At 41.2% G+C, this 133183-nt stretch overlaps 2 protein-coding genes across 4 annotated transcripts; one reads left to right on the forward strand and one right to left on the reverse strand.

The window, feature by feature from the left end:
• The first annotated feature begins 8914 nt into the window (after positions 1 to 8914).
• On the forward strand, positions 8915 to 23661 carry PDHA1 (pyruvate dehydrogenase E1 subunit alpha 1). Of its 2 annotated transcripts, XM_075096569.1 has the most exons (12): positions 8947 to 9162; positions 10382 to 10396; positions 11830 to 11898; positions 12704 to 12877; positions 13628 to 13754; positions 16094 to 16185; positions 16540 to 16632; positions 18060 to 18215; positions 18447 to 18518; positions 20496 to 20563; positions 22416 to 22524; positions 23201 to 23661. In XM_075096569.1, the coding sequence occupies exons 1-12, from the start codon at positions 9085 to 9087 to the stop codon at positions 23363 to 23365; spliced, it is 1218 nt and encodes a 405-aa protein (XP_074952670.1). In that variant the 5' UTR covers positions 8947 to 9084; the 3' UTR covers positions 23366 to 23661. The 2 variants fall into 2 exon arrangements, with proteins under 2 accessions (XP_074952681.1, XP_074952670.1); XM_075096580.1 differs by lacking the exon at positions 10382 to 10396 and having other exon boundaries at positions 8915 to 9162.
• Positions 23662 to 23805: 144 nt separating this feature from the next.
• Positions 23806 to 120974, reverse strand: MAP3K15 (mitogen-activated protein kinase kinase kinase 15). 2 transcript variants are annotated; one of them, XM_075096555.1, is made up of 30 exons: positions 120554 to 120974; positions 92822 to 92961; positions 88855 to 88878; positions 77647 to 77718; positions 74086 to 74279; positions 71413 to 71581; positions 70043 to 70149; positions 57630 to 57800; positions 56403 to 56515; positions 55200 to 55359; positions 54415 to 54565; positions 53896 to 54003; positions 51869 to 51918; positions 48660 to 48755; positions 46964 to 47051; positions 43386 to 43519; positions 42631 to 42758; positions 40783 to 40913; positions 40387 to 40492; positions 37442 to 37599; positions 33526 to 33709; positions 31483 to 31660; positions 30613 to 30784; positions 28605 to 28790; positions 27770 to 27875; positions 26272 to 26476; positions 25286 to 25398; positions 25011 to 25108; positions 24814 to 24890; positions 23806 to 24336 (listed from the first exon to the last, which is right to left on the reverse strand). In XM_075096555.1, exons 1-30 carry the CDS (start codon positions 120885 to 120887, stop codon positions 24216 to 24218), a joined length of 4074 nt encoding a protein of 1357 aa, XP_074952656.1. In that variant the 5' UTR covers positions 120888 to 120974; the 3' UTR covers positions 23806 to 24215. The 2 variants fall into 2 exon arrangements, with proteins under 2 accessions (XP_074952656.1, XP_074952646.1); XM_075096545.1 differs by lacking the exon at positions 77647 to 77718 and having other exon boundaries at positions 23808 to 24336.
• Positions 120975 to 133183: the final 12209 nt, after the last annotated feature.

The following is a 133183-nucleotide window of genomic DNA, read 5'->3' on the forward strand; positions in this document are numbered from 1 at the left end:
TCTTCCTCCCTCTCCAGTGGCTTTACAGTGACTTACTCTTCAGCAAATATTTTTGCAAGCAAGTCTATGTTTGCAGCATACCTTGGCCCTTCAGGCAAAGACTGCTAGAGTTTGTAGGCACAAGAAACACAGGAGATACACAGCTGTAATAGAAAGCCATCTTTTTGCAGGGTCAACTAGAACCATGGGAAAAGCCAGGATTTGCCTAGGACAGCTGAATGCCAGAGGCAACGCAATTATCATGGTCCCACTGCTTATTTTGCTTGTGCCAGAGCCCTGGAAAGTCATGCTAGTTGCTGCTACTTGCGGAGAAGTCCATGGGGCATCAGTGCTGCTCAGGCAGAACAGAGTGTCCATGCTCCCCATCTCTACCCATGCCTCAGGAGCCACAAAAACAGCTCCATGGGGTCTCACTGCAGTTTTATAGCTCCCTCCACTCCTTTCTGCCCCTGGCCCAGGACAGAGCTCCAGATTTTGCCTAGCCAACTCAGCCTCCCCAAAACTGCTGAGAAGCCTTGGGCTAGTACTGCCTTTGGCCACTTGTTCAGGACTTACCTGACTGATAGTAATGCAGGTAGAAATCTAATACCCAAATGTAAATCAATAATACAGTCAAAATATTCTGAGTTTTTAGGCCAAAATTGTATGGAAGATTCCATTTAATGTTACCGAGAGAATAACATTTAGAAAAAACTGTGTAGCCATTGCGTTGTAATGCTCAGGTGACACTGAATTCAGCTCTAACAAAGCTGTACTTAATTATAAAATCTAGGAACAAAGTACTAACATGAGGTTCATTCTACTCATGCAAGAAGTCACATGCAGATTACCAGAAGAGATTCAGTAGTATGGTGAAAGGTAGCCAAGTTCCTTAAAAAAATTATTACATTTAAATGCTTTTCAACCACCCTCAGGAAAAGTAAAAGCCTGAACGGAAAACTGTCAGACTGGAGGGACTCCTCTTCACCCCTCTGAAAAACAGAAGTCTGTTTTCTTACTCAATTCACTCCTCATTCCCCATTTTTATGCATTTAGAGCAGTCTTAGTTGCATAATCAAAGATAATTTTGAATGCCCTTAATCATGGCGGAAGAAAAGAATTTCTGAAAGTGTGAGATTAGAGAGAGGAGTTTTATTCCCAAGTCCTCCACAAAGGGGCAAGACTGTATGTTAGTATCAAAGCTCAGGAAGCTGAATTAAAGAACATCCTTAATTCCTTTATTTGTTTGATCTGCTTTCATAAGCGTAGCATTTTCTCCTATAATTATTTGCAGGTTTTCTGCACATGGATCCAGATGCATGCATGCTAAAGTAAGTGGCATCATATCACAACAGAACTAGAATAAGCAAGGGATGAATCAGAATCTGCTAAGGGTTGTCAGAGGCGACGTGACTTAGAGCAAAATGGCTTCAGATCATACGAGTCTGGTATCGAATGGTCATGACACATACCTCAGGGTGAGGTTTTTTGGTGATATATGACCCTTACTGTACACCGTAGGACTGGCTTGGATTTTGCAGAGGTTCAAAAAGCTTTGCAACCAGTACGGTTGTGTTTCTTTGGTGTGGGGAGGAAGGTTGAATACATTTGACTCTGCTCAAATTTATGAACTTAATTTAAAAAAAAAAAAGAAGCATCAAAATTATTGAAGGACAAATCTAAACTAGGCACTCCTTCCCCTGAGGGACCCAGGTGACCTGGGGGCAATGGCAACAGACTGGGTACTAAAACGTCCCCTTCTTGTGCTCAGGGAAAGGAAATAAATACCATAGATACAACTGGGGAAGTAATACCAAGCAGTCACACCCTTTCCAGTGTAACCAGTCTATTTCCAGTTTGTTCCCTTAATATTATCCTAACGTTAGTTTCTCAAGTAACTAAGCAACCTCCAGTGCCTACTGCTAAAATGGTTTGAGTCACTGCTGGGACTCTACGTAGATTTGGGTTCGCTACAGGAGCAAGTGAGGGGGCGCTTCCAGCCCTGGGCTACACTGCCGCCTGATGGCACTTTTTCTAAATCGCGCTCTCTGGTTTTTTTTTTTTCCCCTAAGATTCTAAAAAGCCCATAACCAAAGAACAGTTATCTATGATTCTGCTGTTAACATGATTCCGGCAAAACATGATTTCCTTGTGCCTGTACTATTCAATTTTCTTATTAGCAGGGATAAGGAGACACAGAATCTCCCATTTAGTGCTGGGGAGACATAAAACGGAGGGGGGCAGAGGATTAGAACTCAGACCTATTTGTAAAATTGGAAGAGTGGTCTGAAAGACGGGATGTAAAATCAGTGGCTTCTACCTGGAAGCAGAGAGCAGAACCCAGCAAAGAAAAGGCAGGCAGGGAGCAATGGGGCTGGCAACAGCCCTGTAGACAAGAATTTGGAATCGTACTGGCTCACAGTGAGTGTTGTTCCCCAATATTCTGCCACTGTGAAAAAGGCAGGCGTTACACAGAGCTATATGAACAGGAATATTATCTGTAAGGTGCGGTGAAACAGAACACAGCAGAATAAGGATGCCTGTGTAAAAGCATAAAGTACAAACAGTTGGTTTCTTTAAAAAGCTTTCTATGTATAACGGAGGTTTCACAAAATGTTTGTTTACAAGGCGTTTGCTTGAGCCTTGCAGACACAAAGTCTAAGACCTTGATTTTGGATAGAACTGTACCTTTGTATCTACCTGAAACACACATATGATCTCAAAATACAGAAGCACTGAACTGAGTCCCAGTCATAATGTTCTGCTTTTCATACCAACAAAATCCAGCAGCAACAGAAAATCTGTCTGTTCTCTTCCCAGTTTTCAAACTGATCAATGTTACATTCAAATCCTTTTCCTCTAGGAGTTTACTATATAAATGAATACAGCCTTTTCTACAGCAGTGCTTCTCTGTATGTTGTAATAGTAATCACTCCTGGGACTAAAAAAAATTAACGTAATGGAAAGCACAGAAAGGAATGGCATAAAAGGATAAGTAATATTAAAAATGACATTATAACTTCATTGGCATCTTGCTTCTTCAGTGTTTTCCAAATAATAATGCAGGAAAGCAATCAGAATGACAAACAGATATCATACTTTCTTAATTTTTTTCTGCTGCTGCTAGAAGCAAAACATCTGGAAGATCCTAGAAAACTACTTATCTTCCAAACTTCAAGGACTCCAAAGGAAACAAATAATCTGAAGGATTTTGACAGTGTAATTAATTGTTCTAATTCCCCCATCAACGCCGATTGCACATGCCTCAGTATTAAACGTGAGTTGGGAGCAGTGTTGCTGTCTAAAGCAGGAACTACTAGAAAATGCAGAACAGAATGGGAATTAGTCAGAAGGGGTGGGAGGCCAAAGAGTGAAATAGAGAGAGATTTTTTGTGAGAGATGTAGAGGAGCAATGTGGACCTGAGAATAGGAAGAGAAGAGTAGTGACAGAAAAAATGTTTGGGAGAGAAAAGCAAACGAGAAAGGGGAGGACAGGAAGAAAAATAGGAGGAGGTAAAACAAATGAAAACTGAAAAGAAGGAATAATGAGAGAAAAAGGATTGTTCCTGCTGAGCAGTTTCAGAGTAGAGGATGCATCTGGAGTGATGCTGGTGGTTCAGGTTTTAAAGATTGAGAAGGAACCAGGGCTACATGTGTTCTGTTTGATAACTTAATTCTTCGGGTCAGTCCCAGGACCTGGTCCCCAGGCATTCACATCTGAGTATGTTCATCCACTTGTGCGCTCTCCTTTGGAGCTCACTGACTGCCTCCCCCTAGGAAGAAGCCAGGGCACGGCCCTGGAGGCTGCTGTCTGTGACCAGCATGGATGAGGCTGCGCCACCATCCTTCCCAGCCAGTTGTCCAAAATGGAGCCGGCCCACCATGCCACCACAGAGATTCCCAGCCACCAAGCATGCAGCGCACTCCGGCTGCACAGTGCCATTCAAATGCCACTCTGAAGGGCTGCTACAGGGCCTCAGTTTACTTCAAGCATTTTGAACTAAATAAACACAAAGAATAGTCATTACAATTTAAGGGCCCACCATATGGTGTCACACAGGAGACGGGCAAGGGCTCTGTGGTATGGATGCCCCCAGAGGAAACGAGGCTGAAGTGGTGTGACTGCAGGCTGCTCTGTGACATCCATCCTGGCAGCCTCAGGTCAGTCCATTGCTGCCTTCTGTAAGCTAGATCTATGGTGGCACAGGAAGAAGGAAAACAAGCAGCAAGCTTCACGCTCCTGAAATGAGGCAAGGATTGCTTTCACATCGATGCAGATAGATAGTGAGCTGGGATAAGTCCCAAACACTGGATGCTTTCTCTGCCTTTAATCCAGAGGCAGACATTTGTATGAGCAGCTGCAATCTGAAAAATCGTAACATTTCAGGATCACACCCAGAACAACAGAAAACAATGAATTTTGGCCGACTGCCATGCAACACACCCTTGATGTGGTAATACTGGAGTCACACATGGCAAGGTGCTCCATTATGAAATATTACATCTTTCATTACATTATTTTCTAGTGTCATTCTCTGCTTACTATTTTATTATGTTTTCCTTTTCATTGTTTAAATCATTAATGAATTAGCTTTCTGCATTAGTTTTCTGTGGGATGATTTAATCATTTCAGGATATTTTAAGAGTTTTTAGTGGAGAAAATGTATGAATATTAATGAAATGCTGTGAAAAGTAAGGAAGTCATAGAATGATAGAATCATTTAGATTGGAAAAGACCTTTAAGAACATTGAGTCCAACCCTTAACCTAGCACTGCCAACTCCACCAATAAACCATGGCCCTAAGCATCCCATCTACATGTCTTTTAAATGCCTCCAGGGATGGTGGCTCCACCACTTCTCTGGGCAGCCTGTTCCAATGCTTGACAACCCTTTTGGTAAGAAACTTTTCCTAATATCCAACCTAAACTGCCCCTGGCGCAACTTCAGGCCATTTCCTCTCATCGTATCACTTGCTACTTGGAAGAAGAGACCGACACCCACCTCGCTACAACCTCCTTTCAGGTAGTTGTAGAGGGTGATAAGGTCTCCCCTCAGCCTCCTCTTCTCCAGGATAAACAACCCCAGTTCCCTCAGCCGCTCCTCATAAGACTTGCTCTCCAGACCCTTCACCAGCTTCGTTGCCCTTCTCTGGACACGCTCCAGCACCTCAATGTCCTTCTTGTAGTGAGGGGCAGTACTGGCAGTGAGTACTGAACACAGTATTTGAGGTGCGGCCTCACCAGTGCTGAGCACAGGGGCATGATCACTTCCCTGCTCCTGCTGGCCACACTATTCCTGATACAAGCCAGGAGGCTGTTGGCCTTCTTGGCCACCTGAGCACACTGCTGGCTCGTGTTCAGGCAGCTGTCGACCAACACTCCCAGGTCCTTCTCTGTTGGGCAGCTCTCCAGCCACTCCTCCCCAAGCCTGTAGCGTTGCCTGGGGTTGTTGTGACCGGAGTGCAGGACCTGGCACTTGGCCTTATTAAACCTTGTACAGTTGGCCCCGGCCCGTTGGTCCAACCCGTCCATGTCCCTCTATAGAGCTCTCTTATCAACACTCCTGCCCAACTTGGTGTCGTCTGCAAACTTGCTGAGGCTGCACTCATTGATAGAGATATTAAACAAGACTGTCCCCAGGACTGAGCCCTGGGGAACACCGCTCATGACTGCACACCAACTGGATTTAACTCCATTCACCACAACCCTTGGGCCCGGCCACCCAGCCTGTTTTTTTGTCACAGAGGTAATGTAGATGAATGCTTTACTATATTTCCAGGGAGGACAAAAATGGATTGTTTCCCATCAAAAATAACTATTTCCTGTAACTACTAGAAGTGTTAATAATGTATTGGTCTATAAATGCATAATTATAAAAATTGCTTTGCTTCTTTCTTTCATTTGGAGAAGGAATGGGTAGATGACACTGAACTTCTTTGAGCAGGACCACGTCCACAGTTAACAATTGTTCATAGTTCTCTTGAAACCTTTATTTCATAGTGCTGCTTAGTGATGCTTAGTGAGGCAGTGGCATGAGTTTACCACAAGCTTTCTGTCTCACATTCAGATACCAGAATGCTTCATTCTCTTGAGCTAAAGCAGGTGAAGCTCATCTACAGAATGCCAAAACTACAGAATGAAGTGGTGAATCCCTGTCCTGCCATGTATTGCAGGAAATTCTGACAGCCTCACCATCTACCCCAGTGCACACTACCTATGCTGAGCATGCCCCCAGCTCTGAGCAGAGGCTAGTTTTCCAAATAAGAGGTGCTAAAAAAATATGGATTAATAAGAATAAAAGCTGGGTACAAAGGAGATGGTAGGATGAATGAAAATGTTACATGGAGTTCCTGCAATGGAGAAGACAGGACAAGGAGTAGCTTGTTCAAAATGACAGAGAGGGAAGAAACAGCACTGGGAGCTACAGGGAGAGCAAGCAGAGAATTTTGCTCTTGGTAGGGAGAAGGTAATGTATGAGGAAGCTGAACAAGTCCCAGGGACAAGAGAGGGAGTGAGTGGCAGGAAGGGTCAGCCATATGCACAAAGCACCATGTTCAGAGGTTCTTCTGCTAGTCAGCCATTGTTCTCTCTGCACCCGAAAGCACCAGGGAAAGAAGAGAGGTTCTGCTGTTGCTGCTGGGTATTTCGGCCCCTTTGCAGTCTTCACATAGACAGGTTTTTCTGCACATCTCTCCCAAAATGTAGCATCTCCTGTGAGGGGTGTCAGGATGCTATTGTCACCAGCCAGCTGCAGCAGGGTCACCGTGAGGAACACCTCAAAGCCTCAGCTTCCCCCTATCCATCTCCTGTCCCTTTCCCTGGTGGGTTGCTGACCCAGGCTGCTAAGCAAATCCTGCCGCTTGCAGACAGCGGGAGTCATTCCATCCCAGGTGCCATCTGGCCTTGCTTTAAACCTAAGTAGGCCAGGAGGACACTGTAAGTATTTGTGTTTCACGAGTTGCACCAATATAACTGGTGTGTGCATGAACACCATTGGTGCACGCGAATCCATCGGTAATCTCTCCAGGGCTGTGCAATATTGATTGATAAAAGTGCAGGCTGCAAACTTGCAGACAGAGATGGCTACACAATTCAGAAGTGGCCTGGGACCTCTTGGGCTGGAGCAGTACCTTGGCAGCCCTGGGGAAAGCCCCACACAGTCCTTCGGCATAATGCTTTCTCTAGCTGCAGAGCCACTCCCTGCCTGCAGTACAAGATCTCCAGCAAGTCTATGCTTGCTTTCCAAGAGAGGAGGTGCTACAGACTAAAGATACTTTAGGAAAAATGCCTTCTGAAGCAACTCATCAACCTTTTCACCTTGCTTTTTGTTCTCTTGGAGACCAGCTGCTGTTGTTGCTCTTGTTGCTTCATGAACGACATCTAAAAATGCTTAGCAGTGCAGAGCTGACTTGCAAAATTCAAACTTCCTACAAGTTGTATGCCAAAAATGGCTCCACAAGAAGCCCCTGTGTAGGCTTGCCTTTACCAGTGTTAGCAAGAACTCCTTTGACCCTAGCAACAGCTGAAAGCAGCACTATCTGTCTACTCACAGGTAGATTTCATCATAGCAAAAGTGACAATATTTTCAGATTTTTTAAGGCTTTCATCCCTTAAATGTGAAACATGGTAGCTTTATATTGCTGCTTTTACACATCTCAGCCTGTACCAAGGCATGGCGTACCCCAGAGCACCTCCAGGGTGGCTGCACAAAGGTGGGATGCTGAGCGCTGCCAGGGCTCTGTACTATCACCCAAACTTAAAGCTGAAGAAAGTCTGGTAATTTTGTCTTCCAGCAAGCTGATACCAAGCCTGGTTTGCTTTTCTAATCAACAGCTAACCAAATACATAGAGAGTTAGGCTTCTTCAAAGCACCTGTCTGCAGAGATGGCTACCTGTCTTCCTACTCTGTGTTATGGAGATGAGGCACATTGACCGCAGAAGAGGTGGGCAGCAAAGGAAGGAGGTGAACAGTGCAGTGGGGACCCAGATGAAGCTGTGCCTCACAGCTTCACAGATGCCCACTTTCTGTCCTCTCTAATGGAAGCTGAGAGCATAGTCTGAGGAACGTATTTTCAGTGCCATTATGCCTTAAGCATGTACCAGATGTGCTGAGCTCTGTGCAACCCTCCAGACCCAGCAGACACAAGCACTTGTGATGCCAACAGGTGAACACCATTTATTTTCTGACTTTTTCTGTTGGGTTTTTTTTTTTTGGGGGGGGGGAGGGGCAGTTTGCCATCTTTCAGCTGGATCAGTTCAACGTTCAGCTACAGGATTACACAGGTGCTGATGTCAGTGCTGATGAAGGAGAGCAGGAGCAGGAGCCAAGGGCCAGGTGTGGAGCCAGGGCGGCAAGGTGAGCAGTTAACCTGGTTTAGGCACTACACTGCAACCCAGTGTGCAACCTCAGCGTGAGCCTCTGAGCGGGTGGCAAGAAAAGGGGAGGCTGGCCAGAGAGATCAGCAGATGCGATATGTTCAGAAGGCTCTTTAACGCTTAGTTAAATCTTAACTTCTTGAACATTTCCCAGGAGAAGGATGCTTGTGAAATTCAAAGGTTCTGTTTTAACACTGTAGTTACTTTATGCACGTAAAAATCTGTCACGGAATGCTCTTTACAAAGACCAACTCGCGTATGGCAGAGCACGAAACACTCAGCCCCGTGTCACGGCGCCATCCAGCGCTGGGCGGGCCGCGCCAAGCGACGCCAGAGCGGGATGAGGCGGCACGGCTAGGGGGGAGATGGCACGCCACAGCAGCCCTTTTCCCATCCAGCTGGCCAAGGTCAGCATGTGCACTTGCCAGGCCCCAAGCTTTTTGAGCAAATTAATCTTTTTCACATGTAACGACCAGCTGCTACGCCCCTCTCGCCGCAACCTTCCGTTACCCTAGCCCCGCCCCGCCAACCGCCTTCCCCTGCCCAGCCCCGCGCATGCGCGCCGCGGGGGAGGGACGCAGGGAAAGTCGACGGTTGGCCCGCCGCTCGCGAGCCAGGCTCGGGGAGCGTGTCGGTTGGCCGGAGGGGCGGGCTGGGCCGGGCCGGGGCGGCTGAAGGAGACTCGAGGACGGGGACCCGAGGCCAGGTACCGCCGCCCCTCCCCGCTCCATGCGCAAGATGCTGCTGGCCGCGCTCTCCCGTGTGCTGCAGGGTCCGGCAGCCGCCGCCGCCGCCGCCGGGAGGACGGTGAGTGCGGCCGTTATCTCACGCCGGCAGGCGGGGGACGTCCTGAGGGCGCTGGCGCGCGCCCCTTCTGGGGAGGCCGAGATGGGGGACGCTGCCGGTACCGTCTCAGCCGTGAGCGCGGCGTGCCCGGGCCCTCAGAGGCCGGGCCATTGGTTTGTCCTTCGGAAGCGGCCCGGGTGCGGAGCCGTGTTGTGCTCCGCAAGGCGCCTCCGAAGCGGGAGGTCGGTGTCCGGTGCCGCTCCTCCGAGGCGAGGTGCCTGCAGGGCCGCTGTCCCCGCGGGGCGTGACGGTGTGGGGCGCGGGCGGCCCGCGGGGCTCGCACGGGAGGGCGGGGCGCGGCGGCGGCACGGGCCGCTGGGAAACCGACGCTGGAGCTGCCCCGCCCAGAGACCCCCTGTCCTGAGCTCTTTGCTGTATTTTTAATACATGAAGAAAAATGTTCTGATTCGCTTCTGAAGTCCTTTCTCGGCACTTCGCCTCGAGTTACTTTATTTATTTGTATCTTGGCCGTCAGCATAGGTCAGATCCCAAACAGGGCGTAAACATGCTCTTCTCCGCCTGTTTCAACTTCAGCCATCTGACCTTTTTTGAGCTGCTTCACCTTTCTTTGCTCAAACAACACTCTCTTTTCACCTTCCTGAGTTTTCTTCAAACGCTGTTATTTTTGGCACTAGTGTTTCATTCGTTGTGTTTTATCTTTTTTGTGCGGAAAAGATGATCTTCCTTTGTGCATTGGGGCTATATGGAATATGTATCTAAAAGTACTTCCTAACTTACAAGTAAAATATCTGTATTAAAATTTTCAAACGTGGATGCCTAAAATTAGCTCCTCTTTCTGGTACTTGGCTAGCTCCTGACACCTGCATTTTCCTGGAAGTCCAAACTAGATCTGGTTTGGCTATTTTAATACAGATTTCTGGATCGTAGTGACTACTAAATATGTAAATATTTGTCTTGAATTGTTCCTTTGCAGTTACAGCAAAGGTATACATTACCAAATAAATAGAAGCAGCTGTAATCCATAAAGCAGTATTTTATACCTACTTTGAGTGTGAAGATGGATTTCCATGATGCAGAGCTTACCTGTAAGGAAATTACTTCCTAGAGTTTTCTAATTAGCTAATAATTTGCCGCCTTCTCCTCTCCTAATTGTTACAGTTACTTACTTGTCTCTTTTTTTTTTTCTCCTCCCCACTCCCACCCCATGTTGCTAACCCAGGGGGCTGTTAGTGAGGTAAGGCCTGAATCAGTTTTGTCAAAGTTTGTTTTTTGACATGTGTACTGGCCATGTATTAGAACTTTTGCTTTTATGTCATATTCAGGGCAGGGGGGTTGGACCAGATGGCTGACAATGGTCCCTTCCAGCCTTAGCCGTTCTGTGATTCTGCAAATCCCAAACTCTTGATTTACTTCTAGCTCTACAAGTAAAATAGCTTTTCTTCACCAATAATAGTGATGCATTGTGGTAAACAGTGTAGAAATTTTGCTTAAATCAAAATCTCTAAATATTTAGTCTGATAACGGGGCGGGGGGAGGAGGGGATCATGATTGCTAAATCAGGTATGCAACAGAGTAGGTAACTAAGATGGAATAAGACTTTTTTCCAAGCTTTATACTTATCAATTGGACCTTTTTTGGAGACAGTGACCTGGACATTCTCAAAATTTTGAAATAATGAACCTTCAGCTAAACATATATGAATTCCATGGTTGAATGAGCTACTGAAATGTATGTGTAACTTAATTAGCAATATGAATTTGCCACTAAAGATGTAGTGCATTCCTTAGGCTATGGCCACAATGCATGCAGGGACAGATAAGCATCAAATCTGATGCTGCAGTGAAACTTTAGTACTAAAGTTCTGTAGAAATACAAGATGTTCATTAGCCAGTAGACTGTGCTTATCCTTTAAGTCAGAACAGTAATGTATGGTCAAACATCTTTCTTATTTCTCCCCTACCATGCCACCCTTTCTGTCGTTCTGTATTTCGTCGTTCCTCAGGTATGTCACCTTTTATGTTTCCATATAATTTTTAAATAGTGGCCACGCTGTTACCCACTTAAATGATACTGTCTTTCTTCATTGTTATTGCCTTGCATCCCCCCCAACTTCTCTTCCTATTGAAAAGAAAGAGTGAGAGTAGTTCATATTCCAGAAATCTGCTGGGTTTTTTTAGTTGGCTTGTTTCTGTTCCTGTCCCTCCGCCCTCCCCCCCGTACCCCGAGCATGCCTCCCCCCCAGTAAAGGTTTTATTCTATCAAGGAAAAATTCCAGTCAGCGCAGAGAGCCATAAAAATCTCCATTGGCTGTCTCTGCTTATACAAGCAATCTGGCACTTGAAGGGAAAGATAATTATTTTTGTGGTTTTGATGCTCTTCAGAGTCTTTTGAAATTTACTGGTTTTAGTTTAGATAATCAAGGGTATTACAAATTTAAAATTCTGTTCTCTTTTTCTAATCTTAATTTAAATGCTGGGTTATAAAGGACTTCTAGCGCATATGTACAAAATAAGTTCTCTAGTATTATTAGGATATGCCACTACTGAGTTTAATTCACAAATTATTTTGATTTGGTGGGTACTGTTAGAAAGTATTTGAGAATTCACCTACTTTTTCTTGATAATTATATTGAAATATTGCGCATGTTTTGGTTTTGTCTTTTTTAAGGCCTCTCGAGTGATGGTAGCATCACGTAACTATGCAGACTTTGCAAGTGAAGCTACGTTTGAAATTAAGGTAAAGAAGCTGAATGCTTAATACTGGTGTTCTGTGTAAGTGCTTGTTGTAGATCTTGACATGATGGGCTTGCCCCCTTACCTTTTCAGTTGGAAAAATACTCTTTAAGTTTCCAGAACCAAACCTTTCACTGTCTGGCCTGATTTCTAAATGTTGCTGGAAGTACCATGCTTGGCAGTATGTGGTCCTGTTACTTGTTTCTAAAGAATGTGAAATTGCGATTCTTTGCAGCTGTGAGAATGGACTCGCAAAGGAGCTGAATAACCTTTTCTGTTCCGAGGGGATCAGTATGAATATTTCCTTAATGCTTTTAAAACAAATAGCTGGTGTTTGCTGCCTACCTTTCTTTCCATCTCCCTTCTGTTTATGGAGTCATGGATGCCGTGTCCCAGTTGTGCAGCTGACTGAAGTCCATGTGGATTTTGGAGGAAAAATACAGCATCCTCTTTAGTGCTTGACTTGGTGCCACTCAAAAAGTGTGTGTTACATTCTGTCAGCTTTCCACAGTGGCTAGGTCTTAGGAAAAAGTGATGCTTCCATTGCCAGTAGCACTTGTGCTGGCTTTTCATTCAAGAATTGATAAAAAAAAACTCTGAAGTAAATTATTTAGTTTTCCTTTTGCCCACTCCTTGCTTGTCTGTGCCTGTGAAGTATTGAAGTTGTTATCAGGCAGAAGGGAGGGAAAATATGTCTGTATGAAAAGTCTTTTCTGAGCAGATACAAGGTTTAATGTTTGGTCCTGTGTTGATGACAAGAAAATAGGATGAATTACTTTCAAGAAATGACTACTTGTTCAACCTTGCAGAAGTGTGACCTCCATCGCCTGGAAGAAGGCCCTAGTACCACAGCAGTGATGACTCGGGAGGAGGGGCTCCATTACTACAAGACAATGCAGACCATACGACGCATGGAGCTGAAGTCTGACCAGCTGTACAAGCAGAAGATTATTCGTGGCTTCTGCCACTTATATGATGGTCAGGTGAGAAATTTTTTTTCCAAGAGGTCTTATATTGTCTTACCCTACTTAATGTAGGGGTTTGAATAGAGTGGAGAGTAAATCTAGAACTGAGTGTCTGTGTACGATGGCTGAAGTTGTAGCTGGATCCTGCTGAATCTGAGTTCATTATTTCTGTAAGAACAATGTCTTAGCATGCAAGGAAATCCCTGAGATCTTGGGAGAGCTATAGGAAGAGAGAGGAGGCAAGGTGAGCTGAAGATCAGCTGAATCTAAGGAATGAGCAACTGCAGCTTATTAAGTTCAACACATTTGGAGGCTCTCCTCTTCCTCCTCAAGCTTCATTGATGTTTTTTGTTCCAGTGTCTCATAGATCATGTGCCCACTAAAAAGCAAGAGCCAGGAGAAGGAACTTCACAAGCATAGTGAAACGTTGCTGTTTGTCTGTTCCCCCCTGCCACTTTTGAATTGCAGTTGTTTATATACTTGGTTTGGGAGATGGGTGTAGAAGTCTTCTGTGGGTGTTCACAGATTCTAGTTCCCCTCCTGTCTGCTTTTGTTAGTCACAGTCAGGTTGGAATTTAGAGCCTAAGGCTGTTGGAGCTCTAGGCCTGCCACCCCTTGGGATGCAAGGCAGTCTCCTGTATCCATGCTCTTCATGTTTTCTGCTGATATCTGACGTATGGCGGGGGTCATAGGTAGCCCTGCCGCACTGTTGACTGTGGAAGTTGTGTGCTTTTCTTCATTGCTAAGCTTACTTTTCCTTCATAACAGGAGGCTTGCTGTGTAGGGCTTGAAGTTGCCATAAAGCCTACAGACCATGTGATAACAGCTTACAGAGCTCACGGCTTTACCTATGCACGAGGAGTGCCTGTTCGAGAAATTCTTGCTGAGCTTACAGGTTTGTGCTAAGTAAAATGAGGATTCACCTGCTCTGTACTTATGTCAGAATTTTTTATTCAAATTCAAAATGATGTTGATGCACAAAGTATACTGGGGGCTTCAGAAGCAGTTTAGTGACATAGCAGAATAAATCAATTTTATAATTTTAGGATGCAACCACTTTTTACTATAAAATATAAGTCATAAGGAATATTTAAGTGCTGGTGCTTCCAAAGCACAAATTCAGAACACTTTTCTTGATACCATATGCTGTATTTGTTGTGCTGCAGCAGCCTATTTAAATGGAACTTGCTGATGGTAGATGTTTAGTCTCAATAGGACAGGGCATTATCCTCCCTGGGATACAGACGTGCATTCTCAGAATTATACTGCTGAATTCATAGGAAGACTGGTAAACACTGCCTGTAATGATAAACTGAATGGTTTGGGGAAATTTGACTGTTGCAAGAATATTAAGTGGTCTTGATCTAAGATTTTGCAGAGGGGAGAGATGGCTATTCACAATAGGGTCACAGGAGGAGCAGGGAAGAGAAGAGAGGATCAGCCTGCTGAGCTCCTAGAGATCTGGGACCAGGTGCCAGGAGTGAAAAACGAACACGGACTTTTAAGGCCTTTATGAATCATAGGTATAATAAAGACTTGATCTGGGAATTTGCACACTTGAAATGTTAATACAGGAAAGCACACTTTGGAGGTAGAGGAGAGGTCTAGTTTTGTATGCTAAGAATGTATGTGTGTGTTAAGAGTGCATATTAATAATGTCCATGAAAGTCCAGAATCTAGTGGATGATTGACTTGTCAAGTGTCACTGGGTACTGATAAGAGAGAAAGTAAATGAGGAGGTTGTCGTGACTGAAGTCTGCTATTGCCCCTGATACTACAAATGCCAGTGGTGATGTGGGTTCTTTTTTACCTTTATTTCTTTTCATGACACACATCATCTTCTATAGCATTATGTTTGGGTTCAGTGGGGTTCTTTTAGTTGGGAAAGAGCAGCGCAGTTGGACTGTTGTTCCAAGAAATGATGCTTGGGGCAAGTTTCTATAGCAGAGAGCTGCTAGAGCTGATTCCTGCAAAGATCTTGACTGAAGGTGCCAAACTGGAAGACAGCCTGAGTTAAAATGACCAGGAAATGACAATTAAGAAGTCTTTGAAGGAGCAGGAAGCACAGTCACCCTAAATAAGACTAGTAGATAAGATCCTACAGGAAACAAACTATAGAAAAACACTTTTCAGGAGAATTGATGACTCCCTGAGAAATGGTTTTGTCAGTGCAGATTTTTCTAAGAAAAGTAGAAAGTACAGCAAAAAGTGACATTGGTCAATCAGGAGTTCGTTGCTAAAATACAAGAAAGGATTGTACAAAAAGGGGAGGATGATTACTGAAGTTTAATTACACTTACGAAAAATAGTTTTCTGATTAAAATTAGACAATTTTTTTTCCTTTGGCCCTGGCTGGCAGGATTTGTAAAAGCTCACATGAATCCAATTCATACACATATGAAAGGTACAAGAAAGACCAATAATAAAAATGATCCACTCTTAAGTAAGAAAGAGAAGTATGAATTCCCGAAAGAGATCCAGCATTCAGCTTCCAAAATAAACACCATGGCTAAGGCAAGAAACCCCATCAAACAAGCTGTGCTTATTAGAAATAAAATGGAAGCCTCTGTGGTCATTAACAAGATGGAATAAGAAGTGGAGCAGGCTGATGAGAAATTCTGTTGTCTCAGATCAGCTCATTCAAATAGGGCTTGTAATGCTTCACAGACCACCAGTTATCTTCAAACTACAGCTTGAATAAAGCTGGGCTGGGTGAATTTTTGATTTTTATCCTGGGGCGGGGTGGTGAGTTGGTGGTGATTATGTTTGGCTTTTGTTTTTTTAAGTGTCCTATCTAATTTTTACATCTGGCTATCATCACAGGAAAGAAAAGTGTAGATTATTGCAGCTGATTTGGAACAATGTTCATATCTTTCTTGCTGAAGACAAAAGTAGTAAGGACTGTATATACTTCTTACAGATTACCTATGTGAGAAATAGAGACCGTGTTGGCTATTAAAAAAACCCAACACACATTTATCAGAAAGTGCTTTTGTACAGTAGGACACTAACTTCTTGGTTGATTTTAAAATTTCTTCTTAATCTCATTCTGCATTTCCTGAATTATGTTTTCATTCATGGTGAGAGGCTGTTGTATCTCAACTCCACATAGATCTAATGACAAGATGGTCTTGGTGTTACTGCCTTTAGAAATTGAATTAGAAGTTCCCATTTGCATAGTACTTTTCTTCCAAAAAAAAAAAAAACCAAACTTGCTTGTTATTCACGTTTCAGGTCGAAAAGGAGGATGTGTGAAGGGAAAAGGAGGATCAATGCATATGTATACCAAAAACTTCTATGGTGGCAATGGCATTGTTGGTGCTCAGGTATATACATGACTTCTGCTTTAAAGCACAAGTTGAATTTGGCTCATGTCCAGTGCCAGTGTTTTCTCTTGTTTCTGTGGTGTGAGCTTGTGTGCAGATACCATTGCTCTGTGTGCTCTGTGGCTGTTACACCTTTATTCTGGTTTGCTCATCATTTTGTAGACTGTAGCAAAAATTAATCAAATGGAGAATGTAGTTAATGTTTATATTTTGGCTGTAATACAGATTGGAACAAATGGAAGTGGGTTGTTAACCGCTTTTTTGGGCAGGTCTCGTTACGGTTGACGAGCTGCTTATCTCCAACTCCTCTAAACATTATTCTAAAATTTTGGTTTGGCCTGTACTCTGTGATAGGTTCCCCTCGGAGCTGGGATTGCACTAGCCTGTAAATACTTCGGTAAAAATGAAATCTGCTTGACGTTGTATGGGGATGGTGCCGCCAACCAGGTAAATGAGATTTGTCTGATGTGGCTCTGTGAGGAGGACTGTGGCTGTGGGTGATCGGTTTCCCTTCTGTGAGCTCTGCCCTCCCACCCAGTAGTGGGAGAGCACTTTTCACCCTGTCAGTGTGGTACCTGCAAGACTTGGAACGTGTGCTGAGATTTCTGTGTTGGGCTTTCTGCTGCAAGGATGCTTTATTAAAGGAGTGCACCGATACTGAAAAGTAATCCTAGAGAGAGAAGGCAATACACCCCCTCTGTCCTACAGCCCACTGCGGTTTTTCTTAGGGCTTTTGTTGTGAAGCACTGTGCACTGAGACCAGCTGCACACAGGTGGCCAGGCATCTTGCAAATTTTGAACACTGGCAGGTCTTATTTGTGTTGTCTTTAGGCATTTGAGTAGGGGTGCGTTTCAAGTGCTGTATAGTCTTCAGAGGAGTGGTTCTGATACGCAGTAAAGAAGTTAAATGCCAGATGTTCTTTGTATGTCAGGAATCTAGCATGTGCTTGGATTTCTTTTTTACCATGTTTTGCCATCTGTCCCTCTCCTTCCCCCCACATCATTTTGAGCTCTACCCTTGTCACTGGGGTGGAGGGGAAGCTTCGCAGCTCCTTCCCTCCTGGAGGGCTCTAGATATTGAGGGAGTGTGCGGGTCTAATGGTTAATTATTTGAATGCTGCATGAGTCACGGGAGGAGGGAGTTCCGGTTACTCTTGTTATCCTCTTTCCAGATGCACATGGCTCACCGAAGTGTGATGCCCTGACATCTCTGTGCTGTAAGGAGAGCTCTGAACAACAGCAGTGAAGGTGACAGTGCTGCTGAATAGGGAGAAACATGTAACTTCATTTCTGAAGACAAAGGAGAGGACAGAGCATCTTGCAGAGCCACTTACTGTTGACATTCCTGCCGGTCTTTTCATGTTACCAGCAGAGATGTTAAGCCAGATAAGAAATTGGTGGTTTAGAGTGTCCTGTTGATATAATTTCCCACTTTCAGAACAGACATGGAGAGCTCAGTTCTTGATTTTTTCCCTGTCTGACTTAGAGTAGCAAGGCTGATGCAGTCACTGGGGTCGAACTTTTCTTTTACTTTGCTGTAGCAGCATCCTGCCAGATTTGTCAATTGGGAAGGTTTTTAACTGTTGCTGAAATACTGCAGATCAGTTAAAGTTGAAGGTTTGTGCTACCCTAACACAAATACAGAAATAGCTTATAGAACTTAATTTTTAAACTTCTTGGTTGAGATGAAAGTTACCTTATATAGCGTAGCTTCTCTTTTGTTCCTGCTGAGCTGCAGCAAGTGGCTGGCTTCGGATTACTTTCAGTACTAAAATTTCTCTGGTTAGGCCTCTGCAACTGAATGGTTTTCAGCAGAGCCTAATGCTCGAAAGTGGGGCTACTTGGCTAGGTATAACATGCTCTTTTTCTCTCAGGGCCAGATATTTGAAACGTACAATATGGCCGCCTTATGGAAGTTGCCTTGTGTTTTCATCTGTGAGAACAACCGGTATGGAATGGGGACTTCGGTTGAAAGGGCTGCAGCCAGTACTGACTACTACAAAAGAGGAGACTTCATTCCAGGGCTCAGGGTGAGTATGACCCCAGCTTTTTTTGAGGCAGGGGTGGAAGTGGGAGGATGCGTGTGCACACCCCTGCACAATACAAACATATTAATTTCTTTCATCTACAAATATATTTATAAATACCTTCTTAAATATAGGAAAAATTGAAACCGAATTCCTATTGCACTTGTGGAATTACTGAAATAGAAAGTTTGGCGTTTGGCTTTTTTTTTCTGTCAACTTGTTTCTGTTTATCAGGTGGATGGCATGGATGTTCTCTGTGTTCGAGAAGCTGCAAAGTTTGCAGCTGAGTACTGCAGAGCTGGGAAAGTAAGTCTGCAATCATCGCTCCTTTTCCATAGGTGAAATTCTTAGCCAGATTATTGCTGCAAAAAAAGTTCATCTAGCTTGTTTTCTGCAGTCACTGTTGAAGCATTATTTGATCTTTATTTCCTCTTTTTTTTCTCCACAGTATTGAACCTGTGAGTGGTTCTTTAATTTTCTTGACTTCATTAACCTGCAATTGGCTTTAACCAAGCACTTAAAAACCCCCCATATATTCTGATACTCTGTCATCTTTTCCTCTGTTCCTACACCAGTTAAATTCTGTTGTGAAAGGTGTTCTGCCTGTCAGGCAGTTCTGTTCTCTGTGAAGAGATTAATTAGGCAAAGTATCAAGGAAAGCAGTCATCGTTCTATATTTACAGTAAATGGAAAGTGAAGTAAAAGTTTGGTGAGTCAGCATTAGTGTCTGTCACCCAAGTATGATGCGCTGTTCCTGAAGATCTTTACTATTTGGTGAAACAATGTTTGAGCTGGGAATGTTCAAAAGAAAAAGGTTCACAGAATCCCAGGTTGGAAGGGACCTCGGGGATCATCTAGTCCAACCTTTCTAGGAAGGGCACGGTCTAGACACGATGGCCCAGCACCCTGTCCAGCTGAATCTTGAAAGTGGTCAACGTGGCCGAGGCAACCACTTCCCTGGGGAGATTATTCCAATGGTGACTGTCCTCACTGTGAAAAATTTCCCTCTCAAGTCCAATCGGAATCTCCCCAAGAGCAACTTGTGTCCATTCCCCCTTGTCCTCTCCATGTGATTCCTTATAATAAAGGAGTCTCCATCTTCTTTGTAGCTACCCCTGAAGTACTGGTACATGGTGATGAGATCCCCTCTGAGCCTCCTTTTCTCAAGGCTGAACAAACCCAGCTCTCCCAGCCTATCCTCGTATGGCAGCTTCCCAGTCCTCTGATCATCTTGGTGGCCCTTCTCTGGACCCCTTCCAGCCTGTCCACATCTTTTCTGTATAGTGGGTACCAGAACTGTACACAGTATTCCAGGTGTGGCCTGACAAGCACTGAGGAAAGGCAGCTCCAGTTCAGAAGGAAATCATCCTGTGTTAACACCCACATATCAGTATCTTTTACCAAAGTTCTTTCTCCAAAGGAAGAAAAATATATTGTCTTAACTGTGGTTGAAAGGAAGGAGGTCTACAGTTCTGGTAGGTATCACAAAGATCCAAAGAGGAAAAACACAACCCTAGCCTATCCGGGTGTAACTTTGTCACTGAGCTGTCTATACCACTGAAAGTTGTAATGAAAAAACATAAACAAGACAAAACCAGCTGACCCACCTCAACAAGATTTGTTCTTGCTTTTCTCAAAATGCATAGCAGTGAGCGTGACAAAGCACAGGAGATTTTGCACCGAACTCCTACCGGAGCTGTTAAATCCTTTGTGCCTGGATTGCCACACTAGTGCTGTGACTTATCACGACCAGCTGCAACGTGCAGCGGCTTCAGGAACTATTCCGCAGCGTGCTCTGCCATAGATGCTACGCATTTTTTTTTTTGCTCCCCAAAAAGTATCCAGCTAGCTCTAGAGAGAAAATGTGTTGGAACAAGTCAATTGTGCAGCACTTCCAAGGAGAAGGCACAGTTTCACAGAAGAATAGAGGTTCTTACAGGAGAATAAGGTTCTGTGAGTTGCAATCTTATGGTGCAACAACAGGCAATGAGGAATAGTCTGAGTAATGGTGGAACGACATTGTAAGGGAAGAAATTGTTTACTGCTGCTTGATTAAAAACATAAGAAATGCTTACTCTATCAACATATGCTTTCAGTTTGAAAGGAGTTAAGTTTCATTTTGCTGGTTGTGATAATGTTATGTAATAAAACTGAGAAAAAAACCAAACATTGAATTAAAATAATTTGTCATGGGTGCAATTCACCTATAGCAAATACTTGCTGCTGTAACAACAAAGTCACTCCAGGTAGTAACACTCTGTATTGTTTTTTTTTCTTTTTGAGGGTCCTATTGTGATGGAGTTACAGACATACCGTTACCACGGCCACAGTATGAGTGACCCTGGAATAAGGTACTGTGACTTTCTTTCCTGGCATTTGCTGAAAATGAGTAAGTACTGATGATCAAAATCCTGAAGCTGTCATGGATGCAATGTTTAAATCCATTGTGAAGTGCATGTAAAGGTTATGATGACATTGCTATGAGCAGTCTGATCACTCTTACCGTTGCTCTGTTGATAACCTGCAGCCATGTAACATACTTGGAACAAGCAGTAAGGCAGTTAAACTTCTGTGCCTTCTACTAATAAAGTCTGTTTTCAGTGTGACTTTATGGTGTGTTCTAATTAAGCTTTGACTGAAAAGCAGCATGCTTTTGCAGGTTTTCTAGAGTATTTAAAATCCTGTAACCTAAATTATAGGAACAGTTTCGACTCCCTGGCCAAGTAGAACACTTCTTAACAATACAACTATACATGTGCCAGAAAGAGATGGACTTTGTGAATTTATCTACGTGACGTATCGCTGGTGACTTGTAGTGAATTCGCATGCAGTGAGTTACTTAGCACCCCACCCCTTCCCTTGGGGGGATGGGAAGGAGGAAGTATGGCCCCTCAGAGTAGCTGTCTTGGGCTGGGATTGCTCCCCTTTCCTCAAGTTTGGAGCGACTTCAGCTCTGTTGCAGCCTACAGATCTAAGAAGTGTTCTCGATGTAGCTCTGCCACCCTTTGTGTGAGGAGCGTCGCTGTAGTCACTGCATTCCTGACAATTCTTTGGTCACACCTTTTTGTGAAAGTGAGCTGTGTCAAGAACCTCACCTGGCTGCTCACGGCTTGGACAAGTGCACTCTGCCCTGGGTTAAAAACTGGCTGGACGGCTGAGCCCAGAGAGGTGGTGAACGGAGTCAAATCCACTTGGTGGCCAGTCATGAGTGGTGTTCCCCAGGGCTCAGTGTTGGGGCCGGTCCTGTTCAATATCTTCATTGATGATCTAGATGAGAGGATTGAGTGCACCCTCAGTAAGTTTGCAGATGACACCAAGCTGGGTGGAAGTGTTGATCTGCTGGAGGGCAGGAAGGCTCTATAGAGGGACCTGGACAGGCTGGATCATTGGGCCAGAGCCAATGGTTTGACATTCAACAAGGCCAAGTGCTGGGTCCTGCACTTGGGTCACAACAACCCCATGCAACACCACAGGCTTGGGGAGGAGTGGCTGGAGAGCTGCCTGGAGGAAAAGGACCTGGGGGTGTTGGTCGACAGCCGGCTGAACAGGAGCCAGCAGTGTGCCCAGGTGGCCAAGAAGGCCAACAGCATCCTGGCTTGTATCAGGAATAGTGTGGCCAGCAGGAGCAGGGAGGTGATCATGCCCCTGTGCTCGGCACTGGTGAGGCCGCACCTCAAGTACTGTGTGCAGTTTTGGGCCCCTCACTGCAAGAAGGACATTGAGTTGCTGGAGGGTGTCCAGAGAAGGGCAACGAAGCTGGTGAAGGGTCTGGAGAGCAAGTCTTATGAGGAGTGGCTGAGGGAACTGGGGTTGTTTAGCCTGGAGGAGGCCGAGGGGAGACCTTATCGCACTCGACAACTACCTGAAAGGAGGCTGTAGCGAGGTTGGGGTCAGACTCTTCTCCCTAGTAACAAGCGATAGGACGAGAGGAAATGGCCTCAAGCTGCACCAGGGGAAGTTTAGGTTGGATATTAGGAAAAACTTCTTCACCGACAGGGTTGTTAGGCATTAGAACAGGCTGCCCAGGGAGGTGGTGGAGACTCCATCCCCGGAGGTATTTAAAAGAAGGGTAGATGGGGTGCTTGAGGATATGAGGATATGGCAGTGATAGGTTAGCGGTTGGACTCAATGATCTTAAGGGTCTTTTCCAGCCATAACAATTCTATGATTCTAAGTTCATCTCTTTGCTTGTCTTGCTCCTAGCTATCGTACTAGAGAAGAAATTCAAGAAGTGAGAAGCAAAAGTGATCCCATTACCTTGCTGAAGGACAGAATGGTCAACAATAACCTTGCTAGCATTGAAGAATTAAAGGTATGGCTTTTAGTTGCTGTGTAAGGAAGCTCTTCATCATTCAGCACAGTAAGGCTCTCTGAAAAGCACATTGTAAGGCAGCATGCATCGCTTGTTCTTTTGAAGCTTGTTTTTGGGTGAGAGTGAAGTTTTGTTGCAGACCAACTAATGAAGCTGCACTCTGCTTTTGGGTGCTGAGGGTAACACAGCAGCACAAAGCTGTGCGTGTGGGCGTCAGCATTTCAAATACAGCTCTTGTTACGTATTAATGTGTAGAAATCAAAATTACTCAGGCTTTCTCCACTACCTAGGAAGGGGGTAAGTGTCTGAAAGGGAAATTATCAGTAGGGACAAGTCCTGGTGAAGGAGCCAGGAACCCTCTCGGCAAATGTTGTAAATAATTTCATCAACTCCATTTAAAAATGATTGACACTGACACTCTGTGTTTCGCAGTCAGAACTGAAACTGTAGAGGCTCAGTGGGGTCATGTTCTTCTGGCAGTGTTACCTGGGCTGTCCTAAAGGGACAAGTTTGCAGTTTAGTATAAGACCTAAGTTTTCACAGCTTTTTAACTTGATGTTTAGAGGCAGTGTTAACACTAATTCTGACCAATACTTAATCATTGTGTTTAAATTAAAAATTATGCTGCTTTTTCTGAGCTTCTAATGCTTCTAATAAGCATCCCTTTTTGGTTTAGGAAATTGATGTGGCAGTAAGGAAGGAGATTGAGGAAGCTGCTCAGTTTGCTACCACTGACCCAGAGCCACCACTGGAAGAACTAGGTAACCACATCTACTCTAATGAGCCACCCTTTGAAGTGCGTGGCCCAAACCAGTGGATAAGGTACAAGTCTGTCAGCTAAAGGCCTTTCTGTTGGGGCAACTTATTCTTAATGAATAAGTGAATGAATTTACAGGAACTATGATGACTCAGAAACAAACCTTAAGCTTATTTAAAAGCTCTTGCAAAAGAGGAAAGGTGTTGGGAAATCCACCTCAGTATGGATTTTCTTAAATGTGCTCCATGTTGTTGCAAAAGGAGCTAAATTAAGAGAAAGCAGCAGTTTATTTAAAGTGCTATATATTTGCTTTACTGACTTTTCTTTGGATTGCTGTATGTGTTATGTACAGTGTAAAAAATATTAAACTTTTAACAACATTTATCTGGTGAACTCCTTGCTTTGTTTCTTGATGAACCACTTTCTAAAAAAGGAAAAAAAAAACCACAAAAAAAGCCATTTTGATGCTGTGTTTTTGCTGCAGGAAAGTTACGAAATGGAAAACATCACACCAGGCCTGTCTTAGTAGATTGGTGAGAGTAGCTTTAATACAAAAAGCTATATACATTCATCTGGGGAAGGGTGATGTATGCTCTAGCATATGCCCTCCCTGCTCAAACCATCAGCCAGCAGAACTGTAACGCGTTTTAAGTTCACCATTTTCACAGTGCTAAAGCCAATCTAGGTGGGTGGTGCCTGTTTGCAGAAGAGGGTTTCTTTTTTCCCCAGCTAATACTTTATACTACATTGATGGGCATTTGACTTCTGTGTTGCTCGTTCATAAATTAAAGTGCATTGACACCGACTTAAAAGCTGTTACTATTCACTGTGCGTTACGCTGATGGTCAAACAAGCTACATAACTGTGCAAAACCTGCAGGGCTGCTCTATGTACATATATACACCTAATAATTTAAGTGTTAGGAATGTATCTTTCATTTGCTTATTGCGATTGCATGGTCTCCTTCCAAAGCTTTAATCTTCTGCACCGAGGTCTTACCAGATGTTTGTCGGTGGTTTAATATTGCGTTCCAAAGTCTGCAGAGAAGACCACCCCTGGATGAAACGAAGAGAGAACAGTTTAGGGAGAAATCCCTCCTCTCCATTACTTTAAAGCGAGCAAGAAGTAAAATGTAGAAATCCCAAGGATATACCCATTATGACAGTATACAGGAAACACTACGCTTGTTTAAGGCTATGGCTAAACCAGCTTCTTCCAGGTCAGCTGGGGTGGTGATGAAAGGACTTCAATCAATGGGGTAGGAGAAACAAGTTCTTTATGCCTAGTTTCCGTACAATCTGAATGGTGCAGAAATAGTTCCCAACCTTGAGAAATGCCAAAACTCCTGTGGCTTGAAGCATGCTGGGTGTAGTTGTTGTGCTGTGTGAGTTAAGACGTGAAAAACTTTTGACAGAAAATCAGAGATGAAATTCACAGCAGTTGCCACTGAACTACTGGACCTATTAAAATTATTTATAAAATTTTTTTTTTACAAATTAAACTCAACAATGAACTGAGAAGTACTTTCTTACCGCAGTTGAAGGTACCGCAGATCATCCTTAGTGATATCGTTAAGGACAGCACTTAGTGTATAATCTTCTTCAGCAAACTAAAAGGCAAATTTATTCCTAAATTAATACCCCTTCTTTGAAACCAACCTGCTAATTATGGCTCCAATGACCTTGGTTTTTAAAATGCAATTTGTTTCGGTTTAAAAATTTTTTTTTACCCTCTTAATTGCATCCGTGTCTGCTCCTTGTTGTTTAAGCCAGTTCATGAGCTCAGGGTCTGCATTCTCTCTAGAAGTTGCTGCAGACCATTGGGAGTCTTTAACGGAAAACAAAAGTATATGTTAACACACTTCAAAACTAGGGCAAAAGTGATGGGTTTGCAACTACTGAAGCTTAAAATAGGTGTTCTTTTAAGTTGCCCTGAGCCAAATCAAATAAACACACCATCCAACATATGTGTGCAACTGTCAAAGTATGCGGTATCTCCTCATACCTTCGGGTTTAAGTTTTAAGCGAAGCAAACGTAACTCCTGAGTTTTTTGCTCCAAAGATTGTCGTAAGAGGGTCTGATACTCCTTCTCCTTCTGAACTAGGTTTTCCAAAAGCCTGTCAGCATGAGAGAGATCAAACACAACCATACTGAGAATGTCTAGCTGAAAAAAATATTTATCATTTTTAACAACTACCAAAAGACAGAGATGCTCAAGAGATACTCTCTGCAGTAACATATTTTGTGGCTTGCAGATTTCATTTTGATTGTCTGAGACTCAGCTTAGTGGTGGCACTTTAGGGCTTTCATTTTTGCAGAATTTAGTAAATAGCTGTAAATTCTCTTCCTATTGTTTTGCAGCCTCCCTGGGCAGAGTTGCTGCCTTTATATTGTAATTTACTGCCCAACAGTATAACCCTGATGTTTTACCAGGGGCTTCCTGATCACAGATTTACATCACATCCACAAAGAAGAATGGGACCTTCTGCCGTTAACATGCTGGCAGCGGCCTATGGCTGTGACCCCTGGGAAACAGGAGAGGGGCTCTGCCGAGCTCTGCCTGTGCTAGTTAGCAGGCAGCCTGTCCCGTGGGCCAGGACACAGCTGCCCTGGCCCTTCCTTGCAGAAACAGCTTTCAGGACACTGCCGCTGGGTCAGGCGGCACCCAAGGAGCCAAGAAAGTAGGGAGGAAACCAGCACAGTTGCACAAGCCTAATTACTTAACAGGAGACATCCAACGTGACAGTCTGCAATTAAAAAATGAATTACACAGAAACAAAAGTTGTACTGAAGGCTGTGCAGCTGTCACACCGGTACTGCCAGTGTAGTCGGAATCCATTCGTGTTCCTGGAAGGTCTGCTGCATCACAAGGCAGTCATACCCAGTGAGCAGCATTTATGTTACATACGTACGTGTCACTGTAGAAGGCAACGGCTGAGAGCTTGTCAGAGGCTGCCTGAGAATAAATCTGCACTCTATAGGAGGGTTACCTTAAGGTCTCTTGTTTAAGTCTGCCCAGCTCCAGGCTAAGATGCTGCTGAGCCTCATGTGACACCACAGAACTAAGGGTGCTGACTCCTGATGTGATGGCGGGATCCTCAGCACCGTTTTGTTCAGTGGGCTGGTAACTCTCCTCCACGTCATCGCCGTCCTTGTCCCCAGTTTCTGATGCTGGCTCAAAGTGAGCTCGAAGCTCTGATAAAATGAAACAGTGTAAGAATAAGAATTTTTTTGGACAAGTCTGTCTTCAGAGGTACTACAGTTTGTTCTCTACTTCTGCGGGTGGGGGAGCTTCAGCTGAGGTGGTGGGCTGCTTGCACAGCATGCTTTCGCACAATACTGAGCAGGGGAGTAGCAAAGCCTTAGGTGAGCTGGACCACAGATTCTCTGGCATCAGTTCTAAAATGAGGGCACTGTAGTAGCTTGGCTCTAGCGTACCAGTAGAGGAAGGTACCTGTAGGTTACAGCTATGGAGATAACAAATACATTTGTGATTCACTGACTTGTAATATAGTTAATAAAATGTATTCACGAGAATGCCTTGAAAGCTTGCTTTCTCTTAGGAAAAAAAAAAAACCAAAAACCAAAACTGAAACAACCAAAAAAGTTGTTGTTTTTCCCCTAATGCCCTGGACAAAAAAGTTTACAAAGCCTTCCTCTTTTTCAGGTAGTGTTTCTATCCCCAGTTCTCTCAGAACTTGCTGCAGGTGGCCACTCTTCCCACCAAAGAATAGCTGGCATTCTTCTCCTACAAAGTCCTAAAAAATCTGGCCGATTTCGCTTGAAAGCCAAAGCACCGTGGGACTGAAAGGGCTCACCATCACTAAGTGTTCTCAGCACAGTCTCATGCTGGAAGGCGTGCTCAGCACTTCTAAGAGGAGTTCTGTGTTCCAAAACTACTTGCAAATTTCCAACTTAGACTTACTTATTTCTAGGCAGTTCTTAGTCATTTATCCTCCTTCTCAGTGGTGGTGTTTTTCCTACTATCCACCTGTAGGCCAAAATCATACCCCACCTCGTATCGACACACTCCCTTCTCTGCCTCTGTCCTACAGCTCAGTAATCATGTCTCAGAACACATCGCCAGCCCTGTGCAGTGTTACCCACCTTGGACTGATTTAATAAAATGTTGCACAGAGTAATTTTCTTTCTTACTAGAAAAGCTCCACCTTGGACTGAATTTAATTTGGCTTTTTTTGTCATGGTTGAACCATGCTGGCGGTGCAGAACCACTGGTTGTCTCCTCGTTATGTGCTTTCGTACCACGAGTACAGCATTAATCCTCCAGTCCTCCAGATCAACCTTTCTTCCTGTACAACATTCTGACCCTGTGCCTTTGGTGTAGTGGCACATGGGATGCAGTTAATGGCATGCTGGCAGATGAAACATCTAAACCGTTCCATTTGCTATAACTCTTTGATATGTGAACAGCTCTTCTTTTTTTTTTTTTTTTTGTTAAAAATATTATTTTCAGCTGCTTTGATTTACCTGGAATAAGAATAGTGACTGCTGCTTGGACTGCACGGCGAATTATGTTATCCATTGCAAACATCCAATGGGGCCTTATTAAATGATTTCTTAATACTTTGTTCACCTGTAAGTAAATAAATAAGCGAGTAGACGTAGCAGCAAACAATGTTTGCTTACACGTCAGGAAAGAGAATCTTGTTTTTCAATAGTCAGATGAAGTTTTATGAGGTAACAACCACATGAGTCACTAAAACCCTCCTACCTTTCAAAGTCTACACAACAGATTTAAGCTAGAGCTTTCAGACCGTGACATTTAAGCCCCTCTATAGTACAAGGAGTGGTGGAAGAGCAAACAAACGTAGGATCCAGAACAAACATTAGAGGCTTGCGCTGAGTGCACGGGCAGCCCTTCAAGCACCGCCACCCTTGGCTTCGAGGCCTACCACCTGGGAGTGCCCACCTGAAGCTCACCGAGGCTCCAACACATCAGGGCTCTGTGTCCAGCCCCGTGCGACCCTCTGAAGAACTTGTCTAGTGCCTGTGGCTACACCCCAGGCTTCCTCCTAGAGCAAGAGAACTTCCAGCACTGGTGATCTGCAGGTCACCAGGCAAAACCTGACCTTCAGATGCATTTAGTCTTTTCCTAGTCTTCCAATCGCTCAGTCACCAGGACTTTCTCTGCTCCATACTGCCCACATCCTCCCACGTTCCCCAGCAAGCACAGGAGCTTCTGAGGAACTGGGGAAGAAAACGCTGTTCAGCATGAGCAGGGTAAGAAGGAAGATGGGTGAGGAAGAGTGGAGAAGCTGTCCAGGAAGAATTCCTCTCCTCCTGTGTTAGACAAGGGACTCACCGCATCCTGAAATCCAAACAGCACCAGATGAATCTGATTGATGGAAGTGCTGTCAAAGTCCAAATCCATTTTCAGTTTGGATATGGTAGAAGCCATCACTCTCTGCTCAGGAGAGTGTATGAAGTCTCTTAAAATCCCAATAATTTGCTTGATGTGGGCCACCGAAAGCTGCGGTTCTTCAGAGCTCTGGAGAAAAGATAATAGACATATATCAGGCAAACCCCAGTGTCATTTAAACATCTAATAAGTAGCACAAGTATTTTTAGGGTTACAGTTTATAGCTTTGCCCATGTATATTTCACACTGATGCACACAAATCACAGAACTCTGGTTTCTGCAAAGCCTTTATTTGCTACCTTTTTCTAACTAAACATTTTAATAGTAATTCCTATTTTCAAAAAAATAAATTAAGTCTACTGCTACTGTGACTGTCACAAAAGGAAGAAGGTCCAGATAATATCTACATATTTCTGCAATGTACTGCAGAGGGCAGCCCTCCTCCATAGAAACAGCAGAGTGAGTCAATAAGAGCCACAAATTTTTTAGATGCTATCCTTTCAATAAGCTGAACCTGGACTTCTATCTAATCTAATAGATAGAAGATTAAACAGAAGATTATGTAAAGATACTTCTTCTATCTGCATCTAATGCAGAAGTTTGATTTCCTTAGACAAAAAAAAAATGTTTATATATGCATTTATCAGAAGTCAGAAAAAGGTCTAGGATTACACAGTGCTAGGACCCAAGTGTTCATTCCATGATTTGCCATCCCTAACCCCTATGGGTGAAGCCATCCAAGTGCCTGTAAGAAAAACCACCTGTATAATTAAAAGGTAATGAGAGAAGTATTACAGAAATTATGGAAATCATTACAGCAGTTCTGCAAAACAGCTGGAGACTGAGGTAGGACTTGCTGTTACTAAATAATCCTCCTTTATCCTGGAAAATATTTAGAGCCCTGGTTATTTCTGACTAAGATCTCATGTATGAATTTTATCCTCCGTAAGTCTATAACCTATTTTGCAGTTTAAGCTCACAGCAGAAGTTTACCCCAATTACTTCCCCAGCCTGAGTTTGTGGGCCTTTCCCTTGGGCCTGTAAAGCTCTACAGGAGCCCCCGGGCTCTGGGGCAAGCCCATCCGCACCGTTAGGCAGTTTGCAGGGGAAGTGAGCCCAGGGGGAGAAGCAAACCCCTGCGCTGTGTGGAGCCAGCTGCCCATGCCGGGCTCCGCTGGAGCTGCCCCAGGAGCAGCAAGGCCCTGAACAGTGGTGCTGCAAGTGTCTTTGTACCGAGAGCAGTGGCTGGCCGGGGATGCCGCAAGAAGGGTCAAGAGGCTCCCCTTTATGTGAATGCAGTCCAGGCGGAAAACCATAGCTTTGATAAGACTGGATAACGTCAGTGGCACATTCGAAGCAGACATTAAGAAGAAAAGGGTAAGCAATCAACTCTGTTACTGGTGTGTGGCAGTGCTTGGCTATGGGGTAACCGAATGTAGGATTTTTTTTTTGCTCCACTTTAGAGTCACCTTCCCTCTCAACCCTTTCCTCTACAGAAAATCTACCTTAGCTTTTTTTAAGATTCATGTACTGTGTTCTTGGCACCTAGTTTACATATGTTTTGAATTAAAAGTCGTTAATCAGTTCTCTATCCTTAAAGCAAACGATACCTATTACTACCTCGTGTTCCATTTCCATGTCCTTAAAAGTTAATACAATGCACAACATCCAAACCACCCACCCAACCAATCTCAGCCCCCCAACCCCACATCAAATGCCCCAAAGCTCCCCCTTCAAAAAACCAAGAGCCCAGCAGCAGGCAGAAGGTGGCATTTGCTATCCATTTGGACAACAGCAAACAGCTCACACAGTTACTGGTCTCAGAGATTGAAGATCTTCAGAAGGAACAATCCAAGCACCTTTGTTTATTAGTTTTCAGAAAAAGAATGATACGACCTAGGCTTGTCATTTTCCTTCTGACATGGGAAAAGGAGAGCTGCAGTGAAATTACCTGTGCAATACACTCCTGCAAGTTGGAAGCAACTTTATTCTGTTCTTCCTTAAGGATTTTATATAGGATCGCTCGGCGTTCACTGTCCTTCCGCAGCAGAAACAGACCAGAATCCTTATCCTCAATGGAAGGAGAGGCGCTCCTGTCCTCTGCCGAGCCCTCGTCAGGCACGCTGTGTCAGCAACCAGGCCACACGCACAAGAGAGACCTCAGCATTAGCAACACAGCAGTACTGTCAGAAGGGAGTAGGGATACTTTGGAGGTTAAAAAGTGAGTTAAACCACAGCAGTGGATTGATCAGACAGTTAAACACGAATTCTGAGACAGAGATGGCTCAGATCCTCCGCTGGCGTTAACCAGGCTGGTTTCATCCCGCTAAGAAGCTGGCACTAATGCCACCCAGCACTGGTTCAGCGTTGGGGAGGAACGCTGAAAACCCTGGACTGACATGACTATCCATTTTTTCTGGCCCCATACTGCAACATCCTCAGTTGAAAGTACTGCTTTGTGCTCTCTGATCAGCAGAACTATCTGCTGCCCCTTCCTACACTTTTGTCATGAGTACATGGAAGGGTCAACTCTTCTGCTAACTCCTGAATCCATACCCACTCAGTCAATAAGATGACTGACATTTATTCCCTGGGGAGGGAAAAGTATATAAATACATGGAAACCTTAAGGAGAAAGAATCGTTGTTCACTAATTAAATATAGACAATATTTCAATTAACTGGTAACTGGTCTATATAACTCGCTTGCTTAACACCTGCATATCTAGTTATTATGTGAAAAAATTGCCCTCAGATAAAAAATAATGTGAATTAAATCTACATAATCCCTCATGGGTGTCAAGCGACAAGCAAACGCTTTACCTTAGTAAATGGGAAATGGGATGCTTTGTCTGAATCTCTGAAATGGATCTCTTTGGCCTTTCAAAAAACATGTCATGCTGTACATCAGAGTCTGGTGAGACAGAGCCGTGCTCACTGCTGCTACTGCCAGCCTGTTCTCCGTGGATCGGCAGCGGGAGGGACATGTTACGATTGTAATCTAGGAACAGACATTGTAAAACATGTAACAAGGCAGGAAAGGGCAACATGCTTAAAACAGCCGTGATCATCATCAGTGATATCAAGACCTCATTTTGCAAAATGGCTGCGGGAGAGGTAACCTTGTTGATAGAAAGCAGCAATACAACTCAAAATCATTTTATGCATAAGCAATAAAAGGTGTGAACAAGCTAACCGTTGAACACAAAGACAGAAAAGCAGCTAGATTCTCATATGAAATGTCATTTTGTTACCCTCTTTCATGCACACACACACATACATATACCCATGCTCCCCCTTGCTGCTGGTCTCACACAAAGTGGTACAACTGGGTATAGATCTGTTTAAAGACCCTGAACAAAAGCAACAGGTTACAATCACTGCTCCCCCAGCTGTATCTCTAAGCAGAGTGCACTCTTGCTACCTGCCCTCCTCACCTCTGCCAAGCCCTATTAATGGACATATTTATTTGCTCCCTTTCCAACACCCAAGGCATCTGCCTTGCTTGGACGTTCCCTTGCCCTCAGTAAGGACTCTCTCAGCACTAGCCTGAAGAAAATCTCTTGTCCCTTTCCAATTCATCTTGAAAGTAAGAGGAAATAAAAAAATAACCATTATTGAGAGCTTGCTATGATCCTGATTGCCGGTTTGCAGCTGTCTGATAGGAATGGTAAGAGGAAGAAGTTCTCAACTCAGAGTGCACACACCCATGAAGCTAAAACATCACAGAAGTTTTTGATGCTTGTCACTACAAATTATGCAGAGGTGGTGGAGGAAGAGAGCTAAAAGTTGTTCAGAAAGCTCTGACATACTCTGTGGTACACAACTGATGTTCAAATGGCTGAGGTAGAATGGTCACAGAAATGAAACGATACACGTCATCTTGTGAGAACTGGTTCAAGGCATCTGAGCAGCACAGAAAATTGAAAGTTGCTGTCCCAAGAGTAAGGGCTGAGATTTGCTCTGGGCTGCCTTTATTATTGGAAAGAAAAAAGGGATAGAGACAGGATGGAAAGATGGGGACAAAGCTGAGGAAATCAGCAGTGAGGGAAACGGAAGAGGGAGGAGACAGAGTGAACTGCTGCAGCCGAGATTTCTCCCCTTAGAATTCCATTCTTTCAGATGTTCCCTGCTGAGGGGGAAAAAGCTCAAAAAGGGGAGCAATTCAATTTTCATTGGGAGCGCGTGCATGTGTGTGTGCAGAGGAAGGATGCAGCAAGACCAATGGCTTTGTTTTGAAATGGACAGTTCCTTCAAACGCTTATTATTTATTTGGCAGGTCTATATTAAGATTTTTTATCTTCTCACTGAGAAAGTGGCTGATCTATTGAGGGGGGAAGAACACGCTAGGCAGGTAAAACCAAACAACCCGCTAAACTGCTACTTCAGTACCTATGTGCTGAATTTCCAAGTTACATTCCAAGTTTGAAAATCATGACCCTTGTAGACCCAAACACCTAATAGACCACATTTTCAGGTGCCAAGCACCTACTCTATAAAACTCAGACCCTGAAGTGTATATAACCGTGAATCTAAAATGCAGGATTGCTTTGGAAATTCTTCACCAAATGCCATTTCTTCTAACCTTAATTTACTATAAATGAGGCATTTATTTTGGGGGAGAGGAAAAATGGGGTTTGGAGGTTTCAGCAAGCAAAACACAAAATAAGCAAGTCACCATATTTTGTGGGAATTGTTGAATTTAAATATGTCTAATTACAAATCACAGGCACTTTCAACAGTTGAGTTCCTGCTGCTTTCCTGGCACAAGAAATGTCCTTACTAAAAGAGAGTGCTTAATGATTCCAATCTTTTATATAACACTTAATGATCATGTTGACTTGGATTTGGCTGATAATTCCTTACCTGAAGGCTTGAACGCAATTCTGCTTTTCTTGCCCTTGTTTACTTGTTTCATGAAGGAATCTCTGAGCAAATCAGATGCTGTAACACGTTTACTAGGATCAGGTTCAAAACAGAGCAAAATAAAGGCCCTTGTTTCAGCAGACAGTGATTCTGGAATTTCAGGATGAATCTTAAACATCCCAACCTGCAAGTAAAACACAGGTACAAATGATTTTTTTCAAATAATTTTACTAAACAATTGCAAGGAGACCATGGGCCAAAGCTTTCTCTCACACTCTCGCTGACTTGTGGAAAAGGAGTGATCCAGGTACCCACATAGAGCAGTGAAGTGACAAGGCTCTGATCCTCTTTTACTTCATTGTAAACATGGCGTGAATGTCCATGTGGTATTACACGAGTCTCAAGTTACGGATGTATCCAACCATCTACCTTCAGGCAATCTTGGGATTTGGACATTATTGATGCCAAGTGCTTCAAATGCTGCTTCTCCTACCAGCACTGAGAGCTGCAATCCCTCCAGCTATTGCATACGCTTCCCATCACCACTGCCCAGTACCGTGTCTCTCCATTGCTGACTCCTCCAGCACATTTGTGCCCAGAAACAGGAATAACTTCTTCCTCTAGCACTGACTGCCTAAGGCCTGCACCTGTTCTGCTCCTGCCGCTGCCAAATTTCCTTGTACGGACGCTCACAATGACCTTGCCAGACCCTGCCACCACCCCGGCACTCTGGCCAGACGTCTTCCCTAGCCTTTCAGTGTTATTGAACTGAAAATCACATAATGTCCAAAGGTTTAAGACACCACCCCCCCACTCTAAGTAATTAAAAATGTGCTTCTACAGCTTGCTCCCTAGTGATCTTTCCAGCTCCTTCACTGCCTTCTTCTTTCCTAATGCCAATCTGGCATAAATGTTTTGAAATGTGAATTGTGTAACACGTGTGCACTGTACGGCACATATCTGGCAAGATTATGGCTTGTAGTCTCAGCATCTTTACATAACCGGCTCTGCAGAAGAAGCAGAAAGATAGTGGCGTGGCCTCAAGGGAGATTGTAGCCCAGCAGTTAAACAAGTGCCAGCTGCTGCTTGCTAAAATGAAGAGTTGTTTAAATAATCTCATTATACAGCTGTATTAACACCCTGTGGCACCACTGGGCACTCACAATAGTGGTTCAGCTTCAGTGCAAGCTGAAGCAAAAAATGCTGAGCAGTTGTACTTCTGTTCAAATGATAGTGCAGAAGATAAAAAGCTAATAATGCATTAAGCCCTTCCAAACCATGACTCTAAGCACATTCAAAACTCAGTATTTCCTACATGTAATATTTTAATATATGCAACTTTAACCCCTGCAATTAAATTGATGTATTTAATAAATAAATTGAATAAGTAAATAAATCAATTGATGTTATGCCCTTTTGGCAGGATACAACATCCATGCATTTACCTTGCCTAAGTGTGTTTTTCTGATTTGTAAAATCCCACGCACATTTTGGACAGTGCTTTATAAATAGGGTATATAGTTTCACCACTTCAAAACGTCAGCCCGGCAAGATTTTTGCTTTGGAGCCCAGAGAGAAGACAGCCACCTGCTTGCCATGCTCTGACAACTCCTCTTGACAGTCTGTCTCTGTGGTCAGCCCACTCCTCCTTGTGCACTCTGGGGACAGGCTCACACAGCCAGCTTCAGCTGGGGCAGTGTCACAAGCTGGTATTACAAACTTACGCACTAAACAAAACCCAGGACAGTCCAAACCAGGACCAGGAAATTTGAATGCATGTCTCTGATTATCTTCATCTCTGCAATTCAAGGAGCATAAGTTCTGTAGCAACCATCCTGAAACTCTGTGGCAACGTTCATTTACTTTGTCTCCATTCAATGTCATTTGTTTGCACTCCTTTCACACAGATGCACACACACTGTGCTCATAGATGAAATACCAGATAATGTGCACTCAGCCAGGAATTACTTCCAGTTCTGTTTCCTCTAGCCCCCTTTTCTCTGCTTTGTCCAACTCTGGCCATTTGCAATCTCTGCCCAGTCAGACTCAGACCTTCCCTCTCCTCACCTCCACCTATGCATGACAGAGTGTGCATGTGTGGAGCTGGGGACTTCAAAAGTTCAATATCCCAAGTTTACCAAGCCTGCTTTTACATGCCTGCCCAGCTGGCCTGCTTCATTCCTGGCTTCAAACCTAGCTTCTAGCTTGCTTAATTTATTACACAGCAAAAAGAAACCACAGTTTGCAATTTATGGTGCCCAGCAAGAAGCAGTTTCAAGCAGGTCCCAGCAGAGCCAAGAAACAGAAAACAAAAACAGAAGCTTGAGTGCAGCACATTAACACGGTCTGCAATAACAACGCTAAAATCTCTGCCACATCCTTGGAGAAAGAAGGGCAAGAAACTTATTTTAAAAAATGCCCATTCTGAGACTTCAGAACACAGCTCTGTGGCCTGGAGATGCTTATGGACAGGACACAGGGACATGCACAATCCTGCCAGCGCTCACCTCGTGAGCCTGTGCAGAGTTCATCAAGCACCCAGAACTGAACCAGTGCTTCCTGACAGTTCAATAAACTGTGCTGAAAAATAAGACATGTAACTCTCTGAACAGTTCAGCTATGTGCCAGATACATAAGATGAAAAGGCATCTGCCGACAGAACACATCTGACATTTAAAACGATGTGGAAAAAAGCCTTTCCATGGCTCCCTCAGGCAAGCTTTAGTGAACCAAACCATGTTCGCCCAGGCAGCTTCTTTTGAGGCAGTGTCACAAGTTGACAGCACCAAGGTAACACATTATATCGTTGAAATAACTACATCAAACCCCATAACCATCCCTTTCTTTGCCTTTTAGCTGTGGTGCATGGGACAACTCACGTGCCAAGTATGATGCGTGGCTGAATTGCAGCCCAGCTTGCTACACTTACTGATAAAGATCTGATTTTGCTACCATGGTTCCATTAATAATTACACTAACGCTCACTGAGTGACTTTCAACAACATACACAAAAAAATAAACAATATGGATAACTTAAGCAGTTTGCTGGGTTATGGATATGATATTTTCCCCATTACAAGAATGAGGACTCTGAAGCATAAGTGAAACCTTAAGTACTTTACTAAGGGTCTACTGCAAGCCAGTGGAAGAACCAAAAATTTGCAGTCTGCATATCTGACACATTATCACATCATAGCTTTTACACTTCTGTTAGTTTTAGAGTTAGAACAAGTAACTTCTTAAAAGTATATTATCAAAACTATCTGAAGCATTCTCTTCTCAAGTGTTAATTTGTGCATTTGAAAATAGATACACTGAGAGAAACAAAGTACTAGAGGCAAAAGTTTACTGAGGAGGTAGCTTTGATCCAAAGGACTTTGGATGTAAAATATAGAGCATTTTACTCCTTCAGTACATATCAAAAATCTTGGAAAGTTAGTCCCTCCTTCCACCATAGCTTCCCAACATATTGCAGAGACCGGGCCTTTCAAAGACAAAGCAAACAGATCCTGCTAGGAGGGAGGCTCATAAAAAAAAAAGACCTATAGGAGCAGAAATAACTTTGTTGTCATCATTGGAGAGACTGGTTGCCAAGAAGGAAATCATAAACCAAGAGCAGCAGATGATAGAAGCGAGAGGGTAGAGGATATTAGTTTTCATAAGTCTTCAGTCATTTTTCAGGTTCCTGCTCTGAGTCATGACCTATTTTCAGCACAAAAATAAATTATTACCCCCTAGAGTCCTACAGCTTAGAGCAGGGAAGGATCATTCAGTTGGAATTAAGAACACAGGTAAGACTGTGGCTTTGTGCAAAACAACCCATATAAAAAAAGGTTACTACCAATTAAATTAATATTAAAAATTAAGTTAGTATTTGAAAATTCATAAAACTCTATATCAAAAAAGCTGTACTTACTTTAAACATTGCTGCTTGAGGCTCCCCTAGTTCATGAAATGGAGGTTTGCCTGTTGCCATTTCAATAATGGTACAACCTAGTGACCAGATATCAGCTGGCGCACCGTATCCTCGTGGTCCTTTGTCAATGATTTCTGGAGCCATGTACTGCAAAGTTCCTAGTTAGGACAAAAAGAATTTCAAAAAGTTAGTTTGAAAATAAGCTACTTTTGTAAATATAAGATAATAAAGACAAGAATGCCTAGGGAAAAAAAAATCTCGAGCTTTACACAAAAAGAGTCAAGGTTGTAATCAAAGTAAATCAATTACACGATAACTAAAAAAATAAGGGAACCCATCATAAATTGCAATTGCAGGACATCTTTGCTCTTAACAGATGATCTGAATGTTGGTAAAGTTTGCCTGTAGACAGTCTGACTGTAATACTAGTTATAATACTGATAAACAAAAAGAACAGTAAAAATTAAATAAAAGACAGTCAATTTGGATATTCACTCATATACTAACATAGCGAACAAGAGGTCTTTACAGGAAGACAGTCCACACCAACAACAGAAGCCTATAGATGTTCTGAGTGTTTTGAATACCACAGTACTTTCTCCACATGAATTCCTACCAGCTCTGTTATGACATCTTTAAATTAAATTATTTTTCCTCTTAAGCATACAACAAAATTACACTGTGGTAAAGCTGTGAACTATTAAGTAAAGGACATGTGGTGAACATAAAAGGGATTGGATATTACTGTCTTCATTAAATGTGACTGCTGTAGAACAAGTCACAGAATCACAGCATGGTAGGGATTGGAAAGGACCTCTGGAGATCATCTTGTCCAACCCCCCTGCTTGAGCAGGCACACCCAGAGCAGGGGGCACAGGAACGCGTCCAGGGGGGATTTCAATGTCTCCAGGGAAGGAGACTCCACAGCCTCCCTGGGCAGCCTGTGCCACTGCTCTGGCACCCTCACAGGAAAGGAGTTTTTTATCATGTTTAGGTGGAACTTCCTGTGTTCCGTCTTGTGCCCATCGCCCCTTGTCCTGTTGTTGGGCACCACTGAAAAGAGCCTAGTCCCATCGTCCTGACACCCACCCTTTAGATATTTAAAAGTGTTGATGAGATTCCCCCTCCCAGTCTTCTCTTCTCCAGGCCAGTATGGTGACTTTTCTTCAGATACCATTTCTCCATATATCATCTCTAATAACAACAGGTTGCTAAAAAGCCACTAAGGAGTATGTAAAACAGGCAAAGACAGAATGATTTTCCTCTAGTATCTGCTCCAACCATAACAGCAATCAGCCATAACAAAATTATGAGCCAAAATTAAATTTTGGACTGTGACTTTTAATAGCCACAAAAAGGTCTTCCTCCATGACTGTAACTTTTGTTTTAGGGAACGCCTTTATATACTTAAAGTTTTCAGAATTCCTGCAGAAATGCGAAGCATAGTATAGCTATGCATCACACCACGTGATACCGCCTCTCTTTCCCAGGGAGTGTAACTGCATTGAACCAGTCTAACAAAAACGGCAAGGACGAACATTGCAGGCAAAACCTGAAAACATGCTTTTCCAGATACCACAAGAGACCTGTATGTATCTGAGAATTACCCATCCAGTTGTGTAAGCAAGACGCTTCATGAGAAAATTGTTTGTTTAATAGTTTGTTTGGACAAAATGGTGAAAATCCTTAAAGGAATGCTCAGAAGCCAGCATTTAACCAGCTCTGTTCAGACATACTGTAATTTATCTGTCTGTTGTAGCATCTATAAACTGCAGAGATTGCTGCTGTTAGCTCTTCATTCTTAACAAAACATTCAACTGCTGCATTTATGACTCCAAACTGGACAAATAATATTTTTTTTTTCTTCTCTTTAAAGGACTCCTAACTTAACTTAATTTGACTCTAACATCTTCACAGCTTTGCAGGAAATAGATTTGTTTCAAATGCTTGCACCTGATGAGTTGTTGCTCTTATAAGACATTGATGCAGACATCATATGCCATGTTCATATCATGATGTAACACAGGCCCCGTTTCCAGTTCACAAGCTTTGCTAATAATGAGTGAAAAAAAGCTTAGAAAGGTAAGCTATTCCAGAACTTTAATAATTTTGTTTTCATGGCTCCCTTTGTGAGAAAGCTGGAGGAACTCACCACCAGACAGGTAATGGGATGCCTTGATTATCACCTAAATGGAGGTTGCTGTCTTCTGTCTTCCACACACGACTAATGGCTGTGTCTGTGAACAATTTACTTAAACTGCAGGCTAGCGTGAAGCTTCTGATTTGTAATATCAGCCTATGCATATGGCCATATAACAAGTGAAAACATCACATTACTTATATCTCCACTGATAAAAGAATTGAGTAATTATGTGACCACATACTCATTTTTCAATGTGGAGTTTCAGCTGTTACTCAGCAAATTTTGTTTTCCATGAACGTTGCAAGTTTTTACTACCTTGTTGTATATGAAAGCTTTTCTATAACATACCAGCCTAGTATTTTCATGCAAACTGTTCTTTTTACTCCTGATAACACCAAGTTAGCCATTTGGTTGGGTTTTATAATTAATGCCTCAAAACTGAAAGTATTTGTAAGTCTGTGTTTGGTTTTCTGCACTTTTAGACATACTTCAAGAAAGTGTGCATGCATGAGTTACTAATATCAAGATTATTAAATGAAAAAGTTTCCAAATATAATTACAACAAATCTGTTGCTACTAATTAAACACTTAGAAGAAAAATTATTGCCCCATCACGCTTAAGTTTAAAGAAAAAGTAAAATGAAAGAAAATTACATAAAAAAGAAATACAGCAAGCCTGTCCCATTCACTCTTTCCTGAAAATAGAGACCTAATGGTGTTTCATCACAATCCAAAGAGCCTCTTGGCTCTAACTCTAAACCTATCATCAAAACCCTTACAAACTCTGCTGAATTAGTCTTACCTGTAAATGTTTCAGTGCACGGATTGATTCCTGCCAGCCGTTTGGAAGTACCAAAATCAGATATCTTTACCACACCACTATAGGTGTTCACCAAAACGTTATCCCCCTGTTGTTTGGATGGAAGAGAGAGAGAGGGAGCAGGTAGGTGAGACAGATGAGTACAGATTCCAAATCCCGATCTCAATACTCCTTCAAGCTTGCGGTTATCTTTGTAATATACATTTCTACAAAGGAATTTTCCAGGAGCACCAGGGAAAACGGGTTGTTTTATTCTTTCCTTTTGTTTTAAGCTTCCATGAAATCCTATTAAAAATTTTACTTCAAGTTAGAGTAAAACTAAATGAAGTAAATAAGATAAAAAGCAAATCTCACAAGACATACTAAAGGAAAATTTACCTTTATATCTCTGTGTACAATTTGGTTCTCATGGAGATACTTAAGGCCTTCCAGAATCTGCTTGGTATAAAATTTAATTGTAGGTTCTTTCACTGGGCCCCACTTTGATCTTAGGAGAGCTGATAGGCTGCCTACAAGAGTTGAGAAGAAAGTGTACCAAGATAGTAAAATCCCCAAATTAGCATGAGGCATTTAAGTCTGGATTAACCCTTTGCTCAATATCCTAATACAAGAGAAATGCAGTACCTATAATGAAACCAAATGCTTCCTAGATCCCTCAAAGCAAATAATTTGCTGCTGCTCTTGACTGGTTATTTCTTTCTTGACAGCTCAGCTTCCACCTCCATGACAGGAATAAATGTTATGACAGAGGTGAATGCATCTCCCTCACTTCAGTCTAAAAACTCTTGAGACTAGGGCTAGCAACCATTTAGCCCTTAATGAAATAAAGGCTAAAGGTAACACTGTATGATGTTATACGCTATACTTCATGAACCGCATGCATGGACAAAGAGCTGCTGATTTACTTGAGGTGGGGCAGGAAGAAGGAAAAAAGAAAGAGTCTTTTTCTTGCAAATATGGGATTAACTTTTGGAAATATTCAGAGACAGAGGAAAAAGTTCCTGAAAGAAACCAAGAATGGATGTTCGGAGTAGGAGACAGGTCATCTACACTTCCCCCACTTGTAATAAATCTAATTTTTTTAAAATAATACAAATATTTTAATCATGATGCAAAATAAAGACATTTTTGCTTTTTCTGTTCATAATAAGCTAAGTGTAGCGGGTCTACTTAATGCCAGACAACAGCTTTCTAAAGTGAAGTTTCCTCAAAGAATCTTGCATAATCTGAACAGCTGGCTCCCTTTTAACATTGGCTGCAGGGTTTAAAATATCTGAATTGGTTCAATAATATCTTGATGTTAGAAACTAATCACAGCACACTCTACTGTGCACATATGATCAGGAAAAAAATGGTATGTAAATGGTATGCACTTTTAACAAGTGCAGGAAGAGAAGAGGTTATACTGTTGGTATAACCTCATCACATCTGCATGCATCCCACATGTCAGAGTGTGCCAGCTTTCAGGCATGAAAGTCATGACAGCTCAAAAAATAAAGAACTTCCCTATGCCCCAGATGTATTTAATTACACTTTGAATGTTTATGCCTGGACTTCCCTAGGAAACCTGAACTTTTTTTCCTGTTTTTCTTATTTCTGTTTTTATTTTGCAAATTATATTCATACAATAATTTAATACTCACTCTGACATTTACTTGACACTGAAAAGCAAATAGCAAAAGGGAAACGGAAATACAACCTAGAGAGGATATAAAGGGACTTCACATCTTAATATGTAGAGAAGCCAGAGGAACAAAACTGGAAATTATGAGCAAGGGAAGCATATAACTTTTATCTCTGATCTACATAGGATATAGCAATGCTTTGTATACAGCAGTTACAAAATAATACTTAATTGCTCAGTCAGTGTCACTGCTCAACAGAAACTTATCCTAAAAGCTCCAGTCATCATTCAGATGCTCAGGCTAAATGGACTATACAGGTCTAACTCCACTATTTTATAACACATGAGTATTTGACACCAAATACTTTTAATGACTTTTCTTTAGGTTTATAATTATTACAGAAAGGGGAGAGAGTACTAGGACCTGTACGCTTCAAATCTATTCTTTGTATGAGAATAATGCCATGTATAGTTAATATCTCAATAGAAAAGCCACATACAGCGCAAAAACATATTAATTGCACTTCTATTGGCTTTCACTAAGTTTAGAGTCCCAGCTGCTTTTGATTCCTTTGAGAGACTAAGCTTAGAATGATACAAACCTCCTGGCACCTGCTCCATAAAAATCTTAATGTATCCATCTTCTGAAACAGATCCAAGGTACTGGACAATGTTCCGATGCTTTAAATATTTATGCAGTGCTATCTCTTCATGAAGAGGTTGAGAATATCTATTACAAAAAAAAAAAAAAAAAAAAAAGAATTGAGGCATATCTCATCATGCAAGAAAAGGTTAAATGCTGCTAGTTTACAAACAGAATGGATTTTAGGGATACTGATCCAATTCTCAGTAAACATCTTGTCCATGACCTTCAAAATGGAGTGTGACTGGCTGCCTAGTCAGAAAAAGTACAGAAGAAGATCTCAGAAGAACCCCCAAGGAGAAACATGCTCTCAAAAAATTTATACATGCCTTTCTTCTGTATCATTACATAGTACTGTCTTGGCCTCCAAAACTCCTTTTATGCTTTCCCCCCTCCCCAAAAAGAATACAAATTAGATACAACTACAACTTAAAACCCAAAATATGTCTTATTCTAGAATTTATTATATGCATATAGATTATCAAAGTGTATTATTTATTATATATATTTATATTGTATCTCTTCCAAAAAAATAAAAAGTCTTTATTCTCAGAAGGGTACTGTTGAATACTAAGAGGAAAAAATAATTGAATTTTGATATACTGGGATTTTATAAACCACCCACGTAGAAATACGTGCTAAGAAGAGCAAGGTTTTCAGCAAACAATTGCAGTTTCATTAGCAATGTATATATAACGATAAACTAGGTCTTACCTGCTGTCTCTCTCAGGTATTTCTTTGATGGCTATTCGGACCTGATTGCTGAGGTCTCTTCCAGCATAAACTATTCCGTAAGTACCTTTCCCTAGAACTACCCTGTCACCATTCTCATCATAGTCATATTCATACTGCAAGCAGAAAAGAGAAACAAAGCAGCACAGAAACTGTTGTCACTAACATTTGATATTACAGAGAGCTTTAACAACAATTATGTACTATACCGAGTTAGTACAGCACAGAGTAGTTACTTCAGTACAGCTCTGGCATGGTAGGTTATCCACCAGCCTGGTGCATTACACAACTTGTAAAATTTCCATGTTACTTGCTTTACAAAACAATCTCCCCTAACCAACTTCAAAATGCATTCACCCAAACAAGGAACATAGAACTAAAACAAATTCAATGAAACAGTGCTGTCAGAAGACCACATTCAGTTACCATTTCTAAGAACTGCTGGCAGAGCCTTCAAAATACATAAGTGTATGGAACATAACCTATAATTTTGAAATCAAAGGTTTAATAAAAAGATAAAAGTGACATTCCCATTACAGTGGGTGGACACTGTTTTAAGGTCCTAAGCTCTCATTTGAGCTTACCCACAGAAAAATTAATTTCTGACACATTCCCCTCATTATAAGCTTTTCCACATGGTGAAAAAAAATGCTGGTCTTCTCCAAGGACAATTAAATATTTAAGTAGTGATTTCCACTGCTGCTGAAACATGTTGGGTCATATTGCCAGCTGAATAAGTCGCTGCTAGTTCACCAACTTTAGTAAAGCGACACTAATTTACACAACCTCATGGTCTTGTCCCACATGGTGATCTTATCACAGAGCTCCCCTACTATAAATGTAAGTGAAAAAGCCTATTGATGAGTAATGCTTAATGAAAGTATATCCCAGACACTAAATAATACCAAATTTCTTATGGAAGTCGGGTTAAGCAGCACACCCCTGATTCAAACCAGGGAACTCATAAAGGATATCGAAAAAGCCCTTTTGCAAAGAGTTATGAAAGGAATTGGACAGTTTCATAGTCTCAGATATCAGGAGTGTACAGACCTCCCCATGTATCTTCCCAAATCCAAGAAGATGTCCCATATGGGAAAACTGCAGGGTGTTCTCTGTGGATTCACATGAATTCTCTATTAAAAAAAAACCCAAACCTTTTTACAATGGCCAAAACTACTGACATTTCTGTCAATGACCACTTTTTCTGCTTCATCCAATAAGACTCTCTCATACAGAATGCAGCCTTGAGATCTGTTTCTTTGAAGTGTCTTCCCATTTCATTTTGCAGCTCTGGTATTGCAATGTCCATGTGTCACTGACATTCCCCCCCTCTTCACCTCAGCAAAGATGGCAAGTTTCATGCTCCTGTATGGAAGGTGCTAAAGAAAAAACTGTCTGTCGTTTATCCTAACAGCATATCCGGCTCGGTGGAACTAAACTTGAGTTAGCACAGCTTTCGTACAGTTTCATTTTCCATGTTTCAGCACTTCATGGTTCATAACATAATCTTGTTATATGACAGGCAAAACTGATCCAAAATGCCATATGTAAACCTTGTCAAGTTCTTTGGCAAGGAGCATATCCAGCTTTCACAGCTATCGTATGATATAAAACTGTGCAGAAAAAAGACAGCAGTCACATGGCAGAATTTAAGATTGACAGCAACCCTCTCTGCAACAGAGTGGTCCTAAGCCAACTCTGTAATTACCATGGAGAAACCTATTTTCTTTAGTCTGGGCCCTATGATACATAAAAATCATTGAGATTTATAGCTCAGTGCTAGTTAGTAGACATTTTAATAGATTTGTATATACTTGATGCCACTTTACATTTGCCTCCTCTCCTTCCAACAGCTACAAAGATTGACTAAATCATGCTGGTTGCCAAAAGTCTGAGTATGTGATCCGCTGGATGTGCAACTCAACCATTAGGTACAAGTAAACAAGTGTTCATAGCTGACCTTCTGTATGAACGTGGTAGGGCACAGTCTGATCTCTAGGATATCCTATTTGCATTTTCCGTGTTGCCTCTTTCTAAATGCAAACTCTCAGGTTGCAGAAAGGCATTAAGTGTTGTAGCTCATTTATAAGCTAAACAAATTAATCCTCCCCTCCTGTATCTTGATTTCTGTTTTAAATCCTGACCCAAGACAGTAAGTACAAGGTGATAGTTGTGAAAACTTCAAGATACGTAGAATGATATAGCTTAAAGATTTAAAATAAATTTCTGTAGTCATTTCTCCATACATCATTGATTTTTGTAGGATTGTTGCCTGCTGTGCATTCTCAAGCACTTTTTCCAGTTCAGTTTTTAAAAGACTCAAGCCATGGTGAGCTCACTTCCTCGGAGAGACTATCATACAGTTGAATAGACTGTGTTGTTTGGAGATTGCCCTGCTATTAGCTAAATTCATAAGTATGCAATGTAAAATCTGCAGCTATAGATAATGCACTGACTTTGCCAAGGCAGAGCCGTGACCCTATGCCGAGACCACAGACATACATATTAAGCTGGGCTTAATAGGTGTGCATACCTTGTCCTTTACACCCGAGCAGAGAATTCTGTGGCCGTTATGCACAAATTCCATGCAAAAACTCATCTTCCCCACCAATTACACTCAACAGTATAGCAGAGGGTCTTCTACTTTCTTAATCTGATTCTGAAGCCTCACATAACTACTGAAGGTTCACTATCATAAAGACCTGCTCTGAATCATAAGCCTAAGAGAATTGCTGGAATGAGACACCATAAGAAAGATACCCAGCTCAAACAAACCACAGTAAGGTTTTTACGCTCATTAATGGGATTGACCACAAATAGAAGTTGTAACCTATTTTTTATGATGGCTTTTCAGATTTCAAAAGAAATAAACAGAAGCACAGGATAAGTACTTAGTGCTACAAATCTGGACGTTTGCCAAGAGGCAGTGTGTCTTATGAAGACACAGATTCACCTACCCTAACCTGAGCCCACATAAAATGTGAATAATGCTTTCCAAGTATTTTTTTTTCTTTCTGTATTGATTAGAAAGAAAGTCTACAGCTACTAGGTTCCTAACATGGATATTTCAGTGATAAGTAAAAAGCACAACGGGTTAATTGATCCTAAATATCTGCAAATCTCTCTGACAGAAAAAGCCTGCCAAATAAAATTACCTGGAGTAGTAATAGTATCGGATACCAGCTAGAAAAACTGAAGTCCCTTTGCTAAATGGCTTTTTCCTAGAATTTATTTAATATCTAATCTTTTTTTGTTAACCTAAGCCAGCTGATATCAGATGATTCTTATCTACAGGTTGTTTGCAACATAAATACAAGATCAGTAACAACGTTAATTAGGGATTTATACAGTTTACATTAGTAACAGACTCACCTCATTAAAATGTGTTTTTTTCAAATGAACACAACTCTTGCATACAAATAGTTTTGTAAGAGTTGAAATTTCATATACAGTTAAGGAGTTTAAATACTATTTATTATCTTTCTAGCATATTGATACAAGAGTGCAGGGAAGATGGAGAACAAGTTTCAGAGCTCTTGGATCTTTTATTCTTGACATACCTCCAGTGTGTCTCCATCTATTTCTCCTTCTAGTTCCAAAGTACTGCCAACTGCATCAGACAAAATTTCTTTCACCAACCCACAGAATCTAAAAAAGCAACAAATAGCACAGAATCAAAGAAAAATATCCTTCTGGAAGGATGTTAAACAGATTCTTCGCAAGGTGGGCTTTGCTTTCAAGCTAATAAACTGACTAGCATGTTCATAGGTTTATTCCATTACTTACTTTCTTCATATTTATCCTATTTTAAATGAGGAAGAACATCAAACACACTCAAAAGCCTCATAATTTATATATTTTATTTGCTGTAGCAGAACCCAATATTTGCTTGTTATTGTAATTGCGTAGTAAAATCTTGGTAGATCCATCTTAAATATTTTTTGCTGTACACTTTGATGGAAAGCGCTTAGGATGGCCTTGTCTTTACAAATGTAATTAGAGAAAATGTCAAGATATCACAAAATGAAGTATTGATTTTCAGTGGTTTAATTCAGCAGTGCTAAATTTGTGACATCATATTGGGTGGTTCTCTTTCTATGTAGTGACGAGAAGTCTATTACCTTCAGTTTCATTTAAATGTTCCTATGGACTTTGTTTGCAAGTGTGATTACTCAGTATTTCTGAAAATCAGATTTTGTGGTTTCTAGTCAGGCATCCAGAAAGCCAAGAATATGAAAGTAGTAACCTGTTTTGAAAAACAGATTTTTAACTAATTTAATCTAGTACTCTGGGATTGAGATCCTTAAGTACAAGTCCATCTTTTCCTGCATTTCCCTGCCTGAGCCCTCACTTTTTCCAAATTCCATAACAAATTATTAACAATTATTAAACATTATTATAAAATATCCACATCTTTTGCACTAACAGACACATATCTCTGTAACAGACTCCTGCTGTGCACTGAATAAGGCATTAAAAATATGACCATGTTTCATAACACACAAATCGTGATGCTGAATTAAAGCTGAGCAGGTAACATTAATTTTAGCGTTCCTTATCTGTTATGCGCAGCACTCTGCAGAGCTAATAATTTTCTTTAACCTGAGTATATTCCATGCAATACATAGATAATAGTTATTGCAAGAAAAATAAATATACCATCCAACCCCAAATATTAAAGGTATTAACAAATCACTGCTCCTCATTCAGAAGGTTTATATGCCAAATATCAGTCCCCAGGAAGAATTTGGTCTGTAAAGATTTAGGCCTGAAATTCAGTTAGCATGCTTACTGTTTAGAGGCAACAGATCATCCGGAAATATTTGCATACAGGCACAAACAGTAACAGATATCTGTGTGACACAATAAAGCTAGAAATTTCTATTGTGTCTAGTTGCTCTTATTTAAATCAAATGGAACTGGTACATGAGGGAACCTAAACCAATATAGTACCTTAAATGACATGGCCAAGACAGAGAAAAAGAAGATAATAGTTATAAATTAGAATAAGCTACTTAAGCTTTTTCTCAGACCTAATGAATTGTATGTAGGTAAACGGATCAGAACCAGCCAAGAAGAGTAATGGGACATTGCTCTCATCACCTTAACTATCACTGAGTTTAGATCATTGCTTCTTCATCAAGAAAAAAGAAGTTAAGAAATAAACAATTAATTTATTAAGCAAAAAAGTCTGCTTTCATCAAGTCTATTTAGGACACAGATTTTGCACGCAATACCCACACAAACTGAACTCACCTACTACATTGGTTTTCTGTAGAAAAGTAGATTTGAAAGTCATCAGAGTTATCGTGGACATAAAGAAAACAACATCGTTCATCAAACTTGGAAATGCTATAAAATTCACATTAAAAAAAAGATTATTTTGGATTAAACTATTAGAAGAAATAGAGAAAGGAAGAGTTAATTTTTAAAAAATTATGAACACAGACACACACAGAAAATGGACTTAGAAAACACCTTTTTCACAGTTAATTACCTCAGAGAGGCAGTATGCAATTATATTTATTTTCCTTACAACTACAAGCCTTGAGTTTATCCATATATTCTATAATCCTATCTCCAACTTGATAAATGATTAAGCTACTGCTTACTTTGGTAAAATATTTGTTTATCTGAAGTGTTTTGAGGTTGGTTTGTTGTTCAGCTCCCCTCCCACTTTTACAGAGTTCCATCAGATTTCTTGGTATTTGATGACACCTCTATGGAAATTATTTGCTTTGACACTAGTCTAGCTATCAGGAAAGCTTTTCTTTTAAGCTTGACAAGTACTTCTGGGTTTTATAATTCCATTATTCCTACAATAAAACTGAACTGGAAAAATACCTACAGTGTAGCAGATCCTTCACAGTATATACTTTTTACAGCCTTAATACTGATAAACAAGTTTTGGGATGACCAATATTTACTCCAATCTGCAGCAATAATTCTGACAAAGTGATTACTTATTGCATATTGTGTCTTGCCAGTGTCCTATATACCCCATCTAAATGCACTGAAGCAAAAAGTGGAGACCATAAAACATAGTATCAATATGCAAGTAAATCTAGGAATTAATCTCTTATTCCAAACATGTGCGCTTCAGTATTATTCTACAGAAATGCAAGTTGCTCTGCATGTTAAGGCATTCTCATAATTTTTGTGCATTACATTAATAAAATTTATTAGATTCTTGCCTGATCTGTTTAGTCAAACTCAGATTTTGCTTGGCCTCTGTTGAGCCAGTTAGTTAAAATATATGACAGTAGACTATAGTTAAGTTGCAGACTGTTACAAGACCAACTTGCTGTAGCATCATTAAGGGCTACATGGACAAATGTTCCCAAAATTTTGAATTTTGCCAGAAGATTTTTCAGAAATATATGAAAATCATAGAATCATAGAATGGTTTAGGTTGGAAGGGACCTTTAGAGGTCATCTAGTCCAACCCCCCCTGCAGTGAGGAGGGACATCTTCAACTAGATCAGGTTGCTACACCACTCTGTAGCTCCATTCCGGTATAGCAATTTCTAGTCTAGCAAGGCAGATTAACAAATACCTGCCATGAGAACTAACAAATAAAGCAAGATGATTCTCCCAAGGGCAAATATAGGATAAATGAGACAGTAAGTAACAATACTGTATTATAAAAACTGTAACGCATGTGGTATATAAGATGAATTGGTTAGCATAAGTACAAGTTAAGGGTTTTAACAGAGTGTAAGTTGGCTGAGACCACTTTTTTTTTTTTACTACAACCAATGCAATTTCAACAGTATAGCAACTGTAAATTGTCACATACAAAGCAAACATGTAATTCCACTAAGTTTAAAAAGATTCTTCTTTGAGCTTTGTAATTCCCAGCAGTGGTTAAGAATCAAAGCAAATGGATTGCTTGCTTCCATTTAATTAAAAGTTATCTTTCTCAAAAATTAATTTCTGTGGAATGTGTTGACTGAAGATAATTAATATGCTTCAGAAATGACTGAGTTATGCTCAGTCAGCTTACAGACTTCAGTAATGACAACTTCACATCTACTCACATTGCATTGGAGTAGTAGAATATCACATCGAATTCATTTAAACCAAACCCTGCTTCTTTTAGAAGAAAATACTGAAGTCATATTAGAATCTATGTCCAAATCCACAGTTGTTAGCTTTCATAGCAATCACCACTCACCTTATTCAGAGAAATACTTTTTCACTGAGCTTATTTACTTAAGCAAATTATACTTGTTCTGAGAAGACAAACTTGGGACCTAAAACTTACGTGCTTATGGTCAAAATCACAGCCCAGAAGCCCTCTGCTTTGAGAACTACAGAACTTATTAGGTATCTGAATTTATGCTTGTACTTGAATCAGAAAGTTTTTCAAGCACTTAAGCTTATGCACTCACAGAAGGGGCCCCAGCTAACAGCCATTTATGTTCCTAGAAAGGCCGGATCCACCTTCCACTCACGTAGTGACTCACGAACACAGACAGAAGGCAAGAGCCCCCTCTTGTTCCCTGTGCTTACGGCTCCTCTGGTTCTTAGCTAGCCTGCATAACATAGATAGAGAGCAAGAATGCCACAGACACGCTGTCATGCTGTACAGATAGGTTTGTTTTCTCTCCTGGTGCTCTGCCTCTCCCCTTTCTGGCAGCAAAGTAGCCCAACTTAAGATATATAAGCTAACTTCTAAATGTAGTCACGTATTTTGCAGTTGTTAATACCGAGTGTGATTCTCTTCTATCCTTACAGTTCTCAGAACAATCCTGTTCTTTCTATAAAATATTCTGATCTTCTTTTGTACTAATATTCTGACCCAGTTGCTAGTGACTAGTGTTTCCATTAATCTCGGCATCACAAAATGGAACTACTTTAACTATTTAAAGGCTAGTCCTCGATAAACTCCACTAGCAGCGTCCTTCCAGTTCAAGGGTTTTTTCCTTAGCACAAACTATGTCCATGCCTCATTTAACATTTCTCTAATAATCCAAGTTTTAGCTAGTAGGTTTTTAGACAGAGCCGCATCAGAAGCATTTCTGAATTCCAAACAGAAAACAGACACCATGGTTTCCTTTTCTTAAAGGAAAACAGACAAACTGCTCTTTCATTTATGGAAGGAAGCAAAAATAGCTAATGGCTCTTATTTCCTTCTGCCCTCCATGTTTTTAAATGAAGAGACGGCAATAATCTCACTGAAAAATTTAGAAAAACAGATAAAAAGCAGGTATGTGTTTGAAAACAGGGAAGTCTACCAGAGAATACACACGCCCACACTCCATTGCTTAGATGAGTATTCCTATGAAAAATGTACAGCTCTGCCCATGTGCAGAAAGGCTAACTCTTCTGCGTTGACATTTCAAGGCAGGTTAGACAGAATAGGCAATGCAAAGCAGAGTTTTAAGGCAGAGTCCGGATTTCCCACTTAAAGGAAATACAAAACATAAACAAAAAACCACTTAACTGTCTAACATACCAACCTTATTCCCCTAATGGAAGAAGCTGTAAAATTCCATTCGTGAATCTGTTTCTGTAAAGAACGAAGAGCTATAATCAACCTTTAACCTTGACTTACTATTGAAAACAATGTCACAGCACGGTAAGCAAAATAAAGTTTTTCCAACATATCTCTTGCCCTTTCTTTCTTTATTCCCCCCCAAATTTCAAAAAACACTGATGTATATGTAAAGAAAGGCCATGCATTGCTGTTTCACTCACTTGAGGAAGAATTAACGTAAATGGAACTAAAGGCCGCATTTCCTCATGTAAAATTAAATTTTAAGAATAAATCTTGAAGTACAATTTACCAAACATTATGTTTCCACTCAATACATCAACATTTCATATTAAACATGGAGCAGACTATGCCCTTTTCTTATCTAGGCTTGCAAGGAAAGGAAAAGGAAACCTGTGCCCAGGTGGCCAAGAAGGCCAACAGCATCCTGGCTTGTATCAGGAATAGTGTGGCCAGCAGGAGCAGGGAGGTGATCGTGCCCCTGTGCTCGGCACTGGTGAGGCTGCACCTCAAGTACTGTGTGCAGTTTTGGGCCCCTCACTGCAAGAAGGACATTGAGTTGCTGGAGCGTGTCCAGAGAAGGGCAACGAAGCTGGTGAAGGGTCTGGAGAGCAGGTCTTATGAGGAGCGACTGAGGGAGCTGGGGTTGTTTAACCTGGAGAAGAGGAGGCTGAGGAGAGACCTTATCACTCTCTACAACTACCTGAAAGGAGGTTGTAGCGAGGTGGGTGTTGGTTCTTTCTCCCAAGCAACTTGTGATAGGACGAGAGGAAATGGCCTCAAGGTGCACTAGGGGGGAGGTTTAGATTGGATATTAGGAAAAGTTTTTCCACCAAAAGGGTTGTCAAGCATTGGAATAGGCTGCCCAGGGAAGTGGTTGAGTCACCATCCCTGGAGATATTAAAAAGGTGAGTAGATGTGGCACTTAGGGCCATGGTTTAGTGGTGGCGTTGGCAGTGCCTAGGTTAAGAGTTGGACATGATGATCTTAAAGGTCTTTTCCAACCTAAATGATTCTATGATTCTATGAAACTTCATACATCTTCCTAAGAGGTACTGAGACAACAGCTTTTGCCCAGGGAGCACACTGGAAGGAAAACAGAGGAAGTACAGCCTGCCCCTAGGACTGTAGCCCTCCGTAGACCTCTAGCTAATAGCTGGATCTTATTTGGCACTGCCAGATATGCATCAAAAATTTGTTCCATAAAGCAAAGCTGTGTCAGGCACATTCACTTGAAGCAGTGAAGTAAACAGTGTACTGGAAAATAAGTTTACAGATCCAGGTAATTATGTGGTCTTCTATTGTTCTATCATGCTTCTTTACCACACTTTACCTCTCTGTGTTTTTAGTCTATTCTCCACCTACATTGTTCTGATATTAAGAAGGGGTGGTGAAATACATTCTAGATTTCAAGTCTTTCAATGTGAAACTTAAATTATATCTCATTTCTAAGAGATTACGCTGTCCATAACTGTGCTTATTCCTTTCCTAATCTCCTGTGCTTTACCCAATAATCCAAGACACCAAATATTTCATTTCTTGACACTTACTTGTCACAGGGTGGCATTTTTTCTAGTTTCTAATCTTATAATTGTAAAACTTCAAAATTTCTAAACCATTAAACACAATACTGGCCTTTATCTTTACTTTTTATCCAGCTTTGAGCTGTATCTTAATAAAAATCATACAATTATAATGAGAAATATTATGAGCAGACCAAAAAACTCAAGTGCTTCTAAAAGACATGATCAAGATAAAAGAAATCTGAACTGGAGCTCAAAACCACTTGAGTTCTAATCATAGTCCCTTCTTTTACTTTCTCTGTAAAAAGTCAACTTTCATAACTGCACAAAAAAGATATTGAGGATTGTACTTCACAGAAATGTTGCAAACTTTAAATTATTGTACAGTGCTCCAAAATCTATATGTAAAAAAAGTGCCTTTAAGCACAATAAATCACAATACATTAAATGTATATACGAGTAGTTTTACCATTTCAACAGGAGAGACATGCCACAAAGAGAGAGATCCCTCATCTGCTTCATTGTTGATTGAAACATATGCAGGCTGGTAGACTTTAGTTGGTTCTATCACCAAAACCTGAAGAGTGAGAACATTTTTCCTTAATAAACCAGCAGCTAATTCATGACAGTATCTTCAGATGCTCTGATTTAGACAATGGGTAATCTCAAAGTAAGGCCTAAAAAATTTCCAGGGCGGGGGAGAGAAGGGCAAGACAAGGCAGGAAGAGGCTATGTTTCTGTGTAAAACAAAACAACATCATCACAATTTGTTGTATGAGTCTTAAAAGTATTTCTTAGAATGCTTTTAGGGTGGTGCATTAAATGTTTTTTATAGAGTAAAGATTAGCAGAATACAGGGGTTTGGTTCATGCAATGAAATAACAGGCAGTTAAGTAAGTAAAGTACTGTGTTTAGAGTCTTCCAATTCTTGTTATATCCTATCCAGAAACATAAGACATACAAAACTTGTTTGGACATAACATCTTACTGGAAATCTCAGTCCATTAGTTGTTTCTTTCGTTGCCTCAAAAATTATATCTAGCCAGAAAGTCAATCTTTCTTGTCTAGGAGAATGTTCTATGGTGAGTTTCTTGAAATGCTGAATTAACATCAGATTCTGAACTAATGATTTCAAGTACCTAGAAAGTAGTGAATTAGTGAGTTAACAGACAGAAAACAAAATTTGACCAGATTCTAAAACCACCTAACTGACTTATACATCCAAAAAAAATGAACTGCAAAATTAAATTACTTTAAAAGCTACCATAATGGAAATTATTGTGTTGATTTTTACAGATTTCAGGAAAGAATAGCAAGTTTAGTTTAAACCTTAATTCATAAGCTCACATGGATATTAATGAACAATATCTTTTTCCAAAAGGGTATAGTTAAGTGAGAAGTTACATAGTGATTAGACAGGACATTATGAGCTAGCAGATGGTGGGGGTGGGGGGAAGCAGCAGCTAGCTAAACTCTGAAAAGAATGGTTTCACAGTCTTTTCACAATTGTTTCACAGGAATTACCACTAATTTCCAAATTCTTTCTTACAAAAGATGTGATTCTATGGGATATAAAGCCAATGACAGGTAACTTAATTTCTTACCTTCCCCCTTCCTTCCCAAAATAAAAAAACCCCACAGTATAAAGTTAGAGTTACAAACAATATAAGATGGAAAAATCCAATTAAGTTATCCAAGAGACTACAAGATTTTTTTTAAATTTGTGTATTTCCCCATAGTTGGGTACTTGTGCTACAGCCTTCTACCACATACCACACTGGAGGTTTCAGCTTAAAAAGTTTCTCTGCTGCTTGTACTGCTTTACCAACATCATTAGCCAGCATGCTCACACTGAAGAACTGTCCCACATCCCAGTAATTGTTCATTTTTTCTAGGCTTCCTTTTCTTCCCAATAAACTGTTTAACTGTACACCTGTAAAATTTCAATTAAAAACCATATTTTTCTTTCAGTAAAACACTAATAAGTGTTTTTTACTGATAAGTCTATCAGTAAAAGACTAATAAGACTTGATTAAGCATTAGTGATAAAAATAAAGTGGAGCAAGTTTTCCCCAGCTAAAAAAAAAACATTGCCCAACACAAAGGCTGGGTCTGCAAATAACATCCCCAATACAGTTCAGATGGTCAGAATTCCTACCACACACAGTGTTGAAAAACCTCTTGTGCTATCTGTTTGGCTGTCTGCCTCCTGATTCTCAGTTTACACCGCACATCTTTATGTCCTCAGGATCTGCATCTACTACAAGAAATTAATGTCTAGAGGCTTTTGCGAGTCCACCCTGGAGTAAGGTCAGGGAAATGATTTAAAGCTACCTTTGCATTCTTTCCCATTAAGGTTCAAGTTTGTATTTAAGACAGGATCTGATTCCAAATATAATTTTCAACTATTATCTTTCTAGGAAGAACTGTATATCTCTTTCTACCATATGACTTCTTTAGAGGTATATAGTGGTGGGGTTTAGTTAGCACCTACATAGAAGGTGTGAATCTAGGTAGACAACTAGTTACTGTCCTGGTAGATCCTTCCAGGCGATACTTCCTGTAGATCTCTCAGTTCAGGGACAACAGAAACCCTGTGGATCCTTCCCTGACATCCCTGAGGAGAGCTGGGCCACATTCTCACTTCCTGTCTTTGTCCCCTGTTGCCTATGCAATGGGATAATCACTGTGGTGCAGTAAAGGTAGTTTACACATGGTGCTGAAGTTGGTCCTTCCTTGTTCCTCTTCCATCTCTGAGACCCTTTAGATTGGCCAAGTTACTAGAAAGCTGCTCCAAGGCAACAAGGAGAAAAATGGTCCTTCAAGATCCCTGTGTTTTAGCCTGCCATCCAGGACCCACCACTAAAAAGCCTGAACTGCCTTTCTATCTAGGCAACCCATTACTATAAGCATTTTGTTTTCTTCATAGGGAGAGAGGCAGAAAACTTGTCTCTGGCACTCTGTGTGGATATTTACCTATTTTTCTCAGTTCCATTGAGCTTTCAAACTGTTGTCCTGCAACAAGTAGCAAAACTGCAAGGTTAATTCCAGAATACAGAGTTGACTGGAGTTCAAATCCTTTGCGATACCTGCAGAGAAGAGTCAAGAGCTCACATATTGTATAGAAGAACTGAAATACTGCAAAGTTTTGGTAGGTATTTTAAGATATTAATTTACTGTAAGGACTACATGGCTAGTTGATACCAATGGCACTTTTTGCAAAGAGCACTTGAAGGAAGTAGCTTTTTATTTTAGGGTGAGAAAAAAATTTTGCTTAGTTTTATGTCCTGCCACCTTTTGTAGTTTTGTGAAAATAAAACAAACCGGTTACTGCAAAACTCTTAAATGCAATAGAACCTAATTTTATTATATTATTCACATGAGAAAAGCAATGAAAATATTAGTCTTCAGTGAAAGTTTTAAAAAAAGGCTCCAAGCCCTTCGTTTCAAAGCTTCACATTCATTAAAGGTAACTGAGACAGAGCTGACCAAAGCTGAATGCATGCCACTAGCTGGTGCAGGATGAGGAGATCCATCTGAAGCTTCTAAGTTCACTACCACCCATCCATGTTTCATGAACCATGTTGAGGTGCTTTGAGGGGAAAAGGTCGGGGGGGAGGGGAGTGTTTCACAGTTACATTACAAACCCACATTGCTAACATAATTGTACTCAGCAGTAGCTGATATGATTATACAAGTGTACCTATGTGAACAGTACGTCAGTGAGAGCCTGTGTGCACATGCATGCCTTGCTGTCTTAAGAAAATTCATAATGCAGTTTATCAATATTTTTCCTTATATATAATAGATCATTGCATTTCCTGGGGATCCAGCATGGAAACCCTCCTTGCACAGAGGGCCAACCTAAGTCCCATGATCTCACTTGTACTTAATTTTGGCCTTGAAGCAGATTAATTGTATATTTTCTCTACGAAGATGTGGGTGAATCATTGCCCCCGTCCCGTCCCATCCCCCAACTAAGTTTATCATTCTATATTCATGATAGTCTATAGAGAGGAGCAAGGAAGCACATATCCAAAGGTCTGGTCCTCAGTAAACCAATTACTCAAACAGGACCCTGAAGAAAAGAGATAAGTAGAACAACTGATCCTGTAATTCTTACAGCCTTGCTTTTCATAACCACAAGTAAAAGTCTGAAAATGTTTTTAAATAGATAATTTGTTTTTTTTTTTTTTCTATTACCATTCAATGGCATGATCTCGACTACTGGTATCTTTACAGTCAGAATCAAGAAACATATCCTTGTAGATTCTCCCACATAAGCAAAACATATCTGGAGCAGGGTGATCACACGTCTGCAGGACTTGAAGCATAACTTGTAGTGCCTTCTCTCTGTCACCTGCATTATTTCTTCTGGAATCAAATACAGAGAATAAAATAAATGAGTTCAGATCTGAAAGAGTAACTGCAAGATGGTGGGATAATATTATCTGCCATGTATCCCACAGCCCATCCACAATTACTATATACAGACTTGACTTTATTTACACTGATGTATGATTGTTGGTTGATTGATAAAAAACAAATACATTGTCCTATCATGGGACTCTACTTCTAGCCCACATAAAAGCTGATTTAAGCCCAGAACTTCTCTCTGAAAAAGACCTGCCATCTAACTTGTTTCATCCCTGTATAAGCAGATAGGTTCTGCACATCCTGCAATGAGAAATAAGCACTTGTTCAGTATTCATTCCTGACAATACTGAGCAAAACTGGTCATTTTGAGCATTTGAGCTGACAGCTCATTTAGCTTTGCCCAAGACTTGTAATCTTGAATCCAGAGGATCCAGAGCCAATACCAGGCAATACTGACTAAGTAACAGGAGAAGCCAGGCCAATCCTATTTCAGCCAGAAGAATGATGGAGATTAGTATAGGGCCTTTGAACTACAAGAATAAAAGGGCAAAAATGAACTGGATTTCTTTCTTAATTAAAATGCCTCAGATTAGAGAAAAATTTGGAAAACAAACAGCTGTCATAAAGGTTCTTTTAACAAATACTTAACAATTGTATCAGTAAGAAATCAGCGATTAACTAACATTTCAGTTCCTTATTATTATTAAACACTTCAGAATTTTTGCTTCCCTTTACCTTGTTGTTTTCCTAAGTTTAGCATTCACTATTTACTGCAAAAAGCCACTTTTGAACAAAGAAAAATATCTGTTTGCAAGAGTAATACAAACACAGCTTAAGAGTTTAATAGCCTCTTCAAGACATTTTTTTATCACCAGAGAGATTTAAAATATTTATCAACCCCTTTTCAGAACTGTTTACCATTCTTTGATCTCTGCTGAGGTATCCAGGAACAGGCTTACAAATACTATCGTTACTTTGTCAGCAATACCAGTAGCAGATAACGGTTTCTGGTAAATTTATTATTTGCACGCCCTGAAAGGATTAATATTTCCTGTAAAGCAGCTCAGTTCTTTAGGTAACCAGTAGATGCAATAAGACCAATAACACCACATCTGTAGCAAAATTCAAGCTTCTGTGCATGTTAGGTGATGGAGAACACCTATAAACAGATTTGTAGCTAGTTGTGCAGGCTTGATCCTGCCTTTGATGTCACTAGCAGAGTGTAAACTTCCACAGTGAGTACCTGAATATTTCTTAAAGAATTTTTAATTCAGATTGCCTATTGTTTTGAAATTAATACTGGTCTTCCCTAATGAGCACACAAGGAGAAAGTATCTTCTTTCAGTTTTATAGGAAATAAATAGAAGTTAAAAAGTGTGGGGTAAATCCATTGCACAGGTCAGTGTGCTCTAACCAAACCTGTTCTGAACTAAACCATATTCAGTAATAGTACCCAAGTTTCACTGTTGTTAATGCAAACACCGAGAAAGTTGAGTAAACACAGTTTAGAACCAAATTAGGCCCTAAAACATAAGTCCAACAGGTCCCAGGTCATGTGTAACATGGTCACAGAAGTCAGCATGTGTTCAAGCGTTTGCTGAAAACACAAGAAATGCACAGCTAATACCTAACTTACAGCACTTTTGCATGGAAAAAGAAAAATAAAAAAACACTGCTTCCCAGTCAAGACAAACTTTGACTCAACTCTGCCTTGTATGAAAACAGGTTAAATATTAATTATTATATTAAGAGGTGTTATGTATTCATTGAAAAGGCATAACTTTAAAGAAAAAATATAACGCATAAAGAAAGCCTGCTTAAAATAGGACCCTGTGGAGATTAACACTTCTGGACATCAAAGGATGCACCTGTACACACCAAATACAATACTAGGAACATTTCAAAGGTCCAAACCCTAAATAAACAGTGCACTAGAGGACTCAAAATAAAATTAAAGGCTTCTATCTCTTATAAGATAAGGAAAATTTTGGGATTGCTTTAGAAGGCTATAACTCTTCCCAAATTTGTAGATCATTGTAATTAGTATGTTGAGTTTGTATTGCCCAATGGGCATCAAATTCTGCTGCTGTGAAAAATAAGAGTTTAACATAAAGATGTTCAAACTGATTTTTGTTCAATGATATCCTGTTAGATTAGTGTATGCTTGTTGTGTCCTAAATTTTATTTTAATCTATTTTTAGTGATGATCCTAGAGGTCTTTTCCAACCTTAATGATTCTATGATTCTATGAAAAAGAGAGGGATAGCTAAGAAAAACAAACAAACAAACAAACAAAACCCCACAGAAAAAATCACATAATTTAGGCTGCAAACAACTTATCTAAGTCAATATGAAAATACATTGTTGGATAATATGCAGAACCTTTTATGCTGGATGAAGACAGATTTTCTTCTTTTATTTCATATCCCACCCTTTGTCAGACCCATATGTCTGGCAGCTTGTAATTTTTTTCAAGGTATCTTGAAACAGGTCTGTGGTGCTGTCAGTACAGTATAAGAAACTGCTTTAAACCCTCAAGGCTATAGCACTAACTTCTTTTATTCATACCCAATATCAATTATATCAGCTTCCCCACCCTCCCTAACCCCCATTTTAATCCATAGTAGAGTGAATCACACCAAGGTGGGTTGGAAGGGACTCCTGGAGGTCATCTAATAGAAACTCCTTTTCAGAGCTGGACCATCTCCCAGTACTAGGCCATGGCAGCCTTGGCTTTGTCTGAAAAGTTGAATCTTTTAAACCTCCAAGGATGGAGATGACACAGCCTCTCTGAACAGGGAAAGTTGAAGTACTGTATGTTATCACAGAATCAAAGAACGGTAGAGATTGGAAAGGACCTCTGGAGATCATCTTGTCCAACCCCCCTGCTTGAGCAGGCACACCTAGAGCAGGGGGCACAGGAATGCATCCAGGTGGGTTTTCAATGTCTCCAGGGAAGAAGACTCCACGGCCAACCTGGGCAGCCTGTGCCCCTGCTCTGGCACCCACACAGGGAAGAAGATTTTTCTCATGTTTAGGTGGAACTTCCTGTGTTCCAACTTGTGCCCATCACTCCTTGTCCTGTCATTGGGCACTATTGAAAAGAGCCTAATCACATCTTCCTGACACCCACCCTTTAGATATTTAAAAGTGTTGAGATCCCCCTTTATGACGTACAGTCATGAGAAGGAAGGCAGAAAATGTTCTCTATGCAGCAAACTAGTGTGCCAGGTGAGTCTGATTCTGTAAAGCAAATCCCCTGAATATTAAGTTTTATAAGCCAGAGCAGAACCCCAATAGGCTACTACAGAAAGGACCCTACCTTAAACAAGTCTGCATACACATACAGTGAAAATAAGAGTCATTCTTCATGGTTTGTCTGGGTTTGGGGGGAGCAGTTTTTAAAATCACTAATCACAATCTGAAAATTCTTTCAAAACACAGTTTTACCTTTACAAAATATATTTTAATGGTAAATGGGCTAGAAAAAAAGAATATGACTACAGTTTATCCAGAAACTTCATTAAAACAAAGCACATACTGTGGGAGAGCTGGTAATAATATTCTTTTTTTTCCCCACTGGTTTCTTTGTTACACATTTTAGTTCTCTCCCTACAAACCTTGCCTTGCTAAAACTTGCACAGCAACCAAATAGAGAAAATCAGGCTAAATTACTTGAACACAATAACTGGAAAAGCTCCTGCCAGTGAGGAAAGAGACCTTCAAGTTACTTCTAAATAGTAGGACAATTATGAAAATATCCTAGTGTTCAGTGAAACACCGCCAAAATCCCACAACATGCAAAATGCTAGGAATTAAAAGGAAATGGACAGAGACTAAAAATTTAAAACATCTTGATACCTTTTCACAAATACCCAGCACACTAATCTTCAGAACTGTGTAGAGTTTTAGGCTGTATTTGAAAAAGAAAGTAAGCTATTAGGATTAGGGAAAAAAAATCAAAGAAGGGAGAAAAGAACGACCAATGGTATGGAAGAGTTTCTGTTTGAAGAAAGCTTCGATAAACTAAGGTTTTTCAGACAGAAATGACTATTCACATTTTTTCCCCAAAAAAAAAGGTTGTCCTGCTTGTCACTGTTACAGCCTCTATTCTATTCCTCTAAATTACTCAGTGTTCTACTACCAGTTTAGTTTTGCTTGATAGTCTGCATCTTCCAGAAACTGCTCACTGATTCTCTTGCCAATTTGCTAACGTTCCCATGGGATTTATGTGTCTGCTTATTCTACCATGCTTCTTTAATTGCAGAAGCAGTCTTCTCACTTCCCCATCTACACAAGCCTCTTTTTCCTGTCTCTCTCTCCTGCCACACTGTCAACTCCTCCTTTACCTCTCTGAATCACTTTGTAGGACTACAAACCCAAAGAAAACAGTTTAGCACATAATAAAACTTAATTTTTAAGCATGGGAATATAAATGTACATACTGAACAAGCAGAACCGAGTTACAATCAAGTTACGGTGCAACTTCAGTTTTGTATCACATGTTCTAATCTGCTGCTCTAGACCCCATCCTGCCACCATATTTTGTCTTAACTCAGGGCTGAAGTTGGACATATTTATTCATGAGAAGTATTAAACTCAAAAACTTTCCTCTGAAGCCAAGGAACAAGTTGTAAAATGAAGCAATATTGCTTCTTCCAAAAAGCAGGATACATTTACAAAATTCCTACTACTAAGTTATTAAAGGATTTTTTTCCATCTCCCCCTGTCTCATCCCCACTTATCCACTCTCTCCTCTCCCTCTCAGAAAGAAGCTGCTGTTCCATAACTTGGCAACTACAGACACCAGAATTGTGGCTTGGATTTAGAAGCCCAGAGGTACTCTATGCTGCTGGGACATGTTTGCAGGTTTCCATGGGGGAACAACTACACCACCAACCAGTAAGGCCTAAAGGATGCACTCATGCTCTCTCCTTGTGTAGCATGCACAGCATCCTCCTTAAGTATTGATGGTTAAGGGATCTGAGACATTCTCAGATTAAAAATTCATAAACTGCTAATGGCACCAGAAACACTCCCTTCACGTACCAGTCCTGTCCCCATCCGCCACCCCCACAATTCTCTAGGCCTCTCCCCCTCCAAAGCTCATGAATAATTTTTTCAGGTTTGCTCCAGTTAGTTCCAGTTTCCTCTGAATTTGTACTAATGGAGGGAGGTTATAAAAACAGCAATCAATCATCATTAGCAGAAAGCAGAATCTCTTTACAAATCTATCCTCCTTTTCCCTTCCCAAACTTATTTGACAAACACAAAAATTACTATTGCTCTCTCAGGAAGTCCCTAAGCCACAAGTTGGTGGCAGCAGTGGGAGTATTTAGGGAGATTTATCACTGTACGTTTTCCTCTCTCCATACTCCTCCCCAGGTATCTGCTATTGACCATTGCCAAAGATAGGAATCTAGGCCAGAATGAGCTATGTCCTGAACCAATATTGCCATCCTTATGCTGCTTCTCTCCTCTAGCTCTTAGACATCATCCAGAAATCATATTCCTATTACAGCTTCTCACCTGGAATAACACTGCCTCACAGCAAAAAAAAAATATCTCTTTTTTTCTTTCTTTTTGATTTCATGGCTTCACATTTCTTTCTTCCCCCTCAAATCCATTCTCTTCTTTGAATCCTTCTCTCCACTGCAGTCAGTATAAGGAGTCCTAGTTTTAAATATCCCTAAACTGACAATTCATCCTGCTTCACAGGCTGGTTTTACCAGCTTTAAAGTATTGGCATCGTTAAGGAGCCAGAACTACACTCAGTGAACCAAGCCTTTGTCCAACAAAGTTAACAAGAACAGTACGGATTTCACTGGGACAAGAATTAGCTTGCTCTGTAAGTAACAGGTGATATTTTTTTTCCCCCACATTTTAGTTCACATCTTCCCCTGTATGGCTCGTTTCCATCTGTCTAGCTGAAGAAAACTATATACTATAGAAAACTGTATGTCAGTGAAAAGTAATTCGCTCAAGGGAATCCACCTTTCGTTTCCTTTATATTTCATGTTGACTTATTGATTTTATCTTCTCGTATTTCAAGGCTTCTATAAGCAAACAGATTTCTTGCAGAGCAATGCACAGGGGAATAAACTAAACCATAACAAACAATTCTGAAAACGTTTCCCATAGAATAGTACATTCAAAAAGAGTAACCTGGTTTTTCTACTCTATTCCTATATGAATCTTGTTTATCTTCTGATTTCAGCCTTGAAGCAGCTATCAATAGTTTACTGCAGATATTATGATTAAAAAATGCCCCCGATCTCACTGTCACATTGCAGAGAAAATGTCAGTGAGAGAACTTAATCTGTTAGTATAAATACAAGAATTCATAAAATAACTGGTCTACATATAAATAGTGTGTTCATTTATTATCCTCTACAATACCTTTGCTTACAGTAATATGTAATTAATAATAAAATATGCATTTTTAATTTTCTTGCATAAAAATAGGACACTGTTAGTTAAATATGCCTTAATGGCTCCATAGCAGATGATCTGAACTGCTACTAGCTGTACAGAAGTCTACAGTAAAAAAAATTTCAAAAAAAATTCTTAAGTATTGAGGAATACAACAACTAGTTTGAATTAGTTATTACACTTGCACTCTCACTTAAAACAAGAAACTAATTGTGACTTGTTTCACTGAGGGTGCAATTTGATTGTAGAACGTACAATATTTGAAACTGTGAATGAGGAAAACAAGACCCTAAACTGAGCCTTGAAACTGGAACTAAATTTGCAAGTCTCCAGTTAGATATGACAATAACAATAAAACCAGTTTCCCCTCCCTACCCCCTATATACATTTCAGGTACTTCATGCAAGCCACTCATAAAATGAGGAACCCCATGATGTGTTTTTTACTAAATCTGAGTAATCATGGAAGGGAACATTTTAAATAACCCAGTGTTTTTCAATGGGAATAATTTCCTATGGCTACTATTATTCACAATTACTAGTGATTTTCTACTTGCACCCTGTTACGCCCTTCACTTGCTAATTGCCTTTTTTTATTATTGCATTGGAATATGTTGCTTGTTAAAACACAACTTGCTGAGTTAAATAATAGTGATTGCAGCTGCCCTCATCTTTAATATAAGTGAAGACAGAGCTGCCTTGGAAACAGACTGAAGTCTTCGCAGCTCTGGCCTCATGCCAGGGCTGGGTTTGGCTGTAAAGTCTACTCTGTTTCGAACAGAATTTGGCATATCCTTTGGCCTCTTTGCAAGCTTCCAGAACTTGGTAACTCCAGTCCTGGTAAATAAGGCCAACTGGAAAATACTCAAATTTTCCTTAATTTTCAATGCTCAAAACAAAAAACAAAAATGCAAATCATCAAAAACTTTGCGATGCAGCCCTAAATTAGTAGAGTAGATCCTACGCAAACCGCCAGCTGACAAGCACACTTAGTGTTTGAATTAACTATAAATACCTGTACTTTATTTATCCACTGTAAATATATACACTACAGCCAAAGGAAATAAAACAATAAAGAACAAACTAGCATCCTTTGTTATTACTCTCTTAACCTGATTATAAGCAAGTAAAATTTGCAGAAATGGACTGCAAAACTTTCCTGTCCCATTTAAGCAGCATGTTTTAAACTGCTCATGTGACTTGCTCAACGCTTTTAGATAGTTTGAGGCAATATAAAACAGAATAGGAAATGGCTCATTTTATTCTAAAATTAGTAAGTAAGAGAAGATATTTTATAAACTTTTTTTTAAAAAGCATTATCACAGTTATTGCTTTCTACAAAAGACTTGATAGAAAACAACACAATCTTTAAGATCTTCTTTCACTGTTTGGTTGGGGTTTTTTTCCAGAATGATCAAAAATTTAACTGTTGCTTATAATTAATCCACATGATACTTTAAAACACTGAAATGTTGTGATTCCAAGCACAAAAGCCATGAATATATGCACATATAATACATTAAAAAAGCACATTAAATCACTTTATATGTCCATCTCCCTTGAGAAGAATCTTCATCAAAAAAAGGAAAGAAAAAAGCTGTGATACTAGAGAACCAGTTTTAACAACATGCCATACATGCAGGCAGTATTTCTAACTCTTTTCATTAATGCAGACAGATGTTGCACTAGATATTCTGGCAAATTACATATTGGAGGGGTAACTGGATGTGTTCACCTATTCAGATCCTGGAAGATATCAAATCCCAGGGTGAAAGCTTCCACAAAAAAAGGGGATCATTGACCAGCTCCTCTGTGCGTGAATCTAGAAATTTATCAATAAAAACACTTGGCAAGCTTCAGCTATAAGAGCAGTACGTGAAAGAGCTCATCTGGCAAGAGCCAGGTCCTAAGGCTAGCGGTATTAACTTAAGTCAGTCCTATGAATTATAGCTGTAACTCACACAGGAAAGCAGAGTGGACAAAAGTAACAAATATAGTGATATGCAAACCATGGCACGGCACATAGGAACGCTCTTTAAAACTGCAAAAACCTCAACATTTCAGAAACAAACCCAGAAATTCAGGTCATCATTACAACAGAAATTCAGGCCCCATATATGTACTTGCCAATGTAAAACTAAACTGTGTGATCAAGGGAGGAGGTTTGGTGCCGTTTTTGTTTTGTTTGTTTGGGTTTTTTTGTTTAAAGGAAACATGACTAATGCTCATCTCATACAAGAGCTGGTTTTACTGCGAGGCTCTGCCATGGACTTGCATTCACTATTGGTGTTGAGGTCCCTGCCTTGGGAGTTGGGATGCAGGTAGGGTAGAGGTTGGGAACTGAGGAGAAAGAACAACCATACACCTGAGGCAGCTAGAGGCCATCCTGCATGACTGTCTTCTAGCTTTATGCAGGTCCCTTCACCCAAAGACTTGCACAGAAATGAGCAGTCCTCATTTTATAGGACCACTAGCTTGAAAGCCTGAAGGGAAATTAATAAAGGTGCATTTACATTTATTGCTGAAGACAATGGGATTTTTAAATGTTTCATCATGCTTTATACTTCAAAAGAAAAACTACACTGCAGACAACTCAAGCTAAGAACCTTTAATAAGTGGACCTCATGTATCTGTGTTTGTTCCACATCCGCAAATGTAAGCAAACACCATTTTTCTATCTCTCCATGATATGGTGATAAATTATTCAGGTATTGCAACGATAAACATGAAAGGATCCATAAAGGACTAATGATACTTCATGTGTGGGGTGGAGGGCTATGCCATCTAATAAATGTGTATTTATTTGTCATACGCCACTGTTACTCTTTAACAAGCCATATCGACACAAAATGTTGAGATACTGACCAGCTGACCTCCAGCTATTCTAGCACTACACCAGGCAAAGCTCTCAAGGCAAAAAATCAGACAGGCTTCAATTAGGCACACAGTTAAAAGAGGAAATAAAATGGCAACCTTAATTCAGAAATTTCTTAGCTTTCAAGAATCTGGAACTATGAAAATATCTTTTCATGGCAGCTCCCATACCTCACCTTCTCCTTACATAGAGCTTGCCTCCCAGGCAAGGTATACCCATGGACTGAAGCAAACAGCCATCTACCCCTGAAACACCCAGCCTTCAATTACACAGCATCTTACTTCATATCAAAGCTGTGAATACAAATATTTAAAACACTCATGTTTCACATTTGGGGTAAACTTATACCTAAAGATGTGCTCCATCCTATGCCTAAATTAAGATACAATCAGACATAAATCTCAGCTGGGAGGCAACAAGGAACAACATTATAAACTAACGCATGTCTGTATAAAGGAGAGCACTCTCTGCTCTGCCTATGTGTGGAGTGAAAATTAGCTAGCTTAAAACATGGGTGGAGGAATGGCCTTCTGCTTCCTAGCACTTCTAAACAAGCAGCCAGGAGGGTGACCTATTTAGATAGTCCAGGCTTGGAAACAAGCAAAAGCCTGTCATTGCAAACATCCATTATTAGCCTTGATGTCACCAGACATGAGAGATGACAAATCTAAGATGCTCTCAACGGTCTGCTCTGAGATGGAAACCAGAGAGGAAGATAGTGATCTAGGAGAAAGGCTGTGCTTAAAAACCTGCTATGTCAATCAGGACAGCAGAAATTAGCTTGAAAATGTCTGCCTCCCCTACAAACCATAATAGTAAGTGCTTTAGTACATTTCTGCACAGTACTTTGCAGGGCAGGCCCAGGCTTGCTTTGCTCATGATCCACGCCAGGTCAGACCCAGGCTGGCTTTGAACCAGAAGACATGCAGCTAAGGCTGGAACCGTGCTGAGTCTAAAGCAAAACATCCCTGTCCCTTCCCTTAGCATAGCTTGTTAACTTGAACCCAGAACTGCACACAGCTGTGGTTCAGATTGGGCTTGTGTCCACCTGATGTACCAGCAAAGACCCAAGGCCCTCAGAAGCAATCCTCTACCACTTGCCTGCCACATCGCTAGCTCTGTGCAGCACTAGGATAACACTGACTTGAAAATGCTAACTGAAATTAATTGCCAACAGAACTCAGTTACAACATCCAAGAGGAAATAAATGAACTACTTTGTTGATTATGATCACAGTTCTAGCACACTTTCGTAATGAAATTAAGCAAACATTAACTTCTGCAGGGTCAGATATTCCTACAGCTACTAATTCTCTTTTGCTTATGATGTATTTTGTTCCTGTTAGGCTCAATCAGTTGTACTAAGCAACATTAATACTATTCTGTATGCTGAAATTAATAGAATATTAAGTGAAAACACTGTTCTGTATCATTATAAATAGATTCTGATAGAACTTGCTAAAAAGATTTTGGTTTTGAAACAGAAAAGGTGATTCAAAAAATCCATGGAAGTAACATACTAAAGGCAGCATAGTAGGGGTCATTTTGAACTAAGTGGACTTGCTCTGAAAATGTTCAAGTCTTAACTTTTGACTTTTGTGCATCATTTTGTTTCAAGAAGGCAGAAATATCTGTAGAAGCTAAATTTTGCATTCTTACTGATGGAAAACCGGTCATTTATTTCTGAAAAAAACTTCCATAAAAATGTTTAAATTGTTCCCAGAAGAACACAAGGAGAGTCATGCTCGTTCAGGCTAGTGATTGATTTAATGAAACCTGTTGATGGGGAAAGCAAGTTCACAAGCAATTCCTTTTGTCTTGTCTTACAAGGGCACTGTTGGCATTGCCAGAACAGAAGATTTAATGGCATGAGGTTCACATGCCACTCAAAATACTAAGAATTTGAAGACCAAGAGAGTAAAGGAGCTTGCCAATTTTATTGTGCACATTTAAATGAAAAGGTTTTTAAAAATTATCAGATCAAGATATTTTCCTAAGGAGAAGTCATGACCCTAGCATTATCCTTACTGGCAAATTTAAACATCTTGACTCAAATTCCTGAAATAATAAAAAGTTGGACAAACTTACTCTGAAAAATAGGGCCAAATTCTTTTTGTTGAAACCACTTCTCAAGCCATCAGTATGATATCTTAAGGAGACATGTATTTCAGAAGCTTTATAAGATCAAGCCTGCAATTTTTAAGGCTTGGGGGGAAAAAAAGGTGGAAAAACATATCTTTCAATAGTAACAATAACAACTATAATATTCAATAATAATAATAATAACTATACAGCCAGGAACAGCATTTATAATTTACATAATTTAATTAAAGAAATGCCAAAACACTGGCTTCTACTTTAAAATACTGCCTTGTGTGGTACATTAAAAATTTTATTCCAGAAGTGCTTTTTTATCTTTTATTTTTGAGCAGCCTAATGAGAAATTTGTCTTTCTAGCTACATGCCCACAGGTCCAGATCACCTTTTGGCCTTTTGAGGAAGCTGTATCATGAATGTCTATTCATGGATCAAGCAGTGCTTGTTACCTATTACTGTAATAACTCACCCGTAACTCTGTTCTGCTAAACTTTGCAAGACATTCAGAATAATCAGTGACTCAGAATAAAAAAAATCTCAGCCTGACCAGGAACCCACAGGTATCACTGGAGTCCTTCACAATTACTCAGGTGGCCTTTGGAACAGATCCACTCTCATCAGGTTGTTGACAAAATGTTGGTTGTTGGAAAACAGTGATTTCAAAAGTTAGAAGCTGTCCTGGTACACAGGAAGTATGGGATTAAGGAAAGATGACTGTGGTAGATATCAGTGTGTACAGAAAGGGAAAAAAAAATTATATTATCTGTACTATAAATTTATATATAAGCCCATAAGGAACAGCAATAAAACAAAACAAGCTCAATCAATCATCCTTACCGATTCAATGCAAAAGCATAATGAAATTTAATGTTGTGTTGATCAGCCAGATCACAGGTAGGAAGCATTTCTAGTGTTTCTACAAGCTTCACCATAGCATCATAGTCCTGGTATGAATTAAAAAAACAAAACAAAACAAAACAAAACTGAAAGCAGAGGAAAGCATCACTAAACTAAAATATATTATGACTGCTAGACGTTTGTAAAGAATTAAACAGGGATGTTGTCTATCCATGTCAGTTCCTGCCCCTTCCTCACCTCAATGCCACTGCTCAAATTACTGAACCCCTCTGGCCAGTTTGATCGATTACATTCCCAGCATCAGGAAGAAGAGGTGATGAGTCTGACTCTTTCAGGCCTTATTAAGGACTTCTGATGAATGACACTTCATCAGGTCATTGCAGACTCGAGTACGGTTCATTCTGCAGTATGTCAGCCGGTTGTGCAATCATTTTGGTTTCTCAGGGGTAACCCGCATATACATTGCTGAAGAGGCCAGTTTACTGACATCACAAATGGCCTCATATTACTTAATTTAACTGTTTAAAACATGTTTCGAGATGAATACATTTCTCAAGGGAGAACACCTTTCAAAAGGATGCAGATGATCACCAGAGGTGATCAAAATGAAGTTGGATAAAGGGCTGCAGGAAAATATGCATCGCAGAATGGAAAGTTGGGTAATGCAGGATGATATGGTCACCCACTGCTCTCAAGACCCATTTATACTTATGAAACAAACAACCAACTTAGCTCCTGATGGAAAAAAATTTCCATAGAATGGTTGGAAGTATATTTTAAAAGGGATGTCAAACACACAGACTGTAAGTTTGGAAATACAGTACACTGGCTGTGTTTTTGCAAAAGCAGAACTTACTTTAAAAAAAATAAAATCAAGAAATAAAGGTTCAGTTATATTTTAAAACAAATTAATGTTTGTTTGAATGATAGTTCTCAACTCTGGCACCCCTGGCCAATAAAATGGTCACAACAAATGCATTTTCTTCATTTCTAAATATATCTGACTTTGGGGATGAGGAAAGGGGGGGAAGGGAAAAGTAAACATCTTGCTTTGGTAGGGAATTTTTTCTTTTCATCTTTTTTTTTTTTTTTTTTAAGGAGGTTAAAAATTACTAAAAACAAAGGAAGAGACCTTAGGAATTCACCTAATCTGTGTCTCTTGTTCATAGGCAAAATAAATAAGAGTCTAAACCCCCTTAAGTTGCCCAACAGAGAAGGCAAAATGTTAAACTATGTAACAATCTAGTGTCAGCTTTGAATCACTGTTTAACAAACAATGAATTACAGAAGAACAAACAAGATCCAAAATCCCATAGTAAAACAATCTTCCTTAGCCTTTAGGAACATACCTGAATATCTCTGTAAGAAAGAAGCAGGTTTATGACAATGTCAGGAGTCAGCACTTCAGTATTATCCATACGAAGCTTAATCCTGGCCAGCTCCTTTGCCAGCTCATCTCCTTGATACTTCTCTCTAGCTTTTCTAATATCATTTAGCAGTGTTTCTTTATAATAGGCACTGAAGAAATAAAAGACAGACATACAGGAAGAAGACTGTTAGATATTTCTTACAAAACATGGTTATGTTTCTAATAAAAAGCATATTTTCTAATAAAAAGTACCATTTCCTCAGAGTGAGGTGCACATCAAATATTTCCACATTTTTCATTAACTCATTATAAATATTCCACCTCGCCCCACTTCAGACTGTGGGACTATGTATCAACATGTTTATAACCAGGATCGTGAGATAATTTTATCAACACAGTAAAACCAGGGCATTTCTTTGCCCCATTACTGACCACGACATATGTGGTACCTTGTATCTGTATCCCAGAGGAAGCAGCAGCTGGGATAATAAAGTGACACAGAGAGGAAAGACCAGTGTGATGTAAAGAGGAGGTACATGACTTTATCACGAAAGGAGAGACGAGGCTTTTGACCAAAGAAACTAAAACAAAAATAAGCCACCAAAAGCTGAGTTGCAATCTGTTTGATGAACATGATACATAATGTGGGCAGGATCTATGTCAAAGCCCCCAGTAAGTGCATCTTATTTACACTAACATCAGCGCACAATGCTACACCAGAGCTTTTGCAGAATACAAAATCATACATACACTATCAGTATGACAGTTATAAATGACCTGGACAGGCTACTTAGGGGTAACTTTATCTGGAGCAGCTTATGGAGTCTACGGTTTAGAAGTTAGTAGATGGCACCTGACAGATACTCAAGTGCATACAGTGCATTTTTTGTTTACAAATGAGTAGTGCAAAGTATTCAACTGTGCTTGGCGTAAGCCCTACAGATAGCAAAGAAAACAAAGTTCTCTAATACGCATTATACCTCACATATAGCATGTAGATATGTTTATAATGCAAAGCAGCAAGGTCACAGTAAGCACTATGAGAAAGCTTTTAATAGTTGTTTTACTGTCAGTGGAAGTTAGGCCTAACTCACCATGGATTTCCAATCTCAGGTTTCTATCCCACACTGCCTTCTACCAGGCTAATGATAATTAGTCCTTCCTGTGCTATGTTTTTCAAAAGTATCCAAATGACTTAGGAATGGGAGTGTCACTTTCAAGAATGATGCAACAATTAACCTCTTCAAACTTACTCAAGCTTTTGACAGGAATGAGGGATCATCTAGCTACATCTTCTTCACAGGGATCTACCACAACAGTGCGTAATTCTGCAACTATAGAAAAGCCTATTTCAGCCACTTCAGCTTGAAAATGGGAGACTGTAGGACTTAACATATTTATCAAACCAAAATCATTCAGAACCCTGGTCATAAATGTCAGAGACAAAGTATACAGGTAACTTTGGACAGCTGGTGCCCAGAGCATCATTTTTCAATGACACAAACACTAAGTGGTACCAAAATTTACTACTACGTGCTACTAGTTTCATGAGCCTGCACTGCTGAGCACAGCTCTCCTATATACTGACTGACTTTACTGAGTTTCTGCCCCACCTCTTGTCCCTTTCCCAGGTTGCCTGCATGTAGCCTTCCCTCTACCACTGTTTTGGAGAAGCAGGGGACAGCCCGTGCTTCTTCAGGCCAGCAATATCTCAGTTGCTGCCCAGCAAGGTGCCAGAGAATAGCAGACCTGCCATGGATGGAGGTGTAAGGGACAAGGTGTGTGTGGGAAGGGTCATCTGTGGGATTTTAAGAGTGGGACCAGGTAAGAAAAGGAGGTTTTTTAGGCAAGCCTTCCACTTGGGTAGGATGGCAGAGGCGAAAGAGAAAGAAATCCGAGGGCCATTAGCGCTACCTCATGCTTCAGACACTAGGGAAAAGAAAACCTAGAAGCTCAGTCTCTCCCAGTGTTTTCCAGAAACACAAACAAAACCAGACTAGCTGGAGAGTACAGGATGAGTGATCAAGAAAGACAGACTTCCATCTCCAGCCCCAAGCCTCAAAACTCCAACAGTCTCTTGCAGAGTGGCTGAACAGTATCTTGTTTATTAGGCAATATCAGAAAGCTAATGTTAAAAAAAAAAAAAAACAACCCCAAACCAAAATGCAACAAAAACAAACAAACACAAAAAACCCCAAACAAACAAAAAAACCCAAACCAACCCCAAAACTAAAAACAAAACCATGGTAGTTACATTTGATTACCCATTGCTGCCATATATATACACTTATTTGGTGACAGAAAAGGAGTCTTTGGCTTTAAGCTCTATGAAGAGGCTGGGCTATTATCTCCTATTACAACCCTATGCACTGTAATTTATACTTAAACACTTTACCTTACTCATGGACCGCCTTTGCTTACTGATATTTCAGAAAGTAACCATAAATCAATCTCTAGCATAACATGGTTAATTAACTGCCAACAGCTGCAGGACATACAGAAAGCAGTAAAGTTAGCAGCTTCTTTTAAAACTAATATTAAGTGCAGTGAAAAAAAAAGAAAAAATCAACGCTACTAGAGATTCTGCATCTTCGTTCATAACATTAAAAAAAGAATATCAAATGTTCTGGAGGTGTATGTGTTGTAAAATTACCATGATGTAACGTGAACATCCTTGAGAAGGCTCACAAACTTGTCTACCAGTGGGACACAAAGTGGCCCCAGGATACTGTCCCAGCTGGGTTGCATATACTCAGAAGCTCTTCGTTGGGCATCACTTTCACAGTAAAAGTAGTCAGCACAAGGTGTGACGATGTATGGAATAAAATAATAATTGCCACTGGAAGCCTAAGAGAAACACAGGAACAGTTTAGAAAACAAATGAAAGTGGAAACATGCTTGTGTATACACAGAATCTTTTACTGTCAGAAAAAACCAGCTAGATCAAGGCTGCTGCTCTAGCAAGCTTCAGCCCATTGTTGAACACAAGATTTTCAAGTATTAAATTCAAGGAATTTTCTGTAGAGAGTTATAAATATTAACAAGGGTGATGAATAAAGGTCCAGATCTGTTAAGCGACAATACAAAGAAACTGTTCAATTTTTTTTGTGATGCATGGACCCTAATAGGGTCTGACAGTTACAAGCTAACCTTCTGTGCCCAGATTTTTGGGGTCGGAGATGTACTTGTATCCTCTAGGCGCTCTCTGTGCTAGGAAGGATATGATGTAGAGCACCCCACAAAGAGAGAGAGAAATACAGAAACAGAGGCATTGGAAGGACTTTATGGAGATGTTTAATCCAGAGGAGCCTACAAAACATCTGCTGCATGTTGTCATCAAACAACAAACCAACCAACCAACCAACCAAACTTTGAAATATTTTGTAAGGTATGTAAGACTTCCAACACAAAATTCTAGAAGTAAAAACCAAAAATCCTTAATATGCCACATAAAAAGTGTAAACATGATCAAAATGCTGAAAGGGGAGAGGAAACAGGAAGTGCCTTGCAGAGCTCAAAATCAGCAAGTTCAGAGTCTTCAATTCCTGAGAAAGACCCCAAAAAAACAGAAACCTGCAAAGTTTTCCACAGCCACTAGAAGCACCAGTATCCCATTTTGAGCTACGGCAATTCTCTGATGCTTAAAAGAAAAGTAAACTTTCCATTTCAGAGTAACTAGACAGGAGCACTGAAGCATGGGTCAGCATGACACACCTAACACAAACAACTACCATTAAATACCCTTTAACTGCCACCTTGGGGATGTCAAGGAATCAAATGCGTACAGCAAAATCCTACCTTTCTCTTTTTCATATCATCTAAGCCTGCAGTAAAGCCATTGCCGTTTATAAAGTCACCTTGAACAATGGGAGAACACTGACATGATGGAAAGAATGGTTATGAAGATGGTACATTTTCATATGCATGAATAAATTAGACAAGAGAAATAAACTGTTCACAGGAAGTAATAACATAGGGCATGGAGCTACTAAAAATACAGATGGGAAAAACCCTGTATCAGTACATGCTGTTGCTGATCTGAGTCTATAAGGATTTAGGTTTTTAAATTATTATTAACAGATAAAGATCAAGCCACATTCCTTCCCCATAAACCCTACAGTTCAGTATCTCTGTTGTAACAATATAATTATCTGTTATGCAATGTTATCTTTACTTCCTACTAAAAAAGTCGTAAAAATTGCAACGGAAACCACCAGTATGTTGAAACAATTTAGACTCAAGTTTATTCAAATAAACACCAAGTTCAGTACAATGCAAATGCTGCCTGTGCATGAACTCTATTCTTAAACCTGTAACAGTGAATTAGCTCTCTTGCAATGGAAAAAAATCCAATTTGAAAGTATGATGTATCTTGTGACACAAAGAGAACTGCAGTTATCTACTGAAACAGCAAAGTGATTTTCAGAAAAATATTGGATGACATGGCTGAAACACTGTATTAATCTTATTCAGCCAACATCTCATCTATTTGACTTGCATTCTTGCCTCTTTTTGGAGAGTGAAATCTATGCAATTAAAATCACCATTTTTATCCATGATAGGCACATCTTTGTGTGCTGAAGTCAGGAACCCTGCACATATTTGAGCATGTCACCTTGTCTGAAAAGCAACCAGCTCCAATTTTCTAGCTTCTTCTGTACAGTATTCACATATAATAAATTACAAAGCCCCTAATAATGTATGTTGCCTTTCTAAGAGTCTTTCTTATCTTCATTACATAAAAAACCTGTTCTGTCCAGCTACTTTTCTTATACTGCCACAGGTTAGAGACGGCTGAAAATACCATCCTTGCTGCTTCTGATTGTCTACTCAGGATGCTGGTCTCTGACGCCAAAAGGTAATCGTTGTGAAAATATACTGTCCTGTCATACACCAACTATTGCTTTTTAAGACAATGAATAAATGGCACAGTTATGTATGAAGTAACATATACAGCAATTCTAGCTGCAAATATATATAATCTATAAATTATTACTTATTTAATTGTAATAACATAACTTCATAACTTATAAAGACTGTAGCTGAGTTGGTTTATTTCAGGATTAGTAGTTAAGCTATTTTTATTGTCTTACTTTGAGAAATTTTTAAGTTAAAAATTAAAAAAAAAACCAACCAGACTGAAAAAAAAGCTCTCCATACCTCATTGTCCTGCAAATAACATATGGCCAGTATGATAGCAATTAAACTTTTGTATTCAATAACATTTTAAAATCTACCACAAAAAGAGCCAAAAGTTTAGGAATGTAAAAAAAGAGGAAATAACTGCAAGTTAAGTTAGGAGAGGGACCTGCTCTTCAGAGGAAAATGGTTAAAGGAATTAAGCACAGAGCCATGCCTTTGTTGAAGGACTGAAAGAGCTAGGCCCACATAGGCCGTGTTTAGGCTCTAGGCAAGACAGGCCAAATGTAGAGTGCTTTTTGTCTTAAAATACTCCTCTAAAGATTTTGCTGATGCTGTTAAAAGTAAACTTTTGACTTTAATAACATGAACAGTTCTTTTAGTTGCACTGCTACAGTTATTCTGGTGCAGCTGTCACTTTGTGACAGAGACGCTACACTAGAATTAAAGGGTTTGGTGGTTTGTTTTTTTTAAAATAAATAATGTTGAGTGAAATTGTGAAATCTCTGCATTTTTAGAGAGGGAATTATGCCTGCACACCTAATAACACAATTATTTTACTTGAGCCATGCAGTTCATTTTGCCACTCACTCAGCATCAAAAGTATTAGGAGTACTTACTATACCTTACAAAGCAGCTAGAAGGAAAACACAGAGGATACCAGAAAATAACTCAAAGTAATCACAAACTTTTGAGTGTTTAGGGAGTTTAATCCACTGTTGTCTGAAGAATTAAGGTTTTCACAGTAGTTTTCCCTGACATCACATTCCTATCCATCTTATAATATAGGTTACTAAGATATTATCACATATAAAAAATACTTCCTCTTCCAAAGTTGAATATATGCAGTATTTTTATGTAAAGACTGTGAAGAGAGATTACCAGAATCCAAACATTCTAAATGTTTGGGATCTAGCTTGCAAGGGATGAGTACTCCAAGATTGCAATCGCTTTGAAGGACAGACCCTGCCAACCACTATTCTTAAAGTATCCTTACACATTTTTAAGTGCCTAGAAACACAGTAATAAAATGGCATATCTATTCAACAGAAAGCAGATTTAAAGTGATACATACTTTGCCTATCAGATTACCACTGTGGTATTCAGGAGGTACTTGAACCTGAAGAAAAGCTTTGTGGTCGGCAACCTACTCCAAATTGAAATAGAACAACAAAGAGGAAAACACCACCACAAAACAGCGTAAGAATCAAAAAGACAGACATGACACATGAACAGAGAAGATATTAAAGAAAGAAACAACAGAAAATGAATACAGATATTTATAGCAAGTCCATATTTACAAGGCCAAGAAAACAGCACAATACTTTGCCATCCAGAATACAAGATTTCTCTATCTACACTATTTGTCTGTATATCTCCTTATGTCATCATTAAGATGCTTTCAAGTCTTACTTTTATGAACCTATCAGATTCATTACCTGATTAGCTAACTATAATCCAACCACTCCAAATAAGCATCCCTGGAGACAGTAACATTTCCATAAAACCTAACTCTCATAGATTAATTTTAAAAGCCTTAGTTTTCATTGTATCAATAACAACAGTGGCATATTTCATTATTAGAGGTATTAAAACTAATATTTACTGGGCTACCCATTGCCTTTGTCCTATTCTCCCCCCAAAAGGAAAAATGATTGCTTGTATTCAAGACAGTCCTACTCCTCTTTCATTCTGTGCCCTTTTGCAAACTCTTTTAATACTTCTGCTGCCTCAGGCTTTTCTAGAAATATATCATTAAATGACGGTATCCTACAAACTTTTATATATTGTAAAAATAATCAGAAAATAAAAAACAGAAAGTTACTCTGCAATACTACTTCTTTAGATTATTAAATTCATATAATACAATCATACTTTAGAGTCTTGGCTCTCATTTCAATCCATTGGGGCTACTAAATTGGAGAATATGAGTCCAGGAGCCAAAATCTTTCTATTTAGTTTTCTTAAATGTTCTCTGCCTTGAAATAGTAGATGCAGTCTAATTTATACAGCTACTGAAACTCTGAAGAGACTTTCTGCCAATTACAATAGAAAGTGATTTTTCAACATAAAAATTCCTTGTGGCAAGGATACATTGCAATAATGTTTCCTTTAGATCAAGGAGAATTTTTGCTAATGACTCCTGCATGGCCCAGACATTATCCTCTGCTTACTATAAGAGCTGCCACAGGATTTAATGAAAAAGAAACATTTAAAACTCTGAAAATACTTCATCAGGCCCACAGGCCTAAGTATACCATAATAAACCTTTTGGCTTAATAGCCAGCTTACTTTCCTCTACATACCTTCCCTGAAAGCAATTAACAGGGTTATTCAAATTTTTGAGGCATACCATCAACTAAGGAAAAATTAACTATGAATTCTTTCTCCTTATATTCTGTGCTTGCCATAAAAATTCTTCCAGCGTGGGAAGTTCTAGTTTGTATTTTCAATGCCACACTCAAACAAACTGAATGATTCAAAGTATGTATCTCAAACTATGTGAAACCAGGGCTAGAACTATTGCCAGAAGGACTGTATGTTTTGCTTCCTGAGTCCAGCAGTTTTTAAAAAGCCCCTTGGGCACTCTTTCCTTCACTCAGTCTTGGACTTTTTTTATGCACAATTCCTCAAAATTCTATAGAGGGAGAGGAAATTTCCCTATTGGGGGTAAAAAAAAAATCATGGATAGCAACAAAATATTGCATCAGAATAGAATGCCTTTCCCATGGATTTTGTCTATTACATTGATTTGGGGAAAGACTATTTTTTATACATTTTTTGCTCTTGAAAATCCTTGAAATTTAATTTCTCCAGTAAACCAATGTTTATCTGACATCTAAAGAAACTCCAAAGCACAAGCCCATTTTCTATAGATAAATTTGTTTTCCTGTACCCTACAGTCCAGTAACATCCACCGTGCTCTCAAACCTTGATTTTTCCATAATTACACAGGAAACAAACAAACAAACAAACAAACAATAGGTACTCATGGTGGGTGACACTCTGCTGAAGGGTACTGGGGCACCCATCTGCCAACCTGACAGGGAGTCACGAGAGGTACGCTGCCTTCCAGGAGCCAAGGTTCAAGACGTGGCCGAAAGGGTGCCACAACTCATCAAGAGAACAGACTACCCACTGCTACTATTTCATGTAGTCATGAATGACACTGAGAGCTGTAACCTGAGTAAAATCAAGGAAGACTTTCAAGCCCTGGGGGAGCAAGTGAAAAACAGTGGTGCCCAAGTTATCTTCTCTTCCATTTTGCCAGTTCAAGGGAAGGGAGCAGCCAGAAACAGGCATATAATGTATATCAACTCCTGGCTACATGGCTGGTGCCACTATGAGGGATTTGGCTATTATGACAATGGGGTGTTCGTCAATGACTACAACATGCTAGGGAGGGATGGAATCAACCTGTCCAAAAGGGGTAAGGGAATCTTCAGCAGTAGGCTGGCTAATTTGGTGAGGCAGGCTTTAAACTGAAGGACCTGGGGGGTGGGATCCATTGCAGAAATCCTCATACCAGCACGTCCAAAGGGGGAGTAAGTCAACCCAAGCAGTGTGGTGATAAAGGTTCCTTAGCTGTCTCCCAAGATGTGAAACAGAAGAGTAATCACCTCAAGTGTATGTATACAAATGCACATGCAGTCTGGGAAACAAACAGGAGGAACTAGAGCTCCATGCCCACTCAGAAGGTTACGACATCATAGGAGTAACTGAAACATGGTGGGACAACTCAGATGACTGGGTTATTGGATGGTTATAGGCTCTTTCCTAAAGACAGGGTAGAAGAGGTGGAGGAGTCGTGCTCTACATTGAGGAAAACCTCGAATGTATCAAAGTTAACTATGGTGACTGTGACTGCTCTATCGAATGCCTCTGGGTTAAAGTCAAAGGGGTCATCTCCAAGCAGGACCTCACAGTGGGCATCTGCTACCGACCTCCTAACCAAGATGAAAATGCTGATGAAGAGATACTTGGGGCACTAAAGCAAGCTTCTGGCCAACAGAACCTGCTCCTTATGGGTGACTTCAACTACCCAGACACCTGCTGGAAGAACAATACGGCAGCCCGCATGTCATCCACCAAGTTCCTGGAATGCGTAGAGGACTGTTTCCTGATACAAATGTTAGATGTGCCAACCAGTAATGAGGCACTTCTGGACTTGCTATTCACAAACCGAGAAAGCCTGCTTTGTAATATCTTGGTTAGTGATAGCCTTGGCTGCAGTGACCACAATATTGTGGAGTTCGGGATCCTGCTGAGTGTGCTGAAGGTCAGCTCTAAGGCAAGGGTTCTGGATTTTAGAAGAACACACTTCAGTTCACTCAGGGCTCAGTTGGGAGGGATTCCATGGGAAGCTTCTGTGGAAGACAAAGGAGCTAGTGAGTGCTGGAAGTTCTTCAAGAACTCTCACTTGGAAGCACAAAACCAGTTTATCCCCTACAAAGGAAAGGGAAGTAAGCAGAGCAAGAGGCCCCCTTGGCTCAACTATGACCTCCTGAGTCTACTCAAATCCAAAAGGGAAGCATACCAGAGATGGAGAAGTGGAGGATTATCCATCAATAGCTACAAGGGCATTGCCAGAGCGTGCAGAGATGCAGTTAGAAAAGCAAAAGCCCAGCTCGAATTGAAACTGGCCGTAGATGTCAAAAATAACAAGAAAGGTTTCTTCAAGTATGTCAACCACAAGCAGAAAAAGAGGGAGAACATAGGCCCACTGTTAAACAAAATAGGAGAGTCAATCACCAACGATGCTGAAAAGGCAAAGGTCCTCAACACTTTCTTCACCTCTGTCTTTACCAACACTTTCGGGTCCCAGGTTTTGGGAACGAAATTGCCAGTTGATCCAAACACCGACCCACCATCAGTGAAGGAAGAGTTAGTACATGAATTATTACAGAAGCTTGACCCCTACAAATCGATGGGCCCTGATGCCATCCACCCAAGGGTGTTGAGAGAGCTGGCTGACATCATTGCAAGGCCACTCTCCATAATCTTCGAGAGGTCATGGCTTTGAGAGGTCATGGAGAATGGGGGATGTCCCAGAGGACTTGAGGAAGGCAAATGTTATCCCTATCTGTAAGACAGGCTTGAGGGAGGATCCAGGTAACTATAGGCCCATCAGCCTTACTTCAATCCCTGGGAAAGTTATGGAACAAATCCTCCTGGGGCCATCACAAGTCAAATGAAGCATGTGACTGGGAAAAGCCAACATGGCTTCACTAAGGGCAGATCGTGCTTGACAAACCTGGTGGCCTTCTACAACTGTCCTGGTTTCAGCTGGGATAGAGTTAAATTTCTTTGTAGTAGCTAGTATGGGGCTATGTTCTGGATTTTTGCTGGAAACAGCGGTGATAACGTGGAGATGTTTTAGTTGTTGCTACGTAGCGCTCACACTGGTCAAGGACTTGTTCAGCTCCCCGTGCTCTGCCGGGTGCACAAGAAGCTGGGAGGGGACACAGCTGGGACAGCTGACCCCAGCTGACCAATGGGATATTCCATACCATATGACGTCATGCTCAGTATATAAAGCTGGGGAAGAAGAAGGAAGGGGGAACATTTTGGAGTAATGGCGTTTGTCTTCCCAAGTAACCGTTACGCGTGATGGAGCCCTGCTTTCCTGGAGATGGCTGAGCACCTGCCTGCCCATGGGAAGTGGTGAAGGAATTCCTTGTTTTGCTTTGCTTCCGCGCGCAGTTTCTGCTTTACCTACTAAACTGTCTTTATCTCAACCCATGAGTTGCCTCACTTTTACTCTTCTGATTCTCTCCCCCGTCCCACCAGGGGGGAGTGAGCGAGCGGCTGCGTGGTGCTTGGTTGCTGACTGGGGCTAAACCACGACAACAACAAAGTGACTTGCCTGGTAGACAGGGAGCAGGCGGTGGGCATTGTCTACCTGGACTTCTCCAAGGCTTTTGATACAGTCCCCCACAGCCTCCTCCTGGAGAAATTAATGTATTATGGCCTAGACAAGTGCCCTGTGCAGTGGGTGGGGAATTGACTGACGGGCCACACCCAAAGTGTGGTGGTAAATAGCTCTTTTTCAAAGTGGCAACCTGTCACAAGTGGGGTCCCCCAGGGATCGATATTGGGCCCAATATTATTCAATATATTCATAAGTGATCTGGATAATGGGATCAAGTGTAGCCTGATGAAGTTTGCAGATGACACCAAATTGAGTGGGGAACTAGACACTCCAGAAGGCAGAGCTGCTCTGCAGGAAGATCTGGATAGGCTGGAAGAGTGGGCCAGCAAGAACCTTATGAAGTTCAACAAGGAGAAGTGTAAGGTCTTGCACCTGGGAAAACATAATCCAGGAGCGCAGCACAGACTGGGATCCACCTGGCTGGAGAGCAGCTCTGTCGAAAGGGACCTGGGGTCCTGGTGGACAGGAAGCTCAATATGAGCGAACAGTGTGCTGCTGCGGCCAAGAAGGCCAACAGGATGCTGCATTGCATCAAAAAGGGCATCGCCAGCAGAGAGAAAGAAGTCATTATCCCGCTCTACTCAGCGCTTGTCAGGCCACACTTGGACTAGTGTGTCCAGTTCTGGTCCCCGCTATACAGAAAAGATGTGGACAGGCTGGAAGGGGTCCAGAGAAGGGCCACCAAGATGATCAGAGGACTGGGAAGCTGCCATACGAGGATAGGCTGGGAGAGCTGGGTTTGTTCAGCCTTGAGAAAAGGAGGCTCAGAGGGGATCTCATCACCATGTACCAGTACTTCAGGGGTAGCTACAAAGAAGATGGAGACTCCTTTATTATAAGGAATCACATGGAGAGGACAAGGGGGAATGGACACAAGTTGCTCTTGGGGAGATTCCGATTGGACTTGAGAGGGAAATTTTTCACAGTGAGAACAGTCACCATTGGAATAATCTCCCCAGGGAAGTGGTTGCCTCGGCCACGTTGACCACTTTCAAGATTCGGCTGGACAGGGTGCTGGGCCATCTTGTCTAGACTGTGCTCTTCCTAGAAAGGCTGGACTAGATGATCCCTGAGGTCTCTTCCAACCTGGGATTCTGTGATTCTGTGAAACAAGACTGCAAATTTGCAATGTATTCTATCGATAAGAATTTTTACAGAAACTAGGAAGCTGTGCATACCCCCCTCAGTAAAATTGGCAGAAAATAGTACTCAAAGCTCAGAGGAGCTCTACAGAAGAAAACCTAACTGATGGGACACAGAATCTTGACCTTGAATTTCATGTCAGGGAAATTATTTCTTGGGAACTGAACTCTAATAGCCCATAATTCCTTCCTTTTGTATTCAAGTATGCAATAAATTATTAATACAGAATTTTAACATCTTCTTTGGGGGAGTCAAGTAGAACTTGACTAGTAGAACCACGTTCCCCATCTTATCCTTGAAAACTTCATTCCTGGATGGTGGAGGGAATGAAGGAAGTTCTCCTACTCTTACACTCTTTTTTTCAGACAGTAAGCTATTAAATCTCTCGGACTCACACCACTGCAGCATGATGCTGTATAACTTTCACTGTTAGATCAGCTGTATTCAGGCCAAATCTCAAACTAATTGCTGACTTTCTTTCTATGCATTGTTTTCAGCTTTACGTCAAGTTTCCTTGCTCTTGTCTCCTCCTCGATGTTGAATTAGAATAATGTTTCTTTACAAGGAAAAGATCAATTTTCTTCATGGCTTACTTGTAATGCACAAAAGAAAATCCACCCAGACAACACACTACAGATTCATCTTCTCTGTGTCTTTAACATCCATTCGATACTATAATTTTTTTCACCTTTGTACATGACTTGAGATTTTGCAGGATAAATAGCAAAGGTGAGGGCAGGGAAATCTCAGAGAAAGCTCCAAGCTACAGCAGCCAGCACAGAAAGTTTCAGTCGTGATGCTGGAAGAATGGTGTGCTGTGCCTGGCAGCAATCTCAGTTGTCCCTCTTCCCTTATACACACTGCAGATGCATGGACACAGACCTTAGGACATGGAGAGGACTTCACTTCAGAAAACCAGCAATGGTATTCCTGTGGCTACCTCTGGGTTGGAGGAAGGCTTAGCAGATCAAGTATCTATCCTCTTTCCAACATGTCTCCAAGACAGGAAAAGTGAAAGGAAAACACAAAACCCTAGTACAGGCATATTAATTACTGTATCTACTATTCAGCATTGAAACTGAAATGGTAATGTAACTCTGTACTTGACTGGGCATAGCAAATTCACACCAAACTTAACTAGCACTGCAGCCCTCATTAGCAATTAACTTCAACAAGACATTGCCCATACAGTTGTAAAATATTTAACCAAGCAATGAAGCAGTGGCACCATGCTGGGGCAGCGGCAAACTGCAAGCCTCTCATGACAACTCATTGGATCTGAAAGGGAGGGAAAGCAATTGTCTATCTGAAGTCAGCTCCAACTTAGAAAAAAAATACAGCTTTAACCTATTAACTATTTAGCTTGATAATTAGTTTGTTGTAATTTCTGATTTAAGAAACTGAAAAAAGAATGCAATATGGGAGCACATTTATCTTACAAAAGAGGGGATGGATGCAACACTGGACCTGATGGTCACCAATGCAAGTGAGCTCATAGGTGATGTCAAGACTGGAGGCAGCCTAGGCTTCAGCAATCATGCACTGTTGGAGCTCACACTCCTGAGGGATATGGGAAAAGAAAGGAGTATAGTCAAGACCCTAAATTTTACAAAAGCAGACTTCAAGGAGTTAGTCAGCAGGACCCCCTGGGAAACAGTCCTCAGGGGCAAGGGAACAGAAGAGAACTTTAAGGATGCGTTCCATAAAGCACAAGAGCTGTCAGTTCCCAGGTGTAAGAAATCAGGCAAGCAAGGGAAGAGACCGGCATGGCTGAGTCGAGACATGCTGGCCAAACTAAAGAGCAAGAGGGAACTGCACAGGCAGTGGAAGCAGGGACAGGTATCCTGAGAAGAGTATAGGGACGCTGCCCAGTTGTGTAGGATGGGGTCAGGGCGGCCAAGGCGTGGCTGGAGCTGAACTTGGCAAAGGATACAAAAAATATCAAGGGCTTCTACAGTTACATCAACCAGAAAAGGAAAGTCAAAGAAAGCGTACCCCGTCATGAACAAGAATGGCAGTCTAGTATCAACAGATGAGGACAAGGGTGAGGTACTCAACAACTTTTTTGCTTCAGTCTTCACTGGTAACCTCTCTCCTCACCCCTCCCAAGCCAATGAACTGCAGGATGGAGACCAGGGGAATAAAGCCCCTCCCACTGTAAGGGGAGATCAGGTTCATGACCACCTGAGGAACCTGAACATACACAAGTCTGTGGGACCTGACAAGATGCATCCCAGAGTCCTGAGGTAAGTGCCTGGCGTAGTTACTGAGCCACTCTCCATTATATTTGAAAAGTCATGGCAGTCAGGTGAAATCCCTGGGGACTGGACGAAGGGAAACATTGTGCCCATCTTTAAAAAGGATGGAAAGGAGGACCTGGGGAACTGCCATCCTGTCAGCCTCACCTCTCTGCCTGGGAAGATCATGGAGCACATCATCCCAGAAGCTACGCTAAGGCACGTGGAGGACAGGGAGGTAATCTGAGGCAGGCAGCATGGCTTCACCAAGGGCAAGTCCTGCCTGACCAACCTAGTGGCCTTCTATGGTAGAGTGACTGCCTCAGTGGACAAGGGAAGAGCTATGGATGTCACCTATGTGGACTTCTGTAAGGCCTCTGACACCGTCCCACACATCCTTCTATCTAAATTGGGGAGATACAGATTTGATGGGTGGACTGTTTGGTGAATAAGGAATTGGTTGGATGGTCACATCCAGAGGGTAGTGGTCAATGGCTCGATGTCCAGATGGAGACCAGTGATGGCTGGTGTCCCTCAGGGGTCTGTACTGGGACCAGTATTGTTTAACATTTTCATCAGTGACATAGACATTGGGATCGAGTGCACCCTCAGCAAGTTTGCAGACTATACCAAGCTGAGTGGTGCAGCTGACACACCAGAAGGACAGGATGTCATCCAGAGACCCCTGGACAAGCTGAAGAGGTGGGCCTTATGAGAACTTCATGAGGTTCAACAAGGCCAAGTGCAAGGTCCTGCACCTGGGTCAGGGCAACCCCCCATATCAATACAGGCTGGGGGATGAAGGAATTGAGAGCAGCCCTGTGGAGAAGGACCTGGGGGTACTGATGAACAAAAAGCTGAACATCATCCAACAATGTGCACTTGCAGCCCAGAAAGCCAACCATATCCTGGGCTGCATCAAAAAAAGCGTGGCCAGCAGGTCAAGGGAGGTGATTCTGCCCCTCTGCTCTGCTGACACCCCACCTGCAGTGCTGCATCCAGCTCTGGAGCCCTCAACACAAGAAGGATATGGAGCTGTTGGAGCAGGTCCAGAGGAGGGTCACAAAAATCATCCAAGGGCTGGAGCACCTCTCCTGCGAGGACAGGCTGAGAGAGTTGGGGTCATTGAGCCTGGAGAAGGCTCTGGGGAAACCTTATTGCAGCCTTTCAGTACTTAAAAGGGGGACTATAGGAAGAATGGGGACAATCTCTTTGGCAAGGCCTATTGTGACAGGACAAGGGGTAATGGTTTTAAACTAACAGAGGGTAGATTTAGACTGGATAGAAGGAAAAAGCTTTTACTATGAGGGTGGTGAAATACTGGCACAGGTTGCCTAGAGAGGTAGTAGATGCCCCATCCCTGGAAACATTCAAGGTCGGGTTGGACGGGGCTCTGAGCAACCTGATCTAGTTGAAGATGTCCCTTTTCACTGCAGGGGGGTTTGGAATAGATGACCTCTAAAGGTCCCTTCCAACCTAAACCATTCTATGAATATGAACAACTTCAAATAACACAAAAGGGTCGAGAATCCGTACTTGTTATTTAAAGTAATTTATTTTTTCCTCACTGTATTTTACTCACAATTGTTTTCTTAATTTAAGCACTTGAAAAAAAGTGGGTTAGGCAATCCCTCCTTTTTAAAGGAAGGATCAGGATCCTAGTTTCAGGATGCTTCCCTGCTCCTTTTGCTAGCCACATGGTGTTTATAGGTCTAATACCAGGCCCTAGTGTAGAAACCATGTCACCAGATCCATCTTTTCTTCTCTTCCACGTCAAGGTGAATACCTCCCTCTGTGGGAGAAAGAATCTGCCAAAATAAAGACTGCAGGTGACTAAATCTGATCTCACTAAGTTGAACTTGCCACTGTCCTCTCTGCCTTTACTCCATTTCTGGAATTACCACCAAATGGCTCAGTCACAATTCTCCCTCTTGCTCTGGAGGGGAAAACACATCCTTGTGACATCTTGATCATCAATCAGTTGACGGACAGTAGTATTCACAAGCAAATCTGCCTCATTCTGTGGCCCCCCTTCACAGAGCTACAGACCACTAAATGCAGTTCACACCCCACAGGAGAAAATAGTTCAAAGATCACCAAGACAGACAGGAAGATGACCTGGATTTACTCCTGTGCTCAACCTGACCTATCCTTAGCCTACATGCAGTGCTGTGCCCAAGTATAAACAGCAGCTCAAAATAAACTGCGGTGACTAATGGATTACCTTTTCTAGTTCTCTTTTAAATTATTAGCAAACTCTAAGAACATTTTATTATTTTATTCTTGCTCAATAGTTTTCAGAAGAAAATAAAAGTATATGGTGAATGGGGGGAAACAGAAAGGAATAAATGGAAGTTTAAGATCTTTGCAAATTTAATAGTCCTCAAAATAACAATGTAGAGTATTTAATGAAAATAACCACTGACATCATGGCATATTGCAACAAGCCTAAAATAATCACTAAATTTTATCTTGGTTCAGGCTTATTTACTTGTTTGGTTTTACTTGCATTAAGGGTAAGAATATTTTTACTTTTGGAATTAAGCTTTTGCATTCCTAAGTAAAATCAGTGAATTTGAGAGGAAGGGGGTGGGTACAGTAGCTAAAGCTGTTTGAGATACAAGAGTAAGCCCTATTAAGGCATCACACACATATACAATTGGACAAGTGGCTGAAAGGGATAGAGGGAGAAAGAGACTTTGAACTTCTGAGTTTACATTTTGATCTGTCAACGTACATATATAACATATCTACTGGCACTGTTCTAGGACTTAAAAAGGAAATTCTAAGGAAAAGTTTTTTTTTTTTTACTATAGCTTTACTTTGGAAAGGAACTCAAGATTTCCACTAGTTTGAATTGTAAACCAGACTTCCTTCAGCATATAAATGCTCGGCAGCTTTGTTATTAGAGTTGCTTCAAATATAGTATCCTCATTTTATGTTTTAAAATGAATGTGGATTTAATACTTACTGTGTTTTTCTGAGATACCATATCCTGGAGGAAAAAAAAAAAAAAACACAATAAAAATGTTTATTAATTTTTACTGGGAATTATTATTTCCAATAAAAATAACTGGTATCCATATATATACACACAGATGTGTTCTTCACAGCATAATCCAGATGTCCTGCTGCAGCAAATTCCAAGTAAAGGGACAGAACATCAAGAAAAGTCTTAGCAGTTCAGGCTAGGAAAAAATTAATGATTCAGAGAAGAAACCTATTTAAAGAAGTGCTTAGAAGATGAAGAAAGTGGTACTTGCCAGTAATTGGAGTTTCTCAGGCTGGGCACTCCACATACCCAGTCACACTCTGGGCATTTGTAAGACAAAAGCATTCAAAGCTAGAGACTTTTTTCCTCTGAAGGAGTATCCTTAAGATACCTAGTCCCCTTTCCTATCTGGATGGGCACAGACCAACACACTCTTCCTACACCCTAATTCTTCCCACCTCAAAATCTAAAGAGAGATAATGAAACTATGAGGCAGATGATAAACTAACAGACAAGTAAACCAGACCTCAAAGATTTCCAGTTGCTGGTAAGTAACCTCCTCCTCCTTCTAATGATGGCTTACATATCCAATGAACAGTCCTTGGTGAAACTAAAGAGATCTCCAGGGGAAGGCATGCTACAAATGTTGGATATAGACCTGTTTCTAAGCAAAGTTATTGGTATAATTTAACTGTATGTGCTCTGACAACTGACGATGATGCTGCTTGAGCAACTTCACATCTGACATCCTGAAATCCACTTGGACAACCACTGCACAGAAATGATTGTGTCCATGCACCCTTTTCCTGAACAACAGAAAAATATCAGGGGCCATCTAAGAGATTTAGTTCTGCAAATATGACCCTCTTGAAATCTAGATTACGTATTCTCTTATATTCTTGGAACTAGGTTGTTCTGGAAACAACACTGGCGAAACTGAACAGACAACTCTCAGGAGAATTTCAGGATGGGTCCTAAGAAATAAGCTATATGAAGTCAGGCGGCCTGATCTTCACAGATCTTCCCAGTAGAAGTAATAGCAGTCATGAATACTGCCTTTATAACACTTAGGCTAGCCACTCTTAAGAGGCATGCACAGCAACCTAGAGCCAAAGTAAAGTAATAAATTCCTGAAGGGGAAAAAAACTTAACCACAGTAGTCATAAACCCGAGAATATAGAAACACAAGCAGATGGTCAAAAAATACATATTAAGGTACCAAAACCTAAACAGAATTACTGATTAACTTAAACTCCTTAAGCCCAATAAAATACCTCAGAACAAAAGTGATGGAAGGCTTAGACATCTGAAATATCACATATCTGAAAATTAATATGTCTACCTAGCTAAGCAAGTATCTCCAGCAGAGCTTTACCTACTTGCAGATAAAGATCTTTCTCAGCAGGGAGAAATGAACTCTTCTGAGAGCTACCCAGAACCTATGCCATGAACTGTTCTTCACCGAAAGACCCCAAAAGCAATCCCTGTCTACCTTCTGAAGTATCCCTAAGAAAGTTGCATTACCATATTTGACTGAACTGGAGCTCAACTGCAGAAGAGGTATTCAGAATATCAGGGTAGGACTGAACCATGTCCCAGTGCCCTGCTTAAACTACTGTCATGGTTTTAGCTGGGGCAGAGTTAATTCTCTTCACTGCAGCTGGCATAGTGCTGTGTTTTGGACTTAGTAGGAGAACAATGTTGATAACACACAGATGTTTTGGCTGTTGCTGGGTAGTGCTTGTACTAGTCAAGGACTTTTCCAGCTTCCCATGCTCTGCCGGGTGCACAAGAAGTCAGGAGGGGAGGGGGCACAGCTAAGAGAGCTGATTCAAACTGGCCAAAGGGATATTCCATATCATGTAACGTCATGCCCAGTATGTTAACCGGGAGGAGCTGGCCGGGGGAGGGAGGCAGCAATCGCAGCCCAGGGACCGGCAGCATCGGTTGGCGGGTGGTGAGCGGTTGTACTGTTTGTGTTTGGTTTTTTTTTTTCTCCCTTTTTCCATTTTCCTTTTTATTATATTAGCGTTATTACTATAATTATCGTTATAATTATTTTAATAATTAAACTGTTCTTATCTCAACCCAGAAGTTGGTTTGTTTTTTTTTTTTCTTTTTTCTTTTTTGCTTTTGCCCTTCCAATTCTCTCCCCCATCCCAGAGGGGTGAGGGGAGTGAGTGAGCAGCTGCATGGTGTTTAGTTGCCAACTGGGGCTGAACCGCAACTACTCTAGCACTTGATCCAAAGGATGTCTCCTACTTGGTTCCAGCAACTCAAATCAAGCCTTCTGATCCCATAGTAAGATATGCTAGGGGCCTACTTAGGCCAAGGACATTATGCAAACAACTGGGAGATGAGAAAGAGATCAGTGACACTGATGGAGTTCCTGGCGGAAGAGAGATGATGGCAGATAATAGCTCTTCCAGCCTTAAGTGACACAGTCACTCTCCAGTGTTCCCAGGTCCCCAGACTTGTCCTTGAGCTCTACATTCTTAGGAAAAAAGCCCCAGAACTGAAAGTGCTAAGACTTGCAAGTTCTGGTAATAATCAGTCTGAAGATCCAGCCCGTGGATGGATGTAACCCTCATTCAGCACTCCAGTTTGGTGCTTGCGTAGGTGCTTGGTACAAAGTGCAGAGATCAAAGCCATCCACAGAGGTCCTCACTGGGCAGAGACAAATAGGAGATGACTAGCCTGTGCTCCCCAAACTTTGGCACATCCTTGGGGGAACCAAGTTGATCGGAACATCCGAGCGACTGCATAAATAAAGATAAAAATGTGTTAATGAAAAACAAAAATGAAAGATCTCTTTGCAGTCAGGTATATTACCAATGCAGGGTGAAAAGTTGTATGCCTGCCCACCCAGATTAGCTAGAGGAATGGAGGGCATGCAAGTATGCCTTATCGCATACCCATATGGATAACCTCTTTGAGCAAAGAGTGTGAGAGGCTCCAACTCCAAGTTCTTGTGACTCCAGGTCACCCAGAATGTGAATGTGTATGTGAGCCACCACCTGAAGACAGGAAGTATGGGATACTAGACACATCACAGTAAAATCGAGGACATCAAGAGCAGAAAAGAGGAAAGAGGAGCTGTGTCAGAAAAGAGCTTTCTAGAAAAAGACAAGGACACTTATACAAATTTATTCTTATAGGATCAAGAGAGGTTGGGCATTAATGGTGTGAAAAATAAAGGAGTATGGGGCAATAACTCAAAGGAAAAAAAACACAAAGCATGAACAAAGCTGCTCTCAGTAAGGCAGCAGGAAAATGGATGATATTAAAGCAGCAGTAGGTAATGATACAGAGGATAAAAGTCTAAATGTGATATAAAACAAAGAGAATCTGCACTGAGAAAGACAGAAACATCAACAATGTATGACTTGCATCCAGAACAGCAATTTCAGGACTTAAGTGTATAGCATGTATTACCCTACTATAAAAATTAACAACCGGCCTAAAAAAGATCTGGTGAGGATCTCTCTTATCTTCAAACAGCAATAAAAAGGAGATTCCCATAGTCTTAGCTACTCAGCACCTAGGAGATACAAACCTCATCTGATAGAAGTGCATCAATAGTAGGAGTAGGCTGCAATACAGCCCTTGTTCAAGTGTCATTATTATACAGGCCATAACACTTTTTACATGTACTCTAATTAAAAGAGGGAAAGGAAGGAAGACAGAAGACCTGCACTCTCACTTCCAACTCTAAACATCTGAAGCAAAATCAGTACCAAACTATCAAACTTTTCTTATAAACAAGCTTTCACACTATTCTAATCATTACTATTTTTGCTATCAGCTGTTTTTCTTAGCATGATTTTGTTATGTAGCTATCAGGAAATCACATTCAACAGAAGTTTCAGAAAAACACAAACATTTGCACGATCAGGTATTTAAAGAAATTTCTAAAATAAAGCTGATTTCTAAGTGAAAACCTTACTTTGAGAGACTGAGCAGTGTCAGGATCAATGTCATGGTAGAGTATAACATTATTAGCCATGTCAAAGCTTTCACGCACGCCAAGGTGGTAGAACAGTGATGGTTGCTTGGAAATATCACTCATGTCCACAACTGCAACATCTGAAATGAGAGAAAAAGGTGGGAAAAGTGCTAAAAATTTATAATCTTAAAACCAATTTTATTCTTACACAGAATTTAAAATAAATCCTGAAATTACACATACATTTGGACAGACGAAAACCAATATATTCAAATAAGGGTCATTTTCTCATGGTACAAGTAAATTTTAGCATTCGTATAAAAGATAAGAACCTGCTCAGGAAATTATCACAGTGTTTCAGTAACCAGGAGGCAGAGTTTATGAATTCTGCTTCAGGTTTTGAAATCACTGCATCAGGAATACCTCAGGTGAAGAAGCAATTCTCCATTTCCTCTCTGAACTAGGCCTGACAGCCTCAATGCCCAATAAGATGGAAGACTCCAAACCTTCAGGTGGAACCCGTAAGAACAGTGATGTGGCAAAAAATTAGGGAAAACTGTGAGACCCAGTTTATCTTAGGAGGCTGAGGTTTGGAGAACAGGAAATTCCTAAATGGTAGAAAAAGAAATTACTGTGAAAGTCGCCTCTTAAAAGCTAAGGCCAAGATGTTCAAGACGGGGGAGGTGCAGGAATGAGGGGATTCAACCACAAGTAGCCAGAGCAAGACTTCCACTGCCCTTGGGTAGTATTCCAGTCAGAAATAGAAGTGAAAAAATTTATGTCAGTGGACGATGACCTATACAGAGAGCTGAAGAGAAATACTCCATATTATGCAGAGCAGCTAAGATAAAGGCAAAAGATTCGGAGTTCACCATTTAGTTCTCATATAGCCTAAAGACCAGTAGAGAGAGAAGAGGTAACTGGAGAAGAGGAAACTTAACACTGAGATTTTTTTTCCCTTGATCCTTATATCCTCTATGCTACCTAAGAAAATTTTGCTTTAAAGCTTTTTAAAGGTTGCATCTATATGTCTGTCTGCTTTCACCGCTATGGGATAGAAGGATGAACTTAAATCCAAAGTATTCATAAGGCTAGAGGCTTGGCATTAAAACCACAGGAGAGTCTGAGGTTTGAAACAGATTCCAGAGATGCAGTGCAGCTGGGTAGTAAATCCTACACCTCTGAAGAGGTAACAGGCAGTGTTGTACCTACAGGGAATGACAGAGAAGGGTGAGCTACTAGTAAACCAGAAATCTAAAAGCAAGTCTGATGTATAAGATCCAAATGCAGCAACCAGTTTACTGAGGTTACACATCACAAGAATCAACACCTCATACTTAGCATGCAAGATCTTGGAAAAGCCTGCAATGAATATACACTGCTGTACAATTCCCTCAGGCTATGCTAACACACCACACTGGGGTCAGCCAGTCCCTCTGGTTACCAACAGACTCCCTGTTAAAGCACAAGGAACATTTTGAGTCCAAAGACAATGACCTGCCTTAAGTAAGGCCAAAACATCACCATTCAGGAGAAGAAAAAAAACCCACCCTGAACCAAAACCTAACAAAACACCACAAAAATCCAAACACCCCACCCCACCCCCAAGAAACCAAAACCCCAACACAAAATCATGGCAAGAGGAGAAAATCCCCTATTCCTGTGGAACCTCAAATCCTGCACATCTACTAATGATCTTTCCAGTTCCTGTTTAGCCAGCTCTCTACAGCATGGACAAAATTCTTGGTATACTGCTCGCTGTAGGGTCACACAAACTGAACGGGCTTGAAGCAGTAACCCCAGCTCCATAAACACATCCAAATCTAGGTTACCCCAATATTAAAAAAATCATCTTGGAAAACATAAATGATCTATAAAACAAAAGTTATGACAAACTAACCAGCATACCTAGAATCAAATATAATCTAGGAGAAAAAAATTAAGTCTAAGAGCTTGGACTTGTTTTAGTGCTTGTATAAACTTTGTTTCAAACCGTGTATAAACACCGTTTTTGTAGAACCAGAGTGCTGTGAAATCAAAATCACCATCCTGGTAAGAGAATTTAGACAATGTGTTCATGTAGCACACACATATTACATTTTACAGTACAAAGTGAGCAGTGATCTGTAACAGAGTTTATTGGAACAAGGCTATACACAATTCATTGCCACATGCAGTAGTCTACAACTGAAATTTGTCTTCTATTGACTCCTGCTAGGTAACAATGTAAGTAGCATCAGAAACGCATTAAATGGACATAATAACAGAAGTAAGCATCTGCGTTAAAAAGCAATTAATCATCACTCCATTTACACTGATAACAGAACATTTCTGAGAATGAGTTTTTCTTGTTTATTCACACCTTATGAACACAGCTGTGAATACAGTAAAATAAAATAAAAATAAACCAAACTGAAGACTAGCAGAGGAGATGAAGACAGTATCACAGAAATATGCAAGTGAAAAAACAGCTCCAGGAAGATAATTGAATGGATCCAGTCTAATCATAGGAATCAAGGGATGACACAGAAGCAAATGACAGTGGACAGAAGCAGAGCATCAAAGTGCTAGTGGCTGCGGACCAGAGCAGGGACGAGAGGCTGCGTTCCCAGGGAGCTCTTAGAGCCCCACTCCAGCAGGTGCAGCACAGGCTTGGAGCAGGGAAGAGAGAGATCTACTTATGAACCAGCTTTACTAACGTACAAACGAAATGTAGTTTGAGTCCAGTGGGCCCAGGAAATGAACACAAATTTGGGTGGAGAACAGATGACTAACAATAAATATTTATTAAAGAGGCAGATCCCTAAGATGTATCCAGCGCGTGGGGTGCTGAGCGTAAGGTGTCCAGTATTACTGGTCACTGGCTCTAAGCACGCTCCCCAGTACTACTGTTTTCAGGGATACATCTCTCTTCTCGGTGTAGGCAGTTCTGTGAATCGCTCAATGAATAATGCTAATATGTGACACCACAGTTTGTTTCAGTTGTCCTGTATTTTTCTTAAGATTCCTGCTAAAATCTTTCGTCTACAGTCCTTTAGACACAGACCTGGGGGCCTGTACTTCAGCGACATATTTAGATAAGACAAGCTGATAAGAAAGAGGCAAGAATTCCCTTAAACTTCCTGAGATATATAAAAAGAAATACTACAACACTAGTATCTGCTCTGCAAAGCTCTATTTATGAATAGAAATGTAAGTCAATCACAGCTCGTCCTCAACTCCCATCTTCCGTATCAGGAGAGCCTGTTCAGCCAAACATCTGGGCTTCCTCTTCCAAATTTAGGTTCAGCCTCCTCCATTACAGAAAAGCATGAAGTGAGAGCTAATGCCAACTTTGATCAACTCTTTTAATGAATGAGGAATTTTATGCAATAATGAAACATTTCACACAGGTCTAAAAGACCAGCAGATACGGTTTCCTACGTTCAAAGGCAGAGCAGGGGAAGGTACAGCCTCTCTGTAAAGACAGAAGGCTCCCAAATGAAGTACAAAGATCTTTATAATGCATTCACCAGAGGGTGTGGAAGGGTGGGGACGTGCTTGATGTTGCACATGACCAATTTTGGATGTTTCTGGAACAGAACATTTAAACTCATTGCTTTGTTTCTGCAGCAGCAGCTCACGTTCAAAAGAACATACCCATAAAAATGTGTCCTTCCTCATTTCTTCTATAAGCATGAGAGCTTTTCAACTCCTTTTGTTCTCTTGTAGTTGTGCATGAAACTATTTTCATTCTGCAAATAGTTCTCTTGTCACAAACCCCAAAATTGATCTCACTTTATTATATATCCAACTGCAGTTCATTTGTCTAAGCTTTTGTTTCCATCATAAAACAATTATGCTATGTGTATATTTTTTAGTGCATTAAGGTAATTCATCAGTATTACTAGTATAATCTTGGTTAGGTATCTGCATTGTTGCAGCAGATGGCACATAAATAATTTCTTATACTACAGTTTACATATTTTAACAGTAGCATGTCTTAAGAGACCAGACAGGGAAAGAGATAAATGACAACTGAAATGAAGATTAGAGATCATTACTTGTGGTAAAACAGGAGACTATGAAACTAATAAATAATTCAGAGAAAACATTATTACACAGGTTAAAACCAGGGGACTTATTTCGCTATCTGGAATGCACCTGAAGGCATCATATCATTTAATGAGCTAAGCAAATCACAAGTCATCATGTGGCTGTTGTATGATTTATGGCATTGCTAGAAGCAACAAAATGAAAATTTTGGCACCAGGTTTTGGGGTTTGTAAATTAAAAATAGTAAACATGAGAACATGAAGAAATAGCCTGAAATATGCTGAAAGTTAAATGGAATCTAGGAGGCCTAAAAGAAGAAACAGTCAGAAAAAGCCTGTACTGCTTTCCACTTCTAATCTAAGACTCACCTCCATCCAGCCTTATCTGTGTGGGGAGCAAGAACCTCAGTTCCATTACTACGGATTCATTATTTTTCAGCATTTGGAACCTATCTATACATAACAGATTTTAAAAAACCCAAACCTTAACATAATAGAAACCTTATATAGAAACACAGAACCCTGCTCCTTGTTATTCACTAGCATCCTGGTAAATTATGAACCTTCAGATTATTATTGCTTCAGATTATTGGCTATTTGCATCAGTGTCCTTCATAGTTAGCAAATAAACAACTGTTATCCTTGAAATCCACTGGAGAAAACTGTCAAAGTTATTCTTCAGAACAACAACAATGCTCCTAAAGAAAAAAAAAAATCATGACTATCTTCAAGAATCTGTAACTTCAGGATGCCCGTTTTTTCCTGCATGACTGCATGGTCCTTTAAAGGAAAGAATACCGAAGTTTTATAGGGAAGCAGTTATGGTAAAATTTGAAGTATATTTGAAAACTAGGAACCCTTTGCAGCTTTCACATAAGCTAAAACAAAAGGCACAACACACTCAACTTTAATATACTCTGTACTCCCAGAAACTGAGAAAGGGAATAGCTCAAGGCAATAAAACACAGTAGTAACTACCAACAGAACTCTTCACATAGTTTTTCAGCACAGTCCGTTACACCAGCGAACCTGACAGTGCTTTCCATTAGACCCTAAACACAAGCCAATTTTTAGTGTAAAACCACTATCAACATTTGTGATGCTGTTATGGCTCTCACAATGCATCCAGTTTATTTAAATCTCACTGCTCTAAAATCATGCTGTTCTGTAAGAATCTGCTTATTTTTCTTAAAAAAAAAAAATAAAATGTTCCAATCACATAGTAAAAATGCAAAAATATAACCAGAGTTGCCTTAGAAGATAAGTCTCATGAGACATAAACATGCAACTTTTTTCTGAATTTAGGGATTTCTGGTTGAAACCAAGAGTATTTCAATTCAACCTCTTCAAGTTTGCAATATTACAGCATGAACTTTGCTGACTTCACTGGTTTTCTATAGGACCAGAATTGGTCACAAAAACAAAAACATCTAGGTAGTAATTATTTATCCTGCAATATAGACTTGTATGTATTATAAGCACATTATATAGTACTTTAAAAACCATTTCACATATTTCAGGCTAAGCTTAACTTCTTGTAGACTAAAACCAAGTGCTGTGCTTTTGTATAAATACTAAAATTAAGATTACCTGTAATAGTTCAGAAGTTGCTTACAAAGCACCTTTAAGAGGGAAGGTTGCTCTTATAAGCTTCAATCAACTTTTGCACAAGAACTCAGCTGTGGCTGCAGTCTGACTCCAAGTTTTAGCCTAATTCCTACTTCAGAAAGGTAACAGAACCATGCACACTGGAGGTTTGAAACTTTTTGATACAGTGAGGGCCCTTCCTTAGGAAAGAGGGTTTAGTTCACAGGCCAAAGGAATTGAGAACTCAAAGGACAGGAAATTAAATCAGGTATAAATCCTTATATTAATTTGGGAAAAAAAGAACATTTCTTTCTGTTCACGTATAGTAAGCACTGAAGAAAAAACAGTGAGATTTTGAGGTTTTCTTCAACTTGTGATCGGTGTCATTAAGACAACAACTTTAATATCAGCCAAATAATTTTTAATTCATTATTTTTAAAGGATTATTATTTTGGGAAAACAACAAAAATAAAATTCTGATTCTGGTAGATTATCCACACACACCCACTCTGATCATGAAATGAAGCAAAATCTAAACTTAGATGTACCTCATTTTGACAGTTGTAATGGATTTGTTAAGTGCTTTAGGAATTCTGAAAACCTGGCCATCAGATGGCAAAAGTTCTGAAATGCGTTCGTCCATCATTTGTCCTTTTGCTCAGGGAAACAAAAGGACTGTTGTAAAGTGGCAATTGCAGGCACGTGTTGTTTTATCAAAAACAGGGCAACACTTCTAATTTGTGTTCTCAGACTGAGGTCATCCTTTGCCTTTTACTCAGTTGTGGCTTTAATCTTACCTTCATCTGCCACAGGTTTTCTATTACAAAATGAGCTATTGGTGGGAAAGGCACAACGCACACCAAAATGTATCAGTTCTGCTCCTCACCTAGTGAAATGGAAGGCAATAAAAAAAAAGCCTAACAACTGGGCCTGTTATAAAAGCCAACACTACCAGAACAGCAAACACAGTGGGGAAAGTCAGGCCTTTCTTTTACATTTCTTCCTTCCTGTGTGTCCAATCTTGGTCTGGAAAGCAGTTTCACATCCTTCCCCATGAAGTCATTCTGCTCTGAATGTGAATGCTGTGAGTGCTGAAGAAGTAATTTTAACGAAGTATTAGCTGAGCAGAAGCAGCGCTCTTGGCTAAGGAAAGTAGTCTGTCGAATAACTTTCCTGAAAGGACAAGGCAAATCCAGAGCCCTGTTGTTGCTAGGGAACCAAAAAACTTAATTTTCAGATGAGCCTTTCCACTATACAGCAGCATTACTAACTGCAACAATGGGGACAATTGCTTTGCTCTGCTTAACACACAAAAACGTTAAAACTGGCAGTGTCCTACCTCCAGAGACAAATCTGGGAACAGCTGTGTTAGGCAAAGTGGTCCAACTGGCACTTCACAGGCCAGATCCAGCTGACCCACTGCCTTTGTTTGGAAAGCAGGCACATCCACATAGAGCAGGAGGAGGAAGAAGAGTTGACATCCAAGTCTGTTTCTAACCACAGCATTCGGGTGCATGCTAAATAGTCCTTCCCTGTCATCCAGCAAGGTATCTCCTCCTTCCTATGCACCTAAAAAGTTTGGAGCACTCAGACTCAAGCCTCTCAGCTACCAAGGCAAAAAAGCTGAAATACAGCAGTTTTTAAACTACCAGAACAGTTAGAACTTACCAAGCAAAGCTGTAGCCTGGATTACACTCTGAAAGTGGAGATAAGGAAGCTGGTACACTTGTTTACCATGTATAGATCAAGAAAGCACTCATACGGTGGAAAATGGATTGACAGCAGCCCTGAGAAGGACTTGGGGGTTGTTGGTTGATTGGAAGCTCAACATACCCAGCAATGTGTACTTGCAGCCCAGAAATCCAACTGTATCCTGGGCTGCATCAAAAGAAGTGTGGCCAGCAGGTCAAAGGTAGCGATTCTCCCCTTTCACTCCACTCTTGTGAGACCCCATGTGGAGTACTGTGTTCAGGTCTGGGGCCCCCAACATAAGGACATGGACTTGTTAGAGTGAGTGCAGAGGCAGGCCACAAAAATGATCCAAGGGCTGGAGTACCTCAGTCCTAAGAGGACAGGCTGAGAGAGTTGGGGCTGTTCAGCCTGGAGAAGAGAAAGCTCTGGAGAAACCTTACAGCAGCCTTCCAGTACCTGGAGGGGGCCTACAAGAAAGCAGGAGAGGGACTTTTTACAAGGGCATGTAGTGATAGGACAAGGGGTAATGGCTTTCAGCTGAAAGAGGACAGATTTAGATTAGGTATAAGGAAGAAATTATTCCCTATGAGGGTGGTGAGGCACCAGAACAGGTTGCCCAGAGAAATTGTGGATGCCCATCCCTGGAAGTGTTCAAGGTCAGGTTGGATGGGGCTTTGAGCAACCTGATCTAGTGGAAGGTGTCCCTGCCCATGGCAGGGGTGTTGGAACTAGAAGATCTTTAAGGTCCCTTCCAACCCAAACCATTCTATGATTCATTCAAACTACTGGGAGAACCCCCAGTGGCCTGAAACAGCAGAGGAACGAGCGCTTTTTGGACAGCAGTCCTGCAGGTGGTGAAAGGTGAAATCCAAAGAAGCAGCCAGCAGAACAATCCAGTGTGGAAAAAACAGAAGCACAGGTAGCTGGAGTGAAACCAGTAATGAATGGAACCAGCACAGCAACACATACACAGAGCCTGAGAGCATGTTAATGTAGGTAAGGAATTAAAAAAAAATATTTTGAATATTTATTTTAGTCATAACAGAAGGAAACTTCTTGTTCATGAGATCAGTTCTCACCTGTAACCTCTTGCCCTTTTGTTTTCAAATACCAGCCTTTGGCAACAAAATTTGAAAATTTTAGTCTTAGGCTATCTTAGCAACATATGACATGATAACATTCACTGGCAACTCCCATCCAGCAAAATCAACCCTCAGGATACAGTGAAAATCAGACATCCATCCAAAACAACAGCATGGACAAGATTGAGGGACCAATGCTCATCTCTGGCTTTCATAATTCTGTACGAGTACTCATCCCACACAACCAATCCCACAACAGAGTTACATTCAGGCCCAAACACTATAGCCACTCATCATGTTAGCACTGTGGCATTACTTTACAGTTGTACTCAGATACCACATCTTTCATCTGTCCTCTGGTACACAGAAGACAGTAAAAATAGAACTAGAACATGTTTTTCATGCTTCAGTGGCATTTATTACAATTCAGGAGAAACTTATGCCTAAGCCTATTCATTTTTCGAAGCTATGACAAAGTATTTGTGCCATATTTATAAATGATACATATTCCTTAATATCAAAATAACCATCTGTTCCAAAAATTCAATCACCTGAGAAACTTGCACTTCAGTTAAAAGGAACAGAACAAATTATAGCAGGTGAACAACAACGCTGATTGTAAAGGTTGATCTGTAACCTAAGGTCTCATTTATTTTTATGTTATGGGGTTTCCTTATTCATTAGATACATCACCTGAAGCTTTTAATTCTTTCCCCAGCAATTGCATATTAGCAACTTTTTTGTTAAATGGAAGCAAGGATTCTTCCAAAAACCTCGCAGAACCTTTAAAAAACATTTTAAACATTTCCTAAAAATAATTCAATTCACAGTAAAACTAGATTTCAAACAAGGCAAGGCACCACATTAAAATAAGAATGCAGTTCTACTGATCCAGAAGAGCAAACATTGTGTCAAGAGCATGCCTGTGCTTAGTATTTCTTTAACTGATCTTTAAAGAGAGTCTCTCAGACTCCGCCAAAACAGAATACAGCCAGCACCCACAGCTGGTTGTACACCCAGAACTGGTGTGGGAAGAAGAGTAATGCAGTTAATGTAATACATAGGGCATCCAGACTTAGAGTGCATCTTTAATGCTTTTGCGCAAGTATGAAGGAGAAAAATATTGTGTGATTGGACTAGTGAAACATCTGAAAATAACTGTCATTCAGAAGACAGCAGGGAATTTTATTTTTTGTACAGTTGGCAGTTTAGGGGAAGAACGAAATGAACTAATCCTCAAAGAACTTTTCTTGCAATACTGAACTGCAGAAGTTAGGAAACATATAATTTACTGTAAACAGTGTATACCTAAGCTTAGAAGTTGCTTAATGCTTTCCATGAGAAAGCTTTGCTTTCAGTCCTTTTTAACTTTGCCAATCTTTGCTTCAGGTTGGTTTTTTTCTTTATAAAAAAATTAATTAAAAACAACCCAGTCATTTCTGAGACTCTGTTGGAGAGCTTATTTTTTCTGGCCAATGTTAAACATCATCTCATGCCAAATTAAGAAGCCTTAGTGCTTCCAAGCACCAAAACAGGAATTTGTCAGACAAGACAGGCTGTCTGGAAGTACTTGTTAGCCTCATGAAACCCTGCTGTTCTAAAGCTAAGATTTCAGTAGTGAGTTGGTCAGAGTCACGCGGGAGATGTTTGGTCTCAGATAAGCCAGTCCTCACTACCTTCATTGTCAACACAGAAAGAGGAAAAGCACTTATAGAGCACCATTCGTCTGATCTGTCAGAAATCTACTTTAGGATGAGATGAATTGCAGTCCAGAAGTGTCCATTTCTCTCCACTAAATATGAAGGGAGTCAAAGTCAACTGCAGACACCCACACTGAAGGTGTTCAGTGCTATGAACCCCCTCCATAGAGCCTCACAACTCTGCTTTGAAGAATTTCAGTAACCATTAAGGTATTTCAGTCAAGAATGGTATCAGCTCAGCACATATTTCCCTGCAGATGTTCCCACCAGCTGACCAACGAACTGTTGGCCAACAGAGAAGGACTACAGATCTCTCTCATCAGTACTATACCCACAGTCTCTCTGCCTATAAGAAAGAGGAGGAAGGACTGTCTCAACTCAAACCCTCAGCTAAGACTTCCAAAGGAGTCTCTGAAACACCTAACTCTTGCTTGAGTTTTCCATAAATTGGGAGCTCATTTGTGAATCCCAGATTATGATGTCTGTGTGGGCACTCAATAAATATGATTACACAACTGCATTGATGACTGTTCTTTAAAAGGTGTTTTTGCATGTACTGCCTCAGCCTAGAGTTTTTTCTGCTACTCATATAATCTGATTGTTTAGTTACATTGAAGCATTGACTGTAACCTCCTGGCCTAAGGATGAAGTTTATACACAAGTTAAATTCTCAGTAAAATCACCTGCAAGCCAAACAGAAGCACCACTTTCACCGTAAGGCAATGATGTCCATACTAAAGCTAGTAACACTTCACCGTTTTTTGGTTTTTTGTTTTCATACCATAGCTTGTGAGGTTCTGGGAACCACGCAGGCTCAAGTCTGAGGGAGCTAACTCACAGTGGTGTGAGAGATCACAGTAAAATAAAAAAGAACATCTGCACGCACTGTCACTGGAAACTCAACCCAGTACACACCCCTTTGCACAGCCACCCTTCTTTGAGGAAGGATTGTAAAAAACTACCCAGTCTGGGACCACAATGAAAGTCACAGATCTTTAGTTACCAACAACAATCAGATCAGATGAGTCCTGCCAAGGTCTGGACACTGCTAATAAATGAATTCTGAAAGTTGTGACATGCACAAGATATCAATATTTATACCATTTCTTTGTAAAATTACAGCCTTCAAGCTCCTGGGTTAGAAATTGAGACAGATCTCAACACATGGATCTTAACCATTTGAGCAGTTTCACGGCTCAGGCAGATGAATGCTTATCCCTGCCTGCAACTGCTACCCCCTTCCCATGACCCATGGCCTCTGATTCTCTCTCTTCCCATTCTATCCTCCCCTTATTCCTCAATCTACATTTAACTTGACAATTTCTGCCTAACTTTGCTTCTATCTGCTACTGTGTTAGCACTTTGTCACTGCAGCTAATCAGTCCTGTGAGTGGTATCAGCTAGCCTCCTGGAAAAGTACTTCAAGAAACTGTTAGACTTCAAAACAATTGAAATAAAGGTTAAAAACTTAGTCTCATGAAAACTCACATTTTATGTATCATATAATAAAACACACTTGCATCTGTAACTAAAAAAAAAAACCAGATTCTGTAAGTAGTAGAAAAGACTGGGCTGAGACAGTACACACACAAACTCCTCTTAGATATGGGCACCCACCGGTTTTATAATCATATTTCTTCAGTGCCAAAGTACTGAAATTTACAGTGGCTGTTATTTAAACCTTGTAAGCATGCACCCAACAGAAGAAAAATGAAAAAAGGCAAACTACAGCAATTTGCTGTCGCAGGTTGACATCCATCATTTGACCATGTATAATGTAAAAACCAACAACTACTAATCATTGCAAGTTTCAGCAAAAACAAGCCTTCCTTTATAAAGCCAATATATAGTGTGAAATACTCTATACTCACTACTTTTTTTTAAAAAAATATGCTGAAGAATCTTAACATTCTAAGAAACTTTTAAACACCACAGCTCATAGCAGACAAGCAGCTGTGGGGTATGTGGTGAACAAGGCAGCTCCCACCCACCTCAGTGGCTGCTGAAGATGAGCAGAGGCTGACTAGAGTGCAGGAAGAGAAACGGCAGCATCACGGCTTAAGCATCTGAATGCTCACCTACAAAACTGAACTCTACCTCTGCTTCTTTCTACTCCACAGCTTCTGTGTGATGCTAGCCTAGTCACATAAACTGAGATTTCAGAGATGGACTTCATGACCATGCAGTTATTAAGATTCTGATTTTCAGTAAGGGAAAAAAAAAATAATCAAAATACCCTACTAGAATACAAAAAGTGGCTTTGAAAAATAGCCCTCATTTTAAAGGTAGTTTGCAACACACCCAATGCCTTTAGAGAGAAGAAAATTCCTCATATGTTACCTAAGCTATTCTCTTCTATCTTCCAATTGTACCTCAGTGAGTTATAACTCAAACAGTCTCTGATTTAGCAACTGTAATATTCAATCTGTAAAACAGCTAAGCATCTACAGAGCAATCAATATGCCTGAATCCTACCTCAGAAGACAGATATTTGCACTTCCCATGTGCTCATTCAATCTTTATACCCAAATGAATACTAAGGAAGCAGTATTCAGAACTTTTCAGAGTATTTAAATAATGTACATTTGTTTCCCTTTTTATTATTCACAGACATAAGGCAAATGAAGATTCCAGAAGTCACTCACTGGCCACTTTTTCCCAAATTCGCCATCACTCATTGAAAAAGGCTTCCAAATCTATGTATCCAGGACACTACAAAAATACTTACCCATCACAGATGATCTGAGAAAGATACCTGTTCAATCATTTTCCCTGTTTATATACTCTTAGTGTATTAAAAGTTTTGGCATAGATGCTAGACAGCCATAACGAGTAGATGTCTCACATCATACTTCTCACTATGCTGGGTCATTAAGGATAACATTATTTCCTAAAATCTCTCTGCAAGCCAAAGAGCCTACTAATTCTACAGAATTTGTTAGTTCTCTGCCCTATTCAATAGCAGAGAAGAAAAGAAGCCATGGAGTAAATTAGAAACAGGTGCTTCACACTTGTCTGCTGCACTAGCAGTGTGCCAAGTGTCACATGAGACTATTTCCACTGCAATGTTTACTAGAGCTGAACTAGCCAGTTGAGAGAGCGTAAAGAAAGAACACCCCAAACCTGAACCTAATTTGAACCTTGCCTGTAGTGTGGGGGAAAAAATGAGAAAGGTGAACTTTATTTAACTTTCCCTACACTGGGTCATAAAAGGCAATGAAAGGGAATGAAGTATAAAAAAAAAAAAAAAAAGATTGCTTATAGGATACTCTGGCCTAAGTGAAGTTAAGAGAGTAGGAAATTCAACAAGAAAGGCTGTCCCTTCCTCCCCAACTGCAGGCAAATCAATTTCTAGGCCAAGAAGGTTTACATAAGCTCCAAACTTTTAGACATTTATCCAAACTAAACCACTTGAAAGTCACCCATCATTTAATGTTGAATACCTTGGCTGGGGAGCAGAAAAAACCTGCCAAATCCGCACATCTCCAATAGGTCACACACTGGCCAACAACATATATCAAAAACATTTGAAAAACTAAAATCATGCGGAGCTTTATCTTCTGCCCAAAGAAATGTAAGATATAAGAAAAGTAATCAAAATAAAAGGCACTACAGTGGAAAGGAAGAAGATTCCAGCACACTAAAGTTCATAAGTCTGGGTTAAGCTAAGACCTCTATTCTTTTAAGAATTAAAAATATAGCATACAAAGATAAATGACTTTCCTACTCTGAATCTCTTATTTTTCCCAAATACTTTTTTAAAAAAGAAACATCAAGATACAGCATCATCATTAGCACTGGGAACTTGTACATACCAAACTAGGGTATCCCACTTCGTAACTAGATTACAGATTTCCTCTTTATGTTGATAGACTTTCAGACTGTCATTTAGGACCCACATAAAAGCACAATAAATTATGCATAGAGAAAATGTTAACGGAAGAAAGGCAGCATTATTAAAACGCAAATGGCAATAAAGTTTACATAAAGCCACAGCATCCTCTGCGAGCCAAGAGACTTGCACTCACATATAGATGTAGAGTTCTTGATCTAATACTCTGGATACTGGGCAGATGTGGATTCAATCTGCTATTTTTAACTTTCCTGTTAACAGTACTACTGAACACTAATTTCAAAAATGGGCAACATTCATTTAAAAAAGGCACTAAGTAGTGATCAATAAAAACTAGAATTTCAGTAGAAGCTGGCCTTTCCAAAGCAAGTCACAACCATTATCTACTTAATCTTTAACTGTTCTATAAATACAGTAAACATCATTACTTCCAGCAAATAGATAGGGAATATTAAGCATGAACACAGCTTGTTTGTTATCACAGCAGACCCATTCTAGATTTCTCTACTTTAACTAAGATAAGTAAGATACCCAAAGCTAATCATCATAGGATCTCTCTAGTCAGAGGAATATTAGTACTTCCAAATTGTGATTCATCAGACACAATGAATCACATCAAATTGTGATTTTAAAATAAGCCTCTAAACATGGGCTCCAGCATTTATTAAATGTAGGATGGCTCACTCAAAATACACATATGTATAGTTATCACAAGATGAATCCCAGCAGGTATGCTGACAATATCTCAGTTTAAGTATTCAATGGTGTATTTTTTCTCTTTTTAATAAATCCAAAGATAGATTAGCTTTTTCCTTGTAAATTTAACTCTACAAGTATTGTTCTGAAGCTGATTTCTTGCAACATTCTATTTACCACACAGCTGAATCCACAGCTGAAGTTTTTACACTGCTGGTCAAATCTGCAGTCTGAGTATTTTCATTGTCCAAAGTACGAAACAGACTTCATGAAATCTCTTGCACTTCTTGATGGAGCATCCTTTTCTTCGTATTGTGGGGAAAGGCCATAGTCAGATTTAGGGATGATCAGCAAAGGATAAAAATAAAACAAAAAAAAAAAAAAAAAGGGGGGTGAGGGGTGGGGGGTGGGTGCAGGGTTGCAGAAGCAGTGTGCATCTTTATTAATGTGCAAGTTTTTCTACTAAGCAAATTTTCCCTTTTGAAGAGTTCTGAATTCTGCATATTGCACCTTCTGCAGAGAGGATGGGTGCTGAACCATAACACTAAGACAAACTGCTTTACCCCAGGTTCATGCATATTCACCCTAGGACCACTTCTCTGCATTGCCCCGGTGACCACAGTATACTGTATTATAATTCACAGATCAGAATCCTGTAGTAAAAAAAGCCTTATGTTTGTTATATTGGTCACTCTGAAAATTAGTTTACAACTTTAAACTGGCAGAAAAATCCAATTGCAAATGGTTGGAAAGACTTACAGGCCTATTCCTGTAAGGAAGGCTTGAGCCACGGAGCAGGGGGAACACTGAATTTTATATCACTAGAGTCCATGTGTTAGTTTTACAAGCACAGTTTCAGATGCAGTAAGGAAAAAAGAAATACATTAATTACTGCAGTGAAGTTTTCAGATGGCAAACAGTTTCTAAGAAAATATTTTGGAAATTTGTGGTATCAGGTTATCCAAGCCCTGTACAGAGTCCTGAGGTGTTTTGATGCACATGGGCTACATACCTTCAGCATTTATCAGCAGAACCTTCCCATCAGTTCTGATATTGCCTGATTTCACTTGACTAAACTAGCCTTCATTCAAAGATTAAGTTCTCGTAATCACAGAAATGGTATTAACTGTAACAGACTGTATGTAAAAAAAAAATCAACATCACTGGGATGCTGTTTGGTAACTGAATACATCTCATGATCATCTTATTACCAACCTCAGAAATATGCAAGAAGACAGAATGTAGTTCACTGCGTTATTCTGCTTCCAAAGAAAGGATGTTACTAGTCACATTCACTGAATTCTGCTGGAGAATACCCAGAGTCAATGCTCTGACAGACTGTCATGTAGTTATGGACCAAGCCAGAAAACTGGGTCTGTGCTTTTACAGCACGGTTCTTATTTGTGGCCAGGCCAGCCACAAGGTTGCCTCCGCACCTTTAGAACCATCTTTACTGTGTTCCGGACTGCAGTATGACTATCAGACACCAAGGCTATCAGACAATGTCAAATGCTGTTGAAAGCTGGCATTTTCTGCTTCTCCCTTTGGAACTAGGGTTTGGCTGCTGTTTACTAGCTGGAATTGAGTACTAGGCTTGCAAAACAAGACTAAATCGGCATATTTTTCAAATTACTTGTTAAAACTGTTCTGGGAATATGACAACAGTGAGTATTTTCATGAACAGCAGCATATGTTCCAGAAGGAGGAAGGGATCCATTTGACACATTGCAGCATTCATTTTTCATGAATCCTTCAAGCTTCATCAGCTTTGATAAAACACAAGTCAAAGTTAGGGTTGTGCAACTACCATAGTCAGATCTGAGGCCCCACAGATTTATGAGACAGAACAGAATAGCAACTGCCACCACTTTCAGGGACTATAAGGTAGAAACTCAAATTTGAAGTCATATTGAAGAAAGATGATCAACAGTACATTGCTAATCTGTACCTTGTGAATGTGTCATGGTGGGAGGATCTAAGACCCTAAATTCTGAATATCCACCTTTAAAATTTTCCTTAACTTTTGGTATTTTGGAGATTAACTTGCTATTCTTCTCAGAAGCTATAATATATCTTCTCAGAGGCAATCATTACTGCAAAACAAGGAATCTGAAGAGGCATTAAAGGGTAAAAAAATAATAAGAATAAAATAATCAAGCATTCTTTTTTTGCCTTGATTGCAAGCCAGAAAGTCAAGACAGTTTCTGGTTTTCCAAAAACAATATGAAGACTTACCTAGTTTGTTCCATAGTTGTTATAATAAGCAAAAAGGTAAGTTTACCAACTCTGAAATTTAATTGCCATGAAACCAAGAATCCTATCTCAACCATTTTCAGGCTCCCTTTCATTCTGATTCAGATACTTTCTCCACCTGACAACAACCCATAATTTGGCAGTTACCTCAAGGACCATGAACAGCAGCAGTAGGAACGGGCACAATGTCTGGCTTTGAGCTTGGTAATCATGTCCTTTCCTCAAACTGGGTTAAAAGGACTGAAGCATGTCAAGCATCCATTTACAAAGAAAATATGTGAAACAAAACTCTATTCCAGAGAAGAGAGATGATGCTGATAAAAACAGACAGTTACTCTGTTAAACAGGATTGTGCACACAGAAGTTCTGCTAAGTAAGGAAGCCTAGTGCCAAACAGTAAGACCACTGTAAACATTAGCTCTTTTCCTGCAAATTTTTATTATTGACTAAGATTAAAGCAGCAGAGATGACTGGTTTAGTATTGTTGGAAAGCAACACACAGACAGAATTCAGCCTTGTACTGTTTTCATTTACCAATTCCCAACTCCAGTTTCATCTTGTCACTCTCAGAGCAAAGGCAAAACTAACAAGAAATTTACAACATACACACAAATCAGCAGAATTTTTTTAAAAATTTAAAAAAAAATCTTTTTTTCTTTCTTCAGCTGCTGTGAGTGAAAGGCAGCAACAGAACAGTTAATGCAGCTAGCCTCACCCAAGTGAAATTATTAGGGGCAGATATTTTTCTGCATTAGACAAAACCTGCAGCCTTTCTGTGACTGCTAAGGCAAAGACACTTCATTCAATACAAGTTCTTCTGGCTGAATTAGCTACTAAACATTTGTAATAAATTTAAAGCAGAGGGGAGAAGAGGGGCTGGCAATCAAGTGGCAAATAAGTCACTATCCCCATGGTAAATCAAGTAACTCCCCTGTTATTTTCCCCACAATCAGTTTCATGAATCTGTAAGTCTGTTTTTGACAGGCCTGGAGGCAATGGAGTACAACAGTTCATGGAAAGCAATGTTGACACCAGTAGGTAACCAAAGAATGTCAGGGAAAGCGCATTATCATGTTGATTTACATGGGAGTTTGTTTGTTTTCCGGAACTAATGTGTTTTGGACTTAAGACTTCAAAAGCTTTAGACATTATGTGAACAACATTTCTCAAATTGTTCAGAGGCCAGTGACCACCCGTGGTTGAGCTACAGTTCTCTGCATGAAGGCATGTTCTCCTAAACAGAAGAAAAAACCATGAACAGAAGAGCGTCCAGACATTTCCTTCCGTACCTTGAATCAAAATGAAACAAAAAAGATTATACTGAATGAAACAGGGCTAAAAAGCACTTCAAGATTATTCTATTTACAACTGCCCTTTGTTTCTTTAGAGAGATACTGAAGAAATTTTAAACATAATTTAAGCATAAATGCAGTATATACTACAGTATAGAGAACTATATGCGCACAGTTCAGCTATAACAAACTAGAGTGCTTCCCTTAATACTGGATTTAGCTATACCACCCCAGATCAGCAGAAAGCTAGGGATGTAGTCTTAACAGTGTCATTACTGTTTTGGACTTGTGCCTGCCATCAGAGACAGCTTCAGTCAATGAAAGATGATGCTTACCAAGGCTGGAATCATGTACTTTCCATGTAATAAAAGCTGGGGTATGTTTTTTTAAAAGTTGTGAATCCCGTTTGGCTTTGAGCTCCAAGGCAAAACTCTTGGTGAGCTACTGACTTAAACCAAAGTTTAAACACTCAGAAGCTTTACCAGAGAATTTCTGAAAAGTTTCAGTTCTACCACCTTGAACACCACAGCAGAATCATTTACTCTGTCAGGCTGAATACTACAAAGGATCAAAAATGCAAGCACAGTTTATCATGACGCAGTGATCCAATACTTTTAAGCATCAGAATTCATGTCACAGCCTTGGGTCCCTCCTCACAGACTACCGTGATGCAGCTTTTGCTCCTAACATGCCTCAATAGCCATCCCAACCTCCCAGGAAAAGGTGAAGGTACTTGCAGCATTCCTGAGAGAAAGAAGATAGGCTAGGTGAAATCATACTGTGGGACACGTCTGGCCCATCAGCTTCCAGTTGAATCTCACTGACCTCAGCAAGAGACCAAAGCTACACTGTTTATAGAAAGCCTGTGCCACAGAGCAGAATAAAGCAACAGCTGCGCGCTCTCCCCTGGCTCAGTCTCAGTCACACATATTGCTGTCCAAAGGTAGCCCGAGGCTAAAGTGATTCACATCCCTGCTGAAGTGCAAGGCAAATGGAGCCTACCACGTTCACAAATTTCACCTGCAAGGGGCAAACCACATTGAGGTCCTCCTAAGAAAGACCCTACTCCTGTCTTGACCACCTAATTTCAGCCACGTAACATCACTGCAGTGTGAAAAGAGGCAGCAGCGAGGCCAAGCAGCCACCACTGGGTCTGCTCCTCCATGTGCGTCAAAGTAGCGGCATGCCCCGAGTATCAGTTGAGCGCAGGTCCGCAGCCAATGGGGATAGCAGCCAGTTTGAACTTGAGGCCAGCTTATAAGCATAATACAGAGGAAGCCAAACAGTCTGGAGTTCTCACCCGAGTTCTGCACCAACTCCTTACACATCAGAAGAGCTCTACCGCAAGCTTCTATATCTGCAAACCAGGAACATTAGTTACTTTTTAACTAGGGAACACATCAACATTTGTTGACATGCAAGTGTATTTTGACGATTTAAAAAGCAATGTATGATTACACAGATAAAAGCAGGACATGACTGCAGAACATAAAATGTGCTACCACATATCTACCATAATTTGTCTGTTTCATGGGAGGATGGAAATTAAAGCTATGTAATTAACCCACATAAGCACATATTTCTGTTTTTTAACCTCAGTTTTGTGACCTCAGGTCTTAGAGAAAAACCTCTTAAACCTACAAAGCATATGCTACACGCAGCATAGCATGACTGAACAAGCATACAATCGCTGCAAAGGAGATGAGTGGCCAGGAACCAGGCTCCACATAAGCAGCCTCCTGTGCCCACCCAGGTTGTCTGTCACAACCACAGGTACAGTTTCTTTTCAGAAGCTCTCTGATGTCACTGACAGGCAACTTGAAATGCAACAAGGCAGGGCCAGAGATCTGCTTGCCAATGTCTCATAGTCAAATGGCACAGCAGATTCCTTCAGAGTGACTTAGGAACTATATTGAAAAATATGTTTGCATATCATTCTTAAACAAAAGAAAAAAAAGAATAACCTTTAGAATTCACTGACTGGTATGTATAGCCAGCACATTTTTTTAACTCCTATCAGTAAACAGAACAACATTTATTTATATGAAGAGTTCCAGAAAAACGCTGCAGAAGAGTTTCATTTCCACCCCAAAAAAACATTTAAGCAATATTTAAAAAACAAAAAAACACCTTAACTGCAGTGTTTTCAGGGGCCTTAAATGTGGCAATAATTGGTCTCCAGATCAAAGGCAGCTCAAGATAGATGCATTCATTCACCTCTTCAGAATAACCCTAAATGTTCAAATTTTCTAAATAATTTAAAATGGCTGTAATGGGTATAAAAGCTCCTGTGTAACTAAGTCTATTTAGTAAAAAAATCAATAAGACTTTTAATCATACAGTGAAAAATATTACTTGCAGAGTAAATTAAAAGAAAACTGAAACACACACAATTCATACTTCATTCAGGGAGAAGATTCATTCTTAGCTGATTCAGCAACTAGAAATCATCTGATGTGTTCCTAGCTACAAAGCTCAGTGACACAGGGTTCACACATTCTGGGAAGCCTTCTCAGATTTAATATTTAAGCTCAGAAGCAGAAAAAGACAAGCAGAGAAAATGGACAGTTGTAGGTCAGGTTGTTTTTTGGTTTTGTTATTGTTTTGGTTTCTTTTTTTTTTTCATGCAAGTAAGTTTCATGCAGAGGGAAGAACATGAAAAGGAGAACTGCATTCCTAATTTTTTTCCCTTTATCCAAAAAGTCATGGCACAGAAATGAGCCACTTCACATAGAGGGTGCATGCACACATACATAATCTCACCTTGGAACAATGAAAGAGATCCAAATTTGCATGGTTAGCACCAGATTTTTAGAGGTGCAAACAACTTCATTCAAAGCTTTATTAGAAGGCGGGACCCATGCTGGGTTTGGACCGTCAGCATTTCTTTCCATATGACCCATGACAACTAAAAAGAGGTGTTAGCTCCAGAGGAGAAGTAACAAAACAGAACCTCTCTCCATTAGAGAATCAACATATATTTCTTCTTTTGTTTGAACATCATCATCATTCTCTGAATACAGCTCTGGTCTTGTATTTGGCCCATGGCAATATACCAGAGGAAAGTTAATGAATTCCACCTAACCTAGTTATGGTTATTTAGTTGCATAACCAATATATGGTTATTTATTTGCATGTTTCTAAGCTTGTTCAACTGACACTGAAAGGGCTATTTCATAGAACACCTGCAAGTTGAACTGTAGCTGTACGCTTCTACGGGAGAACTTATCTTGGGCCGCATATCTCCGGGACACAGGGCTCTACCCACCCTGGGGACAGTGATGCACAGACATCAATATGATGGATACAAAATGTCCGTTTATTTAGCTGCGTCACACGCTTATATAGCTCTTGCGCTTCCTGTTCCTGCCACTCCTATGGGGAGGAGTCTATCTTTCCGTCACATCCCGTGATCTTCCGGTCGCCGATCCCTGTCTATTCCCCTACATTGAACCAAAGCAAAGCCTTCAGATTACACACAGAAAAAGCAACAGGGTTGATAGAACGCCATTTTTCACAGGTGACAGGTAGAAAAATATTGTTCTCCACTGTTGAGTGAAAGCATGCAAATCTCTGAACGCCAATAAGCATTTCTGCAGGAAGACTTAATGTTCAAAACTGACCCCAGCTAATACCATTACAGCAAAATACACCTCTTGAATCGAACGCATGTGTCACAGGACCTGAGATGTATTGTCACATCATAATATATAGATTTGATGGATTGCATCAGGCTCATTACTGCCATTTAAAAGGATTACGACACTGGTATATTACAGGGTCTTGTTATCAGAATATTTAGTTCAATGGCACAATGCAGAGCTTTGCTGGAGATGCCTGTAGTTGCTCTACATGTGCAGTACCACACAGAGATAAAGGATCAGGTCCCAATAGCTCTGCTATTGTATTAAAGCAGCATAATATCCAACCTATTCCGCCCTAGCCTCTCAGCTACCACCTTCCCATTCTGGAAGTGGTTGTTTCCTTCTCCTCACATTTCTGTTTTCTGTGGTATACACATCTCCTGAGATTTAAAGCAAATACACCCCTAGCCACTGAGCCAGCTGCAAGGTAAAAGAAAGAAAAAATATTAAGTATTCCTCAGAAAAACAGCAAACCCTGCCTGCTGAGGTAAGCATCAGAGAGCTAACCCTTAACCCCTTCCCCACTGTTCACTGTCACACCCGAGGGCAAAGATAAATTGCAGCAGGAAGGTTTGTTGAAGTTTATTTAAGAAGTTATTGCCCTCAGCTGTCATTCTCACCTTCCTGTCAGAAATTACAATGCCCACAGCAGTCAGCAAGACAAGCACGTGCTTCTAGCTCAGCTACGCTAGTTACCATGCCATATATTAGCTTAAATTAGTGACAAATGTTTACTGTATCCTGCATACCAGCCTTTGAGCTGAAGAAGTGGAAGCACCCCTGCCAATTCTGAAGGGAGGACACAGGCCTTCAGAGGGCAAGAGGGCTTCAGGGCAGGCAGCTGGGTACAGGCAATGATGATTCCTTCAGTGGCTGCCAGAGCCTGGAAATTAGGATCCAAAGCACACATTTCCTCCTTCCCCTTTCATGGTGTAACACGAGAAGAGTTTCAGGGACACGAAGTTAGAGTTAAGAGTGGTTCAACTACGGTACAGAGGCAAGGAGGACCCACGTTCAAGTCTCTGTCTGGGCCCCCTCCCAAGTCTAACATTAGCTCTGAGTGAAGATGGGGCTGCAGAGACAGATACCAGACAATGCATTTACCAGACAATGCATTTTGGGTCTGCTTTATCATGCAGGGTGTTGGTTAAAGTTCATATGTAGCAAAACAACAGAAACGGACTTCAAAATATTCTACTATACTTACAAATGATCTAAAATTAGTATTCCTCTATTGTCAGAGGAATACTAATTTTTCTCAGGCAAACTTCTAACTTTATTCCTCAGGACTCCAGTGTCTCTCTCTAACTTATCTTCCTTTCAGTTGACTTTCATCCTGCTGACTTCAGTGACCACAGTCATCTCTAAATGCTGTGGTCAAGTGGTGGAAGGAATATTCCAGGTCTCAGAACAGATTGCTATACATCCCTCATGAGGTAAAAGGATGATCAGCTACAGAAACAGGATTTCACGGAACAAAAATGGGAACATCCAAAAGTCATACAACTGTAGAGACCACTCACTCACTCAACACTGTAGCCAAATACTGTGGCACTTCATGTAATAAGCCTAGATACAGTTTCAGGTAGACAAGTAAAAGCCACACCTCTTTCTATCTAGCATCACCCTTCCATAGGTATAAGTCAGACATTTAACTCTGACATCATTTTTGCTTCCTTAGTGCATCCAGAACAGAAGATCCTTTGCAGCTATGGTAAGAGCACAAAGAGGCTGAATCACTCTACCTGCAACATCACTAACCAAGCCACGCTCACCTTTTCATTATGTCTCTTAAGCCGTTTATGAATGCACTACAGTGCACACATGCAATTCTCCATGGGATAATTCTGAATAATTTTTAAAAAAAACCACTCAGTTAACGCCAAGGCTCACTGTTCCAGTGCAAAATTGCCTTTATTTTGTGCAAAAGCGCTTCATGCTAATGCCTGATATTTGTGGCTTTCAGTCTGAAAATATCGCCTCTTTCATCCCAGAGATACAGTCAATGTATGCAAGCATCCTTGTTGCTTCTCTGTTAGGTAGATACCATGAGCCACTTTATGCATAACAAATTACTTTGTTGACAGCTTGTTTCTAGCACAGACTGAGCAAAGAGACCTCATCTTTCTGTTATCAAGCCCTTATTTCACAATTTGTTGTCAGTTTGCTCTTGCAAGTGCTGTAGTTCCTCTTTAGCAAAGTATCTTAGAAAGTGTAGTGATTTCTTAAGATCAGGGACATTCTGCACTACCTGCCGGTCTGCAATAACTAACTAAAGGCAGAAGTCACGCTTCCATTCACAAGAAGATTTCAAATGACAGGAAGACAGTAATGAGTACACTCAAGGCAAAAAGAGACACCATACTCTTATTATCGAATATAGGTGTTTTTGCAGCACTCTTCTCAGTGGTTTACTCAAAAATCATCTACTAGAAAATCTGCCTGCAAAAAAAAAGAGATTCCTCTTGATCTTTTTCTTTGCACTCTGTCCTTAAAGTTTGCTGGTTTTGTCATCAAAAGTATCAATCCTAAGAATCATATTATGGATTCATAGTAAGTAAGATAGATAAGCTTGCTTGGGTGGGGGGTCTCTTATTACTTTAGATGGCTACAATTTCAGGGAGAGTGGGGAAAAGGGGATAATGGACAGCACTATTAACAAAGACCCCGTCGTTACAATTCACAATGAGATGGACCTCACTGCTCAGCCTTTAAGCATTCATAGATACTGGTTAAGGTTCCAACTAGTAAACCAAGAGACGGCTACGGGCAAGCATCTTCTAGAGAATTCCCACTGTCATAACAGATAAAGAACTTCTTGAGGTTCTACCCACGGTGTACAGAAGGTAAATATACATTATAATAAGTATCCTGAGTATAGGAAACATCTACTTCATATCTTACACAAGCAGCAATAAAACTTCTTTAGAGTTTCTTCTTTTTAAAGTAAACCCACAGTAATTTCCTAATACAGAAATTTCATCATGAGCCATAGGATTGCTCATACTAAAACTCATTCTTAATGTTGTTGTTCATTAAGAACTGAATAACTGCCGACAGTCCCAATCTGAAACATACTCCGGAAAGATAACGTGGCGATGATGAATCTATATTATAAAATATAGAAATTTAAAAGGACTGATTTTTCAAAGATTAAAGAAATTGCCAGGTAGCGGATTAAGACTGTTGCATGTAAATGAACAACTAAAGATTCAGCATTTTTGGACAATAGCTGGATACATATTCAAAAACACAAGGCAGGGAGAACCCACAACAAGAAAACAAGAAGGGCGTAACAAAAGTTCTCAGGAAAAAATGACAAATAATTGTATATAGAATGAGAACTGAAAGAAAAGAGGCGGCACTTTAAAACCCATGGTAATAAAAATCCAATATGAAATTTAGGTCCACTGCTAGATGATACCAGAAAGATAAAAGGAAAAAAAAAGAAAAACAATAAAGTGAAAAGTGTAATGGGTAGTTTTTGTCCTTTTGCAGAATGAAGCAAGAAGATGCAATTACCCCGCATGACACTGTTAAAGGAACCAAAAAATTCCCCATCTCCAGCACATAGGAGGAGGAAATGAAGCAGCAAGTATTAAGATAAAGACACTTCACCTCAATGTCCCAGCATAATAAGTTTAAATTTTAGAAGTTTAAAGGTTCTGACTGCGGATTTCTCTGAACATCAGTTTTAGACGTACCATAGGAACTGGGAAAACTCCAGAGGATGGGGCAAATGTTAGTACAGCTGGACTATTTAAAAAAAAAAAAGATAAAAGGGAACTACAGGGATGTTCAGTTAAAAAAAAGAGACAGTAAGTGCAAGAACAAAAAAGCTATTGAAAATGTTGATGCTAGAAGAGCTACTTATTAAAATACTAAAACAACAGAAAAGCAAAATAAATACCCTATTAAAATGATTGTTTACACTTAACAGCTTGGTTTTTTTTTAATTAAAGATGCTTGCATTTTCAGGGTAAGATTGCAGTTAACAGCAGTTAGCTTGGGACCTGTGACAATTAATTAATGCTGAAATACTACTAATGCATTCAATGTGGTTTTTAAAAAAGCATATATAGACAAGTAAATCTCTGCTTTTTGACAGCTTACTGGTCTGGTTGATAAAGGTGACTCATGCTAATACACTCGAGTTTCTCTTAATACAGGTAACTTACCATTAAAGGATACTTGGACCAAAAAGTTTGCCAGATAAAGGCATACATTACACAGGTTAAAAAGTTGTCCCCCTGGCTGATCTCAAACTGGAAATAAATCCACATAAAGACTATTTTGAACAGTCTCCTTTGGAATAATTCCTGGTACAAGACTATTCACTTAGTTTTTAATGGACACTAAAAATATTAAACTATTTGCTGACTAAACCTGGACATATGAGTGTTGCAGGAATATCCAGTAACACTTCACTGTTACAAAGTGATATTAATCACTGATAAAATTATCTTGGTCCTAATGACTTGAATGCAAAAGTCTGTAAAGGTAGGCCACATTCCCAGACAAGTGGCACTCGCTTCAGAATGCAGCAACCTAAGTAAACATTTTAAATAGCTGTCTCAAGCTCTCAGTACAATGTAGAGCAGATGTTTGCATAATACATTAAATAGGACTGTTAGTAGAAGCAGAGAAATAATTTTGCATTGATTAGCATGCTATTATGCTTACCTTCAGAAGGGCTACAAAAATACTGGAGATATACAAAGAAATTGCTAGTTCATGGTTGTGTACTAAGACACACAAAGAATATAGTTATTACACACACCTATCAACCTTGCTAGCAGAGATATAGCAAAATCCCCTGACCAGGAAGTTAAAAAACAACAACAACAACAAAGGACATGAGGTTCCTCAATATTTGGGTGACTTATCAGGGGATGAAATGGACTCATCATCATATGAGAATTTAAAATAAGACTAAAATTCTAAAAAGTATTCTTTAACACATCTCATGAGCAAAACAAAGTCCTTCTTGTGAAAGACAGACATCAACTTGGACTTAACAGTCCTTTCCCTCTCTGGAGTCTGTGAATCCCCCAGTTTCCTAATGACTGCTCATACGGATATGAGACATGCCTGCAACATGCCCACATACTCACCTTACTTAGTTTTAATGATACCTATTGATTCAGGGGCTTCCCCTGCTTGCTCAAAAAAAGCTCACAATGCTCTGCCATAATGCCCAACCCACCAGGTGTTTTTTGAGTGGAGAGGAAACACCATGTGTCTTTTGAACCATCAGACACCAGCTGGAGCCTGGACAGGGTGGGCAATACTCACAAGTCTTCTGCCTCAGGGTGTGCTTCCACACATCCTTGTTCAGAGCAATGCTGGATCACTCTGTTCCTGGCCACGTGCAAGCCAATTTCACTGTCCGGGTCTGGAGTTACAGTAGAGGACATGAAGCATCTGGCCAAGCCAGATCAGAGGCTGTCTTCATGCTATGCCTCGCTCTAAGACACCAACATGGCTGGGAGCTGGAAGCCAGTTCCTAGCAAAACGCACTAGCAAGAGTTTTGCTGCTCCTTAAGGCTGGGTTAGTAGCCACAGTCCTGCTGGAGCAACGCACCGCGGTGACTGAAAGAGCCGGTGTAAGGGCTTGAATTTTTTCTCACACCTTGCCTACGTGCAGAACGCTCCTGAAGACCGGGCTCCTACTCCCCCTACATGAGGTTCCCCTCGCAGCTGTCCTCCTGTCTCCACACCCCTTCTCAAGACCCCGATCCCTCAGTGTCTCTCATGTACATGTGCCCTATTCCCCCTCATCTCTGGCACATCTTTACCGAGCTTCTCCCAGCCTGGCCGGCCACGACCCCACACAACCCGGGAAGGTGGCACCGGGCAGGAGCGAGTCCGAGCCCCCGCCTCAGCCCGGCCTGCTCACCCGCGTCGTAGAAGGCGTCCAGGACCGCCGTCTCCCCGAAGTCCAGCTCCCCGAAGTTGACCGTGCCGAGCTGGGCTCCCTCGGCCTCACAGGCCCGCAGAAGGCATTGCCGCGCCCCGGCCTCGGGGCTCCGCGCCCCGGCTCCCCCCTTGGGCGGGTCGTTCAGCACGTACACGGCCCGCAGGCAGCGCCGCCGCGGGGCTGCCGCCCCGACCTCCGCCGCCGCCTCCCCACCGCCCGCCGCCGCCTCAGCCCGGCCGGCGGCCCCCGGCTCCGGCTCCGCGCAGGGGTGCGCCGGCTCCGCTGCCGCGCTGCCGCCCGCGGGGCTCTCCATAGCGGCGTCGAGGGCTGAGGGGAGCCGGTGGCTGCCGGCAGGTGCTCAGGCGGTGCCGCGCCCCATGAAGAACTCTCGGGCAAACTCCGGCGGAGCAGGGCGACGCTGCTCCCCTCCCCCCTGCGGCTGGGCGCTGTGGACAGGCGGCACCGCTCCCCGGCGGGCGGGCGAGCACGGCGACGAGGTGGGGCGAGGTGGAGGCGGCGGGCGCGGAGCGGAGCGCGGCACCGCCCTCCCCGGACGGGACGGGGGAGCCCCGCGGCACGGCGCGGAGCCCAGCTCCCCACCTCCGATAGCACAACCGGACACTCCGCCGTGCCGTCCCGGGGCAAACACCCCGTTTCCCTCCGCCGCCGAGGGGGAGGCAGCACCACCGGGGTGATCGCGCCTGGTTTATTACTTCCTTCCCTTCCCCGCCCCTCGCCGCGCAGGCAGCGCCTCTGCGCACTGCCCGCCGCGGCTGGTGCTGCTGCTTCACGTGCTCCGGGTTCCTGAGGGTTACCGGGGCCAGGTGAGGGCAGCGAGGAACCCGCCCGCTGGGCCGTTACCGGCGACCTTCCCCCGGCTGCCGTGAGGGGCCGTTGGCAGCCGTTTACCCGCCGCCAGGAGCCGGCTGGTCCCCGGCCGGCCTTCCCGCCCCCCTCGCGGGCGGTGCGGGCAGGGGCGCCCCTCATAGCCCGGGGGCTGCCCGCCCTCGGCACCTTACATCCGCCCCGTGGCTTGAGAAGCAAAGGCAACTGCAGCTGCTGCTTTTTCTTTCCTCGACTCGCTCTATCGTAGCTTCCCACCTCCTGGCTCTTCTATCCGGGACTGCTTAGACGACCGCAAACTGTGTCAGAAGTTTGTATCACAGTTCATCCTTCAATTTCTTCTCTTTTCTTTACAATCTCCCACAATCATGGTAAAATCAGCTCCTAGAAACTCTGCGGCAACTCCTGGCTTCCTAATAAGAACAAAATTAACACTGAGCATCCCATTTACTGACACATTTTTCTTATTAGCTAAACTGACAACAGCAGCCTCAGCTTTGGCGCTGCTGTGGGGCGAGTTGCTGATCTATGCAGCGAGAGAAAGTGAAAGGCAGGCTGCATGTGGAAAACTTTGTATCTCGGCCACCTACCGCAGCTGTCAAAAGGGCACCAACACACCCTACGAAAACCACGGCCTACCAGTGATAGAAGGAACAGTGAAAAACTGCAGTCCTCAAGCAAATTCGTATTTCAAGTAGTAAACCTGCCTGGAAAGTTTTTTCATCTCATTTTTCACTCACGTGAAGGAAGAGGTTTTAAACAAGCAGCATCTTCACCACCTTCTGCTGCGGCGGCGTAAGCTCCTTGGGGCTATCCAAGGTTAATATTTTTACCACGTGCTGTGATACAACAAAAGCAACAACCAAAGGCTTACAGCACAGTATTTTCCTCTTCAGGTGTCTGGCACCATGGTTGGTGACCGTAATAAGAATTGCAGTAGTCAGTCTTTCTGAGAAGCACTCCAACATGAAGGTAGCATAGGGCTGCGCGGTGTTCATCTTTGCTTAGCGGCTTGTAAAGATTTTAGAAAGAACGTGGAGAAATAATTTAAGAGGCAAACCTGTTTCTCATTTTGGAGAGTTTGGGCAAATAAACTGTTGGATTTGGTCCACAGGTTGGGGTGTGTGTGCTTTTTTGACAAAAGCACTAGTACCTAAGACGCTGGAGGAATGATTTGCCATGGCCATGGCCACCAGAGAGCCTGCTCATTCCTGGCAGCTTTCCTCTCTGGGCAAGAGCAAGCCTTTTTATATGACAACTCTGTTAGCCTTGATCCAGTAATGCACCAGTTAGCTGATGTAACAGAAGTAGTATCTAAATCTGCACTTAGAAGATACTTGATGTGCACATTGAAGCCTTTGACCAACAAAAAGCGCTAGCCACATACATTTATGATCCCCCCCAAATCAAATCCTATTTTGTATTTTTTGCATTATAAGAAAGTGTGGTTGAACGGCTGGTATTAAAACTTAAAAAATACAGTACTGGCAAAGTTAAGGGATTATTTGCACAGGAAAACATTTATCTTACTCAAGATAATTCTTAGGCTTTCAGTAACTAACATGCAAAAACAAGTTGCAGTTTAATGGGTTCAGAGCAACAGATGCCTGGTGTGGTGCTTTCGGTAATCCTGAAGATTGCTGAGGTGTTAAATCAGATCAAATATGTAGGCTGGAATTGCTTAATGGGATGCCACTGGGACATAATAAATAAGGCTTTTCTGCCTTCTAGAGATTATAAAATTCTAGTTTGTTGTAGATCTAAGATGTGTCCTTGGGTTTCATTTTGCAGTTTTTAAACATTTGGTACCGTTTTAAATTGCTTGCTGGCAGGTCTGTCTCTTGGTCTTGAAACAGAGCGACAGTGTCTCTTAGTAGATGCTTTATGTGAATATAATTCAGGAAAGGGTATTTTCCTCTCTTCTTAATTATATCCAAACAGTCTTCCAAACAGTATCCTCACTATTCCCCAGGCATATTTCCTAACAAGCTGCCACATTCTGAATATCCATTTTCAGTAGTTAAACCTGGTGCAATTTTTTCAGAGTTCACAGGCCTTTTTTTTGTTTTTTTAAAGCTAGAAACAAGGAGTGTTTTTAAAGGAAGAAGCTTCATTTTATATACTACAATTGAGTCTTCAGAAACTGTGGTTCAGTGCTGGTATGCCTGACATTTCCACTGAGCAACAGTAGCTTCAGATCTTGCAAGTCACCTGGGTGAGAATAAATGGGAGATTCAGGTTTGGGGCTATTTGAACTGTTTCTGTGCAAACCAAAAAAAGTTAAATCTAGAAGAAAAAAAGGTAAGTCATGCAACACTTTTTCCTCTTTTGGAAACGTGGTCCAGTAACGAGGTTATAAAAAGAGCCACTCTCCCCCCAGAGTTGCCTGTTCAAAGGTCCAGGCCAGAAGTGAACATTCAGCTTTCATCTACCCTTCCAAGACTTTCTGCCTTTGCACAGAACCCAGCCTAAAAAAAACGAGCATAAACCCGGGAAGTCAACAGTTGCTCCTATAGAGTAACATAAAGATGATGCCACATTTTGCTCAGGCAGCACTTTGCACCTATCAAATCCAATTAGTGCAGAATATTAATTACCACTTAGGCACCAGGAGCAACGTTTGTTGCAATTCACTAAAGGCAGCAAGTGCTCCAAGGAAAATAGATGGCCTTGAAACCACCTTCCCACCCCACCCCCTCCATTTTGCAAATCCCTGAGCAGCAGTTGTTTCTCTAGATGTAACTGGGCTAATGGGGAGCGAGTCCTTCATTATTTTCCCAGGGCTACAAACTTACAGTTCAAAAACTGTAAAGCTGAGCTGTAGATTTATATAAAGTTTGGCTCCAGAGGCAGATGTGCCACCTTTTCCCCTGATGCGTATACAGCTACAGCATACCTTAGCTTCCCTTTTTTTAAAGAAAGCACACACTAGTACTGGTGGCATAAACCTCAGGCTGCAATTTCGTTGTACTCTAACACTTCCAGCTATAAAGAGGCCTCCTCCCATTTTACCCAGAGTCAGGGAAAGCCAAGGTCTGTTGGTTCTGGTAAACCATAAGACACCCAGGTCCATGGGGAACCTGCAGATCTGAGCTATTCTTCCAAAGTGCAAATCCACCTGCCTGTGCCCAGCAGTATTTCCTGGAGACCATCCGCCAGTGTCGTGTCCTGGGCACCCATCACACCTGGTGCGGAGGTGCCCAGGAGCCCATTCACAGGCACGCGGCACTGACAAGCCTCACACACGGGTGCACCCTGAGCCACCGCCACATCTGCCTCCTGCCCTCGTGCCCCAGGCAGGGAGCCCACAGCTGGGGCCAGGCTGCAGCATCCCGTACAGGCTCCCCCAAGAAGCACTGTCAGGTCAACAGCTGCCTCACACAGACACGCATCCAGAAAGCCAGAATTCGGTACCCTAGATGTGAGAATTTTTTCTGTATTGCGAAGATTGGGCAATAGGGAAAATATTTTGATATCTGAATTCTTTCCTAGCTAGCCACAGTACCAACCTTCCAGGAGATAATGAAATTTGTGGTGTTTAAACTGTTCCAAGCAAACACTTTTTTAATGGACTTTTTGGTATTACTGTTGCTGGTGTGCTACATCAATTATTTTCATTCACAGTGAGCAGGTCTCCAGGTAACCATGCAGATACTGCTGTCATGTGGCTGAGGAGGAAAATAGTTAATCTCTTTACTGAACAGGAAGATAATTTTTTTTTTTAAAGCATGGATCCAGACAAAAGATGTTTTCTTTTTCAAGGTCATTATGCAGAAGCTTTACTAGGGTTTAAACAACATGCTGTGAATTCTCCCTAAGAAGTCTATTAAACTGCTTGGTTTTGTTCAAAACTCAGATTCAAAATATTAACTCTGTACAATGGAAGCTAAGCAACATGGATAATTCTTGAAGAGGCCTAAAAAATGCTACAAGGTTTAAAACTTGACTTTCAGCAAAGCACACCTGTTCTGCAAGGGGAAACTTGGGTGCCTCAGAGTGATGTGAAGTCAAAACACCTGGGCTACCAAATCAACACTGGAACTGGGTTCAGTAATCTCAGGGGTTCCTCTTGCTTTTCTTTCACTGGAGAGCGTGAGGCCTCACAGCTCATTTGACTCACTGAAAAAGAACAAAGGCAAAGAAAATGACCGCTGGGTCAAAGAGTATAATCCCCAGCACAGCTTTCTGTTCAGAGCCACTGTTCTGCACAGGGAAGCACATTGCACGCAGCATCTGCTCATCACCACCCCTTGCAAAGGAAGGACAGAGTGACATCTTGCATGAAGTGCAAGGTTAGTCAAAGGGTGACCTTTCCCTTCCTTTCCTCTCTGCCTGCCGTGGAGAATGAGAATTTTATACAAGCTCTCTGTGTGCTCACAAGTACACAGGGCAAAATTGAATCAATTTCAAAATTGGCTTTGATTCCAAATTCCTCCCCTCCTTTAGTTTTCAGCACATCAGGCACTCTAATCAAAAGTTCTTGCCTTTGGATCTTGAGTAGTTATAGAGCAAGTCTTTGGGAGCACAAATGATTAAGGAGCCCAGGCGAGCAGTGAAGAAATTATGCAGGTCTTCTCAATAGCTTCCACAAGGCCAGAATTTCATTTACAGACAACTGCGTGCATTTGAAATAAAATAAAAATTAAAAAATTAAAAAATTAAAAAAACAAACAACAACCCACAACCCACCAGTAAATGCAGTAGCAAAGAGAAGGATAAAAATCCCCCCAACCTCTCCTGAATCTCTGTTGATGCCGAGAGCTCACACTTTCTATATGGCTGATAGCTGGCATTATTTACATTATTTCTCTCTGTCAGACAGCTAGATCAAATCAATTATGCAAGACTCAGGCACATGCATTTATAAAGTCTGGTTAAAAACTTTGTTCTGATTTAAGTACCTGTGGCGCTCCAGCCTTCCTCACTCGCTTCAGGAACTGCGAAGCAAACAGCCAGCTTAGAGCCGAAAGTTAACTTCTCCAAAATATAATCTTTAATCAATTAGTCAAACAGAAAATCAATTATCTCCAATTTTCAACACATTTCAAATAACTTCTAGTTTGTTTATACTTCAGACGGGAGAAAACCAAACCAAGCCCCCATCCAGATAGGCCTCCCTTAGACCCTGACATTTCTGCCCCCCCAAGATGACTAATGCTAGAGAAAACCTCAAGAAAACCCAGGGAAAGAGAACACTTCCAACTTCGGAGGATGGAGCCCTCAGCTGACCATCTCTATCATTCTGATTTCCAGTACTACATATTAATACTTCAACAATACCAGCCCTAGATTTCTTCACTCATACAGCATCCTGACACGATTAATATTTTCGCTTTCACAGTCCTAAACCTGACAGGTTGCTCCTCGTGTTGGGTCTCTCTCCAATTCGGCAGGTCCCAGGGGTGAGAAGTACGCATTTCCTTGAGGAATAAGAAGCAACTTCAAGAGGTCTGGTTTAAAGCGCTTGCTCGGGCAGAAGGTTAAATATTCTTACTGGGCCTGATTATTTTCCTGTTTTCAGCTGCATCAAAGTATCTTTGACTTCCTCATGTGTCATGGCTTGGTGCTTTCATTGCAGTTGGTCTTACATACTGTTTTAAGGCAGGATTCTCACTTTTAGCCTTTCTCAAGTTATTTCTCGCTGAAGAAATATTCATGATAAAGGTCACCTGACTATCCACTTTTATTCCAGTTAAACAGGCTTGTTCTGTCTACTGATTAACAGAAGCGCAGCAAAACTGTGACCGTGGCGGGGAACACAGCATGGTTATGCACACAAACTGTACAAACAATGGAGACGATTAGAATACGTGGTTCATTTTTGTTCACATTTGGGTGACTTTTATATCGCTGTAGATGCCAGATACATGAGGATACACGGGGCTTAGAAGCTTAGCAAAAGCAAAGCTGTCAATGCTGCTTAAAAGCGTTTTAAATATCTGTAATCACAACGGTTTTGGTATTACTAGTAGGGACTGTGAAAAATAAAGGAATCCTGAAGAGGCAAGAGTTGCTTTGAAGTGACAAATAAAAAAACCTCTCATCTGTTGTGTTGATACTCGCTTTTATAATAGGTATAATGAAAATTTCATATATTTAAGCAAATATGAACATTTATTGCATCTTCAGTAAGAATCCTTAAATCGCACCCATGTTTTCTTCTTGTTAAGGCAGTCAAGATATTGCAACATTTATTAAATATGAGCTTGAAAAGTGAAGAAAGAATTCTACCAATGGCCAGAATAGGGGCTTTTTAAGAAAAAAAGAAAATCAATAAGTAATTCACATTCATGAACTAGCAGTATGGAAAGTCATGGCAGAAGCAGGCAGTAATTGGCAGGAGCACAGCTAGGGCGCCTAGCGAGACAGAGAGCAACATCCGCCTTTCTCAAATCCACTGGCAACCATTTTCTCTGTTTGCATGATGCCCTTGCTTTGTGAGTGTGAGCTTATTAGCGCTGGGTCTCATTTTAATATCTGGGTTTGACCAGGTGCAGTTCTCAATACTCTGAATGATGGGAGCTGAATGTCGTAATACTTAACCACGCTCCAGTCTGCAACTGGTCCTGAAGCTCTCCTGGTCACGTAGTGAGGCAAGGTGCGATGCCAGACACTTCGTCTTCTCTGCTTTGTCAACTTGTATCACATTTATTCTTTGCTAGGGCAGTGTCACATGCTCGAGGCTATTAAAGCCGCTGCCAAATAACACGCCACTCTTGTACAGTTAGAAAATTTTATGGCCAGATACATTGTCACTCAAACGCAATCCCTTTTCAGACATCTGTCTGTCAGTATGATAGGAATCATTTCAGGAAAGTTCTACAGTGCTGCAAGGTGAGACCTTCAGCCCGTCATTGTGTCAAATCACATTTCTGTCAAAGTACTGGAGAATTTCTTCCTGCGCTTTGCAGTGAAAAACAAGTTAAATAATAACTCACTTCCTGTTCAAATCCAAGACACCTAGAAAGCGCAGAGCATTCCTGACCTTTTCATAGGAAATAATACCTGCTTTGCTAATAGCCTTGTAACAGAAACATCTACCTCTTCTTTTGATTTGGGAAATTCCACATAACAGCTATTTGAAGAAAAGAGTTGAGCCAATGATAGCAGTAAGACTTCCAGAAGCAGTAGCAAAAGGTATTCCTTTTCGCTACCTGACAGCCTTGTTTTCTCTACAAGTTTAAATTCAGTTGGAAAGCTGTGAATGATTTCAGTATTGGTCTGGAGTGTTCTTAGCTATTCACACAGCCACAAAGAAGTAAAATATAAAGTTATTACTCTGGCACACACATGCACATAGGACACACCTCAGATACTCTTTCTTACATCCCCAAATGAGAAGATCAACAAGCTGCAAATTTCTGTATGGCATGCACATACCACTGCAGCATGAAACCAATTTGTGGAGCATCCCATTTACTTTCTGTTTAACAAAGGCTCAGCAACATCTCAGTCCAGCCTGCAAAGAGCAGCCAGAGCCTGCAGGCGGCAACCAGCTTACCTGTGCTGCAGCATCAGCACCTTCACAGGGGCAGAGGTGGTAGGCAGCTCCCCGCCGCTGTGTGTCCCAGGTGTGCTAGGACATACATTCCTAGAGCAGGAAGGTGTCAGATTCAAGGCAAGAGGAGGTTTAGAGTCTGAGATTGCTGCCATTTATAATTATGCAGGAGAAGGCTGAGGAAGAATGAGTCCTGAGTCAGGGGACCTGGAAGGTGAGTGAAAGTGTGAGTGGGAGAACTTGGGCTTACCCCAGACTTCCCCCCAGCTGGAGAGAAAGGTGCTGCTCCAGCTAGCACATTGGTGACAGGTACCTGCTGCACTGGTGACATTTGGGAGCTCTGAATCAGCACTTTGACTGAATCAGCCTCATTGACTTCAACATATCTCAGTTAGCCCAAGTCTGACTCGGCTACTGAAGCTCATAGCCATTGCAGCAACATGGCATCCTTCTTGCATTAGAGGCCCCCAAGCACAGGTTACTGAGCTGTGTTTCTGAGATGAACAGGTGCTTCAGTTCAGAGCACCAGAAATTTTCTGTTCCCCTGAAATCAGTGACACAAGCCAGACATGATGTCATAATCACAGCACGAACATCCTGAGCCGCCAGTGAGAGACTTGCCATCTATTAATGAATTAGCTTTCTCCAACCAACACTACTTTTGCTGGGGTCTCAAAATTTATGTCATGTTTCCCCCTGCCTTGTGCTTTTATTTGCTAAATGGCTGCATCTGTGCTTCCAGTGGGGCTCAGTAAATTTGGCTCTTTGAATCCAGAGTAGCCAAATTATCTAGCAGCAGCAATTTCCATGCGGGTGCACCTGCTTTCCTACTTACCCTTCCTTAGCTGTTGTTCTGCTTTTTGGTGCTTTCTGCTAGCAGAAAGAGCATGGTACATAGATTGTATGGATTGTGCTATCTCTGCGCTTGTTGTGCCCTTCACAATGAAAACCAACTCCAGAAGGGGGTAAACCCAGCTGCCCAGCTTAATTTTCACTACCTGTAAGAAGAGCCCAAAAAGTGCTCTCACAAAACCCCAACTCTTCGTTGCTATTATCCAAGGAGGTGAAGAGCAGCCTGATGGGCCCCTTTGCGGAAGCACGTTTGCCTTTCACTGGCTGGGATGAAGCATGCAGGGAAGAGGTTGTCATACCGAGGAAAATGATCTCCCACAGCAAATGAAAATGCCAGTTCTGAGTGCAGGGAACAGAAGGGGTTTTACCAGAGAAAGTTTTGAAAACAGGTACTACTTTAAGGTTCTGATACTTAAAATTGCTTGTGAAGTCTGGTCATTCTTATCTAATTTGCTTTATTGTTCTAATTTTCAAGTTTTCTCCTCTAAGAGAAACAGCCTGTTACAACTATTAAAAGGAGTGTGGCCAGCAGATCAAGAGAGGCTATCCTCCCCCTCTACTCTGCCCTAGTGAGACCACATTTGGAGTACTGTGTCCAGTTTTAGCCCCCCCCCAGTTCAAGAAAGATAGGGAACTACGGGAGAGAGCGGAGAGCTACCAAGATGAACATGGGGCTGGAGCATCTCCCTTATGAGGAAAGGCTGAGTGACCTGGGTTTGTTCAGCCTGGAGAAGAGAAGACTGAGGGGGGATTTCATAAATACCTATAAATATCTAAAGGGTGGGTGTCAGGATGATGGGACTAGGCTCTTTTCAATAGTGCCCAACGACAGGACAAGGGGCGATGGGCACAAACTGAAACACAGGAAGTTCCACCGCAATATGAGGAAAATCTCCTTTCCTGTGAGGGTGCCAGAGCAGGGGCACAGGCTGCCCAGGGAGGCTGTGGAGTCTCCTTCCCTGGAGACATTCAAAACCCGCCTGGACGCGTTCCTGTGCCCCCTGCTCTGGGTGTGCCTGCTCAAGCAAGGGGGTTGGACAAGATGATCTCCGGAGGTCCCTTCCAACCCCTGCCATTCTGTGATTCTGTGATTCTGTAATACTTGAATTTAACTTAAAGAATCATTATGAACAGTACAGTGGTGTTTAAATGGTAATAAAATGGCAACTTTTAAGATATTACTGGTAAAAGCCAATTATGTTTTCCTGTGACTATTACCATCTACATTCTCCAGTTGCTTTTCCTACATATAAAATATAAGAGAGTTCAAAACCTACTTATCTGAGGGGCTGAGGGAGATTGGTAGGCCCTGCCTTCCTATTGTAACCTTTGCAATGTGTCAGAAAAATTATTCTCATGGTTCTAGAGATTTGTCTAGAATTATAGTTAATTACCTTGCTAAAATACACTAAGATAGCACTCCAGTCTGTAGGGTGCCAAATTCAACAAAATTAATTTACATTTTAAATTTTTCATCCTACAATACTAACACTTTTAAAAATAGGATTACATTTCTAATACACTTCTTAAAGAAAAATGGACAAGAGCATTAAGCCATTTTGTTAGTTTAGCTGTTTGCACTCCAGCCCCCCGCACTGTCTAATAGTGGAACTGTGAGCACTGAAAGGGGAAACTCAGCTGCGTTGCTGGTTCAAGAAGAGCCTGACTGTGGCAGCACAAAGAAAGTCTCTCAAGCATCTGTTCCTGAGGCTGCCAGTGGTTTACACTAGCCACCTGTAAAAATTTGTGCCTGAACAGGACTGGAAATCATCTCAATTAAAAGAGCTAACACCAAACAATAGTGTGTTGTGTGTCCAATCACCTTCATGACCTGAGTAGAAAGTGGAGAGGATGGAGGCCCAGAGCTCTGGCCTGCGCGGCACCAGGCTGGTGGGCGCCGAGGCCGCTCATCCCCCGGCAGCACACACACACAGCTCCACAGCTTCCTGCGGACATTGAAAAAGTGTCTTGCTTCCTCAGCTGCTCTATTCCAGGCTGGGAGGTGCTGGCATCCCCTCCCCTTCAGGGCTGACGACCTAACGAGGTTGGTTATTTTCCAAAGGCAGGGAATGGCAAGAGCGGAGGGGCCGTGGCAGGAGGAGGGAAGCAGCTGCCGGAAGCGGGGGTGAATGGGCCGGGGCACATGCAACCAGCTGCTAATTCCTAGGCCAGCTCAAGAGTCAGCTGAGGCCAAAGGTGCCAAGCAAAATGTAATTTCTGGCCGAAGGGTATTAATAACCATGGATACAAATACCCGATGTTTAGTGTGGGGAGTTCAGCTCCACCCTCCTCTGGCTCTTTTTAACCTACAGATTGCCGTGAACAGAAGTCAATGCTTGGAGGACCCTCTCCTCACCAAAGCCTAAGGGAGCCTCAGTTGCCCGGCAGCACTGCCACCCCCACGTGGTCAAAAAGCCTCCTCAGTGCAGAAGTTGCAGAGTGGTTGGTTGTTTCTACTTTTAAGCAGTATTCCTGCCTGCCTTTTAAACCACAGCCTGCCTGTGTGAAAGGTATCTTCTCTCTAACCAGCCTTCACGCTTTCTTCATCAATGTGCCTCTGCCCAGTTTCCAGCCCCAGGGTCCTTTCTTCAGAGGAGCAGCAGACACCAGACACCTTACACCTCTTCCTGGCCTTGCATTGCGGCAGCGAGTTCCTGCAGGCCGGAGTGCTGCACATCACCCCCACCCCAGCCGTACTCTCTCCTTGGCATCTGGTGCTTGGGTTATTTGCGGGACCCATGAACTGTAGCACCTCTGACCACAGCCTCCCCCTCAACTCCCAAGGCAGGCTTGCAGGACTAGAAAAGCCCCAAACCAAAGCTAAAAGCGTGAGAGCTGTCAGCACAGTTATGACTGCAGCAAGGCATGGCCATGGAATTCACAGGAACACCAGACATCTTCACGCCATGCAGCAGCAAATGTATTTTTGTGCCAGCAGACTCCATGCACAGGGCGCTGCACAGAGCAGCTGGTAATGCTGTGGCCCCCGGGCAGCCGCCCCTGCAGCAGGGCAGCCTGGTGCAGAGGGCGAGCTGGGGGAGAGTGGGGCCGGCTCATATGCGAGTCAACTCCACAAGAAGATGAGTGAATTGATTCCATAACTTCAGCAGAACATGAGTTTCTGACGGTGTTTTACGGCACTGTGACCTTGCTTGCACAGGTGCAAATTTTGGTCCTGGCTGTCACAGAGTACGGCACTCCTATGGATATTTCATACACAAAGTAGCTCACAAAATTTACTGGGCAGCTGGCCAGCATACGCCTAGAAACAAAAATTTACTGCATAGAGCTTTGTTCAATCCTTTGACCTGTTAGCGTAACAACAGATTTGTCTAACCCTTTTGGTCATTTACAAATGGATTGCTAATAAGAAAAATACAGAAGATTAAATTAAAGTAACAGAGCTTAATAAACAC

This window comes from Phalacrocorax aristotelis, chromosome 1 (assembly GCF_949628215.1).
Source record: "Phalacrocorax aristotelis chromosome 1, bGulAri2.1, whole genome shotgun sequence".
Classification (NCBI taxonomy): domain Eukaryota; kingdom Metazoa; phylum Chordata; class Aves; order Suliformes; family Phalacrocoracidae; genus Phalacrocorax; species Phalacrocorax aristotelis.

Excerpts from the sequence above, each read along its gene's own strand:
- PDHA1 (XM_075096569.1), top strand. The coding sequence starts at position 9,085 with ATGCGCAAGATGCTGCTGGCCGCGCTCTCCCGTGTGCTGCAGGGTCCG. Across the intron at positions 11,899-12,703 it reads AAGCTACGTTTGAAATTAAG|AAGTGTGACCTCCATCGCCT; the intron begins GTAAAGAAGCTG and ends TCAACCTTGCAG. Across the intron at positions 22,525-23,200 it reads CTAGCATTGAAGAATTAAAG|GAAATTGATGTGGCAGTAAG; the intron begins GTATGGCTTTTA and ends TTTTTGGTTTAG.
- MAP3K15 (XM_075096555.1), bottom strand. The coding sequence starts at position 120,887 with ATGGAGAGCCCCGCGGGCGGCAGCGCGGCAGCGGAGCCGGCGCACCCC. Across the intron at positions 54,566-55,199 it reads AAGCTGAAACCTCCAGTGTG|GTACTTGAAATCATTAGTTC; the intron begins GTATGTGGTAGA and ends ACTACTTTCTAG. Across the intron at positions 31,661-33,525 it reads AATTGCGTTCAAGCCTTCAG|ATTACAATCGTAACATGTCC; the intron begins GTAAGGAATTAT and ends GTCTGTTCCTAG.